The sequence below is a fragment of the Mobula hypostoma genome, chromosome 2, assembly GCF_963921235.1.
Source record: "Mobula hypostoma chromosome 2, sMobHyp1.1, whole genome shotgun sequence".
Taxonomy (NCBI): domain Eukaryota; kingdom Metazoa; phylum Chordata; class Chondrichthyes; order Myliobatiformes; family Myliobatidae; genus Mobula; species Mobula hypostoma.
This window is the reverse complement of record NC_086098.1, coordinates 208,876,842-209,021,020: the sequence shown is the minus strand read 5'-3', so window position 1 is coordinate 209,021,020 and position 144,179 is coordinate 208,876,842. Positions and strand designations below refer to the sequence as shown.

The window sequence follows — 144,179 nt, the reverse complement described above, 5'->3', positions numbered from 1 at the left end:
ATATTCAATTTATTGCAATGATTAACATTTAACACAGATGAAAGGGATTGACAACATACAACACAATAATTCTCAGTTGTAGCAGAGAAAAAGATGGCTTTTGTGTTTTCTTTGACTGCTTAGTTATTGTGCTGGTTTTCCGTCATGTCCAACAATGACAGAAAGCCTGTGCAGGAGAGTTTTTAAAGAGGAAAAGCCATTGAAGTCTCAGAAGCCCAGGCGTAATGGTACAAACAAATGTCACAAATTGCGGTCTTCCTTGGTTGCAGTGGATGACCATAATGTCTTTTGTGCCTTGTCATGCAGAGCTACCTTTCCGGTCATGGGATCTCATCCACCCAGAAATTAATTGCCTACATTAAGATATTACATGACACCAAACTAAGGAATTGCTAACATGTCAGAGTTTGTCTGCATGTGAACCCTTCCTGTACTACTGGCACCACCTGGTGGCTTAAGTCTATGTTATTTTACATTTTCACTCGGACGAAGATAGCCTGCTTTCTTTTATGTGGATTCTGATCTGGCTGAATGCATTGTGTAATACACATAGATCTTCCATATGATTCATAAGGAGCATGATAGAACAGGTAGGTGAGTTGTTTTGGAGATTCTGCATAGCTTCCATCACGTTTGCTTGCTTTCCATGTGCTGTCATCAAATAGACTCATGATATGCTTATTTCTGACCTTAGCTTTCATAGCTTTTGTATCTGGAGTCATGATGGAACTTCCATCCAGAGACTAGCTTGCACTTACAATACATTTGCTCATGGATCACGGATGTTGACATCTTTCTAAACTCTTACATAGTCTAAAGAAATAGTCTAATAGGCTCATTGGTATAGGATGTTGCTGTGAAGTCTTGTTCTTGTTATTGTCTCAAAGCAGGATATTGGTCATCACAAAATTGCAAGCATTTGGTCAGGAGGAGAACTCCATTCGAGTCAGCTTTCTCTACTCTTTCGGCAAATTCACCTCTCCAGAGATCTGGATCTTTTCCAACTTTGGCAACAAAACCACCAAAGAGGATCAGTTTGTCTCCATCTGGGGCTAAGGCCATAGCTTGTGGAAGATTGAAGTCAAATTCCTCCCTGGTCTCACCCATAAATTCCAGGGTTGGGGCATTGGCACTGACATTAGAATATAATGCTCCTGTGTTAGATGAACCAGAAGGGTCATGAGACTTTCCTTTATTCTACACAAGCAGTTGTTGTCATGCCACACCAATATATTCTGGAAAACAATACTACTCTAAAATTGTGGGTTACTCTTCTGGTTTTACCTTCCATCAGTGGGTGCCACCCTCTGGCCTTCTTCTGTCTGCAGAATCTCAATCAGGTGGTGACAACATCGAATCAGTGGTATCCCGAGGTTATTATAATAGAACAAGATTCAGGTCTGTCTCTGTTGGAGAAAGGTCTAGACATTCCAAAACTTGAGTTTCATATTAGGGAGTGGGTTATGTCTGGATATGATGTCTTTTAACGTGAAGTAGCTGTTGTTTGCCAGCTTCCATGTGGGCATCCTCCCTGGTCTCTGTGGCGGTACCATCCCTGCAGTTGAGCACAATCCAGACCAACTCCAAAAGCTGCAGCCAGTAATAATTAATACAGGAAGCGTGTAGTTTACAATGTGATAAAGACAGCTTGTTGATTCCCAGGGAATCCTTCACTAGCCAATGGCAACAGATTCATCCTCACCACAGAGTAACACATGTAACTGATGTGTTTAATAAATAGCCCCATCTAATGGTGAAAATATGTAACATTTGGTATTTTAATCAATCAGCAATACCGTAATGGGTCATAAAAGGTCACATTTGTAGGATATTTAAAACAAATAAAAGTAAGTAAAATGTGGTTAGAATAAAAAAACACCGGCTGATTTCTTAATTACTGTTATTATTTGAATTCTCCTTTTTAACAATGTTCAAAGCTTTTAAATGTTCTATAAAACATTGAGACATTTGGAGCTTCAAACTAAAGTGTGTATACTTCACAGCAACACAGGGAGAACAAACGTTGCTTATATCAAATATACACATGATAACGCATATTGTTCCATTCCTAGATGAACAGTTCATATGTCATACGTAAATATGCTACAATACCTTTGCTTATTGAAAGTATGTTTATATGAACACCCTTCACATGTGTACAAAATAATTACATATTCTATATGTCAACAAGCTTCCTCGGTCCTTAAAACTTCCTCAGTTATATACTGGTTTCTGATTTGTCATTTGATCCTTGAAATGGAGAACAGGTAGCATCCTTACCTCACTGTTGTTCCTAAAGTTCTTCAACAATTCTACATCCTACATCCCTATCAGGAAGGCATTTTTCCTCACAAATCTTTAGATATGTCTGTTATTGTGATCATCCTGATCACTTCTGAATTAATAACATTACAAAATAACATTTCTGTCACAAATTTGGGCTATTCCACCAAGTTCCCTTTGTGGAGTCTTATACTTGTTTGTTCTTCAAATGGCACTTAATTGAAATCACATTTCCTTGGCTCTTGTCACTGCTCAGCTTTAATCACCCCATTGCCACTCTCCCCTGTAAGTCAGACCGTTGGTCTGTGATCCATAATTGAAACTGAAGGTCAAAGCATCCGGAACAGCTAACATTTCTTCACACCACCAACAATTGCTTTCCCTGAATAAGTGCATCGTTTTCTCATGTTAATTGTTTGTAAAGCAAATGTTAAAGGCTTTTACCCCATCATCACAAAATCCTGTTATCCCATACTATGATTACCTATACCATAGATGCTATACAACTTGCATTCTATATAGTCTGCATTTGTTTTAATATTGCGCTGATTTTTTTCTTTTAACTTCTCTGGAGAGAATTTCACTCTCTGTGCTGGTAATGCATTAGAAACAGTGCTCCTATCTGTAACCTTTGTTTAGATCTGCATTCTACATTATGTGTTTTGTCTTCTGGTATGCATCACACTTGCATATAGATGAATAATGCATCTTTTGCTTTAGTTTCATTGTAAAATTGATTGATGTTAATGCTGAGCTCAGCTGCTATTACCTACAATCCTAAGAGTGATTGCTATTGCCTGGACTTGCTTTTCACGAATTTTAACACAATAGCACACATTTATCTTTGAAATTCTCACTCATTGGAAGCTAGTTGGAAATTACAGCAGACCTGTAATCATTTTGCCAACTGTTCCTGCATATGATGATGTTATCACCCAGCACAAAGCTCACTTCCTCAGTTAACAACTGAAATTGATACACATGTGTATCTCTGTGCCATTGATTTTTCACTTCACTGTCAGACAAGGAGTAAATCCCATACCAAGTCACCAACTTCAAAAGGGTATCAATCAAAAAGAGCAGACTGATTACAAGAAATTCTGCAGATGCTGGAATACACACACAAGATGCTGGAGGAACTCAGCAGGTCTGGCAGCATCTATGGAAATGAATAAACAGTCTATGTTTTGGGCTAAGACCCTTCATTGGGACTGAGCTGCCTCAATGTCTATCACCTGGCAGCATTCACATCTACCACAAAGAAGTGCTTTGAGAGGTTGCTTATGACGAGAATAAATTCCTGCCAGAACAAAGCCCTCGACCCACTACAACTCACCTTCTGCTGGTATAGGTCTACTGTGGACACAATTTCACTGGCTCTCCACTCTACTTTGGAGCGTCTAGACAGCAACAAAACATACAAGGGGCTGCTGTTTATTGATTATAGCATGGTGTTGAATACCATCATCCCCTCAGTATTAGTTGCCATGCTTATATACCTGAGCCTCACTACCTCCCTCTGCAATTAGATCATCGACCTCCTCATCAGGAGACCACAGTGAGTACGAATTATTAATAGCATCTCTTCCAGGCTGACAATCTACACAGACGCACCTCACGGTATCGCACTTAGCCCACTGTACTACTCTTAAGCCTGATTTATACATCTGCGTCAACACGTCGCCGTAAGCATTGCGTCGCCGCAAACCCTACACAAAGCCGACGTGGAACCCTATGCGAGAGCCTACGTTGCTGCGACGCACACCTCTCCCAAAGTGTAACCATGCGTCGTGGCAACGCAGAACGCAACAGCTGTGATTGGTCCAATTGGTAGCATCACATTTCACCCACGCAATTAACTGTGCGGCTCTGCACAGCTCAAACACCACCTGTAAATTCACAGATGACATCACAGTCAGTAAAATCTCTTGATAGCGATGAGGACGCGTACGGGAGTGAGATAGATCAGCTGGCTGAGTGTGTCGCAACCACAACTTTGCACTCAACATCAGCAAGGCAAGGAATTGATTGTGGGCTTCAGGAAAGGGAAGTCAGGAGAGCACACATTAGTATATTGCCAAGATCAAAGAAGAACTCAGCCCGACCACCAACCACCCGAGCTACACATTTTCCAAAGTATTTCCAACACTTTAGTCGTCGTTGAGGGATCAGCTGTGAAAAGGGTAAGCAGCTTCAAGTTAATGGGCATCAACATTTCAGAGTATCCATCTGGATCGATTGCAACACATTGATGCAAACACAAAGAAGCCATGACAGTGGCTCCACTCCATTAGGTGTTTGAGGAGATTTGGTACGTCACCCAAGACCGCTACAAATTTCTATAGAAGTACGGTGCAGAGCATTCCGAATGATTGCATCGTAGCCCAGTATGGAAGTTCCAATGCACTGAATTGCAAAAGACTTCACAGGATTGTTGACTCAGTCTCTCCATCACAGGCAAGGGCCTCACCCCGGAGGCACCCCTTTCTGGACTGTCCATTCGATCGCTGGCCCAGTTCATTTGTTTCACTCCCCATTCAGTCTGGGATGACTGGCTTCAGACGCTGTGTGTAATTTCTTTTCTTTCTCGGTCTGCCACTCCATCAAAATTGTGGAACCTGATTTTCAGCTGTAACTTGGATACCTTCCCATCTATTTTCCCCAGTATTTTTTTCCTATTCTGAGCTACACAACAAATCATCAACCTTCAGCAACCAGCCTTCATTACAGAGTACAGTTACTGTTACACTTTAACATACGATTCACAGCTTGCTGCCACGCCCTCTCGGTGTCCTCTATCTTAGTGTTTGCTGTGGGTATGCTTCCATCAGGCGCGGTCAGAACTGATGCAGCCAGCTGGCATTCATCGCGTAGGTTTTCTGCAATGACACTGTTACTGGGTACACTTGATCTCTTGTTCTGACTGTGGGGGTTGGGTGACAAGAAGGTGAGTCATACGGTTTAACCTGAGTCCAGTGTTCCCACTGGCCGCCTTGCTGGGGTTGTTCAGCAGCACAGGCACCATTTGGCTGGAGCACCACCTGTGGGTCTATCCACCTGGGAGCAAAACCCGTCCTTTCAACCAGCTCCCTTACCACAACTTGGTCACCTGGCCGTGGGAGGACTATCTTCTCTCTCTCTGCTCCATAATATGTCGCTGCTGCTTTGCTCAATCCCTCAGAGTGTTACCCTGGTTACAGTGGTACTACACACTTCCACATAATCTTACTAAATTGGCAACTGTAGCTTCTTCCTGTACACTTCCAATTTCTGTTGCTTCTTGTTCTTCCGCTGTGCGCCTTGCACTGATGTCTGCCCCCTTGTTCCCTTTCTGCTCTTTACTATCCCCTTTCTGGTGAGCCTTTACTTTATTCACTGCTACCTCCTCGGGCAGTTGCAGTACTTCTAACAGTACTTCTGTGCTTAGTCCCTCCCCTTGGGACCTCCTGACATGATTCCCACACATTGCCCTGTCTCCCCTCCCCGCTTGGGGGGTTGCAGCCTTTCTGTGTGTCACACATGTTCATTGTTCTTGTCTTGTCCATGTTATTTCTCCTTTCCCTCAGTCTATGATCACACCTGCCGTACTCAGAATGTCATCTCCCAGGATAGTACCTTCATTGTTTGGGCACACCCAAAAATCTACAGGAATTTGCACTCCCGCAGTCTCAAATACCTGGGGCTGACTTCTCTCCGCCCTCATTGTTTCACCTCCTGCCAAGGAAATGTAAGTTGCCTCTCCAGTCATGGGCAAGGGTAGATCAGTTATCGATACTGCTGACCCCATGTCCTCTAACATTTTACATTGCCAGCTCCCTATTAAACCTCGTGTACACGCGTGGATGATCACGACTGGCAGTAGAGGCTGCCGTCAGCCGTCTGATCTCACCAGCCCTATAATCTGTTCAACAGTCAACTCAGAAAGACATGCCCCAGCTGCTGGCAAACAAAGCAAGTTCTCTGTAACATCATGGCAGCTGCGTTCACCACAGCCACTTTACGACTTCTCTTGCCCTTCCTCTGATCTATCTCACTGGCTCATGAAACTATTGTGCAATAGGTCAATCCCACCGCTATCCCCAAATCTAAGACTTCCTGGTGGGCTGAGCTCTAGCCTTTCTTCAACATTTTCAGGAAGATTGGATCGTCCCTCCCTGGATTATCCAACCAGGAATACTCCACACACACCCAATATTTACATTCTGTATTACCAAGGCTGTCTCATCAGCTCTTTGTATCACTGCCATTATTGATCACCTCCCCCTAATCACTGCCTCACTTCCCCTTTAAAGAATTGATATCTCTCTTCATTGCTGGCATTGTATCTGCCCATGTACCATTCTGCACCCCCTGGCCTTACTGCCCCAGATATTCTTCCGGCACTTGGCTTTTACTAACACGTGTATATATTTAGGGTGCACCTAGAGAATTTCCTCGAGCTTGTGCCAGAATTATGAATTCTCACATGCAACTTTAAGTGAGGGCAACTCCTACAAAATGCTCTGATTCTCCCAGGGGGTCAAGGGCTGGCTTGGGTCTTTGGGGTTCTCGACCTGATGTTCCCTGGCTTCAATAGGTGCCAGCCTCACAGATACAGCTGGGTAAAACTAGTCCCTGAAATATTTCCAATACTAATTCCCACACTATGCAAAATATAAAAGACAGATACCAGTTAAACAGTACATACTTAAAACTGCAGACTTCTGTGCATTTGAAATTATGATGCCTGCTGTACTCCCTTGTATTTAACTGTTACAAGGTTACAGATGTATTGGTAAAACACACACACACACTAGCAAATGTGTAAGCTAAAATACAGTTCCTGGAACAAGTAAACCCACCCCACTGGCATCCCAACCCTTCAATACCCTACCCTTTGCACCTGGTGGTCCCAACTCACCAAATTAACACACAAGGTTTTGTCTCTTACATGAACACACATGCACACACACACACACACACACACACACACACACACACACACACACAAAAAACACTACTTCTATATCTATTAGTTCAGCTCTCCGTCATGTTCATGAAACCAAGCAATCCCATAGCCATGGACCCAAACAGATCCAAGTGTGAGTGCTAATTTAAAAAATACTCACCCTTATCAAATCTGGAATAAATGGATTGAATATATAACCCCAATGCGAGCAGACTTTAGATGACTCTCCTAATGATTTATATTGCTCTTCTCATCAACACAGTAATATTGCTAACGTAAGCACCCCTAGTCTAAATGTTTGTTGTTTTTTTTTGGAAAATAGAGAATTAACACAAGTAAAGGGAAAGATTTGGGAAAGGGATAAAAAAAAATGAAAAAATTAAGTAAATAAGTACATTGGGATTGGATAATTATGTCTGCGGGCAGGAACAAGCACGAACAAATTGGGATATAAACACCTACAATGGTTGGTATATAGGCTTGTATGCAACATTTTGGACCAGTGGAAATGGTCCAGAAGGGTTGTATGGAAACTATTATTACCATTTTTCTTAACAACTAATTTCATTACTTAGCCTAATAGGTTAGATTTACCACAGTACCTAATTATCTATTTAAATGTTTATTTTGCTTTTATATAATCTCAATGTGTACTTAAGAATGTATAAATAATTGTAGTTTTATACATATAAAAAAATGGAAAAGGTTATACGTGTGAAAAAAGTACATGATAATTGTGAACTCCTTATCCAAATAAAAATAAAATTTAAAAAAAAATAAAAAATACTCACCCACTTAGAATGCTGAGATCACTGGCCACACAATGGGTTGCAAGAAGGTATCCCACTTCTGAAACTAAATCTTGTTGCGTGAACAAAATCTGCAGAGAGAAGTATTGGTAAGTATGAAGCAATCTCTTTATTCGACAAAATAAGACACAGCAGGCATCATAATTGGGAAGAGGATCTCCCTGATCCATAGCTACATGACATTTTATGGCTAAAGATCAAAGGACAATTCTATATTTATGATGTATCCACGATGGTTCCTTCGAACTACATACAAACTTCACACCTCCCACTTCGCAACCACACCACAGACATCAGAATGAATTTTAATCAGCATTGACTGGTCTTCCAGTTAACTGCCATTCACATATTTTAGGAACCCATTGTTTAGAGCTGCACTTTAGATTTAATCCATAGTTTATATGTGCATCTGAAGAATGGTGACTGAAGTCAGTTGCTGAAATTATTTGCTATATGTGCAAACCCCAAAAAACACTAACGACCACAACAGCAGGAGAATCCCATTCCTTAATAGAGATAATATTGTTATATTCTAAACCACTATGATTTATTTACTTACCATATTCACATATTATCTTTCATTAGACAATGATATGTACTACACTCAGTGGCCACTTTATTAGGTACACCGGTACAGCTGCTCATTAATGCAAGTATTTAATCAGCCAATCATGTGGCAGTAACTCAATGCATAACAGCCTGCAGTCGTGGCCAAGAGGTTTATTTGTTGTTCAGACCAAGTGCCAGAATGGGGAAGAAATGTGATCTAAGTCACTTTGATCGTAGAATAATTATTGCTGCCAGGCCGGGTGGTTTGAGTATCTCATAAACTGTTGACCTCCTGGGGTTTTCATGCACAACAATCTTTGGAGTTTGCAGGGAATGGTGCAAAAAATAAAAGACATCCAGTGAGCAGCAGTTTTGTGGGAGAAAATGGCTTGACAATGAGAGCGGTCAGAGGACAATGTTAAAACTGGTTCAAGCTGATAAGAAGACGACAGTAAATCAAATAACCATGCATTACAACAGTGATGTGCAGAAGAGTATGGCTGAATGCACAACATGTCAGACCTTGAAGTGGATGGGCTATAGCAGCAGCAGACCACGAACATACATTCAGTGGCCACTTTATTTGATAAAGGAGGTACCTAATAAAATGGCACTGAGTGTATAATTGTAGGCTTAAGTGTTTTCATCTTTGCTAGTTTAAAATCTCAAGAATTTTATTTGTATAGATCATGCAGAATCACATTACATTGTTCTTTAGGGTCTATTTGCAATATGAGGTAATTGCCTGAATAAACCTTAAATGCAACATATTCCCACTCATCCAGAGCAAAAGTATTTCAGTGACAGAGTTTAGTAAGTCAAAGTAGCAACACGTCTTACAGTGAAAGAGCTAGAAACAAATGGAAAAGTTCCATATGGACAAAATGGGCTGAGAATAGAGATAAATGGAAGACTTATTCCTCAGAGTCTTCTGGCATTTCATAATATTTCAGCTGTTTATTTGGGTGTTGGCAATTTCACAGTATTTGCTCGTGGATGCTGTGTTCTTTACACACTTCACATTTGCCGAAAATAGAATCTAGATTCTTCCAGTAATCTTGTGGAACTTGTGTTTATTTTTTTCCACAATCCCAACTGCCATTTGACTGTGGGAATTAATTAGCCTTACTTTGAACTATCCTGTTGTAAATTTCATGCTCTCTGATGATATATTTCCCTTATCTTCTCTAAGAGTTGGATTATTCTTTCAAAGCAATCTTTCTCTCATCTTTAGGTTTGAAATACTAAACATAAATTTGTCTCATAGTATTCCTTCTGATATTATTGGAATAAATTTACAGCCTTTGACAATTTTTCACAGCCCCATTCAGTACTGGTCATCTGAGTTTTCAGCTGCCTGCCTTTTCCTGTTAGAGTTATTCCTATCAAAGGCAACGATCTCAGCATTTCTGAGAGAACTTCAGCTCTGTTGCCATTTCAAAATAGTCTGTGAGCCACCCTTGTAAGTACTATCTATGATAATATTCTGGAAATAGCAGAAGCTACAGAACATGTGTGAACACTTTATGACAGGCTAAACAGCAACTACTGCATGTGCCAAGACCATTGTGTTAAAAGCACATGTGACTGAGTTACATATATGCATAAAGACATATCATATTGTAGTTCCTCTTTAAAAAGGTTTTCACATACACTCAGTGGCCACTTTACCTCTACCTAATAAAGTGGCCATTGAGCGCATATTCATGGCCTTCTGCTGCTGTACCCCATCCAATTCAAAGTTTGGCATGTTGTTCTTTCAGAGATGCTCTTCTGCACACCACTGTTAAAATGCGTGGTTATTTGAGTTACTTTTGTCTTCCTGTTAGCTTGAACCAGTCTGGCCCTTCTCCTCTAACTTCTCCCATTAACAAGGTGTTTTCGCTCACTGGATAGATTTTGTTTTTTGCACTATTTTCTGTAAACTCTAGATTCTGGTGTGCATGAAAATCCCAGGAGATCAGCAGTTCCTGAGATACTCAAACCACCCCGTCTGGGACCGACAATCATTCCACGGTCAAAGTCACTTAGGTCACATTTCTTCTCCATTCTGATGTTTGGTCTGAACAACAACTGATTCTTTTGACCATGTTTGAATATTGAATATGTATTGAGTTGCTGCCACTTGATTGGCTGATTCAATAGTTGCATTAACGAGCAGGTGTACTTAATAAATTGGTCACTGAGTATATAATATGTATAGCAATTTCAGATACAGTTTACTAACTGGTGTTCTCGGTGGAGGTACCAGGACTTGATGTTTCAATCCCTATGGTAAGTCGGCACTCTCGATGTTGGAAGTGGGTTTGGAGTGGTGACAAGGAGGGAGGGTAGGTACGTCATCAGGGTCATCGGGTGGGCACCCTCCTTCTTTGATGTTTCGTTGATAAGCCCACAACGTCTCCAGAGGGCTCAACAGTGCTACCTGGTGTCCCAGATACACCCCCCTCAGTTCCATACCCTCTTGCAGCCCAGTTGTTGTCTTTCCTTTTAATCCAAATCCAATTGCTGCTTTCTTCTGCTGCGTTTGACAAGGACTTGATTGCTGGTTGGAGGGAGTGACCCCTCACCCCTATCTTCTTCAGTAGACTGGTCATAGATGTAGCAACGAGTCCCCTGCATCCCACTTCTACAGGGAAAATCTTGGTCTTCCAGCCATTCTGGGCAGCTTCAGTTGCCAGTTCAGAGTACTTGGTCTTTTTCCTCTCATAAGCTTCTTCGACACCATCTTCCCATGGTACTGTCAATTCCACAACATATGCCAGCTTGGCTGTTGTGGACCACAGGACCATGTCTGGCCAGAGTGTTGTAGCTGCAATGTCTGGGGGAAACACAAGCTTTTTTTCTAGACCTTCCTAATTCTGCTTGGGTCTCTGGCATTCTTGTTCTTTCATATCCTCTAGAACATGTGACATCCTATCTCAAAATGCAGTATTATGTCTTCTCTCCAATAGTGGTTCTATTTTCACTTCTGGACTACATTGGTCTTCATTATGTCTTCAATATAATCTAGCGTGTCTTTTGTTGCAATGACTTCAGGCTTTTACTCCAATTCAAGCAAAATATTGTTTAGCACTTCCACATGTCATACTTCATCAGTCCTAATGTGCTCAATTTCAGATGTTCCCAAGAGTCAAAATAGCAACACTTCTTAAAGTGATTGTATTGTATCACATTCTCCCTTTCCCCCATCTGAAATATGATCTTCCAAGTTCAAGTTCAAGATTATTCTCATTCAGCCAAATGAAGCACTGTTCCTCAGGGGCAAAGGTGCAAAATGCAGTACACGTAGTCACACATAGCACATAGTTACCATCACAAACAGTCACCAATTAATATTAGCACAAGTCTCTGAGTGGCATGGCCTGGAGACTAACAGGTTGACATAAAGTGTGAGGTGCATGTTTATATAAGACAGTATAATGTTACTGGCACTATTATAATAAAGCAAACAATAATTTCTGTAAATATGTGAAGCAACAGCAATAAAAGATGAGAATGAGAGGACTGTCTGTGAGTTGGGGAGAGGCAGCAGACAGGGTGTACATGTGTGTTGGGTGGCGGTAGGTTGTTAAGAAGTCTAACAACCTGGGGGAAGAAGCTTTTATCCAGCCTGACTATTCTGGTTCTTATGCAGCGGTACCTTCTGTCTGATAGCAGGAGGTCAAAGAGATTGTGGAAGGATGGGAGGGGTTTTTGACAATGCTGGAGGCTCTGTGTATAGAGTGCTTCTGATATCTGTTCTGGATGGGGGGGGTGCAGTTTAGACCCTGATGATATTTTCAGTAGTCCTCACTATCCGTTGCAGGGTCTTGTGGTCTGAAGCATTGCAACTGCCATACCAGACGGTGATGCCACTGGTCAGCACATCTCAATAATGCTGTGGTAGAAAGTTGGGTTAGGGGACTCACGCCTGCCTCAGTCTTCTCAGGAAGTGGAGGTACTGCTGTGCTCTCTTGGCTAAAAAGGTGGCTTTGAAGGACCATGCCAAGAAACTTGGTGCTCCTGACACTCTCCATGGTGGTCTGATTCTGGGAGTGATGAACACATCAGTGAGAATATCTGCTCGCTGGGCTGCACTGTCTCTGAGCACACAGCCAGACTCTGCAGGTGTGATTGGGTTGACCTTTGCTAGGGTATCCCTCAATCAGCTGTGGCCAGATGGAAAGCCTGCGTCTTAGTGGGAGAGAGGTGACCTTTCTCAGCAGTACATCAGTTAGTGCTTCAAGAGGTGCATGGATGTTCAGCCTGTCAGGAAGAGAAACAACACTGTCAAGTCAACTTTATTGTCATGTAACTATATACATGTATATAGTGCATATAACCATATAATACATATAGAAACAAGAACCAGGGTGTAAAGCACAGTAATGCACATAACACACATAACACACGATAACTTACGATGGTAAGGATAAAATCTACAGATGAATCACGCATAAATAACAAATTAAAGTGCTTTAATGTTAAATATTGTAAGGTACGGAACAGATTAACCAGTGACCCTTCGAATACAATGGAGCCAGTAGTTCAGAAGCTTAATGGCCTGGGGGAAGAAACTGTTTCTCATCCTGTCTATTCTTGTTTTTATGCATTACAGTCTCCTGTCTGATGGTAGAAAGTCAAAGAGTAACACTAAGGGCCCTGCCTACGCAGCGCTTCTGAGAAATGTCCCCAGTGGATAGTAGAGAGACCCCTTTGATCCTCCAGCTGTTCTCACAGTCCTTTGTAGGGAATTCAGGCCCTATGCTTGACTGCTCCCATTCCAGATGGAGATGCAATTTGTCAGGATGTTCTCAGGGGGTGGGAGCCTTACTTGCGTCAGTCTTCTGTGTGTGATTGTAGTCTGTTAAGTCCTGAATGCCCTACCATAAGTGCCGTGTGTCCCTGGTGTCACAGAAGTAGCTCTAGATCTTCCGTATGTCGTCCCTTTTGCCTTCCTGATGGTGCAGGAAAGCACAGTGCTCACTGACCTAAAAGCTACCTTATCTCCCAAAATGATGGTGGCATCTCACTCTTCTAGTAGTGCCCAGACTTCTATGGCAGCCATGGCTTCTGATTGGTCCGAATGGCGAAGGATTTAATGGCGATGACCTCCTTGATGCATTTCACTATGTAGCTGGTCACAGCGCCTGTATATTCATCATGATCATAGGTAGCCATCTTCCTAAAGATGTTCCAGTCAGTGTGTTCAAAACAGTCCTTTATTGCTGAGGTGGCTCCTTCTGGCCAGTCTCTAACTTCCTTGAGAACTGGTTTGTCACGTTCTAGCAGTGGTCTGCATGCAGGGATTAACATAACACGTTAAGAGTATTCAGTGAGGGGGAGGGGGGCAGCCATGTATGCCCGGAGGATGTTGGTGTAAACTAAATCCATTGCGTTCTCTCCTCTGGTAGCAAAGTTAACATGTTGATAACATTTAGGCAGGATTGCTTTTAAGCTTTGTGTGGTTGAAATCACCCGCTACAATAAAAAAATCCATCAGGGTGTGTGGTTTGATGGTTGCTGATGGCACTGGAGAGCTCACACAGTGCTTCCCCAGCATTAGCACAGGAATGGGATACACACAGCCACAACCTGGAACCTCTTATTGTATTTTCTTTCAAAGGTAGATGACTGAATTTACTTATCACTGTGGCTATTTCTACCCACCCTTAAACTGCTGTATCTGTATTAATTGCTGGTTTGAAATACTGTACTCCTGTTATTTTTACTTGTGGCACTGCTGCTATAAAAGTCAAGCATTACTGTATCTGGATTGACTTTAATGTTTTCAGAGTCTGTCTTTAAGAGATTCCAGTTGCATCAATTTCCCCAGTGAAAAACTTGCACTGTTAACACAAATTGGATTAGTTGCTCTGGGTTTGGATTCACATGCCATCATTTAGCCTCCATAACGAAACCGATCTGCAAGGGGTTTGCTGCCATTGAATTCAAGCTTCTTGTACTCATATGTTGATGGCTGTTTCAAGATGTTATAGCTGATGATGGACAAATTTCCATTGCATTTTGCACTGCCACGTCTACTGAGATTGCAATTTTGTAAAGTACAGCATGTCAAACATAGGACTCTGTTTTTCATTACATTCACATGACACATTTACTCTTCATTTCCAACCAAATCTCCTCAGCCCATTCCATGATGAAATGTGTGCTATTACTAAGTAGTTACCATGGCTTTGGTCACTGCCAGGTAAGATGATTAAGCCACGTGTTTTCTTGTTCAGGGAGATTCGGCTGTAAAGCTGTGAGAGCCCAATCTGGCCACATATCTAGTACCATAACAAGTGTTGATAACTGGTTTGTTCCATCTCTACTATTAAAATATAGCTTCCCTGTCTGCCTCATCCAGATTTTATTTATTTATTTATTGAGCTACAGCCCTGTGAGCCGTGCTGTCCAGTAATCCCCCAATTCAACCCTAGCCTAATCATGAGACAATTTACAATGACCAACTAACCTACCAACTGGCATGTCTTTGGACTGTGGGAGGAAACCGGAGCACCTGGAGGTCACAGGGAGAACGGACAAACTCCTTACAGGCAGTGGTGGGAATTGAACCCCGGTTGCTGGTACTGAAAACCATTGTGCTAACCACTATGCTAATATTGAAATACTTGGATTATGCTGGAACACCTCCCAACATAATCATTGTCACATTTGGAGTATTGTTTAAACGTGTGCCATGTCAGAATGTCCATCAACGTGAATTCACTTAAACAATCACAATCTCACTTCTACCAACATATGTCAATTCCTGTTCACAAATAGTAAACATTGTTGAGATTTGGTGTAAAGAAAAAGGAATATGAAATTATCGGACTTAATCACTAACCTAGCACAGACCAATGACATTGTGGTACAACACGTTTCTTCACAATTTACTTGTCCAGAACTCTTGCCAATATGTGCTAACTTTTTGCTGTGTATGCTTCTCCTCATCTTCCATAGGCAAATAAGTATACATTCTGTCAGAAACAAGAGAAAATCTGCAGACGCTGGAAATCTAAGCAACACACACAAAATGCTGGAGGAACTCTGCAGGCCAGGCAGCATCTATGGAAAAGAGTAAAGTCGACGTTTCAGGCTGAAACCCTTCAGCGGGATCTGAATTCAGATTCTGAACATTCTGACAGACCTGAATTCAGATTTCTCCTTTTGATATTCAATATCCTTGTTTTATGCTTACCAGTCTTTTTGATCCTGTTAAAACCATAAAGGCAATTCTGATTTATCTTAAGGATATAGCCATGGATGGAAATTCAATATTCATAAGGTAAGTTTCAAGCCAAGAGAACTGCTACTAAATTTATTATTCTGTGTAGGCTTGAAGCCTGAGCCAAATGAGGCTTGATTTGACTGAAAGTGAAGAGTCTGTGATTTCCAATGTGAGCTTGTAAACAATAATGCACTTTCGTGCTAATAGAGGAAAGTTCTGCATTTACCAAAAAATCATTCCCTGTTTTTGGCCAAGCTGCTGACCTGCTTCTAGTTAGTGAGTGAGTTACAAAGTCTTGTCAGTTCAGGTCTCTGTCAAAAAATTAATTAATCTAGCTCTTACCTACAAAACACTCCAGATGTATATCATTGGTAAATTAAATCTAAGGAAGGCAGAACTATCCTCAAATTTATTATTCACATTGTAAACGTAGACATAAAAGTACCATATATAATGTTTATCTGCAAGTGTACTCTACTGCCCTTGCAGTGTGTTGTGTACAAAGCTAAGCAGGGAGTTAAACACCTCCTTACAAATCACCAGAGCTGGATGCTCTCTTTGGGTTTTTAATGAGAAAACTTTGTGAAACTACAAAAAGTGAAACAAAACATGTATTAGATTCAATACAGAATTGTCGTGCTCCTGAATATACTAATATTATTGATTATTCTCATGATCAGTGTTTAACAAGGGAATACACACATGCAACATTCTATAGCTATACCGTGGACTAGAGTGAACAGTAGGTATAGCTTAATAGTAATGAACGATAAACATAATACTTCCTTCAAAGTACATCTGCTAAATGTTTACCAAAATTAAGGAAGCTTATGACTCTCAGATATTACTGTTTCAAGAGCAAATAGAGAGTGGATGGAGATGGTTGTCTTTCCAGTTTGTTTGCTCCAAGTCAAAATCCAAATTAACCCACAGAGGAAATGATGTAAAGCACAGCTTAGTAACAGGAAGTGATGTTTGTACAAAATAAACTGCACTTCTCGAGGCAGAACACTCCCCACTTGACATTCACCATGTCAAACTACTGAAACTAAAAGTCAAGTGATCATTTCATCAAGTCTTTGGCAAAAGAATGGATAGTGTCAGAGACTAATCTTGAAGCAAACTTACTGCACAGTGTTTAACTTTCTTACTTCAATAATGCCGTCCTTGATGACATACTTGCTTGTGGTAAGGTCTGATGAGCAGACTGGTGACACAAAGCCCACACAGAATGATGACTGGGTGAGGTACCTCTGAAGTGAGTTGTGCCCTCTTAATATGTTCTCCAACTCATTGCATCCCATCGTTGTCAAGAAAGGGACAGAGTTCATTAGGGTAATTTTGGATTGGAAGAGATTCCTGCTTTGTGATGCACTGCCCTTCATCTGCATAAATCTGTCTTTAAACAACAAGAAGGATTCTAACCTTTGCCTAATTCAGTTGATCAGCACTGAGAAGTTGTTTACATCTGTGCAAACACTGCAAAGACTGTCTTTGACTACTCTTTGTTCATGATTTGAAGGAAGAACTCATCTCTGATGGAAGGTACCAGCTTGTAATCATCTTCCGAGTGACAGAAGACCAGCTTACCTGAATCTGGTTGAGGAGAGATAGTTATGTCAGAATACTTGGCTTGCTTACCTGCAGTCTTCCCTTTCATACAGATTCAACTCTTACAGGGCCTGAAATGACTTGGGCATCCCTTTCCCTGGATTTTAGGCTTGAACATGCTGACAGTGGATTGACAAGTTCCACTAAGGCAGGTTTCACCCACGATGACCCAACCCAGGTCCAGTTGTTGGGCATCCATCTGACCATCGCACTGTTCACGTACGTACCTTACTGGATTGTGTCTCTGCCAAGCAACAGGAAAATCTCAGCAGAATATTCAAGTGAGGAAATCTTGTCAGTTTAAGGTGTGAATGACTACATGCAGCTTCAGGAGTTGGGATGTCTTCCCTGCTGTAGGGAGTATTGTTGCACTCAATGAGGATATGCAGTCCTCCCCTCCTACTGACTCCATAACAAATCCACTGGCTCTTTATCCCACAACTTCTAAACCCAGCTCATGGCTTTAGAGTATATGAGGAGACCGAACCTTAGATACTGAATGCAGGAAAAAATGTTGACTTTGCCAATGACATATTGCTCTGATCGTCCAATATCACATATGCCTTTATTTTTTGCTCAGGATGTCCTTTTGGGTAGATGCTGACTAGACATATTTTAGAGCAGGATTTGCCTTCGTACCCTTTTACGCATAGCTCTGCACATGAGGAAGTAGCTACATCTGGTCGATGCTCAGCAGGCTCCCCGCCGTACTCCACCACACATGAGCTGGAACCGGTGGTAGCCCAAGGTGATGGCCCTGAATGAGTGCTGATATGTGTTGGTCACTGTTGTGGTCAGTGCAGTGTATGATAGCCTTACAGTCCTTTATACTGCACACAGTAAATGGGGTAAGGTAGATGAACTTGTAGCGCATTTACAGATTGACATGTATGATGTGTAGGCATCACTGAATCATGGCTTCTAGCTGGGAGCTTAATGTCCAAGGATACACATTGTATTGAAAGAACAGGCAAGTAGGCTGAGAGGGTGTGGTGGCTGTGTTGGTAAAAAATTAAATGAAATCATTAGAAAGAGGTGACATAGGATCAGAAGGTGTAGAATCGTTGTGGGTAGAGCTAAGAAACTGTAAGGATAAATAGACCCTGATGGGAGTTATATACAGACCTTCAAACAGTAGCAAAGATGTAGTCTACAAATTATAATGGGAGATAGTAAATTAATATCAAAAGGGCAATGTTATGATTGCCATGGGGATTTTAATATGCAGAAAGATTGGGAAAATCAGGCTGGTGCTGGATCCCAAGAGGAGAATTTGCAGAATGCCAATTAGATGGCTTTTTAGAGCAGCTTGTGATTGAGCCCAATAGGGGATCAGCTATTCTGGATTGGGTGTTGTGCGATGAACTAGAATTGATTGGAGAAGTTAGGAGACAGTAATCATAATATGATAGAATTTATCCTGCAATTTGAGAAGGAGAAGCTAAACTCAGATGTATTAGTATTACAGTGGAGTAAAGGGAATTACAGAGGCATGAGAGAGCAGCTGGCCAAAATTGATCGGATGGGAAGAATAGGAGGGATGACAGCAGAGCAGCAATGGCTGGAAGTTCTGAGAGTAAGGCAGAAGGCACAGGATAGATACATCCCAAAGAAGTGTTCTTCTAAAGGCAGGATGATACAATGGTGGCTCACAAGAGAAGTAAAAACCAACATAAAAGCCAAAGAGAGGGCATATAAGAGGGCAAGAATTAGTAGGAAATTAGATGATTGGGAAGCTTTTAAAAACCAACAAAAGGCAATCAAAAAATCATAAGGAAGGAAAAAATGGAATATAAAGGCAAGCTAGCCAATAATTTGAGGATACCAAAAGTTTCTTCAGATATATAAAGCATAAAACGGGTGAGACCACTGGAAAATGACGTTGGAGAGGTGGTAATGAGGGACAAGGAAATGATGGGTGAATTGAATAAGTATGTTGCATCATTCTTCACTGTGGAGGACACTAGCAGTATGCCAGATGCTCAACAGTGTCAGGGGGAAGAAGTGAGTGAAGTTGCCATCACAAGGGAGAAGGTGCTTGGAAAACCAAAAAGTCTGAAGGTTGATATGTCACCTGGATCAGATGGTAGACACCCCAGGGTTCTGAAAGATGTGGCCAAAGAGATTCTGGAGGCATTATAAATGATAGAAAAATAGAAATATAGAAAATCTACAGCACAATTCAGGGCTTTCTGCCTACGATGCTGTGCCAAACATGTACTTATTTTAGAAATTACCTAGTGTTACCCATGGCCCTCTATTTTTCTAAGCTCCACAGCATCTTAAAACTGTGCCCTCTCGTGTTAGCCATTTCAGCCCTGGGAGAAAGCCTCTGACTATCCACACAATCAATGCCTCTCATCATCTTATACACCTCTATCAGGTCACCTCTCATCCTCCGGCGCTCCACTCAACCTATTCTCATAGGGCATACTCCCCAATCCAGGCAACAATTCTCATAGGGCATGCTCCCCAATCCAGGTAATGATCTTACAAGAATCAATAGATTCCAGTATGGTTCTGGAGGACAGGAAAATTGTAAATGTCACTCCAATCTTCAAGAAGGGAGAGAGGCAGAAGAAAGGAAATTATAGGCCAGTAAGCCTGACTTCAGTGGTCGGAAAGATGTTGGAGTCAGTTATTAAATATGTTGTTTCAGGGTTCTTGGAGGCACATGATAAAATAGGCCATAGTCAGCATGGTTTCCTCAAGGGAAAATCTTGCCTGAAAAATCTGTTGGAATTATTTGAAGAAATAACAAGCAGGGTAGACAAAGCAGAATCAGTTGATGTTGAGTACTTGGATTTTCCGAATTTGACAAGGTGCTACACATGAGGCTGCCTAACAAGTTCAGAGCCCATGGAACTAGAGCAAAGATACTAGCCATGGACAAAGCAGTGGCAGATTGGCAGGAGACAAAGAGTGGGAATAAAGGGAACCTTTTCTGGTTGGCTGCTGGTGACTAGTGTCCCACAGGGGTCTCTGTTAGGACCACTTCTTTTTACGTTATATGTCAATGATTGGGATGACGGAGTTGATAAGTTTGTAGCCAAGTTTGCAGATGATACAACAATAGGTGGAGGGGCAGGTAGTGTTGAGGAAGCAGAGGGCTACAGAAGGATTTACACAGATTAAAAGAATGGCCAAAGAGGTGGCAGATGGAATACAATGTCGGGAAGTATATGGTCATGCACTTTGGTAGAAGAAATAAAAACATAGACTATTTTCTAAATGGAGAGAAAATTTGAAAATCTGAGGTACAAAGGGACTTGAGATTGCTTGTGCAGGATTCCATAAAGGTTAACTTGTAGGTTGAGTTGGTGGTGAGGAAGGCAAATGCAATGTTAGCATTCATTTCAACAGGGCTCTAATATAAAAACAAGGATATAATGTTAAGGCATAATAAGGAACTGGTGAGACCTCACTTGGAGGATTGTAAGCAGTTTTGGGCAGCTTATCTAAGAATGGATATGCTGACGTTGGAGAGGGTTCAAAGGAGATTCATGAAAAAGATTCTGGGATTGAAAGGCTTGTCAGATGAGGAACGTTTGATGGCTTTGGACCTGTACTCAGTGGAATTTAGAAGAACGACGGGGGATCTAATTGAATCCTATCGAGTGCTGAAAGGCCTCAATAGAGTGGACATGGCGAGGTTGTTTCCTGTGGTGGGGGAGCCTAAGACCAGAGGACACAGCCTCATAACAGAGGGACTTCCATTTAGAACAGAAAATGAGGAGGAATTTCTTTAGCCAGAGAGTGGTGAACTTGTGGAATTCATTGCCACAGATGGCTATGGTGGCCAAGTCATTGGGTATATTTAAGGCAGAGGTTGATAGATTCTTGATTAGTCAGAGCATTCTGACAGGCTGCATCACTGTCTGGTATGGAGGGGCTACTGCACAGGACCGAAAGCTGCAGAAGGTTATAAATCTAGTCAGCTTCATCTTGGGCACTAGCCTACAAAGTACCCAGGACATCTTTAGGAAGTGCTGTCTCAGAAAGGCAGCATCCATTATTAAAGACCTCCAGCACCCAAGGCATTTCTCACTGTCACTGACTCTCACAGCTATCTGGACTATTCCTCTTCTCACCCTGTCTCTTGCAAAAACGCCATCCCCTTCTCGCAATTCCTCCGTCTCCGCTGCATCTGCTCTCAGGATGAGGCTTTTCATTCTAGGACGAGGGAGATGTCTTCATTTTTTAAAGAAAGGGGCTTCCCTTCCTCCACTATCAACTCTGCTCTTAAACGCATCTCCCCCATTTCACGTACATCTGCTCTCACTCCATCCTCCCACCACCCCACTAGGAATAGGGTTCCCCTGGTCCTCACCTACCACCCCACCAGCCTCCGGGTCCAACATATTATTCTCCGTAACTTCCGCCACCTCCAACGGGATCCCACCACTAAGCACATCTTTCCCTCCCCCCCTCTCTCTGCATTCCGCAGGGATCGCTCCCTACACAACTCCCTTGTCCATTCGTCCCCCCCACATCCCTCCCCACTGATCTCCCTCCTGGCACTTATCCGTGTAAGCGGAACAAGTGCTACACATGCCCTTACACTTCCTCCCTTACCACCATTCAGGTCCCCAAACAGTCCTTCCAGGTGAGGCATCACTTCACCTGTGAGTCGACTGGGGTGATATACTGCGTCCGGTGCTCCCGATGTGGCCTTTTATATATTGGTGAGACCCGACGCAGACTGGGAGACCGCTTTGCTGAACATCTACGCTCTGTCCGCCAGAGAAAGCAGGATCTCCCAGTGGCCACACATTTTAATTCCACATCCCATTCCCATTCTGACATGTCTATCCACGGCCTCCTCTACTGTAAAGATGAAGCCACACTCAGGTTGGAGGAACAACACCTTATATTCCGTATGGGTAGCCTCCAACCTGATGGCATGAACATTGACTTCTCTAACTTCCGCTAGGCCCCACCTCCCCCTCGTACCCCATCTGTTACTTATTTTTATGCACACATTCTTTCTCTCACTCTCCTTTTTCTCCCTCTGTCCCTCTGAATATACCTCTTGCCCATCCTCTGGGTCACCCCCCCCCCGTCTTTCTTCCCGGACCTCCTGTCCCATGATCCTCTCGTATCCCCTTTTGCCTATCACCTGTCCAGCTCTCGGCTCTATCCCTCCCCCTCCTGTCTTCTCCTATCATTTTGCATCTCCCCCTCCCCCTCCAGCTTTCAAATCCCTTACTCACTCTTCCTTCAGTTAGTCCTGACGAAGGGTCTCGGCCTGAAACGTCGACTGCGCCTCTTCCTATAGATGCTGCCTGGCCTGCTGCGTTCACCAGCAACTTTGATGTGTGTTGCTCTCACTGTTACTATCAGGTAGGAGATACAGAAGCCTGAAGGCTCACACTCAGCCATTCAGGAACAGCTTCTTCCCCTCTGCCATCTGATTCCTAAATGAACTTTGAAGCTTTGAACACTACCTCACTTTTTTAATATACTGTACGTATTTCTGTTTTTGCACATTTTTTAATAATCGATTCAATGTATGTAATTGATTTACTTGTTTATTTATTATGTTTTTTTCCCTCTCTCTGCTAGATTAGGTATTGCATTGAACTGCTGCTGCTAAGTTAACAAATTTCACGTCACATGCCGGTGATAATAAACCTGATTCTGATTCTGATTCTGATATGGGGAGACTGCAGGAGATTGGGGTTGAGAGGGAAATGGATCACCCATGATGAAACAGTGAAGTAGACTTGATAGCCAAATGCCCTAATTCTGCTCCTATATTTTATGGTCTAATATTAATAAAACTTAAGACTCGCAGATATTGCTGCTTCAAGGGCAAACAAAGAGTGGATGGAGATGAATGTTTTTCTGCCATGTTTGTTCTAACCCACACAGGAAATGATGTTAAGAAAAAGCTTATGAACAGGAAGTGATGTTTGTACAAAACAAACAGTGCCTCTAGAGACAGAACATGTGCCAGCCTTTAGGATTATTTAGCCTTTTCAAAATGTTTACTGTGTACTTTTCATATGGGGACTGATATTGGTACTTTAAAAATATGTTCCTCATCTACTTCAATTAACCTGTCATCTTTTTTTATTTTTTATCTGTCATTTTAAAACAAGGGGAAGTGGCCTTGAGGTAAAAGATCAGCAATGATATTATTGAATCGCAGACCAGGCATAATGGGCTAAATTGCCTTTTCTATCTTTTGTACTATGGTTAAGGGTTAACGTGTCAGATAGTGTTCATTGAATCCTTTGACTTTTCTTCTTTTCCTTCCAGGTATTTTCTTATAGATCAACAAACAAACTACTGGAGGAACTCAGCGGGTTCTGGTGCAAGGTTTTGATCCAACTTCTTCCCTCTCACAGATGTTGTTCAACCAGCTAAGTTCTTCCAGCAGATAATTTGTTGCTCCAGATTTCAGCTTCTGCAGTCTCTTGTTTCTTCCTTGTTTTGTATTAGAACTTTGATCCCCTGCACTTTAAAAAGTTATTCTGATTCTACATGTATTTTGTGTTCTGTCTAAACAACAGCCTAACATGTTTCTGTTCTTTGGTAACTTTCCATAAGTTTATTTCTTTTATAATTAGGCAAAAAAACTTTCTTCAGATTAATTTTATCAAAACTCTCAGAATTACCTGCACATCTCACAGATGCTAACATAACACAAAAGTAGGCGTGCAATCAACAGTACCATGGGAATTGCTAATTTAGATGGAATTGTGCAGAAATTACAACGGGGCAATGAGCAGCCTGCCGTTGGTGACTACTTTTTCAGACATTGCAATCCCATGTTGCTGTTCTGCTCATTCAGCTATTCAATTTTTATTTGACATAAACCAGAATTCAAATACATCGTAATTAGTATCAAGAATCAGTTTGTATTATGAATATAACAACACCAAAGATATTAGAACAAAATAACATGATAACAACCTTTTGTCTAAAGTAAGGGATGAGAAAGACAAAGATATTTTCTTTTCAAACTGTATGTTTCTTTTGAACTAATGATTTCTATATTTTGTAGTTCACATTAAAATTCAAACTGATTTAATAAATCTATTGTTAATATTTTTTCTCTCAGTGAGTTTGTAACTATCTGGCCATTACTTGTTATTCTAAATTAGGTACAACTGGATTACTTTGCTTATTGTATTACAATCATTGGCTTCTATGGTTCATTCTGAGGTGACTGCACATACATTTGGCCAAAAGAAAATTAGTTCACAAATATTTAGAGATTTTTATCAATTTATCCTATTAAAATTATGACTTTCAATCTGGGACTTCTAGGATGCAACTCGAGGAATCTGTAAGATTAATAAATTTCACTACCTAAAAACCAGGTAGTTAAAAGAATGGATTAAGATTCATGGCAAAATGAGACACACAGCAAAAAAACTCCAATTAGGTTGGAAAGTGAAAGGTCATAAATAAACATAAAATGTTTCGAAGTTCATGGAATTATGTCAAAGGTCATACTGATCGTTCAGTATTATTTTCAACTTGGTGCACAGTTAAAATTTCAATTGCATTTTTAAAAACTTAGCATATTAAATATTACTGCAAAAGCAAAAGTTCAAATTCATATAAAGTCACTGATTCTGTTGTTGATTGCTTTTAGGAAAACTACCAAATCGTATTCTTTGAAGAAGGATATGGCAAAGAGCAATTTATAATATCTGTGTTTAGCTGCACATGTGCACTTGTCAGAAACTGCAGCCAAATTTGCAGATAGCAGCAACAAGCGCTGACAATTGCACCAACAATATAACAATTATTTCTAACCCTAAACCCTATAGGGAATAGCTTCTAAATTAGTGCATGTTTGTTAAGTCAATTAAGCCCAAGGAGACATTGTAAGCTGTCACAAATATATTTGTGTAGTTTTCCAAAGATATTCATAGATATGCAATTAAATAATAAATTATATTGCATGAAAAAATATATACTTGCTGTGAATCTGAAATAAACATAGAATTTGCTAGAAAAACTCAGTACAGAGGCAGTATCTGTGGAAAAGGTTAATATTTTAAGGAAAGAGAAAAATGAAATATATATATATATATATATTTATGGGTCACAAACAAAATAATCAAGATAAAGTTATGTTATTTGGCTAGTGCTTTGCAATTTTCCCAATGATTCAGTATTTCATCTTAATACAACATCACAACCCAATCATGACTTGACACCACACCCCAGCATTCCCCTGATTCCTTACATAAGAGTATAACATAAGAAATAGGAGCAGGAGTAGGCCATCAGGCCCAATGAGCCTGCTCCACCATTCAATAAGATCATTGATGATCTGGCCATGGACTCATCTCCACCTACCTGCCGTTTCCCCATAACCCTTAATTCCTCTACAACGCAAGAACCTATCCAACCTTGTCTTAAATATATTTACTGAGGTAGCCTCCACTGCTTCATTGGGCAGAAAATTCCATAGATTTGCCACCCTCTATGAAAAGCATTTCCTCCTCATCTCCATCTTAAATCTACTCCCCCAAATCTTCAGTATATGTCCCCTAGTTCTAGTCTCACCTATCAGTGGACACAACTTTCCTGTCTTATCTATCCCGTTCATAATTTTATATGTTTCTACAAGATCTTCTCTCATTCTTCTGAATTCCAGAGAGTATAGTCCCAGGCAACTCAATCTCTCCTCATAGTCTAACCCCCTCATCTCTGGAATCAACCTGGTGAACCTGTTCTGCACCACCTCCAAAGCCAAAGCCAGTATATCCTTCCTCAAGTAAGGAGAACAGAACTGCACACAATACTCTATACAGTTGCAGTAATAACCTCCTTACTCTTAAATTCAATCCCTCTAGCAATAAAGGCCAACATACCATTTGCTTTCTTGATAGCCTGCCTGACCTTTGTGATCACTTTTGTGATTCATACACAAGCACTCCCAAGTCCTTCTGTACAGGAGCATGCTGCATTTTTTTTACCATTTAAATAATAATCTACTCTTCCATTTTTCATTCAAAAGTGGATGACCTCGCATTTACCAGCATTGTATTCAATCAGCCAGACCCTTGCCCACTCACTTAAACTATCTATTCCTTGACTAGCGTTCCTTATACATGAATGGTAAGTCAAATATGTAATCCATTTAGATTCCTTATTGTGCTCTGCAGAGAGTCCCATAGACAGGTTGAGTGGAGAAGGATTTTTTTTTAATTGTGGAGATAATCATTGCTTTGTATTTAATTTCAATTGGCCTATTGGATACCTTCAATTAATGTTGTAAGGAATTGTTGTTCTATGCATATGCTCTTAGAATGCTATACTGATAGGCACCTTTGGTTTGGTTTGATCCCATATAAGCAGACATCATTATAGGAATTGCATAATCATTAATCTATCAAAAGATACAAACAATAGAACAGGTCAGATATATCAAAGTCAAACAATAAAAAAGGCTGCCAAAGAGCTACAGAAATGTATTATTTTAAAAGCTCAACACAGACATTTCTTAGAAAAATGTTACAATTAATAAATATATCAGCAAAAACACAACTACCTGATAATATAGCTCGGTGAGGAATTATGTAAATTATAATTTTAAATTTGAGGGTGAAAAAAAGAAATAGAGGTAAATGAATTGTCCTTTCAGTGCATCATTGCAGCCTGGATAGATTAAATCATCTGATTTGGTACAAAATGTTGTGTTTCAAATGAAGAATGTTGCTTATTGGAAGGAATTCAATTGTAGGTCCTTTGAATAGACTCTAAAACAGAAATTGTATTAAACTAAGTGGGGATTCTTGAAAACCACTTCAAAAACAGCAAGCAGATGTTCGACATAAGTGTCAACTTGATGGCAGCAGTTTATGACAGCCAGCAGAGAATTAATTTGGAAGAACATACAGAGTCATAATCCAATTAAAGATTAAAGATAATTCTTTTTGGCCTTTGGAAAGCTAGAAAAAGAAAAGAACAGATGCAGAAGAGGGTCAACAAATATGATATGGAAAGGAAGAGTGAAAAGTCAGCTATTGAAAAGGTTGAAGGATAGAACCATGTTGAAGAAAAATCAAAGAAAAAGAAGTAACATCATTGAAGTTTATATGATTCTATATGACCTTGGAAGAATAGATAGTTCATAATGTGTGGGGAATTAGGAAATAAAGGATTCAATTCTTAGGTTAAGGGTTTTGCCATTCAGAATTAACATCAGGAGAAATTTCTCAAATCATTATGAATATTTGGAGGGGGCAGAGTGAAACTGGGATGGGAGAAGGGAGGGGGAGGGAATTATCAGAAGTTGGAGAATTTAATGTTCATGTCAAGGGGCTGGAGACTACTCAGACGGGTACTAGTTCACTCTGCCCCCTCCTCCAGCTGCCTATCACCTCCCTCATGGTTCCGTCTCCTTCTACTCCCTTTGTGCTTCCCCCTATTCCTTCTTCACCTTTCCTGCTATCCCTTCCCTGCTTCCCCTCCCTCACCCCTTTATCTTTCCCCTTACTGGTTTTTCACCTGGAACCTACCAGCCTTCTCCTTCCCAACCTCCCCCCACCTTCTTTATAGGGCCTCTGCCCCTTCCCTCTTCAGTCCTGACGAAGGGTCTCATCCCGAAACGTTGACTGTTCGTTTCCACGGATGCTGCCCGACCTGCTGAGTTCCTCCAGCGTGTGCATGTTAGTTAAACCCAGCCAGGCCAAAGGTGCAGCACTAATCAGATAATATCTTAAACAAAGTAACACATAAAAAATTCTACAGGAACTCAGCAGGTCAGGTAGCATCTATGGAAAGGAATATTTTTTTCCAGCATTTGCAGAATTTCTTGTGTTTATAATTTACATAACAGATATTTCGGTATGCTACCTAGAGGGATATGGACATTTGCATCTGTCCATTTCACTGACATTTCCAAAGCATTAGAAAAAATAAACAGGAATAGAGATGTTAAATTAGGCCCATGCCCTACACGATGTCTTGAAGCTTCACAACATAAATTAGGTCTGGACCAATTAAAATGCAGCCAGCCGTAATGCACTGTTCCTAAGAGATTTCATCAGCCATTTGTGGGCACGAATCATTCTCCAGTGGCAACACTGGTATGGTTTTAGGGCACAAGAGCATCTGTGGAATGCCATTTGCCTACCCTGCTCTGATGTGAACTGCAGGCTGGCTGAATAGACAAGAAAAACTTTATAATATTTGACCCCAGGTGAAATGTTAGTGGTCAGCTGGAAAATCTCTCCCTACAATCTACCTACATTTCACAAAAGAATCAAAAATAATCAAAGAATCAAAAAAGAATTTCAAAAACATTCATTTTCTCTTTTAGAAAACCTACAAAATCTCAGACTGAATGCATACATCTGTATGTATAGTTCTTAATACATCTTGGAGTAATAAATACCAAGAATGTGAGTCAAGGTAACAAAGTAAGAGGGGCAAATATTTTTAAATTCACTCTGTTAACATTTTTGTGCTTTCTTCTTATATGACAGGCATAGTTTGACACACTGAAAGTCCTCAGATATCCTGGAGCAAATATTATGTTCAATAGAGAGATGATTACAGCACTATGTGAACAAGCAGACAGTTGCCCATCTCACTATCTGGTTACACCATTCTCACTCACATAGTGCTAAAGCCTTATAATGGTTTCTTGATTGTCCTCCTTAAAGTTTCCTCTAATACAGTCAGGGCCTTAGTTCAAGATAAACTAATAATTCTGCTTTACCTTACAATCAGGGAGAACTTACTGTCCAGTCTTACCTCATGTGTAATGAATGCTGTTTAGGTGTGGTTCTTGATTGCATCATTGTCTAGGGAATGTAATTTAGCAACATATCAACAACTTTAGCAAACAGGAGATGAGAGAGAGCAGTGAAAAGCGTGCTTTTCAGTTATGATGGTATTGGGTTCAAAGCTCCAAACTCAAGTCCTATCCAATATAGGTATCTATAGGTACCCTCACTATAGGGACCAACAGGCTATGGGACAGCTTCTTTCCACAAGCCATTAGACTAATAAATTCACATGTCTGTGCATTGCAATGAAGTCTTAATGCAAAGGTTTTCACTCCCTCATGTTATGGGATGGATTTAAGATTTAAATCAATTCAATTCATAAACATAAACAACAGGAATTCTGCAGATGCTGGAAATTCAAGCAACACACATCAAAGTTGCTGGTGAACGCAGCAGGCCAGGCAGCATCTATAGGAAGAGGCGCAGTCGACGTTTCAGGCCGAGACCCTCTGAAACGTCGACTGCGCCTCTTCCTATAGATGCTGCCTGGCCTGCTGCGTTCACCAGCAACTTTGATGTGTGTTGCTTGCAATTCATAAACATGATTGTTTTTTGATATTTGAGTGTTAAGTGTGGGCCACTTAATTTTAAGTTCAGTAGCCTCGAAATGTTACTGTGTAGGGCGATGTTCTAATATGTTATTTTAAAGAATTTTATTAAGAATCCAATAAAACGTTATTGATTGGTGTGTTGGTAGTGTACAATTACAGCCACAAACATACATTGTTCACAAACATTATGAACTATGTGCACTTTGATGTAACTTGTCATAAAGTCATTACGTTGCACACAAATACTTTGGTCCTCCCACCACCGTCCCACCAACATTTTCACCACTCTTATCACCACTGCTCTTGGTACTCAAGTGTCACGTATCCCAATTATTTTCTGTATCATCTCCAACAATCATGACCACCAGTCATCATTTATTTGAACCCCTCTTCATGCCTCCAACTGATCCCCTCAGAGAAAAAATCACTGACAAACAATATCTTGCATATAATGACTGTGGCACCATAATAAATGGTCTGTAAACAACAGATAGTTTGATGCAACACCCAAGTGTACTGATTAATGGCTGCCTCTGAGGCACCCTCTCTTGAGAATGTCTAACAGAAGAGTAATTGCAAGAACTTTGAGATTAATGGTCTTAATTGTCATGGGATCTAGCTTGACTCATTGTAATAACTACAGTTTGGAACAAATGACATCAAATAAACATTGACTCAATTCTAGTCATCTTTATTATTTTTATTTACAAATATCAGTATTCTTGAATGTTTGAAAGAATAGGAGGAAGTCTCATTGAGGACTATTTAGGATTAGGGCAAGGGGAAATTTCTTCATTCAGAGGATAGTGACGTTTTGAAATTTTTTATTGCAGAGGGCTGTGGAAGTTCAGTCTTTTTATTAATTAAAAAGCAAAATCAATAGACTTATGGGCATTAAGGAAATTACAGGATGTGTAGATAGGTTGTGAAAATAGTACCTTGATTGAAAACCAACCATGATTTTGACGAATGGCCATGCAGATTGAAAAAAACCTTGGCTTATTCCTGCTATCCTTCCTTATGTTTTTCAGATTTCTAGGTCCAGGACCGAGAGATTCAAATACTTGTTACATAGTTCTGCACATTATGGAAACCAATCTCACCTCCACGGACTGTATCTATATTTCTCATTGCCTTAGTTAAACAGCCAACTTCTCTCACATCCAAAACCTCACTCACCCTGGACATTGTTTCCTCTCCTCTCCCACTGGGCAAGAAATAAAAGCCTGTAAGCACGTAGCACCAAGCCCAAGGACAGCCTCTACCCCACCATTATAAAACTTTTGAATGGTCTCTACTACAATAAGATGGATTCTTGACTCACAATATACTGTTATGACTTTATGCCTTATTGTTTACCTGCACTGCATTTTCTCTGTAGCTGTTAAACTTCATTCTGTATTTCGTTATTGTTTTATCTTGTTCTGCCTCAATGCACTGTGTAAAAGATTTGATCAGTATGAACAGTATGCAAGACAAGCTTTTCACTGTATTTCAGTAAATGTGACGATAATAAACAATTCCAATTTCAATAACCATTAGTTGTATATGTATTTGTTCTGCTGTATCATAATCTCCCCTTCTTTGCATGTCAATTTAATTACAAAATGCTTTAATTTTGAAAACAGTAAAATTAACCTAATTTACTATTGGCTAGAATCTTTACAATAGCTGCTTTATTGTTCCTGTAAGAACATTTGGAAAGTTTTACATGTTCCATGTTTTGGTCACAAATTTATAAGTACTCATGGAGCAAACTTGATTTGGAGCAATAGGCATCATAAAAGTCTAGTTGAAAGTTACCTGATTCATGGGTAAGTGATCCTGAATTTCCAACATTCCAAACATCACATCATGATAATCATCACTGAAGGAACAAAGAGCAGGAAATATCGGAAAGTGGTCAGGAAAAGAATGATTGCACTATCGGTGCTTTAGAATTGGTCCGTGATAAAAAGAACGAGATGCTCCTGCTCCTGCCATTGGGGGTTAACAGTGAGATCAGGCTCCAGTCAGCCTGCAGGTGCTAAACTGTTCAAGTTATCCAGAAGTGACCCCTTTTTGTATCAGATGGTAAGAGACTAGGAAGAGCCAAGGATGGCGACAGCTGTATATCTACAACTCCTTAGGACTGCGAGGTATGGAGAAAGGTTGAGTTATGCTTCAGCATTCAAAACAGATGGGAAAAGCACACACTATACAAATCTAAATTTGAGTGGGTGAAGTCAACATTCTTTATTCAATGGAGCTTCTATATCACTGTTGTAAGACTCTTGAATGGGTTTCTTGTATGATAAAGATGAAGTCTTAATCTCACAATCCACTTTATTTTGGCCTTTGCACCTTATTGTCTTCATTGCACTTTCTCTTTCACTGTAATGGTAACATTATATTCTGCGTTCTTTTATTGCTTTTCTCTTTGTACTACTATCTCAATACACTCAAGTCTTGAAATGATTTGCATGCTTGGCGTACAAAATAAAATTTTTCTTTACAGTACTTCAGTACATGAGACAATTTCTGTCCAGTCTAACAGTGTATCAGACCATGTTCTCCCCAGTTATAAATGTAAAGGCCTTGTTCCTGAACAGCCCACACAAAATGATGGAGGAACTCAGCAGGTCAGGTAGTATCTATCAGGAAATGAATAAACAATTCAGGCCGAGACCCTTCTTCGAAACAGGAAAGGAAGGGGGGAGATGCCAGAATAAGAAGGTAGGGGGGATGGGAAAGACAGACATCCCACCCTGCGAAAACTCATTTCAGGGAGGTAGCACCACTATTTCAGGGAGGTAGCACCCCCGCTCCCTGCAACCCCATATTCCACCTCCCCCTCCCCGGTCGACCTCCAAGGGTGCATGTAATACTTTGTTTCATGATTTTGTCTAATCTGTAAACCAAGTTGGGTATATGCAGCAAATGTGACATTAAAATATGCACTTATATTATCGTGTTTATTCTCTTACAACTTCAAGCAAGTCTACAGGGAGTTTGGCCTCATCATGTAGGACATCAATAGTGTAGCTCCTTGGCAGCTAGCCAGCTAGTTTAAATCAGGGGTCCCCAACCTTTTTTACACCGTAGACCGGTTTAATATTGACAATATTCTTGCGAACCGGCCGATTGGGGCGGGGGGGGGGTGCGGGGTGTTAAACGGCACCAGGATATAGGTGATAAGTCAACTATAAGTCACTTGTAAGTGGCTAATACACTCAATTTCGTTTCTAAAGGGGTTTATCTTACGAATTTAATATTAAACACACAGCGCATATTTTCCTCGCATGAATGTAGTGATCAGTCAATTATAACAGTGGCCCCAAACCTCTGAGCCGCAAAGCATGCAGCGGTAGAGCAGTAGCCAGAACGCACCCAGCACATCTTTAAGAAAAAAGCCGAAATAAACAAGCTAACTGATTAGGTGCCCCCGGCACGTTAATGTCAGCCCAGATCAGAAACGACGCAATCGGCAATTGCCTCTGATCTGGGCCAACATTTACATGCCGGAGAGCACCTAATAAATTAGCTTGTTTATTTCGGCTTTTTTCTTAAAGACGTGCTGGGTGCGTTCCGGCCACCTCTGTATTCTTCGCGGCCCAGAGGTTGGGGACCACTGAATTATAGGTCACTTATAAGTCAATAGCATCATAACATTTTAAGTAACGTTTGGATATTAAACACACAGCACATACTTTCCTCGTATGAACATATAAAATCATTGCAACACACCAATATCGCTGAATCAGTGGGAGCCCTGGGCTTGTTTTCCTGCAACAACACGGTCCTATCAAGGGGTGATGGGAGACAGCGATACTCGAAGGGAGTTCCTTATGTCCAGTCTATTCTGCAATTTAGTCTTTGTTGCATCCATTGCAGAAAACTCTGCTTCGCAGAAAAATGTTGGAAATGGAAGCAACGTTTTCAGTGCTTTCATGGTTATCTAAGGATATTCAGCCTTGACTTTGATCCAGAACACCGGCAGAGATGTTATGTCAAATATACTTTTCAGCCCACCGTCATTTGCAAGCTCAAGTTAATCTTCTTGCGCTGACATGGATGATTCACCGGGGACATTCACAATTGGGCCACGGACCCATTCCTCTGCACGTCTTGGGTCACTGATGACCTCGTGTGCATTAAAATTCAACAGTGTGTGACAGGGAATGAGGAAAGGTGCAGCTGACTCATATCGTTTCATATTGCCAAATCATATTGTTTCCTCACGGTCCGGTGGTTGGGGACCACTCTTAGCACGAAGAGAGACCAATCAGGATGCTCACTCTTCCTCTCCCGCTCTCTCTCAAAAAAATCTATTTCCGGGATATTGTATATAATTTCCGGGCGTCAGGGAACAACTATCGATATGCGGGAGGCTCCCAGAACTTCCAGGAGAGGTGGGATGTCTGGAAAGAGGACAAGTTAGATGGTAAAAGGTGAAGCCAGGTGCGTGGGGGGGGGGGAAATGGGGGGATGAAGAAGAGGCCGTGTTTCTGTTTTAGATTCCCTTTGCAAATCTGATGATCACAGAGTGAGGCAGGTCCCAGATCCTTTCCAAATTCTTTACTGTTCAATGAGGCATAAGCAATGGCCACCAGCAGACTGGATATACGGGCCTTATTTCCCTTGACTGAGAGGTCAATATTAACAGCTATATGTTAGAAGAATTACAGGGATGTTGAGGAAATATTTTGCAATCAGTGGGGGGAGATCTGGAGTTCACAGGCTGATGGGGAGGATGGGTAGAGGCAGAAATCCTTCTCAAATTTAACAGGTGCCTGGACGAGGAACTGAAAGCGCTGTAACCTGCAACACTGTAGAAGGAGTGCTGGGAAATGGGATTAACGTGAATGGTTCATTTTTGGCTGGCATGGACATGATGGGATGATAATCTCCTTCAATAAATTTCTGTAAGTTCATGACTTATGTACCTCTTCTGACCTTTTGGTCAGAAGATTACTGATGGTCACAGGCGATTGAATTGAACAATAACAATTCACGTTACCTGGAGATGACTATAAACAGTCAGATCACCTGCCATGCAAAAAGTGTTTAAAGAAAGCCTGCAACTCTGAAAGCAATGGTGTAAGTGCAAGTGTAACAGTAAAGTGTCAGTAACGTCAGTAACAAGTCAGATGATTCTACTGAGACTGAAAAAGGATCTAGTGCTTTCCCAGCATATATGATGAATAAACTCTTCGCAGGCTTCCAGCTGGGTACGGGTATCAATTATAACCAATGTTTCGATGACAAACTCTGTCATCTTCTTCAGAGATGATACCTGAGGATGTCTAGACTGAGGGTATATATACCCCCGTAGTCCGTCCCTCCTGATTAGTTAGTCCTCATCCAATCATATTACCGCTCTCTCACTTCGTTTACAATCAAATTCCAGTTCTTACTGAGAGTGAGACCTTTGCCTTTGTTAAAATTCTTTTCCTCTAGTTTTATTTCAATGGATTCCTTTACCAGGCAGTCCCAAAATCCATTGGTGTGGCATAATAGTTTTGTGCCGTTGAAATCAACCCTATGGCCATTGTGAATGAAACGTAATGCTACTGCCGATTTCTCCAGGTAACCCAAACAGATACACCTCCTGTGCTCCTTCGTGTGGGTTTCCAGTGTGTATCCTGTCTGGCAGATATACCTGATTAGATGAGGACTAACCAATCAGGAGGGATGGACTTCGAGGGTATAAATACCACCGGACTAAACATGCCCAGGCATCAGCCCTGAAGAAGATGGCAGAGTTTGTCATCGAAACGTCGGTTATAATCGATACCTGTACCCAGCTGGAACCCCGAGCAGAGTTTATTCAGCCACTGAAATTTTTCAACGATGATTGTACTGTAGAGTATTCTGCTCCAAATTGTAATAGTGTAAGTGGAAATCTGCATATGCACTGAAGCTTGGTGCAGCCAATCCAAAGACACCGTGGGAAAGGATCAGAATCTGGGGGACTTCGCTATTGGACATGAATGGGCTGAGTCAGATGGAGAGACCTCTCAGACATTGAAAGGGTATATCATGCCAGGAGGCAACATGAGTGGTAAGGGTTTTTTTTTAAAGTGTTGACACTACTGATTGTACTGACCAAATGACTCTCAAATATAAAAAAGTTTTTGTACAATGTTTTTCTTTTTGTATGTATACTTTATAAAGAACAAAGTTTCATTTTGAAAATAAAAAGCTCTGCATTACGTGAACAATGGTGTTACTTATTCTGCGTATATGACACCAAGTAAACCTCAAGCACTTCTGAATAGCAAATGATAGTGTCCAGCAATACTTCACCAGAAAATCATTTTCAACTTAATCTATTCTGGATGAAATCAAGACTGGAGTTCATAACACCTAAAAAATGTATACAATGCAATTGATTACAATGTACATCAATCAATGTTTGATGTTTCTATATGCACGAGAACTACTGAACTTCCTTGATTATAAGCTTACGTCAAGTTGTCATATAGTTGAGATCATTATAAACAATTACTTCCCCTACCCTACACTTCCTGTCGTCATTTCACTCCGTTCCTCTGTCCATCAATTACCCGGATATCCTTACTTACCACTCCACCTCTCTCTATGCTGACCATCTCACCTCTCCACTGATGCCAAAATGCTTTCAATTTCTTTCCTCCCACAGATGTTTCTCAACTCACAGAGCTCCTCCAGCAGATTGTTTGTTGCTCCAATTTAAGAGCATTTTTTCTTAATATCTAATACATTATCTTGCTTTGCATCTCACTGTAGTTAATTTGCCATATACTGTATGGCTAGAGAGGACATAGAAATGTCAACTGCATTCACATTTACATCACAAATGTCCACTCAAGATTGCTAATTGCAATTCAGGAAGTTCAGTAGTTCTCGTGCATGTAGAAACGTCAAACATTGATTGATGGTTGTGTTAAAGAGTGAGGTATTCTTGTCAAAACTTTAAGTTACTTTTCAATGTTATCAAATGTTGAGTGGATTCAAGCAGCATCTGTATTAATGTATCATGTGGTAGCGTGATGATGTATGGAATTAATGTATTTTTACATATAAAACGTAATTGAGTATTTAAACAAGAATGATTAATCAACCAATATATGTACAAGATTTGTCAAATATTACTGAAATATTAAATACATAACTCTCCTCCCTGCTTAGCCATAATCTTAAACTCAAAAGAGAATGCACCTCAACTATAAACACACTTTACTCTATAATACAACTATTATACACACATCCACAGCATAGTAAATTTTAATTGTCCCATTCAGACTTAAAGATTTAATCACTGTGGAGGGTTTCTTACTTGTGGGATATCTTTCCTGACAAGGGGGAATCGCTCTGCTTGACAGGTGAGACTTGTGGCCATGAAAACAATCTCAGGTTCTGGAGCTTCCTTTGTGGTGGTTACAGGAGTTTACTCAAACTGCAGGAAGTGGTTCTGACAGTTGTAGCCACCTTTCTTCTTCTTCCTTTTTCTTCATCATGCATCCTGATCTTGGGACGGTGTTTTTAGTTAACTTTAGTATTCTCTTTTAATCATTCTATTGTTCCTTTTACGATCTGATCTCTCCTCTCGTTTTCCTCATTCACAACATCATCCGATGGATCCTCTGTTTTCGTATCTCCACTGACTTTCTTTTTGGCCTTCCATTCATCCAGCTGTGCTTCAGTCTTTGCATCTACTTTTACAAGCAACTTTTTTGTCTCCCACATGAGGTTCACTCAATAACCTTAATATACACAAAGCAGATTCTGGTTCTTTATACTCACGGAAACTGAATGCTTACAACTTTCCTGAAGCTCCTTGAACTCTCTTCCAGCTTAAAACAAAGCCATATTTCACAAGTAACTGCCTGATTCATAAATCAGAAGCTTTCTCAGATACGTTGCCTACAAAATCTGTTGTAGTCAGACTACTGCTTTTGTCAATTTCATGCTTCTTTTAAGCAGCATGGTCCTTCCTTGGTCCAAAATGCTTTCACAAGGCGCACACAAGTTTGCACCAACACCTACTTGGCCTCTGTTGGACAAAAGTTTATGGTGTTTAGCATGGAGGCTGCTGTGGTATGATCTGTTAAGTTTCTTTCAGTTGACTCTGTTGCTGGGGATTTGGCATGCAAATGGAGAATGGATCTCCAATCAAGCTGCAGTTGTCAGTTGAGATGTTGAAGTCTGAGAGGATGGAAGTTGGTTAATTCTACTTTTTGCATAACAGCTCGACTCCTAAGATTCCGTTAACTCTCATACCTTATCTGCACTACTATTGATTATTTCTCATATGTCATCTTTACTATACACTGCCTCCTAATTGCCTCCTTATTTATTCCTCTGGTTCATCCTTGACCCCATAAGAGTGAAGAGCAGGGACCACCCTAATCAAGTTATCCTTGGTCCTCTCCTTTTCTGAATTCTGATCACTATTGGTGTGTGTGGGAATGCATATTTCTCACCTTATTACTGTGTTAAACTACTTTCTTAGCTGGAATTATCTTCTCCCTGGTAGGGAGAGGGGACCCACCACCCAAATAGCGGGTATTGCCCGCTAAAATCTCTGTGGAGAATAAATAGGGAAGTGAACCAGTCTTTGAAGATTGTGTAACCTCCCTCTACTGAATGCACTAACCACCATTTATATCAATTAGGGTTTAAGGTCTTCATTTCAGTTTAGAACTTTGCATTCAGAAAAACCCAATACCATCACAACAGCCCAGCCAAATGAACTGAATTCTGCCTTGGGTAGAATTGGATTGTATCTGGAAGAAATTTGGAGTCTAAAGATCCCATACATGATGCTTCCTCAGGTCTGAATGTATAGCTGTTGACTCAATACACTGTAGTTAAATACAGCAAGGGAGACTGAGAGGAAAGGTCAGAGATATGACTTCTTCACTTTAATAGGTCTAGCAGAGAAAAGATGCATTCCAGTGTCCTAAAATGCTTATCGGAAAGTTGTGATGAGAAATAGTGTGCAGAAAAGCATTAAGAGAAATTTAATTTAGAAGTTGTTATTATTGGGTTTGTAATATTTTGGAACAAAGGATGAAGGAATAAGAAAGTGGTACTGATTTAAAAGATTATATATGATCTTTTTGAATGGCAGAGAGGTATAAGAAAATGAATGGCCCATATGTAATTCAACAGGTAAACCACTTTGAACACTGTTGGGAGGGATGACTTAGCAGAGGAAAGGTCACAGCGGTCAGGTCTCTGGCATTGTGGTTCAGAAGAGAAGGAGATTGATGAGGCGAGTTGTGGTAGTGATAGGGAATTCATTAGTTAGGGGAATAGAAAGGAGGATCTGTGGATAAGAATGAGATTCCTGGATGGTATGTTGCCTCCCAGGTGTCAGGATCCAGGACATCTCAGATCAAATCCTCAGCATTCTTAAGTGGGAGGGTAAGCAGCCAAAGGTTGTGATCCATATAGGTACCAATGACACAGGTAGGAAGAGGAAAGAGATTCTGTAAAGTGAATACAGGGAGTTAGGTGCTAAGTTAAAGGATAGGACCTCCAAGGTTGTAATCTCAGGATCACTACCCGTGCCACATGCTAGTGAGGCCAGAAATTGGAAGATCATACAGTTTAACAGGTGGCTAAGGTGTTGGTGTAGGAGGGAGGGCTTTAGATTTTAGGATCATTGAGACATCTTCCAGGGAATGTGGGAACTGTAGAGAAGAGACAGTTTGCACTTACCTGGCAGGAAGATTTGCTAGTACTGCATAGGTGGGGGTGGGGGGTAAACTAGAATTGCAAGGGTATGGGAATAAGATTGGCAGAACAGATAGAGTGGTTGTGGAGACAGATGTTGTTAAGACCTCAGGCAAAATCAGGAAGCACAAGTTTGAACATGGTGGGACTATTGTTCTGAGTTGTGTATATGTCAATGCAAGATGTATTGCAGGAAAGCCAGATGAGTTCAGGGAATGGATCAACACATGGAATTATGAGATTGTAGCTTTAGTGAGACTTGATTACAGGAGGGGCAGGAATGGCAGCTCAGTACTCCAAGGTTCCATTGTTCCATTGTTTTAGACGTGAAAGAGAGGGATCGGTTAAAGGGGGTGGCATTACTAGTCAGGGAAAATATCATGGCAGTGCTCAGTCAGGACACACTGGAAAACTCATTTAGTGAGGCTTTATGGGGGGAATTGGGGAATAAGAAAGGTATGAACATGTTAATAGGGCTATATTGTAGACTACCTAATAGACCACAGGATTTAGAGAACAAATTTGTAGAGAGATTGCAGACTGTTGCAAGAAACATATGGTTGTTTTAGTAGGTGATTTTAACTTTCCACATATTGACTGGGACTCCCATACTGCAAAAGGATGAGATGGGACAGAGTTTGTCAAATGTGGTCAGGAAAGTGTCCTTAGTCAGTACACAGAAGTCCCAACAAGAGTGTGTGCAATACTTCATCTCCTATTAGGGAATGAGATAGGGCAGGTAACAGAAGTTTGTGTATGGGAACACTGCATCTAATGATCATATTTTCAAAGTAGTTATGGAAAAGGATAGGTCTGATCCTTGGGTTGAGATTCAAAATTGGAGAAAGGCCAATTTTGATGGTAACAGAAAGGATCTAGCAGGTGTGGATTGGGACAGGCTGTTTTCTGGCAAAGGTGTACTTGGTAAGTAGGAGACCTTCAAAAGTGAAATTTTGAAGGTACAAAGTTTGTATGTGCCTGTCAGAAGAAAAAAGGCAAAGATAACAGATTTAGGGAACCTTGGTTTTTGAGAGATATTGAGGCTCTGATTAAGAAAAAAATCTTAATCAGGTATGAACAAATGAGATACCTGATGAGTATAAGGAATGCAAGAGAACAATTAAGAAAGAAATCAGGAGGGCTAAAAGAAGTAATTGGGTTGCCCTAGTAGACAAGGTGAAGGAGAATCTTAAGGCTTCTACAGAAATGCTAAGAACAAAAGGACTGCAACAGACAAAATTGGTGGTCAGAAATGGTAATCTATAGGTTGAGCCAAAAGAGACGGGAGAGGTCTTTAATGGATTCTTCACATCTCTGTTTACTCGGGGGACAGGCACAGTCTACAGAAGTGAGGCAAAGCAGCAGCGGAGTCATGGACCCTATACCGATTACAGAGGAGGAAGTGTTTGCTATCTTGAGGCAAATAAGGGTGGTCAAATCCCCAGGGCCTGACAAGGTAGTCCCTCAGACCCTGCGGGAGGCAAGTGCAGAAACTGCAGGGGCCCAAGTAGAGATATTTAAATTATCCTTTGCGACGGGTGAGGTATTTGAGGATTGGTGGTTAGCTAATGTTGTTCCACTGTTTAAGAAAGGCTCTAGGAATAAACCAGGGAATTATAGGCCAGTGAGGCTGACATCAGTAGGGGAAAGTTATTGGAAGGTATCCTAAGGGACCAGATATATCAGAACTTGGATAGATAGGGATTGATAAGGGATGGTCAGCATGGCTTTGCGCATGATACATCATCTAATACATCATATCTAATATGAGTCTTTTGAGGATGTTACTAGGAAAGTTGATGAAGGCAAGGCAGTGTATGTTGCCTACATGGACTTCATCAAGGCATCTGACAAGGTCCCACATGGGAGGTTGGACAAAAAAGGTTCAATCACTTGGCATTCAAGTAGTAGATAATTGCATCTGACTGGAAGCCTGTGACTAGTGGAGGACCACAGGGATCAGTGCTGGCTCCGTTGTTATTTATCATCTTTGTCAATGATCTGAATGATAATGTGGTTAACTGGGATCAGCAAATTTGAAGGTGACACCAAGACTGGGGATGTAGTGGACAATGAGGAAGACTATCAAAGCTTGCAGTAGGATATGGACCAGCTGGAAAAATGGGCTGTAAAATGGCAGATAAAACTTGATGCAGACCAGTGTGAGGTGCTTCGGGAGGAACAATCAGAACAGGTGAGCGGTCAGGCACTGAGGCGTGTGATAGAACATGAGGATCCGGGAATACAGGTCCACAATTCATTGAAAGTGTTGTCACGGGTAGATAAGATCATAAAGAAATCTTTTGGCACTTTGGGCTTCCTAGATCAAGGTACTGAATACAAGAATTGGGATGTTATGTTTAAGTTGTATAAGATGGTGGTGAGGCCTAATTTGGAGTATTGTGTGCAGTTTTTGTCACTAACCTGCAGAACAGATGTAAATAAGATTGAAAGAGTTGCAGAGAAAATTTACAATGATGTTGCCAGGACTGGAGGACCTGAGTTATAATGAAAGATTTGATAGGTTAGAACTTCATTCCCTAGAACGTAGAAGGTTGAGGGGAAATTTGATGGAGGTATACAAAATTATGAGGGGTTGGGCAGGGTAAATGCAAACAGGCCTTCTTCCACTGAGGTTGAGTGAGATTACAACTAGAAGTCATGGGTTAAAAGCGAAAGGTGAAATGCTTAAGGGGAACATGAGGGAAAACTTCTTCACTCAGAGGGTGGTGAGAGTGTGGAATGAGCTGCCAGTGCAAATGCTGGATGCGATTTTGATTTCAATGTTTAAGAGAAGTTTGGATAGGTACATAGATGGGAAAGGTATGTTGGGCTATGGTGTGGATGTAGGTCGATGGGACTACTTGTTTGATTTACTTGCTTATTTATTTATTATTATGTTTTATTTTATTTATTATGATTTTTTCTCTCTCTTCTAGATTATGTATTGCATTGAACTGCTGCTGCTAAGTTAACAAATTTCATGTCACATGCCAGTGATAATAAACCTGATTCTGACTAAGCATTTTAAATGGTTTGGCTTGCAATAGATGGGCCAAAGGGCCTGTATCTGTGTTGTAGGTTTTTATGGCTCTGAGAGAGCATGGCATGGATGGTGGGGGTCCTTGATGATGGATGCTCCTTTCCTGTGACAAGGCTGCTTGTAAATGTGCTCAAATGTGCTTTACCTGTGATGGAGTTGGCTGTATCCACTTCTTTTTGTTGTTTTTTTTTCCACTTAAGGGTATTGGTGTTCCCATACTAGGTCATCATGGTACTCTCCACCACACATCTGTAGAAGTTTGTCAGAGTTTTAGATAATTTGCTGAATCTGCCCAAACTCTAAGTCGAGGCTCTGCCGTGCCTTCTTTGTAATGGCTACTACTACTACTCCGTCGACTCAGGCCTAGGGGGCCGGCATCGGGCACGATGATGGACTCTCCACTTTTCCCTCTCCCTCATCAGTGTGTTCAGTTCATCTACATCAGTCGTGCCACTGTCTTCTAGGAGCGTGTTGACCATAGTCTTGGGAGGGCGCCCAGGGTTCATCCTCCCGTGTTTGGGCTCCCATATGATGACTAGGCTGGCAGGTAGCTCGGGGTGGCGTAGACAGTGCCCCGCTAGTTGCAGTCTTCTCGCCTCGATTTTAGTGGAGAGCATCGGTAGGTTGTTATAGAGTTCAATTTTCGTCATGTGCTGTTGCCAACTCACATCAAGAGCCATTCGGAGCATTCGTGTATAGCAACCATCTAGAGATTTTTGCATCGTCTTGGTGAGTGTCCACGTCTCGCATCCGTACGTGAGAATGGACTCTATTACTGCTATGAAAATCCTCTTTTTAAGCCCTCTGGTCAGGATCGACTGCCAAATTTCCTTCACGTCGTTCATAGCCCTCCACGCCAGCGCCTTCCGTATCTTTATGTCCTTCTCCAAACTCATCATTCTTGACCCGAGGTACTTGTAGTCAAAGACTTTCTTAATGGTATCATTCTCTACGGTCTTGAGAGTACCTTCATCGCAGTTAAACGCCATGTACTCTGTCTTTTTAGCGTTTAGGTGAAGTCCAACTTTATTGCATTCTATCTCCACTTTTGGCAGTAGCTGCTGTGCTTCCTCCATCTGGTCAGAGAGCAGGACTATATCATCTGCAAAATCGAGATCTGTGAGTGTAACTGGTCTGACCTTTTTGGTTCGCCCTGGTTCTATGGTAAAACCATACAAGCTTTGTAATGGCACTGCATTATAATAGTAGGTTTGTAGGGAAAGAATTTATTAGGTCCTGAGATGAAGTATGAGAAATTGTACTCTTACATAATGCAACCACTCCATCAGTCCGTAATTCTGTAAAAAAAAAAGGGGGGCCTTGGATTAACTTAATCAAGGTCTTTAAACTTATATTCTGTTACAATGGTAGACACGGATAAAATATTTACATTTATTGGAAAGAGCGTCATCATTGGAAGATAGTCACCATGAAATTCATTTGGGAAATTAGAACCAACTCCTCTGTTATTGTGGGACTCGGTGTCAAAGGGAGCGCCTGATTTGGAACCTGTGCCGATAGATTTCCAAGAAGGCTGAGATTTGATGGTGGAGACTAGAAAGAAGATTCAGTGCAGTATACACTTCAGCTTGGATTGGTTGAGTCGAAAGACTATTTCGATGCTCTGTGTGAATTATTTTATAAATCTAACGGCTCGCGATTACTCACCATAGTCAGATGGTACCAAACTCTCAATGGTTTAGACCGCTTATAGCACTGCCCGTCATTTTTTTTAACAGGCTACTCTGATTGGCCATTAAGATTCCTGAATAGGGAAGTGCCGATTGATTGCACTGACGCTACCTCAGGCGAAGAACTTTCTGATTGGTCACAATATCCAGCGCAGCCCTTTCATTTGACAATGGGGTTGTGGGCTGAGGCAGAGTAGTTGATTGGCTAGTCTGGCGTTGTCAGCCAGTGGCGGAGGCTGAAGATGGCGAGTGTGGGGCTCGGCTGCTCCTGGAATGCCAGGGCATCCGTAGCGACCGAGGACCCGGTTTACGCTTCAATTGAAGACAGTCGGCAGGAGGATGAAGGGTTCGCCGTGCCCCGCTGGGGCCCTCAGCATCCCGGAGCCAAAGAGCTGGCACAATTGTATTCTCCCAGTGAGTGAGCGACGGAAGACGGGGCGGCGGTGGCTCCCCGGTTTGGAAACTCAGCCCAGGCCGAGCGGCCTCTCGGGCTCTGATTGCCACTGGGCCCGTAATGACCTGGAAATAACTGGGAATTGTGTTGGGGGTGGAGGCCCTCTGATGCGAGGAGATCCCCGCCAGGGTGGAGAGCCGCTGGAAAGTGTGGGGGCGGCCCTTATGACCAAGGAGGCGATTGGGGCCGTTAAGTAGTTGGAAAGGGTGGAGTGGTCGGGGAAAACATTCGTTCATCTATGGAGGGTAGCCAGTAAGTTTACGTCCGCCCCCCCCCCAGAAAAAGAGAGGTAGCGGTATTGTTGGGGAGGAAGGACTCCTTCAGTGGAGCGGAATAAGGAATGTGGGGTGGTTAAGTGAAGAGGAATGGAAGATTGAGATTGTCCTATGATAGGGAAGAATGTTATCGTTAGAAGCAAGGGTACAATGGAAAAGTAAGATTATACTATGTATATTCAACAATTTTAATAGTAAGGGGAGTTAAATTTGATCTTGTAAGAACGAATAAAACAATTAGTTAAATACATCAATGATGCAGAAAAACGAACGAGACTAGGATGGAGGGCAGGGTAAATCTGCAAGGGATAGTAACAAAACAACTATTGATTTTGGATGAGTTGAACATTGAAACAGATTGTTAAACAATGAGTGTGGAAAGCTGTATAAATGGAGAAATCATGCTTGTATTGGATCAGTAATGATACTGTGCGGTGAAGGATTGGATTGTCAAATAACTTGGCAGTCCGGGCTGTGTTGATGAATTTTTAAAGAAGTCTTTCTTATGCACACTTAATTTTATTTTAGAGGAAGCTGCACTATGAGCTGTTAATGTTTTGTACAGCATAGTTACTGTGATTGTTGCAGTGTAGAGGATCTGGTATGAATCCAGTAACAAATCATTCAGCCCACCGTGGAAAGGCCTGCCATGAGGGCAGGTGTTTGGCAAGATGTGCGGCCACTTGGTACTGAAATGTGTGGTTTCGGGTTGCACCTTGGTTGGTGTGGCGTTGTTACTAGAGACTAGCCGTTTCTACTGTGTTAACAGACTGCTGGGAATCACTATTGCTGAACTTGCTGTAATGAAATCTCTGGACTGAAGGTGCTGTGCAGGCAAAGAGGTGAAAAGGCAGTTTTGATAATCTTCAACAAGAGGTAAAAGAGACTGCAGCATATGCAGTAGTCATGCTGTATGCATGTAAGCAAGCATTCCCCAGCAATAGTACAGACCAGAGCATCAAACCGTTTGCCGTATCCCTTGGAAGCAGCCTCTCCGCACCCGTCCATGGGGTGGTTCATTGTTGGGGGAGTACTAGCAGAGTGCAGGGATTCATGTGGAGTTTCTGGTACAGTATTGAACAACTAAAGATAATGTCTCTTTTTCAGCAGATGGGTGTGTTTGCACTGGATGCTATAACTAATTAATGTCTGCAGAGCACCTGTGTTATTACTTTGGAGATTTCTTGAGGCCTCTTGCCAAGTAGGCAAGGAATTAGTCCTTACGAGGGAAGACGAGAAGGGTAGATTTGGGAACATTTCTTATTCAGGGGTAGGAACTTTAGCTATGGTGGCAAAGTCTATCAAATTGTGTTTTGCAGATAAGCCAGATCTTTTTAAAATGTATTATGTCCTCTCCCTTGAGTTCAATAAATTTAGGGTTATTAAAGCAAATTATGGGATTTTGCTTCTGATTTTGGAATTGTGTGCCATTTTCTGGTTTTATTTTGCTTGTACACAATGAAATAATATCAGTTGCAAAGTTAATGAAGAGAGGTAAGCTTCATTTGTTATGATTAAATTAATTTTCACGATTGTGGGGGCAGGTGAGGAAAAATCCAATAGTCAGGCCTTTCATGATCTGCTGTTTGTGCCATTATTTAACTTCAACATAATCTAATTTTAACATTTTTTCCTAAAAGTTACAATTTTAAAGCATCTGAATTCCTGCTGTTTTAGTTGGAAGCAGTTTTTGAAATTTGTTTTCAGCCTTTAAATCAACATGACCTCTAGGTAGGTAGGCGCTCGCTGCCGAGGTCCAGAAAAGAAATAGGAGTTTGTTTTCGAAAGTAGAACTGTAGTTGTACGTGAAATGGATCAGTATTAAATGTCCAAACTAATAAATGATGAAGTGTTGCTATTGCTGAATTTTGATTTAAAACTTTTCTAATGACCTGTAAAATTAATTCTGGTGAATTTTATTATTGTCACTTACTAAAATACGGTGAAAGCTTGCTTTGCATACAGATCAAATCATTACACAGTGCAAAGAGGTAGAATCAGGTAAAACAATGATGCATTATAAAATGCAAAAGCTAGAGAGAGAGTACAGTGCAGATAAATAAGGTGCAAGGTAGATTGTAAGGCAAAAAGGTCTGATAATGACGGCATAGAAGTTGTCCTTGATCTTGATGGTACACACTTTCTGGCTTTTGTGCCTTCTACCTGATGGGAGAGGTCTCCCCTCTCACTGAGTGACACCTCTCTGCTCCTTTATTAGGGGGAGAGAGAGTGAGCCTATGGTATGTTGAATTTGTCTGGTGAACGATTAATTTTTGTTGTGCTGTGGATCATGGTCTTTATTGGGGGCTTTGCTTTTGCTTGCTTGGTGGGTGGAGGGTGCTTATGCTTTTAGCTGAAGTAAGTGGGGAGGGGGACAGCCATTGCTTTGCTGCTTGAGGGAGGGAGTTGGGGGGCTTTGGGGTTCTAACATTTTTACTGTCACTCATTCTTTGGGGCACTTCTGTTTTCGTGGATGTCTGCAAAGAACAAGAATCTCAGGGTGTACATCATTGTGATATTAAATGGAACTGTTGAGAAGAGACTATCCACCATAGGTAATGTCTTTCTTTATGCTGGCTGTTTTTCTGAGGATGTGAAAAGTATAGAGCCCATAGAAGGGAGGGTGGTTTCTGTGATGCACTGAGTTGTGTCTGAGATATTGCAGTTTCATACATCAAAGTTGCTGGTGAACGCAGCAGGCCAGGCAGCATCTCTAGGAAGAGGTACAGTCGACGTTTCAGGCCGAGACCCTTCGTCAGGACTAACTGAAGGAAGAGTTAGTAAGAGATTTGAAAGTGGGAGGGGGAGGGGGAGATCCAAAATGGTAGGAGAAGACAGGAGGGGGAGGGATGGAGCCAAGAGCTGGACAGGTGACTGGCAAAGGGGATATGAGAGGATCATGGGACAGGAGGCCCAAGGAGAAAGACAAGTGGGGGGGGGGACACAGAGGATGGGCAAGGGGTATAGTCAGAGGGAGAAAAAGGAGAGTGAGAGAAAGAATGTGTGTATAAAAATAAATAACGGATGGGGTACGAGGGGGAGGTGGGGCATTAGCGGAAGTTAGAGAAATCAGTGTTTATGCCATCAGGTTGGAGGCTACCCAGACGGAATATAAGGTGTTGTTCCTCCAACCTGAGTGTGGCTTCATCTTTACAGTAGAGGAGGCCGTGGATAGACATGTCAGAATGGGAATGGGATGTGGAATTAAAATGTGTGGCCACTGGGAGATCCTGCTTTCTCTGGCGGAGAGAGCGTAGATGTTCAGCAAAGTGGTCTCCCAGTCTGCGTCGGGTCTCGCCAATATATAGAAGGCCACATCGGGAGCACCGGATGCAGTATATCACCCCAGCTGACTCACAGGTGAAGTGTCGCCTCACCTGGAAGGACTGTCTGGGGCCCTGAATGGTGGTAAGGGAGGAAGTGTAAGGGCATGTGTAGTACTTGTTCCACTTACAAGGATAAGTGCCAGGAGGGAGATCAGTGGGGAAGGATGGGGGGGGACGAATGGACAAGGGAGTTGCGTAGGGAGCGATCCCTGCAGAAAGCGGGGGGGGGGGGAGGGAAAGATGTGCTTAGTGGTGGGATCCTGTTGGAGGTGGCAGAAGTTACGGAGAATAATAGGTTGGACCTGGAAGCTGGTGGGGTGGTAGGTGAGGATCAGGGGAACCCTATTCCTAGTGGGGTGGCGGGAGGATGGAGTGAGAGCAGATGTGCGTGAAATGGAGGAGATGCGTTTGAGAGCAGAGTTGATAGTGGAGGAAGGGAAGCCCCTTTCTTTAAAAAAGGAGGACATCTCCCTCATCCTGGAATAAAAAGCCTCATCCTGAGAGCAGATGCGGCGGAGACGGAGGAATTGTGAGAAGGGGATGGCATTTTTGCAAGAGACATCAACCGTCTCGACTTCACCGCACCTTGTTCCCATTCCAACCTCACTCCTTCAGAACGCTCTGCTCTCCACTCCCTCCGCACTAATCCTAACCTTATTATTAAACCCGCCGATAAGTGGGGTGCTGTTGTAGTCTGGCGTACTGACCTCTACCTTGCCGAGGCGCAGCGACAACTCGCGGATACCTCCTTTTATTTACCTCTCGATTGTGACCCCACTGAGGAGCACCAAGCCATTGTCTCCCACACCATCACCGACTTTATCCGCTCAGGGGATCTCCCATCCACTGCTACCAACCTTATAGTTCCCACACCTCGCACTTCCCGTTTCTACCTCCTACCCAAGATCCACAAACCTGCCTGTCCTGGCAGACCTATTGTCTCAGCTTGCTCCTGCCCCACTGAACTTGTTTCTGCATGTTCACCAGCAGCTTTGATGTGTGTTGCTTGAATTTCCAGCATCTGCAGAATTCCTGTTGTTATTGTAGTTTCCTGTCACTTGCAGAGCAGTTGTCATACCAAGTACCTGGATGCGTAACAACAAGGGGTTGCCAAATTTCTTTATACTTGGTAAATAAAGGCACCCACTTTTTGTGGTGAGGGTTTTTTGCCTGTGACATCAATATGGTTGGACCAGGAAAAGCTGTTGATGTTCATTCCTAGGAACTTGAAGCTCTCGACCCTGTCAGAACATCAACACTGTTGATTTTATTCAGGAGCATGTGCACAGTTTTCCCCCTTACTGAAGTCAATGACCAGCTGTTTTGTTGGCATCCAAGAAATGGTTATTGTCATGACACCATATCATAAGCTGTCTATCTCCTTACTGTTTATTATTTGTAATACAGTCCCCTATGGTTGTATCTCCAAACTTGTAGGTGGAGTTGGAGTGAAATCTGGTCACATAGTCAATGCATAGGTAGTAGTATAGAGAACTGGGGATGTAACCTTGGGCACCTGTGTTTCCTGTCCTTGCTGATTGCAGTCATATGAGGAAGTCGAAGGGTCCAGTTGTGTAGAGAGGCATTGACTCCCAGGTCCAGAGTTTGCTAATGAGTTTGTTTGGAATTGTATTATTGAAGGCAGAGCTATTTTTTTTAAAAAAAACCACAGTAGTCTGATTTAGGTGTCTTTACAGGCCAGATGCACCAGGTTTGAGTGCAGGGCCAGGGAGATGGCGCCTGCTGTAGACCTGTTTTCAACAGTACACAAATTGCAGTAAGTGGAAGTTTTCTAGAAACCTGGAGTTGATGTGTGGCATGACCAGCCTCTTGAAGAACTTCATGAAGATGGATGTCAGAGCCTCTGGGCAGTAATCAATAGGGCACATTATCTTGTTTTTCTTGTGTACTGGTATGATAGTGGGCTTATAGCAGAAGTAACCACAGCTTGAATCAAGGAGAGGTTAAAAATGTCTGCAAATACCCTGCGATCCGATCCACACAGAACTTAAGGACAGAGCCGGAGGTATCATTCAGGCCCAATGCTTGCTGTGGGTTCACCCTTCGGAAGACTCAACTTGCGTCTGCAACTGTGACTATAGTTTCAGGTGCATTAGAAGCTGTTGGGGTGGTTGGTGACATACCAATCCCTTTCTGTTCAAACAGGCTCATTGGGAAAGATGTACTGCCTGACTGTTTTGTAACCAGTTATAGTATACAAGCCTTGCCACAACTGATGGCTGAACTTGATCTTTGGATGGGCGCTGTCTCTTAGCACTCATCTTAGCTTAATGGGAGAATTATCTTGATTTCTTGTAAAGGTCGGAGTCACAGACTCTGATTTCAGTGCTACAGTCTAAACTTCAGAGGAGAGTGGATTTCTTGTTAATGTGCAACTGTTTTTCTACATGAATTGTGGCTGTTTCATTGTTCAAGGAAATGTGACAAAGCTTTAAGCTGAATGATTATGAATTTGGCAAACAAAACCTTTGAGCAGCTTGCACAAAACAAGAGTTTGGATTTAACACCTGAGATGACTTCAGAACACTTTGAAGCATCCTGTTTTAAATAAGAGAATGATTCAGTCAACTTGCACAGCAATGCAAATTACATAACCTGCTAAATGATTGGAATTTCTGGGCCGGGTTACTGATACTTTCTTTCCTTCATTCCATTAGTATCTGAGATGTAAGCTATTTTATCTAGGATATTTTTAAATTTTAAACATTTAACAGTCCTCTCACTTGGACATAAGACATAGGAGCAGAGTTGGGCCATTTGGCCCATTGAGTCTGCTCCACCATTCGATCATGGCTGATCCTTTTTCCTATCTCCTGTTCCACCCCAGTTCCCAGCCTTCTCCCCGTAACTGTTGATGCCATGTCCAATCAAGAATTTGTCAATCTCTGCCTTAAATACAAACAACGACCTGACCTCCACAGCTGCATGTGGCAACAAATTCCGCAAATTCACCACCCTTTGGCTAAATAAATTTCTCTGTATCTCTGTTTTGAAAGGGCGCCCTTCTATCCTGAGGCTGTGCCCTCTTGTCCTAGACTTTCCCACCATGACAAACATCCTTTCCACATCTACTCTGTCTAGACCTTTCAAAATACAAACGTATTTCAATGAAATCCCCCCCCCCAACTTCCTTCTGTGTTCCAGCGAATACAGACCCAGAGCCATCAAACGTTCCTCGTATGATAACCCTTTCATTCCTGGAATCATCCTTGTGAACCTCCTCTGGACCTTCTCCAATGCCAGCACATCTTTTCTTAGATGAAGAGACCAAAACTGTTCACAATACTCAAGGTGAGGCCGCACCAGTGCCTTATAAACCCTCAGCATCACATCCTTGCTCTTGAATTCGAGACCTCTTGAAATGAATGCTAGCATGGCATTTGCCTTCCTCACCACCGGCTCAACCTGCAAGTTAACCTTCAGGGTGTTCTGCACAAGGACTCCCAAGTCCCTTTGCATCTCAGATTCCTGGTTTTTCTCCCCGTTTAGAAAATAGTCTGCACATTTACTTCTGCTACCAAAGTGCATGACCATGCATTTTTCAACATTGTATTTTATTTGCCACTTCCGTGTCCTTTCTCCTAATCTGTCTAAGTCCTTCTGCATCCTACCTGTTTTCTCAACACTACCTGACCCTCTAGCGGTCTGCGTGTCATCTGCAACTTGGCAACAAAGCCATCTATTCCATCATCTAAATCATTTATATACAACATAAAAAGAAGCAGTCCCAACACCGACCCCTGCAGAACACCACTAGTCACTAGCAGCCAACCAGAAAAGGATCCTTTTATTCCCACTTGCTGTCTCTTACCAATCAGCCAATGCTGGAACCATGTTAATAACTTTCCTGTAATACAATGGGCTCTTAATTTAGTAAGCATCCTCATGTGTGGCACCTTGTCAAAGGCCTTCTGATAGTCCAAATGTACAACATCAACTGCAACCCCTTTATCTATCCTACTTGTAATCTCCTCAAAGAATTCCAAGTTCTTCAGGCAGGATTTTCCCTGAAGGAAACCATGCTGAGTTTGTCCTATCTTGTCCTGTGTCATCAAGTACTCCATCACCTCATCCTTAACAATTGACTTCAACATCTTCCCATCCACAGAGGTCAGGCTAACTGGTCTATAATTTCCTTTCTGTTGCCTTCCTCTTTTCTTAAAGAGTGGAGTCCCGGGCTCAGCTGGCTCCGGCTGACTGTACCCGGTATGGGCCCCTATCCAGGGTTATGGATCCCACTGCCTTGTGGATATCTTCGGGAGAAGAGAACGCTAAGGAGTAAACTGTACACAAATCCGGAGTGGAGCCCCTAAGGTTGTTGGATGATGTATCACGACGTATCACATCACCTCCCAGCGGCTCCTGCAGCCAAGCTGATGCTAAATGTACTGCTTCGCATTCCTTTGGACCACATCCGCGAGGCCGAGAGGGGGATCTTGTTGTCTGGGCAGCCCAGGATCTCCATATTCATCGCCCAGGTCTGCGCACCGGGAAAACCAGGTGCATCCATTGTCTACTTAGACAGACGGAGCCGTTATGTTATGTTATTATGGAGTAATGTTTGCAATTTTCCAGTCCTCTGGCACCATGCTAGAGTCCTCTGAATCTTTCTCTCCCATAAACATCTCCATTTTGCTTCCTCTCCTGCTTTAATCTTGTTCAAATATTTTAAAGAATAGACTTTCAATAGCCAATCAAATATTTTCTTTGGCTTTGGTTCAATTTGTGTAATATGGCAATAACAAGTTAAGTTGCTTGTTTTGCAAGGCAAACAGCATCACTGAGTGATTGATTCAAATTGTGTGTTTAGACAATGGAATACAAAGTAGTAGATCTCCAGAAATGGTTAAAAAGTAAAAATTGAATGGCCTTTCTTTCAAGATAAGAAAATTAATGCACAAAATGCTGACTTGAATTTTTCAATATCTGGAGAATTCTTCACATTGTGCTTGTCACATTCACATTACTACTCATTGTAGAACATTATTTTAGAATTGAACTGAATTTCCTATGTAAAGTGGGATCCAGAGACATTCCATTTTGTGCCTCTGGAAGCACTAGAATTTTAACAGGCCTACAACTGGTATAGTGTAGAACAATTCGTAAATCTCTCCAATTGGGGATGAAGCTCCTGCCTTGCAGTGCCAAAAATTTAGGTTGTGCTTAAACACTAAGGCCTAGAATATAAGCATTTGGATGTAATTTTGCAAAGCTCCGGCTAGGTCCTACTTTGTGTAGTATGGCAACCAGAACTATAGGAAGGAAGTGAAGAGTGCAGAGCACATTCACCAAAATGTTGCCCAGACTGAAGGACCTTTTTTTATTTAGAGATACAGCACGTTAACGGGCCCTTCTGGCCCAATGAACCAGCATCTCGCAGCTGCACCCATGTGACCAATTACCCGACTGACCTGTGTGACTTTGAAATGTGGGAGGAAACTGGAGCACCAGGTAGAAACCCACAACATCATGTAGGACATAAAACCTCCTTGTACACAGTGGAGGAATTGAACCGGAGTTGCTAGTACTATAACAGCATTACACTAATCGTTGTACTGTCTTACTGCCTCTAGTCGTATAGAAATTGGATAGAATGGCCTTATTTTCCTGGATTAAAGGAGGCTGAGGGACAACATAGAAACTTCAAATTGAGACGGAAGAGTGTACAGCACTACTGACCAAAGTGGCTTACCTGCCGGTCCCTTTACATCTTTACCTTCTTACCTTAAAACTATGTCCTCTAGCTCAAGACTCTCTTCTACCAGGGCAAAAGCCTATGACTCAGGTTGGAGGAGCAACACCACATATACTGTCTGGGTAGTCTTCAGCCCCTTGGTATGAACATTGAATTCTCCAACTTCCGGTAATTCCCTCCCCATCCCTGTTTCACTCTGCCCCCTCCCCTAGCTGCCACATGGTTCCGCACTCCTTCCACTACTGATTGTGCTTTCCCTTATTCCTTCTTCACCTTTCCTGCCTATCCCCTCCCTGCTTCCCCTCCCCCACCCCTTGATCTTTCCCCTTATTGGTTTTTCACCTGGCACCTACCAGCCGCCTTCCCACCCTCCCCCTATCTTCTTTCTAGGGCCTCTGCCCTTTCCCTGTTCCGTCCTGACGAAGGGTTCCAGCCCGAAACGTCGTCTGATCGTTTCCACAGATGCTGCCCAGCCTGCTGAGTTCCTCTAGCATGTTGTAAGTGTTGCTATGACCATTCTCCTTATCTGTGCCTCTCAAATTTTGTAAACATCCATTGCTTCTTTTGCTCCAGGGAAAACAGTCCTGAGCTATCTAGTCTCTTGACACTTAATACCTCTGGTCCATTCACAGACCACCCCTCTGGTCCCTTGAAGCCCACTCTTTTCCTGGTTACTCTTTTGCTTCCAATATGCTTTGAAAGTGCATTGGCAAACTCGATTAAGAAGAACCCCATGTTATTTCACGGCTACTTCTGCCCTCTTAATTTTTTAAGTGCTCGCCAGCACTCGCTCTTTCCCTTCATTGGGGACTCTTGTTTTCATTTGCCTATCCTACCATATGACTCCTTTCCTCCTTCAAACCCTCAATATCCTTGTTATCCAGAGCTCCCTAATATTGTTATTCTTGCCATTCACACTTTCAGGAACATAGTCATATCACAAGGTAACATGCCTTCGTCAAACTTTTTCAATCTGACCAAGATGCCCACCTAAACTAAGCCCACTTGCGGATAGAATCTTTTTTCCCCAAAGTAGAGGTGTCAAAAACTAAAGGTGAGAGGAAAGAGTTACAAAGGAGATCTGAAAGGTAAATGTTTTTGCACACTGATATCTGGAATTGGTTATGATTACTATGTTTAAGAGGTATTTGAACACTTAATTGGCAAGGCATAGATGGATATGGTGCTAACACTGACAAGTAAGATTACTTTAAGTGGAGGCGGGGAGTGATCAGCATGGGCGTGGATGTTCAAATCAGAAAAGAACATGCTACATGACTCAACTTTGTGAGTAGTCTGTTGTCTATGCGGAATTTGCGCATCCTCCCTGTGACTATGGATTTCTCCCGATACTTCAGTTTCCCTTCCCTTCCTAAAGTAGGTTAATTAGCTACTGTAAATTGCCTCTGGACTGTTGGTGTGTAGTGGATTCTTGAGTTGGGAGGAATGATTTAAGAATGTGAGGAGTACAAAAAATTAATCAAGATCAATATAAGATTACTGTACAGTGGTGCTAGAAAGTTTGTGAACCCTGTAGAATTTTCTTTATTTCTGCATAAATATGACCTAAAATGTGAGCAGGTCTTCACATGTCCTAAAACTAGATAGAGAACCCAATTAAATAACAAAAAAAAATCTTGTTTGTTTATTGACAAAAATTGTCCATTTTTTACATATATTTGTTGGGGGAAGAGTATGTGAACCTTTGGGGTAATGTCTTCTACAAAAGCTATTTGGAGTCTGGTGTTCTAATTAGTGAGATTGGAGGTGGATTGTAGAGGTGCCCTGCCCTATAATAAAGACATAGGTTACTGACAGAGCCTGCTCTTCTCAGGAAAGGTCTGCTTAGGTGTACCTTGCCTCATTCAAACAAATTTCAGAAGACTTTAGAAGAATTATAGAAATGCATGAAACTGGAAAGGCAAAAAAAGCACCTCTAAAGACCTGAGTGTTCATCATTCCACAGAAAGAGAAATTCTTGGAGGAAACTCAGTACTGTTGCTACTCTCCCTAGGAGTGAGCATCTGAGACCACAATGTGCAATGCTGAAGGAGGTGAAAAAGAACATCCACCACAAGAAAAACACAGCAAGACTGGTGTTCATAGAAGGGCGCCATGGAGGAAGCTACTGCTCTCCAAAAAAAAACATTGCTGCATGTCTCAAGTTTGCAGAAGACCACCTGGATGTTCTTCAACACTTCTGGGACAATGTTCTGTGGAGAGATGAGACAAAAATTGAACTTTTTGACAGAATTGCACACTACTATGTTTGGAGGGGAAAGGGCACTGCTCACCAACACCAAAACCTCAGCCCAGCTGTGAAGCAGGATGGAAGGAGCATCATGGTTTAGGGCTGTTTTGCTGCCTCGGGGCCTGGATGGCTTGCAATTGTTGAGGGAACTATGAATTCAAAATTGTGTCAAGACATTTTACAGGAGAATGTAGGGTAGCAGTCCATTACCTGAATCTTAGTAGAAGTTGGATAACGCAACAAGACAATGATCTGAAAGACACATCAACAACAGAATGGTTTAAAAAGAAGAATGTTTGTGTTTTGGAATGTCTGAGTCAAAGTCCTGACCTTAATCCTATAGAAAAGTTGTGGAAAGGCCTGAAGCAAACAGTTCATGCAAGGAAGCACCCCCCCCCCCACATCCCAGAGTTGAAGCAGTTTTGTAAGGATGAATAGCCTAAAATTCCTCCAAGCCGATGTGCAGGATAGATCAATAGTTACCAGAAACATTTGGTTGAAGTTATTCTATACAAGGGGATCACACCAGTTACTGAAAGCAAAGGTTCATATACTTTTTCCAGCACTTGTAATATTGAATCATTTTTCTCAATAAATAAGTGAACAAGTATGATGTTTTTTTGGCATTATTTATCTAATTGGGTTCTTTATCTAGTTTTAGCACTTGCGTGAAGATCTGATCACATTTTAGGCCATATGTATGTGAAAATAGAGACAATTCTACAGAGTTGACAAACTTTCTAGCACTACTGTATGTGGGTGTTTGATGATTGTTGTTATCTCAGTGGGCCAGAGGGTTTGCTTCTGCTGTATCTCTGCCAAAAAGCAAAGATCTTTTAACCATCACTTGCGTATTGGCAGATATTTTTAAGAACTAGCTGTCGGGCTAGTTTTTCATATTTTATTACATCAACTGTTTCCTTGCCCTTTTTTTGATGTAGAGATCACAGCTAAACATTTTTTCCATAAGACTTGTACAATGTTCAGTACAAATTTTGCACCTGTTACACTGGCATGAATCAAGATAGGTTAATGGAATTATTAATTCTCATTGAGATCCGATATTGCAATCAGGCACATATTACCTAACGTGGCTTCCTTATTCCTCCTACCTATGTGTATCACTTCTCAATTTGTGTTGAAGTTGATATGCTGTTTAAATACCTAACACTTCCTTGTATGTCATTTTCAGTGTTAGCTGTAGCTGGTGCTTACATTTTTTGATTTTTACTGATTATGATTAAGCACCCTGATGACGATTCAAGTTTTTCTTTAGAAGTAATTTTTTTCAGTGCTACAAAATATATCAAGATTTTATTTTCAACTACCATTTTGTGGCTTTCAATACTGACAGTCTTGTTTGTATGTGGAAACATAATACTATTTCAGTGGCGTGCCTAGATTGACTTGATGAAAGAGAAGCCTTGTATAGAAAAAACGCAGGTGGTAGTGAACACCCTTAAATGTAAACTGCAATGTCATTAAAGGTTTAGTTGTAATTCATTTTAGAAATTAATTACGTAAAATGGTAATTTTCATATAAATATCAAATTTTTACTAAATAACAGATAAAATATCTTCAAACTAAATGAGGAACTAATGTTCCAGCTCCAATAATGCCTTCAAATTTTAGTGCCTGAAAATTTTAATGTTTCATTGTAAAATTCAAGTTATTTGTTTGTAGCATTTTGTTGGAAGTAGAGTTGAATATGTATGCAGTGATGTCCAAGGATTTCTACTTACATTTGTGGCTTTTCTTATGTTTTGTCCAAATAAAGACTGCAGAGATTATTTGCTAGTCAAAATGTTGTGAATATTTCTCGATGTATTAATCTGTCAACATTTGGGGTGCATTAAGAAGGTGCAAATCTGTCAAGGCCTCTAACGTGTGACTGTGATCTTGGGTTTCTCGGTGGCTTACCTGTTAATTTGCTAGAGCCTAATGAGACGTTGTTGGACCTTAAATTAGACTGTGTAGTCTGATTCTGTTTGAGATAAATGATCCTTTCAATGATTAAAGCATAGACCAAATGAAATGTTAGTTTTGGAATTACTTAATCTCAGGTCATGTGTGTGAAAGTTAAGTACTTGCCCTTACTCTTTGCAAAGGTGTACTTTCCAATGGTATACTTGTCCAGGTAGTGAAAACCTTTGCCAACCAGCTGGCTGGAGTTTTCAAGGACACCTTCAATCTTGTACTGCTGGGGTTTGAGGTTCCCACCCGCTTTAAAAGCGCAGCAATCATATGGGTCCACAAGAAGAAGCAGGGTGAGCTGCCTTAACGATTGTTGGCTGGTAGTTCTCACATCTACCATAATCAGGTGCTTTGAGAGATTGGATATGGATAGAATTAACTCCTGAGCAAGGATCCAAGCCTCCTGCATTTGATCTATTGCCACAACAGGTCCACACAGGTGCAATCTCACTGTCTCTCCATTTTGCTTTAGAGCGCCTAGACATCAGGCTGCTGTTTATCGATTTATAGCTTGGTGTTCAATACAAGCATCCCCTGCATATTTATCACCAAGGTTCTAAATCTGGGTCTCTGTACCACCCAATACAAATGGACCCCCAACCTCATTATTGGGAGACCAGTTGGATGATTGGTAATAACAGATACAAAAGCCTGAAGGCCAGCACTCTACAGTTCAGAAACGGCTTCTTCTCCTCCATCAGATTTCTGAATGGTCCATGACACTACTTTATTATTATTCCTTTTATTTTGCACTGTTGTTCTTTATTGCCTACTTTCTTTCTGAGGCAGTAGACAAGTATTCAAACTGCAATTTGGGGGAGTTAATGGTAGGTGGTGAATGTTAAATTTAAAAAGGTGGGTGCAGTTCTGGTTTTTGTGTTACGGAGAAGCATGTTCTTAAGATGTAACTGTTGATGAAAGATTTCTAGTAACTAATACTTCACTAATTTTCTCTCCCACAGTGAAACGGTTTCAGGAATGGTTGTGTGTTATTTTGAACATTGTTCTTATGAACTGCAACTTGTATCATCTGATCATAAACTTCACTTGGGATCATATTCATCTGATTCTTATTGGAATTAGTAAGTAAATTTTTATTAGACATATTTATTTTGTGACTTTGTAACTATTGAATTATGGTTCATGAAAATGCATCTAATTATTCCCTATATGTTTCCTATCAAGGTTATCACCAAGACAGCTACAGTGGATTTTGGTTAATTGGAACACATTGGACCAATACATCTTGGCCCAATTAAGTGACTGTGCTAATTAGCTGAGGTTTAATGGAAATTGTTAAATATATTTTTAAAAAAGCAGCTGCCCCGATTAACTGGAATCCACTGTATTTGTTCCCATTATATTGGCTACCTCCCACCTCAAACAATCATTCTTGTTACTGCTATCATTGCACATTGATACTTGCCTAACTGACTTGCCTTAGTTCTGTGAAAAACCAATAATACGAATCTTGGACATCTCTTACTCAATTGTGTATACAACTCAAACCTGCACTTTCATTATTGGCTACTTCAGTGAGTAGTAATTTTGTGAAATGAAGTTGATATCTGAGGAATTGGATTAATTTGCCTGCCCTTTGGATTTGTTTGTCTGTCAACAATGAACATAGAACAGGCTCTTAGGCACGTGACGTTTGTTCAAGCAATTAAACTAATAGTTAAATCCCTCAGGAAACTAATCCCTTCTGCCTACACAGTCCATTTCCTGTCATTCTCTGCATATATGTGCCTCTTAAATGCCTCTGTTGTATTTGCCTCCACTACCATCCCTCAAGCACATTCTACCACTAAGTACCTACCACTCTGTAGAAAATATAAACGTGTGGTATATATCTTGTTGAACTCGGAATCAGGTTTAATATCACTGGCATGTTGTGAAATTTGTTCTGCGTAGCAGTACATTGCAATACATAAAAACTATAAATTCCAGTATCTATTAAGAAAATTAAATAAGTACTGCAAAAAAAGGGAAAATACTGAGATAGTGTTCATAGGTTCATTGTCCATTCAGCAATCTGACAGAAGGGAAGAATCTGTTCCTGAAATGTTGAGTGTGTGTCTTTGGATTCCAGTACCACCACCTTGATGGTAGCAGTGAGAAGAGGCTGTGTTCCTGGGCCATGGGGGTGCTTAATGATGGATGCTGCCTTCTAGAGGCATCACCTTTTGAAGGTGTCTGGATGCTGGGGAGGCTAGTGCCATGATGGAGCTGGGAGAGTTTACAACTTCCTGCAGCTTTTTCCGATCCTGTGCAGTGGCCCCAACATGCAATGACAGTGATGCAAGCTGTTAGAATGCTCTCTGCGGTACATCTGTAGAAACTTGCGAGTGTTTTTGATGACGTACCAATTCTCCTCAACCTCCTAATGAAATATAGTGACTATTGTGCCGCCTTTGTAATCATATCAATATGTTGGGCCCAGGTTAGATCTTCATAGCTTTTGACACCCAGGAACTTGAAACTGCTCACCCTTTGCACTTCTGATCCCTCGATAAGGACTGGTATGAGTTCCCTCAGCTTCCCCTTTCCAAAGTCTGAAATCAATTGGTTACTGATATTGAGTCCAAAGTTGCTGCAGTGTCACCACTCAACCAGCTGATCTGTCTTGTTCCTGTACACCACCTCACCTGAAATTCTGCGAACAATAGTTGTCTTCAGCATATTTACAGATGGCGTTTGAGCTGTGCCTACCAACAGAATTGTGGGTGTAGAGAGAGTAGAGCATTGGGTTAAGTACACATGAGGTGTGCCAGTGTTGATTGTCAGCAAAGAAAAAGACTTTTTTTCCTGACCTGCACAGACTGGGATCTCCTGTTGATGAAGTCAGGGATCAGGTTGCAGAAGGAGGCCCAGGTTTTGGAGCTTGTTGATTAGAACTGAGGGTATGATTGTGTTGAATGCTGATCTGTAATCAATAAACAGCAGCCTGACACAGGTATTGCTATTGTCCAGGTGATTCAAGGCCAAATGAAGAGCCAGTGAAATTGCATCCATTGTAGACCTATTGTGGCAATAGGCAAATTGCAGTGGATCCGGATTCTTGCTTAGGCTGGAATTGGTTTTAGACGTGGCCAACCTCTCAAAACACTTCATCACATTAGATGTGAGTGAACTAGTATGAGCTTGCTATTGTATTCTATAAAGGTAAATGGCTACAAATTTCAACAATACAATGTTGACAAATGTGCTTTTTTTTAAACTAGCTGGGTTGGAAAGTGTTGCTTAAAAGTGCTGTTTGAGTGAAATACGATATACAAGCTGGAATCCATGGCCTGTGTGGTTTGGTTTATAAATCTATTTCAGGAGCTAGTTTCCTTTTTTAAAAAAAGGGAACTGGCGTAGGTAAATACTTTAACTTTTAGAAATGACAAAATTAAGTAATGATACAGGTTAAGAGAGGCAAATTAAGTTTTACTGCATTTGGACCCATTCCTGAGAAGTGAATGTAGAAACCTAATCTGAGATTTCAGTGCAGTGCTGCTTGTTTTGGGCTAGGTGAAGGATTAAATGAGGATTTTAAACTGAGCAATGCTGGGGACTTGGTAAGTTGGTGAAGATGGGATAGGATTTTACTAAAGACAGTATTGAGGCTGTGGGCACTAGGATGTAGGCAAGAAGAATGACAGGGGTTCCCAACCTGGGGTCCACAGACCCCTCAGTTAATGGCGGGAGTCCATAGCATAAAGGTTGTTAACCCCTGATATAGATGCTGCAGGGTGAAAGGGTGGACTACACTTTGTGTCTGGAAGTAATGATAGCATGGATGAGTGCTTTAAATTGGAGATTAGAGTCTAAATTGGGCTGTAAATTGCAAATTATTTATGAATAATGTTTATACTAACAAAAAAATAATTTTGAACCAGATCTTTTCATCAGCACTGTCACCTTTGTTTACTACTAATCTATATGCTACTCATACTATGTGGATTCTCCCACTGAGTGCATCCTTTCAAAGCCTCACTAAGGTCGTGTCAGTTTGGAATAAAGAAAGGCAGGGCAGCATTATAGAACAAACCTTTCCTTCAGAAGTGCTGAAGTGAACATGGGTATGGCTGAGCTGGCTGTCAAAACTGACATTTAGAAATGTTCACTTATTAATCTCTGATACTGGATCTGTGATGGGCTGGATATAAAGTTGTTCGGGGTGGCATAAATTTTGCTCAGTGAAATTGCAGTTCAGTGCTGCCCTTAACAGCCTCTAGCCAAGGTGACTAGTGTAATTGAAGACCTATAGATTAGAAATATTAATTACAATTTGGACTTGCATGGATGCAAATTAATACAAGACCTTTCATAAAGACTAATCTACTAAATTATTTAAAATTTTACAAAAGGTACCACTACATATCAGTGAAGTTGATTCAGATAATCACAGCAATGCCCAAAACTATAAATTTTGCAGCTTATGTTTTATCTTCCAAAACAATAGGTGGGAAATCTTCCTCAACATAACAAGCTTACTCACCAGATAAGCTGATTATGTTACCAAGTATGACCATGACATCCTCACCTATCAATCAATCAATCATTAATAATGTTTGCTGACCCAGTGAATCTCATCAGAGATTACCTGTTCTCTCAAAGTAACAGCTACAGCTCTTTTTCCCTCACCTGGTTAATAAACATGGATCTTTACTACAAGGGTGTTTGTTTAATTTGTTACTGATGAAGGTTTGGTTTCAGTGCAGCAAAGAGATGGGAAGACATTTCATAATCTTCAAGTGCAGATTCATCTTTTTAAACATTTCACAGTCCTGAGTGGATCAATGGAAAGGAGTCTGCTAAATAAGACTAAAATTGAGGAAAATAACAAACAAGAGAAAAGGTGCAGATGCTGGAAATCCGAACAACACACACAAAATAGTGGAGGAACTCAGAATGCTGCCTGGTCTGCTGAGTTCCTCCAGTATTTTGTATGTATTGTGGAAAATAAAACTCTTGAGCATCTGGCAGTGATAGCTATTTGAATGACTTGTAAACTTCAGCTTGTCAAGACAAGTGTAGTTAAGCTTTTGATTCACTGCATCCTTGTTGAGAGGTGATTCTGACTTTTCAAACCATTCGCAGTAGCTGTATCTCCTTTGTGGTGAAGGTTTACTGAACCTTTTCATTTAACTTTTTTGGCCCAATGTAAGGCTCTTTAGGAACCTGAGTCCATTAACTGGGGATTACAGCGCACATGAATATTTCACCACTTTTTTTTATCCTCAATCATCCTTGAACTATGCCTCTTTAAAGGGTTAAGAACTTCAAAGGTTTCAAAGGTACATTTAATGTCTGAGAAATGTACATAATATACATCCTGAAATTCTTTTTCTTCGCAACCATCCATGATAACAGAGGAGTGCCCCAAAGAATGAATGACAGTGAAATATTAGAACCCCAAAGCCCCCTCAGATCCCCCCTCCCACCAGCAAAAAAAAACGATCGGTGCCCCCCCCCCACCCACCGAGCACTCAAGCATGCAGCAAAGTATCAATAAAGGCAGACTTGCAGTACCTGGAAGACTACTCGTTCACCTGGTAATTCAACATACCACAGTCATGCGCCCTTGCCCCCTCCCCCCCCAAAAAAATAGGTGTCTCTGTTTCACAGTGAGGGGAGATGTAACAAACAACTTGCTGATTTACAATGTTAAAAGTCCATTGCATCACTTTTTCCGAGCTCTGTGCCCAAAGAACTTGGGTCTGTAGGCACACAGCCAGAGATCTTCCATCTCCCACGACACGCACTGATTTCCTGCAGAGGCACCGACTTCAAGTCTGCCCGCCTCCAGAGCTGTGAAATCCCAAAACTCTGAAGGCGAGCTAATCTTCTTGGCCATGTTCTTGGTACATCAAATAATGGCAGTCATGAGACCCCAAGAGTGAGTCCCATTCCTGCAAAGAACCGAAGTCAGCATGTAACTCCAGGTCAGGGTCTTCAGAAGAACCCTGAAAGGGAAAAATAGAGATATTCAGGTTAGAATTCAGAATATATTTGTAAATTAAGTGCTTTGTAAGTATGAGTTACATAGAATAGTACAGCACAGTACAGGCCCTTCGGTCCACAATGTTGTGCCGACCCTCAAACGCTGCCTCCCATATAAGCCCCCACCTTAGATTCCTCCAGATACCTGTCTAGTAGTTTCTTAAACTTCACTAGTGTATCTGCCTCCACCACTGACTCAGGCAGTGCATTCCACGCACCAACCACTCTCTGAGTAAAAAACCTTCCTCTAATATCCCCATTGAACTTCCCACCCCTTACTTTAAAACCATGTCTTCTTGTATTGAGCAGTGGTGCCCTGGGGAAGAGGTGCTGGCTGTCCACTTTATCTATTCCTCTTAATATCTTGTACACCTCTATCATGTCTCCTCTCATCCTCCTCTCCAAAGAGTAAAGCCCTAGCTCCCTTAATCTCTGATTATAATGCATACTCTCTAAACCAGGCAGCATCCTGGTAAATCTCCTCTGTACCCTTTCCAATGCTTCCACATCCTTCCTATAGTGAGGTGACCAGAACTGGACACAGTACTCCAAGTGTGGCCTAACCAGTTTTATAGAGCTGCATCATTACATCGCGACTCTAAAACTCTATCCCTCGACTTATGAAAGCTAACACCCCATAAGCTTTCTTAACTACCCTATCCACCTGTGAGGCAACTTTCAGGGATCTGTGGACATGTACCCCGAGATCCCTCTGCTCCTCCACACTACCAAGTATCCTGCCATTTACTTTGTACTCTGCCTTGAAGTTTGTCCTTCCAAAGTGTACCACCTCACACTTCTCTGGGTTGAACTCCATCTGCCACTTCTCAGCCCACTCCTGCATCCTATCAATGTCTCTCTGCAATCTTTGACAATCCTCTACACTATCTACAACACCACCAACCTTTGTGTCATCTGCAAACTTGCCAACCCACCCTTCTACCCCCACATCCAGATCGTTAATAAAAATCACGAAAAGTAGAGGTCCCAGAACAGATCCTTGTGGGACGCCACTAGTCACAATCCTCCAATCTGAATGTACTCCCTCCACCACCACCCTCTGCCTTCTACAGGCAAGCCAATTCTGAATCCACCTGCCCAACCTTCCCTGGATCCCATGCCTTCTGACTTTCTGAATAAGCCTACTGTGTGGAACCTTGTCAAATGCCTTACTAAAATCCATATAGATCACATCCACTGCACTACCCTCATCTATATGCCTGGTCACCACCTCAAAGAACTCTATCAGGCTTGTTAGACACGATCTGCCCTTCACAAAGCCATGCTGACTGTCCCTGATCAGACTATGATTCTCTAAATGCCCATAGATCCTATCTCTAAGAATCTTTTCCAACAGCTTTCCCACCACAGACATAAGGCTCACTGGTCTATAATTACCCGGACTATCCCTACTACCTTTTTTGAACAAGGGGACAACATTCGCCTCCCTCCAATCCTCCGGTACCATTTCCGTGGACAACGAGGACATAAAGATCCTAGCCAGAGGCTCAGCAATCTCTTCCCTCGCTTCGTGGAGCAGCCTGGGGAATATTCCGTCAGGCCCCGGGGACTTATCCATCCTAATTATTTTAACAACTCCAACACCTCCTCTCCCTTAATATCAACATGCTCCAGAGCATCAACCTCACTCATATTGTCCTCACCATCATCAAGTTCTCTCTCATTGGTGAATACTGAAGAGAAGAATTCATTGAGGACCTTGCTCACTTCCACAGCCTTCAGACACATCTTCCCACCTTTATCTCTAACCAGTCCTATCTTCACTCCTGTCATCCTTTTTTTTCTTCACATAATTGAAGAATGCCTTGGGGTTTTCCTTTACCCTACTCGCCAAGGCCTTCTCATGCCCCCTTCTTGCTCTTCTCAGCTCCTTAAGCTCCTTTCTTGCTTCCCTATATTCCTCAATAGACCCATCTGATCCTTGCTTCCTAAACCTCATGTATGCTGCCCTCTTCCACCTGACTAGATTTTCCACCTCACTTTCACCCATGGTTCCTTCACCCTACCATTCTTTATCTTCCTCACCGGGACAAATTTATCCCTTACATCCTGCAAGAGATCTCTAAACATTGTCCACATGTCCATAGTACATTTCCCTGCAAAAACATCATCCCAATTCACACCAGCAAGTTCTAGCCTTATAGCCTCATACTTTGCCCTTCCCCAGTTAAAAATTTTCCTGTCCTCTCTGATTCTATCCTTTTCCATGATAATGCTAAAGGCCAGGGAGTGGTGGTCACTGTCTCCCAGATGATAATGCTAAAGGCCAGGGAGTGGTGGTTACTGTCCCCCAGATGCTCACCCACTGAGAGATCTGTGACCTGACCCAGTTCATTACCTAGTACTAGATCTAGAATGGCATACCCCCTTGTCGGCCTATCCATATACGGACACACTTAACAAACTCTGCCCCATCTAAACCCTTGGAACTAATCAGGTGCCAATCAATATTAGGGAAATTAAAGTCACCCTTAACAACAACCCTGTTATTTTTGCACCTTTCCAAAATCTGCCTCCCAATCTGCTCCTCTGTATCTCTGCTGCTACCAGGGGGGCCTATAGAATACCCCCAGTAGAGTAACTGCTCCCTTCCTGTTCCTGACTTCCACCCATACTGACTCAAAAGAGGATCCTGCTACATTACCCACCCTTTCTGTAGCTGTAATAGTATCCCTGACCAGTAATGCCACCCCTCCTCCCCCTTTTCCGCCCTCTCTATCTCTTTTAAAGCACTGAAATCCAAGAATATTGAGAATCCATTCCTGCCCTGGTGCCAGCCAAGTCTCTGTAATGGCCACTACATCATAATTCCATGTATGTATCCAAGCTCTCAGTTCTTCACCTTTGTTCCTGATGCTCCTTGCATTGAGGTACACACATTTCAGCCCTTCTACCTTACTGTCTTTACACCGTTTATTCTGCTACTCTTTCCTCAAAGCTTCTCTATATGTTAGATCTGGCTTTACTTCATGCGCTTCTTTCAAATGTTGAATAAAATAGGAGTTGCAGGAATCAGAATCAGGTTTTTTATCACTGGCATGTGTTGTGAAATTTGTTAACAGCAGCATTTCAATGCTATACATAATATAGAAGAAAAAAAATAATAAGTAAATCAAATAATAAGTAAATCAATTACAGTATATGTGTAATAGATTAATCATGCAAAAACTGAAATAATATATATTTTTAAAAGTGCGGTAGTGTTCACAGGAACACCATTTAGGAATTGGATGGCAGAGGGGAAGAAGCTGTTCCTGAATTGCTGAGTGTGTGCCTTCTTGCTTCTGTACCTCCTACCTGATAGTAACAGTGAGGAAAGGGCATGCCCTGGGTGCTGAGAGTCCTTAAAGACAGTGCCCATTATTTAGAGACACTGCTCCTTGAAGATGTCCAGGGGACTTTGTAGGCTAATACCCAAGATGGAGCCGAATAAATTTACGACCCTCTGCAGCTTCAGTCTTGTGCAGTGCCTCCCTCCACCCCCCTCCCCATACCAGACAGTGATGCAGCCTGTCAGAATGCATCAGTATTTGAATGTTTTTGTTGACATACCAAATTTGTTCAAACTCCTAATGAGTATAGACGCTGTCTTGCGGCCTTTGTAGCTGCAACGATATGTTGGCAGGTTAGATCCTCAGAGATCTTGACGCCCAAGGACCTGAAACTGCTCACTCTCTCCACTTCTGATTTCCCCTATGAGGATTGGTATGTGTTCCTTCGTTTTGCCCTTCCTGAAGTCCACTATCAGCTCTTTCTTCTTACTGATGTTGAGTGCAAAATATCTTAAAATCAATGAATAGGTATGGGAACACACAAAATGTTGGAGGATCTCCACAGGTCAGGCTGTATCAAGGGAGGAGAATAAACAGCTAATGTTTTGGGCTTTCATCATTACATCAGCCTGACCTATTGAGTTCCTCCAGCATTTTGTGTGTTCCAGTATCTGCAGAATCTCTTGTTTGTGAATTGCTATGGGGATGTTATTTAAAGGATATACTTAAATTTATTTGCCAGGTGGTGTAAATATGTCATGTGTAAGTTAATGAGATTTGTTCTAACTGCAATTTTTTTTTAACTAGTTGCAGGGATGGTTACTGCTGACTTTGCTTCAGGATTGGTCCACTGGGGAGCAGACACCTGGGGTTCTGTTGATCTTCCTATACTTGGCAAGGTATCTAATAGGAATCAATTTATGAATCTTTGTCTTTCTAGATTGCATCCCTTAGGCTTGATTTGTTAATGCGTGTGCATCACAAGTTGTGTTTTTCTGTAATTTGTGGACTTGCAAACTGCAAACCAGTCGAATGTAATATAGGGAGTAAAGTATAGACTTCAAAATTATCTTTGAAATGTTTATGGTTTATGTGGATATGTTGAGTTATTGAGAGTTAACATTTCAGCTGGGCCCACATGCACATTAAGCTAAGTACCTGTTTGTTGAACGTTCAGTTTTGTAGTTACATAAATCTTGTAAAGTACCTGTTGAGTTTGAAGTTCTACTGAATATGTAGTGTAATAATCTTTGTAATTTAGGGTGGCTTAGATAGAGTACTTATGACTGAGATGTTTGGTCAAGCGTTTACTGTTTCTGTAAATAAAAGTATAATATGATTACTTGTAATCAAAGCCTTCTGTCCCACTTACTGAATCTGCAAACCTACTTTCCCATAACACCTGGTGCTGTGAGCAAGGTTCGGTGTTTGAATGGAAGGTGAATACCTTTAGAAGGAAAAGAAAGAAAGAGCCTCTGTGTGAGCAGTGCCAAGACTAGAGTTGGACCGAGGGTAATGCAGGATTTGGGAGTCTAGCCAACCTACTGGCGGTCTTCTGGGCCCCTGTAGACTGGTCAGACAAGTTGGACTCCCATGGCGTGCAAGTAGGATACCTCATCATCTCTCTACTTAAATCAGGCAGGGTTTCCCAAGAGGAAGGGGAGCCAGAGGGAAGCTTTCTGGCTGCTGGCAGCCATTGTAAAGCACCAGCATGAGATGGTTGCACTCAGCAGGAGATACTAAGTCTCAAGAAGGAGGTGGAGGTGCTGCACCAGCACCATACCACCATGGGGGAAACTGCTGGGTCAGCACAAACTGACCAGAGAGCTACAAGAGAAGGGTGTGGAGATGGCCCATTGGGCATACTCTAATTACTGAATTTTCATTTGCTGATAGGCTATTTGGCGAATGGATCTTGTTAAGGACAGAGCCTTCATGCTGTGGGGAGATGAACCCCATAGACATGGTGAGGATGGGGAAGAGAATAGAGCAGAGTCCTATGAATTCCCCTTGTAAACACTCCCCTTTATGCACCTAAGATAGTACAGGCCAGACTGGTAACCACATGGTCCCTGACCAGGTATGGGTGTCTTTGGCTCTGTGTGTATGTGAGATCCGAGTGATTGTGATCTGAGAGGATAGAGATCAGAGAGCTCTCCGCCAAGAAATTAGTGGGATTGGGAGATAGATACAAAGAAGCTGGGGCAGCCTCTGCCCACATGGTTGAGGGTATGGAATGGGGGGGGGGTGTTCAAACATGGATCAATAGCACCCTGAGGATCCTGCTTGCTTCCTCTGAGGGTAATGCATCATTATGGGATTGGGTAGCAGCGATGGTTAAAATCCCTCCTTGAGTGGGATTTAAGGCCTTGCAGGTGGAGTGGAGCACTGTAGACGAAGAGACCAGAGCCCTTCTCATGTGGGCTCTCATTACAGGTTTATAAGTCAAAAGTGATGGCTGACCAGAGAACTCTGACTTGACCCTCGCTATGGTAGGGCATTTGTTTAAAACAGCAGCTCCTCACTTGAAAGGGGTGATGCTGCCTTTAATGGCAGTCAGGGGTACTGTAAATGCAGCCATTTGGTTGCTGGAAGGGTTAGAGTCCCCGTAGTTGGGTGTACACATTAGGTAAGTGACCTTGGGGTGTAGGGGTAAATGGGGTTTCCACTCTGACTGTCAAGTGGAGGGAGCACTGCCAGGGGAAGAGGTCAGGAAGCCATTAAGGATGAAGGGTTATTCTCAAAGCCTTCTCACGATGAGAATTCTTCCTGTCCTCTCCAGAATTTCTCCCATTCCATCCAGGATTCCCTATATCCCTCTGGAGGTTCTGCAAAAGGCACTGCCGGAACTTCAGACGGTGGTGGTGCCTTCCTGCCCCACCCCCATAGTCAGGGGGTCATTTGAGGTGTGGCCACATGTGAATTCACTTAAGTGAGAGTTGGAGTGCAAAGTTTGTTGTGTGTTTATTAAATCAACATCAGAAGGATGTTTGACTTAATCATGTGCTTTGGTGGAAAAGGTAACCAATTGAAATATTTCACTACTTGGTGAAGTGATTTTGCAGGAGCTTTTGTCCTTTAAGAAAGTTGTCCCTTTAAGCAGCTCTGTGAGTGTGTTGATACACCTAGCTGTCTTTTCCTTCATTCTTTGGAAAATGTGATTTTTCACTGTGGGAATGAACTATTTATTCTAAGTGTTGCAGATGGTTCTGAAAGAAGAGAAGTACAAGCATGGATATTTTATTTGTGTAATACTCAGGTGCTGTCGGCTGCGCAAGTCTAGGGAAGACAATCTGTTGCCCCACCAAATGTGTGAGACTGAGGTGTAAGCTCACCCGAAATCCCCTGCTTGTGTGGATGCTGCGTGATTTGTTACCCTGATACAAATCGGTACCACAAAATAACACCATACACCATATACAGTTAAACGATTTCGCTTATAATTCTTAATTTGACTAAAGGGTTAGTAAAGAAAAGGCAAACAGAAAAGGGCCCATTTTAATGAAGCAGTCTAATGTGCACATGTTGGAGCTCACAGTTTCCCATTCTCCGATCATCCATAGATTACCCCCGGCATTGTCGACTCCCAGCCCCACTCCTACAACCTCTCCTCTCTGGTGTCTTCTCTCCTCATCTCCCGCCAAACAAAAGACGCAGATCACCTCTGTGTCAGACACACCACATGAAAACACACTCCCTTCATTGAACAGCTCACATTTCAGAGCACCCGTTATCACTAACCACAACCCAAACACTGCTTCTACAGGGAAACCAATACATTAGCAATGAAACCTCTCCCAGGATGTTACTCTCTTCCCCATCCACCCCCACCCCAAACCAAAATTAGTCATGTCCTCGTGACACTGAAATAATTTGCCAACCTTTCAAACAAAGCACAAAGTCCAAACCAGGTGTAAAAGGTAGTGACACAGCTCCCCAAGGCAATAGGTGCCACATTCTGTTCACCTGCTGCTACATAGGCCAGCCTATCCGGTGGTCTCCTAATTCTTTGAGACTTCCTTACCATCATAGAAACATAGAAAATAGGTGCAGGAGTAGGCCATTCGGCCCTTCAAGCCTGCACAGCCATTCAGTATGATCATGGCTGATCATCCAACTCAGAATCCTGTACCGGCCTTCTCTCCATACCCCGTGATCCCTTTTGCCACAAGGGCCATATCTAACTCTCTCTTAAATATAGCCAATGAACTGGCCTCAACTGTTTCCTGTGACAGAGAATCATCTTCTGCTTCAGGCTCCGACCCCCACACATTGGGATACTTCTGATCTTTGTGGCAAGGCCTCCTCCGGTCTATCACTCGTGCTGTCCTGCAACTTGGATCCCTCTGTCCCTTTACTGAGCCCCGCTTCATCCCTTTCTGGGTCCCGCTGAAACCAAGTCTGTACACAGATAGCCCCCGCCCCGATTTAACCTGACTCAGCGTGAGAAAGGTTGGGAATCTCTTCCTCATCAGAGCAGTATCCCCTTCAGGACGGGGGCTATTCTAATCTAATCTGTCCTACTGTCGGTCCTTCAGTCACCCCGTGTCACCGCAGAATTCTCTTACTAGTTGTAGGCTCCAGGGCGAGCTCTGGGTCAACCCGCACAGAAAGACCATTACATTAGCAGTGAAACCTTTCCAAGGGCGTTACATTTATCTTGTCTGTTTTTAGTTTCTTTATTTGTTTTCCATGGAATTGGTTTTAGAGGCCCAGATTCACACTGGCCACGTGGAATCCAGGTATCTCTGTTCCTGATAGATCTCCAGCAGGAAATCAGCATTTGGCGAAGTTGCTCGCAGGTGAACAGATAGATTGGAAATTTGGAATTCATATTTTGGAAGATTTGGAGAGCAATCCTAACAGTTGTTTTTATTACGAGGCTGCTTTACGTCTAACCCAGTGACTAATCAAGAGTGAGTGAATTTGTCTCCATACATTACAGAAAGGCAAAGTAGTGGATGCTGACAGCAGTAGTAATGACACTGACCTATGCTGTGAGGTCCTATAATGTGTTCCTGTGGATGGTGTATGAATATGCAAACAAGACCAAAATGTTGGATTGCTGGATTTGCATGAGGATTCCTAAACACGCTTCATTATGGATGCCAATAATACCAATCTCTTTCGAAGATGAGGAAAAAGACCGTTGGACAAACTTGTCCAGATTTTTGGGTTTTTGGCATTCTGTTTTGGGGAAAGCAGGAGAGAGTAGTTCATTCCAGCCAATCACACCCCATGACATGGTAACAGCCTTAACGAACTTTAGCCTTCATAATCCCTGGTGGAGTAAGTGCTTTAAGGGCTGCATATGATTTGTTTAACCCAAAGGTCCTGACTGTGAAAGTGATTCCCCAGCTGACAGGGAATGGAAAGGAATGTTGATGTAGGTGGTATGATCAGCACAGGTCCTACCGCAACTATCCACTGGGTGGTGCAGCTGATGGTATCTGGAATATCTAGTGCTACACATGCACCACCTCAATGCCCTGGATGAGCACCCTGCCTGATTCAGTGGGCATAGTAAGAAGGCTTTCACAGAGGTAGAGAGGTTTTGGATAATGGCCTTTCCCACGTGTAATATGGCCAGGCTGTCTTGGGAACTGATATGCATGGCCTATGTGATGGAGACATTGGCTAATGAGAAAGCTACAGCTTTCAAGCACACAGAGTATGTGCTGACTCAAGTACCAGCTGAAATGATGGCTATTCGAATGGTTGCCTTGCAGAATTGGATGGCCCAAGATTACCTGCTCGCAGAGAAAGGAAGTAATTGTGCTGTTATCGGTCAAGAATGCTGCACCTACATTCCCTAAAAGCCAGGGAACATCTCTCACCTAGCTGATCACATTTGACAGTCGGTGCATAAGATTAAGAAAGCGGAGGACCAGTTCCATAGCTATTACACTCTGGAGTGGAGGGGGAGTTGGTGGATTCTGGGGCACTAGGAGGTGGGTGGAGTACTGTAGTATACTGGGTGCCCACTATTGGACTTGTAGTACTGAGTATTTTCCTTTTGTGGTTTTACATATAGTTTAGTGGGGCATATGAAGGGTTATACTAGCTGAGGGGAAAACTGTTATGATGCTGCATCTTTCGAGGAATGTGGTGTTGAAGGTTGATCCACAGTGTCAGTCTTGGATGGGCTCCTGTGAAGAATGCAGCAGCCCTTTCCCATTACGTGCTGTGGCACTGGCTTCCAGTTCTAGGTACCTCCGAGGCATAAAAACACGTGCGAAAGACTGACTCTCTTGCTAGGGACACATCTTCAGGCTGAAGTTATCAGCAGCACTGAAGAACCATTGGGGAAAGTATGTTAAAGGACCTGTTGAGCTTGAAGCATTACTGAATGTTTAATGTCATAATTTTTGTAATTTAGGGTGGCTTGGATGAGTACTTTTTCAACTTGGTGTGGTCATTAGTAGCTAATTACAAAGATGCAGACTGCAAAATGGCATATCCACCATTTGTTTATAGTAATTGCTAGAAATAGCTTGCAGACTTAACTTTAGACCCATTTTATGAAATCCTGGTTTCTTCCAGCTGCCCAAAGAGCAGCTGGTTGAACAAATGTCCCACAACTTTTACTCTCCCAGTCATTCTTATTAAGTCGCTGGAAATGGTAACTCTAGATTTTTTCAATTCCAACAGTATTCAATGTGCTATCTGTTTGGCGACTTGAAACTCTGTTCCTAATGTTTCAAATTATGTAGTTATCTAGAATCTTTTTGTACATTAATAGGTTTTGAAAAGCTATGTTCTATTGGCCGTTGAGTCCTATTACTTGTCAATTTAATCTTTTGGAACAAAATTAACTAATTATTGCAAACATCCAACACATGCCTTCTACAGCTGTTCAAATCCTGCCTATCAGTTGGTGGGTGTGTGTGTGTATATATGTGTATATGTGTGTGTGTGTGTATATATATATATATTGTGTATGTGTATATATTATAGTGAAAGTTAAAAGTGAATTATTGGTTTTTGTTTCTAGTGCATGAAGTATACCATTAATCTGCAACAGTTGCTATATTTCCTAAAACTAAGCAGTTCTCTGGATGGAGAAGCAAGAAAAGAGTATATAATTTTGCGGGTTATTGGATCAAACCTCCTGAAGGACTAAACATTCTTTACTACAAGAATTAAATCATTTTTTAGATTTTCTGCCCGCAGTGAAGGGGGATGGTGACGTTCATTGCTGTCACCCAAGCATGCATTAATTGGCTTAAAAGCACAACACAGAAGGTCCTATTGGTGAAGGTAGATTTACCATAAACTAAGGAAGGATCTGACTCTAGCAGATTTGAACTGGGGACCTAGGCAAAAAACATTGATGCTGTAGCAGCCTTGTTATGATTTATATGCAGAGTAAAGTTGCCAAAGCCATCCCTCCAAGGTGATTGAGGAAGCGAGACGAAGTGGACTTGAAGGACTTGTATGAAGCACTTCAGGAGAATGAAACAGTGCTCCCAAGGATTAGAAGATTGTGATTGCATTGAATCATTTTAAGACCATATGGCAGTGGTTCCCACCCTGGGGTCCATGGACCCTATGCTTAATGGTATTGGTCCATAGTATAAAAAATGTTGGGAACCCCTGCTCTGTGGAGACTTAACAGGGTAAATACTGTGATTGTCTTTGTTAGTTCAGGGTGGGGGGTGGGTAGGAGAATCCAAACCTCTTGGGTTGGAGAGTTGATCATTAAAAAAAACATCTGGAGGAGCACGTTCTGTAGGGATTGTGAACTGTTGGACATTCTGTATCCCAAGAAGCTCTGAGTGCTAATTTTTTTTTAGATTATGAGAACTCTCAGTCCTCTTTTATTGGCATTTAGAAATGCATACATGCATTAAGAAATGATACAATGTTTCTCCGGCGTGATATCACAGAAAACAAGACAGACCAAAGACTAACACTGACAAGACCACATAATTATAACATATAGTTACAGCGGTGCAAAGCAGTACCATAATTTGATGAAGAGCAGTCCATAGGCACAGTAAAAAAAAAATAGTCTCAAAGTCCCAAGTCAATCGACTCCCGAGTCCCTGATAGCAGTGGCAAAAGGGAGAAACTCCCTGCCATAAATCTCCAGGCACCGTCAACTTGCTGATACCTTGGAAGCAGCCGACCACAGCTGACCCTGAGTCCATCCGTCCGAAAACTCCGAGCTTCCGAGCAGCCTCTCCGATACAGCCTCCCGAGCGCCATCCTCTGCCAAGCACCTTCGACTTCTCCCCGGCCGCTGAAACGCGTAAAGCCGAGGATTTTGAGGCCTTCAGCTCCAGAGATTCCAGTTATCACACAGTAGCAGCAGTAGCAAAGCAGACATTTCAGAAGTTTTCCAGATGTTCCACTGTGCACTCACATCTGTCTCCATCAAATCAGGATGTGCACGGTCCCCTACTTGACAGATAACAGATATTCATCACTGGAGAGGTCGCGCCGCCATCTTCTCCCCTCTCTAAATATTCATTAAATATTTAAAAGTTTGGCTTCAAATGAAGATACTTGATGTCCTTAAAGTGGTCCAATCAGAGTCCTGACCTTAACTCGACCAAACATCTGCGGCAAGACCTCAAGATTGCTGTCCACTGCTGTTCCCCAACTAACCTGGCACAGCTTGAGCAATTTTGCAAGGAGGAACAGGCAAATCTTGCTCTATCATGTTGTGCAAAGCTTAACAGAGCCTTGTAGCAAAATACTACTGACTGTAATAGCTGCAGGAGGTGGCTCAACTAAGTACTGAGCAAAGGGGATGGATACTTTTGAACTGCTGACATTTCAGTTTTGTATTTTTAGTTTTTCATGTTTTACTATTTTCCCTGTTTTTTGGGGCTGTACTGTGGGGGGGGGGACATGTGATTCACAAATTTTTTAAAATTCTCAATTAAATTTAAATTGATCAAAATCTCTGGTTATCATACTCATGTGAACAAAGGGTTGGGGCTGAATACTTTTGCAAGGGAGTGTATTCAGTCATAACTAAGGATTTACCTGCAATGGTTTATTTCACAGCTACTGACCTCATTTCCCAATAATTACTACTTGGGTTTCTACATGTTTTGTTCTTCCTCTCTCTATGCTGCTCCACTGTGACTTTGCCTAAAATCAGTTTCGATGTTGTATTGATCACACTCAGCTTTGCCACTTTTGAGTCCTCCAACAGCTAATAAATGATTCTCTCCCAACATCCCTGTCCTTGATGAGTACAAACTAAATATTGGGAAGAATTAACATGCAGTTTTTAATCTGTTACAAACTCTGCCTCTCTGTGGATTCTGTTGCCTCTCCTGTATTATATCTACAAATGACTACTTTTATCTTTATAACATTTCTGACTAAAGTAATGATCTGCTAATCTGCTGAAAACCTGGAGTGTGCATTTGTTATATCGGGAATAGGCCATTTCATCCATTCCTAGCTGCCGCCTTTAATGTTCTCTGTGGATGTGTCATTCAACCTTTTCACCCTAATTTGCAATGAGCCCCACTTGTCCATCATCCTCCATTTGGTGATCCACCCTGGCAGCCAGGAGGTAATCATAGCTTTATCTGGGATACTTCTGAGCAAATCTTGTAATTTTACATTTTCTACTGCTGGATGTATCCGCAAGGAACTGGTGTAGGGCATTTTGCCAATGCAGGTTTCTTGGAGAGCAATTTTTTGAATTTCCGGAATACTGTGGTCTCTGAAATTGTTGTTCTGTTTACTCCATTAAGAGAATACTGATGAACTTGGTATTATTACTTCCTTAAAATACAAGCATATCTGTGTTTTTGTATCCACCTTTTAACTTTTGACATGTTGAGCATTTTTTTTAAAGAAATGTAGGTATGACTTGGGTGCCACAAAGGATTGTGTGAAGTTAGTAATACACAAAATGCAGGAAAAAAGCAGGCCAGGCAGCATCTATGGAGAAAAAGAAAGTACAGTCAATGTTTTGGACCAATGCTGCCTGGCCTGCTGAGTTCCTCCAGCATTTTGTGTGTGTTGTTTGGATTTCCTGCTTCTGCAGATTTTCTCTTGTCTGTGGTATGAAGTTAATATATTGCTTTGCTTGTTCTAGGCTTTCATAAGACCATTCAGAGAACATCATATTGACCCCACTGCTATAACAAGACACGATTTTGTAGAAACAAATGGTGATAACTGCATGCTTACTGTGATTCCTCTGGCTCATATGGCATACAAGTTTCTTACTCTGTCTCCAGGTATGTTGATCTGTTTCCTTTCCTATAATTAGTGTAATTGAGTAGCACTGGCATTATGTATGTTAATAATATTGGAATGAAAACAGAACCACCCAAATGGGTGGTGGACATTAGGACCATTCTTTCACAAATGTTAGATTAGTTAATTAATATTTGATTTGGGCGGTGAGTAAGAAAGTCGGTTGTAAGAAATTGGATTGTGGAAGAGATTAGGTCTTGTTAAATGTTGAAGAAAGTTCAGAGTTAAATGTCTGCAACCACTGTCCCTTGTTGTGCAAAAAAATTGCTTATCTGAGCTAAGGTGATACCTGTAAATTATGCTTGATTGTAAACCACCCTTGTTTCATTTTCCAACAAGTTGCCAGAGAGTTTAATGAAGCAATCCATTATTGTGGTCCATTGCTAAAGAAGTTGATGTCTTTGTTCAGAAGTGAGATTTTTAAGAAAAACATGGGTGATGTGCAGATTTTATTATAAAATTAATGGGAGTAGGGAGATGCAGAAATCCAGTGCTACTCTGAACTAATAGTTAAATAGTATGAAAAGAATTCTAATTATTTAGATAATTAAATGTCATGGATATCTTTAATTGATAATTATAGGGTTCCATTGAGAATGTGCTTTTTTTTAAACCAGGCCTGACTGTTGGAAGAATTACTCTCGTTCGAGAGTTGGAAACTAGAATGTGGGTGGCAGAGTAGGGCTGTAAAAGAATTTGGATGGGAAGGTAATATTGATCTGGTGCAGTATGTTAAAATGTTAATGATTCTAGGGACCATGTAAGGAGAGAAAATTAGAGCAGTGATTTCCTAGAATGAAGATTTTTGAAGAAGGCATTTAAGGAAGTTGGTCAGCAAGAGCTTGATATAATTAATCCTTTAGAGAATGTGATGACTCCAGCATTGAAGTAAAAGAATCTATAAGAAATAGTGGCTTTAGAATTGAAATGTAGCAGGAATACAGAGTGAAGTAGGTTTGAGTTACCTATCCGTTTCATTGAATAGAGCATAAAAGTGAATGAGTTCAGTGGATAAAGGTATGCAGTATTTGTGTGGAAGATGCCGTTGTGCAATATACCAGGTAGAATGAAGGGGAAATGAATGGTGAAATAATAGTGCCTTTTAAAGGGGACTATATAGAAGTCAAGAATAAAAAAAATTTTACTGATACCAGTTACTGTCTATCAAAGATATTGTGTCACTGATGCAAATAGAAGTGAAACTTAGGGATGAAAAGCATTATATTACCTAGCAAGGTAGAGTAGCCAGCATTCTTTTAATCTAGAAGTTGAACTTTCTGCCAAATTGAATGTTTTGATTAGTTTTTATCCTTTATTTCTGAATACATTAAACTCTGAACAAGATAAAATAATGTATGCATCCCTTGAGCACTAATTCAGTTAATTCAGAAATTGGCTACACAAGTCGAGGACAAACAAATTGTCGTTCAGTTGGAATGTAAACCAGTTGTCTAAGATTGACAGGGATTGAGGAGGGGGGTGGAAGGAGAGAGTATTAGCTTTGTGATATGCATGCTTAAAGGCTTTGTATAGCTGGGTTTTTTTTGCTGAATTCTAACTGAAATAATTACCTTTTACAGAGGCCATCTATGCTATTTATCCTTGGGAGTGCTATATCTTTTCTCTTGGATTGTTTGTGACACTGACAAACCAAATTCACAAGTGGTCTCATACATATTTTGGATTGCCTTCATGGGTCTGCTTTTTGCAGGACTGGCATATCATTCTACCACGAAAACATCATCGCATTCATCATGTATCTCCACATGAAACCTACTTCTGTATTACCACAGGTTAGTTCTTGGAATTGAAGAGTTGTGTATAAACATGCAAACCTGCACTTGGTAGTTTAAATGTTGTTAAACCTTGTTGATGCTATAGTCTAACTATCTAACTTGAAGTGTGGAAAAGGAAGAAATCTGGGCAACTTGCAGGGAGCATTACTCATTCCTCTCATTTAATCTAAGCTTGAGTGCTGGATCTTGCTGTAAATCTCTGCCCAGAGAAATGCAATGGTAACTGACTTAGCAACACCTTCCAGGCTTTCCAGTTGTATATGAATGTTTAAGTGGGGGGGGGGGGGTGGGGGGAGATCCTGAAGCTTAGTGCTCTCTTACAGCCATTTTTCTCCAGGAGTCACTGGAACAAGTGTAAATTAATACCACAGCAAGATCATCCAGATAAATTTCCCCGTCTGTCTGCTGGTGAATAACATTAGGCTGACATTCCATCTCTGACTCCACAATATACACTGTTCAATGTTAGATTGCCATCAGTGACACAATGAGTGTTCTGCAGCAATTGGAGTATCACTTTGCATTCCATGGAGGAGAATGACTGTTTCACACAGAATCATTGGTATTTCGTTGGAAAAATGTGGCCAAGAGTTCACTGCTGTGGAGGAGATGGGTTAAATTATCTACAATATTACCATTCTCAACCAGTTGTGTTGAAATGTGGCAACAAAAAAATCTAGTCTAAAACTTATTCTGATGCAGAAAATATGGGGAAAACCTGTTCTTTGATGTTGCTGCTCCAAATCATCAGTTACAGACGTTGCTAACTAGGCCGATACTTCTGGCCTTTTGAGAAAATAGGCTAGGCTATCACCTTCGATTGTTAGAGTTCTGTAAACTTTGCCCTTGTTTTCCATCAGAAACTTAAGACTCCTTGAAGCTGCACTTGATTCAATACTACCATGCTGTTAAGAGTATCCAGTTGTAGCCAAAATATAAATGATTCTGTTGCCTTTACTCAGTCTAGTGTTCACTCATTTTTTGAGATAGAGTTGACTGAAGACTGGCTTTTGATGTTGGGTTCTCAGGAGGAAGCAAGTGTGAAATGATGGTGTTAATTTTGTATATGGGCAGCTTCCAGTAATGCAAATGTAATTTTAAAAGTTATTTTCTAATTAAATTTGTAACTGAAATATCATGGCTGCCATTTAAAAAAAAATTGAATACCTTTTCATGTTTCTTTTCAAGGTTGGCTAAATCAACCCTTGGAAAAAATAAGATTCTGGAAAACTCTGGAGGATATTATTCAGCGATTAACTGGAAGTAGACCAAGAGATGATGATTTCAAGTGGGCTCAGAAAACAAAGTAAACTACAACAATATTTTGACTCTTTAAACCTTTTGCCAACTAATTGCACCAGCCAAATCTGTTACTGCATTCTGAAGATACGCTCTGGAAACAGCATGCCAAAAAAGATGCTCATAAAAAATATTTGAGGGCATTTCAATGTATTTGGATAGTAATCCTTTGTAAACATTTTGTGGTTCAAATTAACATTCATATGAATGCGGAATGTTCAGTACATCTCAATGTGAACTAAACTAAGTTAATAGAAATACTATTGGGACACAATCAAAAATGAAAGAAAAGAAGCGTAAAGGGTACATATCAAGGATTCAGATGATCGGAATTGCAGGGTCCATTTGGTGCTTGCTTGTTTTGTATACTACATTGACAAAGCCTTAAATTTTTGTTTGCCAGAGAAATTTAATTATTTTGAATATATATGTATAAGAACTACATATTAAAAGTAAAGCTGTATTTACAATTGCTTTGGGATAATGAACAATTGCAAGAATTATTTCAATTGTGGCTGTTAAAAATGCAAGAAGAATTTTATCTCCTGCTTCATAGAATGGTTCAGTATTAACATTTCTCTTGTCTCCGGTCAGCCATGTAGTATTTTCTATAATGGACTATTCTAGGCACTTAAAATGAAATTCAAAAGGCTCTGTACCATAGCTTTCAGGAGACCTCATGTACCAAGAAATACACTGCACTTTCTACATTAGGAATTTGAATTTGTTTAGTTTGACTTTTAAGGACCAGTTAAAATGCTTGATGTACTCACCAAATAACAAATGTACCATTTGTTATACCTCATTTGTGAATGTAATTGCTTAAATTAAATTATTTAAATAGTACTGGACATGCAAGTCACATGCAAGTTCTCTAGTTTGATACTCCAAATATTATTGCAGCCAATTTAAATAGTCAGAAATGAAACATTGAGAACTTTGAGTCTGCATCATTAGAAATGTTGCCATTATCTGAATTAATAAAATATTTCCACTAAAGTTTTTGTCATTTTCTGGTCCAATTACTGTATATACTTGTTTTAGCAACATATTGAGAGACTTCCTTCTCATTCCAACCCCTCCAGGGGAAGGTGTTGGTGGAGCAAATCTCATTTTCAGCTGCCACTCTGAACACCAGGTCCTTGTACATATCTTAAACCTTTTGGTTTTCTTGCAAGTCTCTTCCTTTCTCTGTTTTTTGCATTAGTGATGTATTAATAATAAGTACTTTATTGATCCCCAGTGGGGGATTCTTTCTTTACAGCAGCAACATTACAAGAGAGATCACAGGCTGCTATGTTGTGTATTGTTTTATCTCTACTTAATAAGATAAAATTGAATGCTTTCATTTTTGCAAAGCAATGTTAATTTTATACATTGAGGATCAGTATTCAATGCTGACAAGAGATTTTTTTGCCAATTTATCAATCTGCTAAATGTAGAAGATTGTTCTTGGCTAAATTTATCACTATTCGTAAATTTTTTTCAAACCATCTGCTCAATCATCATGTTTTTGTATTAATAAATTTATCTTCCTGGTGAGCTCAATGGTAACCAGTAATGAATTTAAAAGAAAAATTAAATGTAACTTATGTATTTGCTTTATAAGTTTGTAAACAATGTGTGAATTAACATTAAAATTACGTAACACTTGTTTTGGCTGATCTGTATGCTTATTGCAAAGCATGAAGTTGAATGTGTGATTAACTAAATGTGGTAAAGTTCCAACTGAATCCTTACCCCCCTCCCGCCCACATGTGATCAGTTATTTAAGTTGGTGCAGATGATGAGGCACTCTTTTACACAAATCAGTTCAATGATTGGAGTATAAACTTCAATTTTTTTTTAATTGTAAAGAATAGAACTGCAACATAGCTTTGGTTTGTGCAAGCTATGTTCAAGGGAAAAGCTTTGTTCTTGTGTTTGGTTTTAAGCTTTGTCACTGTGACTCTTCTATTTGTAATCTTTGTCATTTGTTCAAAGTTAAAGTAAACATGATCAAGTTCCCAACCTTGGCTGGTCAAATCCCAAATCCTCCCTATTGTTTATTTCATGTGATATCAAGTCTATCACTGTGTGATTTCAGTTGGTTAATGAGCAATTCCTTTACCCATCCACAAAATATTCCTAGAAGCCTGCACAGAGAATGTTCTGGAATTAGAGGCAACAGTCTTGTAATAACCAGACACATTAGAACTGAAAAGAGAAATTTCTATTCAAAGGTTGGAAGTCTGCTAAGACCTGGTTATTGTTCACATTCGAAACTGAAATTAAAGATTTTTGAATATTAAATGAATTGAGGGCTTGAAGCATGAAAGCAGCACTAAAAATAGAATGGAGCAGGCTGTTACAGTTCTCAAAAGAAATGTTGCAACACATCTACTGAATTTGATCCTCATAAATAATGCATTTTGCTTATTAACTGTAAAGTATCTTGACTGTGCCATGTGCACCTGAATAAAGATACAAAAAACAAGTATTGTAATCTTATAATTTTCTCGCACTTAATTGAAGAATAAAGCCATAACTCAAATGGCAATGTGTCTAGTGATTTTGCTTATCGGAATATGATTGTTCATTATGTGTACGTTTATCTATATATATTTTAATATGCATCCAGATAAAGCCTTCACCATAGGGGCGACGTGATAGTGTAGTGGTTAGTACAACACTGTATAGTACTGGCAACCCAGGTTCAATACCCTCCACTGCCTGTAAGGAGTTTGTACGCTCTCCCAGTGACCGTGTGCGTTTCCTCCCATGGTCTAGTGACGTACCAGTTGATGATTAATACTGCACCTATCAACTGTTCTGTTGCCTGGATCTCCTCCCTCACTACTATTCAGGACCCCAAATAGCCCTTCAAAGTGAAGTGACACTTAAGCTGTGAGTCTGTTGGGGTCATCTACTGTATCCGGAGCTCCTGGTGTGGCTTCCTTTATATCGGTGAGAGCTGACGAAGATTGGGAGAGCACCTCGGTCCATCTGCCAGAAAAGGCAGGATCTCCCAGTGGCTACCCATTTCAATCCTACTTCTCGTTCTCATTCTGAGATATCAGTCCATGGTCTCCACTGCCATGATGAAGCCGCACTGAGGTTGGAGGAACAACACCTTATATTCTGTCTGGGTAGCCTCCAACCCGATGGCATAAACATTGATTTCTCAAACTTACAGTAATTGCCCCCCCCCTCACCAATCCTCCATTCCCGTTTCCCTCTCTCACCTTATTTCTTACTTCTCAACTTTTTTTCCAGTCCTGATGAAGGGACTCAGCCTGAAATATTGACTGTTTACTCTTTCCCATAGATGCTGCCTGGCCTGCTGAGATTCCCCCAGCATTTTGTGTGTTTAATGAAGGGGTGCTGTGTTGTAGGAATAATCTGCCAACTGTGCTGCCAAACGAATTGGTCTTTTCTGACCTCAAAGTGTACAGTAAAGATGCCATAACACTACCTGAAAAGAAGATATTCTTTGCTTTGAATTAACTTCCCTTCAAATTCATGGATATCCACCAAAATCTTTTAACATTCATGATTAGCCTCACAATTCCCTTGATTTTATCTCCTTCCATCCGGCATCAAGGACTATTCCTTCAGTTTTTCTCTCTCTCCTTCATATCCGCTATAATGATCAGAACATCTACAACAGTGTCTTTAAAATGTTTTCCCTTCTTCTTTACTGTGGATTTCAATAGTGCCTCCTCCAATGTTTTACACATGTTCTCACACCCTTTCTCCTCTAGCCAGAACAAAAATTCAGTTTATTTTGTCCTCAGTTTCTATTCAAGCAGCTTCTATATAATTCTGCCACCTCCAGCTGAATTCCAAGAGCAAACACATCTTCTCCGCTACCCTTTCAGCAATCCAAAGGGACTGTTCCCTCAACGTCTCCCTGATCAGGTCTTAACGAATTGCTCCCCTTCTCTACAGAACTTTTCCATGCAACTGCAGGAGATGCAACATCTGCTCTTTTAAAGGAGACCTGAGAGACTGCAGATACTGAGATCTGGAGGAAAAAAAACATTGCTGGAAATTCAAGCAACACACATCAAAGTTGCTGGTGAACGCAGCAGGCCAGGCAGCATCTCTAGGAAGAGGTACAGTCAACGTTTCAGGCCGTGACCCTTTGTCAGGACTAACTGAAGGAAGAGCTAGTAAGAGATTTGAAAGTGGGAGGGGGAGGAGGAGATCCAAAATGGTCCGAAATCCAATGTCGACTGTACCTCTTCCCATAGATGCTGCCTGGTCTGCTGCGTTCACCAGCAACTTTGATGTGTGTTGCTTGAATATCCAGCATCTGCAGAATTCCTCATGATTGCTGGGAATATGATGGGTCAGAAGTATCTATGGGGTCTGATAGGTGGTTGACATGTTGGCTCAACACCCTGCATCAGGATTTTTTTTGTCATTTGATCTTTTACTTCTTACTTTATATTCAGAGACCCAAATTGTTCTTACAGATTAAACAGCAAAGGACCGATTTTCCAATTTGAACCTGCCTACATTGGAAAAATCAAACATAGATTGAGAGACTGCTTCACAAAACACTGCCATTCAGTTCACAGGGGTGACCCAGAGTTTCTAGTCTCTTGGTATTTTAATTCCTTGAGTCATTGAGACTCTTGCCTCTCTGCCTCCCTCCCCCTACTTGATCCAACAATACTCAAAAGTACGATTGAGAAACTCTCCATCATCTATTATCAGCATGTATCAAATTCAATGATTTCAAAACAAGGTAAACATTTATATTTTGTCTAGAAATTTTTTGCTCAGAATGTTGAATTATTACCAGTATCTAAAGCTGTGGGACAGCTTTTTTTTGGATGTGGTATTATCTATTTTAATTTTTTTTTCTGTCTCCAGCTGCTGCTTGTTAAAGTAATTGTTAGTTTTGTAGCTTTGTTCTGCACTTTACTATTCTATCTGTTTTCTTCCCCAACTCTTTTCTGCAATTTAAACCATGGCAGTGTCTCACTCTACCAGTTCTGATGAAGAAGCTAACCCACTGATCTGATAAGTAGTTCCATCATTTCCTGTTTTTTGTTTCAAGTACCACTAAGGTAGCTGGTCATTCTTCACATTCAATGCTTGTAAGATTTATAACAGGAGAATTGGAGAAATGTTTGTTTACATAACAAGATCCCAGCAGTGTTTCATTTTAAGTAAGCATAGAGACGGTATCCTGAGCATGGCAAAGGCCTGGAGATGAAGGTCGATCTTGAAAAGAAGCTGGTGTTCCCACTATTAGTAGAGAACACACTTCGACCAGACATTCTACTATTGTCAGAGAGTGAAAAGAAGCTCGTGGTGATAGAGCTAACAGTACCATGCGAGACCCGATGCCAAGAGGCTCATGAGAGGAAGCTTGCAAGGTACGAAGACCTGGTGGCGGACGTAGAACTCCCCTGTCGAAGTGGGGGCTAGGCGATTTCCCGCCATGTCATGCTGGAAGATGATGGCAGTTTAGGGATACAAGGGAGAACCAGGACGAGAGCCGTTAACACCATGGGCCAAGCAGCAGAGAGACCGTCCAGCTGGCTTTGGCTGTGAAGGGATGACAGTAGCTGAATGTCTGACCGTCCTTGACAGAAAAAGATGTAACTTAATTAAGGTTCCTGCTTCAGTTTCTCAGAGTTCTTGAAAATACAAATTTTCAGAATCATTTTACTCTCTTTCTGTTATTCCATGCTGGTTGAATCTTGGATGTACCCTGATTGTGTTGAATCTAGAACATTTATTCATTCCTTCGAATTAGGTTTCTCATCAACAAACATATTTATATTGATAAGGAGGTATATGCCCCATAGCTTTAGATACGGATGATATTTCAACATTCTGAGCAAAACACTTCTAGACAAGTTATAAATTTGTACCTTGTTATTAAAGAATTACCTTTTCCCTTTGTTAAGGCATATTCATGTCACTCATTACCTCAGTAGCGCAAGTTCTTTGTTGTCATAGGCAAACACACAGAGGAAATAAATGCTATGAAAAATAGCACCACAGTACATTACAAATGTGACAAATAAAAGTTAACATGATTAACTAATCATACGTAACTTACACATAGATAAAATAAGCAATAAAATAAACATTGGTAATTGGTTTATTATTGTTACATATTCCAAAATACAGCAAAAACTTTTTGTTTTGTGGCTAAGCTTTGCTCCAATGCCATATTCAAGTCTGCTGATAACTCCACTGCTGTTGGCCGAATCAGAGGTAGTGATGAATCAGCATATAGGAAGGAGATTGAAAATCTGGCTGAGAGGTACCATCAGCAAGACTAGGGAGCTGATTAAAGTCCAGAACAAAGCTGATTATTCACTTCAGGAGAAGGAAACCAGAGGTCCATGAGCCAGTCCTCATCAGAGGATCAGAGATGGAGAGGGTCAGCAACTTTAAATTCCTGGGTGTTATTATTTCAGAGAACTGTCCTGGGCCCAGCATGTAAGTGCAATTATGAAAAAAAACATGGCAGGAGTTCTTTCAGCACAACATCTAAAACTTTGATGGCTTTCCACAGATGTGTAGTGGAGAGTATATTGCTGGTGTGAAACACCAATACCCTTGCAAGGAAAATCCTACAAAAGGTAGTGGGTATAGCCCAGTCTATCACGGGTAAAACCTTCCCCACCATTAAGCACATCTACATGAAATACTGTTACAGGAAAGCAGCATTTATCATTTTGGATGGCCACCACCCAGGACATGCTCTCTTCTCGCTGCTGCCATTAGGAAGAAGGTACAGGAGCCTTGGGACTCACACCACCAGTTTCAAGAACTGTTACTACCCCTCAACCATCAGGCTCTTGAATCAAAGGGATAATTTCACTTAACTATACTTACTCTATCATTGAATATTCCCACAAGCCATGTCCTTTCATCTAATGTTCTCAATATTTATTGCATATTTATTTGCAATTATTATTTCTTTTTATGTTTGTTCAGTTTATTGTCTTCTGCACTCTGGTTAAACACCCAAGTTGGGCGGTCTTTCGTTGATTGTGTTATGGTTATTATTCTATAGATTTATTGAGTATGCCCACAAGTAAATACATCTCAGTGTTATATATCATGGAAATATATGTATTTTGATAATTTTGCTTCAAACTTTTTCATGCTATCTATGAAGATCATTTTGAAATTTAGTTACATTGTTATATCAGAATCAGGTTTAATATCACTGGCATATGTCAAGTTAAGTCAAGTCAAGTTGATTGTCATTGAACTATAACAGTGTATATAATGTATATAGAAACAAGACAATGGTTCTCCGAACCAGGGTGTAAAGCACATTAGTACACATAACACACGATAAATTATGAAGGTGAAATTTGATTTGCAGCACCAGTACTTTGCAATATATAATAATTTTAAAAACTACAAATTACAATAAGAACAATATATATATAAAGTTATAATATATAATACAATATATATATAAAGTTATGCAAAATGAGAGCAAAATATAATAGTGAAGTAGTGTTAATGAGTTCATTGTCCATTTAGAAATCTGATGGCAGAATGTAAGAAGCTGTTCCTGAAATGTTGAGTTTGTCTTCAGGCTCCTGTACTTCTTCCTTGATGGTAGCAATGAGAAGAGGGCATGTCCTGGTATGTGGGGGTCCATAATGATGGATGGTGCCTTTCTGAGGCATCGACTTTTGAAAGTGCCCTGGATGCTGCCCATGATAGAGCTGGCTGAGTTTACAAACTTCTGCAGATTTTTCTGATCCTGTGCAGTGGTCCCTCCATACCAGATGGTGATGCAAACAGTTGGAATGCTCTCTATGGTATATCTGTAGAAACTTGTGAGTCTGTGATGACATACCAAGTCTCCCCTAACTCTTCATAAGAAATATAGCTACTGCCGTGACTTCTTTATATTTACATCAATATGTTGGGCCCAGGTTAGATCTTCAGAGGTGGTGACACCCAGGAACTTGAAACTGTTCACTCTTTGCACTGGTGATCCCTCAATGAGGACTGGTGGCAATTCCCCCGACCTTGTCTTCCTGAAGTCCACAATCAATTCCTTGGTCTTACTGTTGTTGGGTGCAAGGTTGTTGCTGTGACACTACTAAACTAGCTGATTTACCTTGCTCCTTTTTATCTCCTTTTCAACATCGGAAATTCTTCAAACAAAAGTTGAATTATTGGAAAATTTATAGATGACATTTCAGCTGTACCTAGCCACACAGTTGTGGGTGTAGAGAGACTAGAGCAGTAGGATAAATACGCATCCTTGAGATGTGCCAATGTTGATTGTCATCAAGGAGGAGATGTTATTTCCAATCCGCACTGACGGTGGTGTTCCCATGAGGAAGTCAAGAATCCAGTGGCAGAGGGAGGTACAGAGGCCCAGGTTTTGGAGCTTATTGATTAGTATGAGGGTATGATGGTGTTGAATGCTGAGCTGTAATCACTAAACAGCAACCTGAGGTAGGTACTACCATTATCCAGTTGATTTGAGGCCCAGTAGAGAGACAGGGAGATCGCATCCAGTGTAGAACTATTGTGGTGACAGGCAAATTGTAGCGGGTCCGGGTCCTTGCTTAGGCAGGAGATGATGATGGCCGTGACCAATGTACAGTATGCACAATATAGTGCCACAGTTGCAGTTATATAGAAAGTGAGGTGAAGGTAAGGCAATAAGATGTGAAGGATCCTCTCGTATCCCCTTTGCCAATCACCTGTCCAGCTCTTGGCTTCCGATGATGCCCTACCTCTCCCTCGAACCCCATCTGTTATTTATTTTTATACACACATTCTTTCTCTCACTCTCCTTTTTCTCCCTCTGTCCCTCTGACTATACCCCTTGCCCATCCTCTGGGTCCTCCCCCCCCTTGTCTTTCTCCCTGGGCCTCCTGTCCCATGATCCTCTCATATCCCCTTTGCCAATCACCTGTCAAGCTCTTGGCTCCATCCCTCCCCCTCCTGTCTTCTCCTATCATTTTGGATCTCCCCCTCCCCCTCCCACTTTCAAATCTCTTACTCACTCTTCCTTCAGTTAGTCCTGACGAAGGGTCTCGGCCTGAAACGTCGACTGCACCTCTTCCTAGAGATGCTGCCTGGCCTGCTGCGTTCACCAGCAACTTTGACGGGTGTTGCTTGAATTTCCAGCATCTGCAGAATTCCTGTTGCTTAAGGCCATATGAGGTCGATCGTGAGATCAAGATTCATCTTTATTTCACAAGAGGTCTGTTCAAGACTCCTATTATAGCCAGATAGAAGCTGTCTTTGAGCCTGGTGGTGTATGTTTTTAAGGTTTTTATCTTCTGTCCAAACGAAGGGAGAAGAGAGAACGTCCTTGCATCTTTGGTTATGTTGGTTATTTTCTTGAGGGAGTGGGAAATGCAGACAGAGTCCATGAAGGAGCGGTTGGTTTTTGTGATGGACTGAGATGTGTCCACACTCTTTACAATTTGCCATACCAAACTGAGATGCATCTGGAAGGATGTTCCCAATCAAAGTTCGAAGTACATTTATTATGGAATGAAATGCCCCAGTTTCCTCAGCTGAGTAAGCCTCGGGAGACAACCTCCGGCCCCGCCAAACTCCTGAGATTGGGGCATGCTTGATCCCACCCCAAACCCCGGTTTGTCTGGATGCTGTGTCATTCGCTACCCTGTTACAAATTAATGCCATGAAATAACAGACAGATCACTGCATACGATTAAAGGAATTATATTTATGAATCTTAACCGAAGGGTTAGTAAAGAATAACAAAAAGAAAATGGCCCATTCTAATCAAACAGTCAAATGTGCACAATTTGTAGCTCATCTTGAACTTCTCTGTCACTCATGCGTTGGGCCCTCAGTCCACGTGAAAGCACACACCACCTTTCAAATATCACTCGCAACTCATCTCGAACAATTGGGTTTCCACCGACCGTATGCTACAACCAGTTCTCCCCAGCGTCTTCTCTCTTCATCTCCTCTCGAACAAAAAAAAGCTTCAAGCCCTACCTTGTCCCTCACCAAGAAAACCTCCTGCTAATTGGCTGCTACACATTCCACAAAATCTCTTATCTTCAACAATAACCCAAACAGGCTGAAAGCAGAACAGCAGCTCTTACCTCAGCACAACAGTAAAGATGCGAACCAGGGCATTGCACATATTATTGTATATATACAATATACAGTGGGGATCTATAAAAATTGGTGAGGATCAATGATAACATTCCAAATTTCCTTAATCTTCTGAGGACATAGAGGTGTTAGAGTGGTTTCTTGAATAGAGTGTTCATTTGGTTGAAACAGATAAACTATTGATGCTGTTTACACCGAGGGGCTGAAGCTCTCAAGCATCTCCACTTTAGCAGCGTTCATACAACAGGGGCATGTGCTTCCTGAAGTGAACGGCCATTTCTTTCGTTTTTGCTAACATTGAGGAAAAGGTTGCTCACCTGACACCATGCCACTAGGCTCTTTATCTCCTTCATAAACAAAGACATGAATGCAAGATTGAGAGTGAGAAAAAGAAATATAGTCCAAGGTAGCATTAAGATTTTTCAGGTGGGCTCAAGAACTCAATGGCAGTTGGAACAAAGCTTTTGTTGATTCTTGATGTGTGGGTCTTCAGGCTCCTGATGGCAGCAATGAGAAGATGTCAGTGCCCACATGGTGTGGGTCCCTGATGCTGGTGATGAATGTTGCTTCACTAAGACATTGCCTCTTGTAGATATCCTCGATGATGGAGAGAGCTGTACACATGATGGGTCTGGATGAATCAATTACTCTCTGTAGTTGTGTTTCTGTGCACTGGATAGGACTGCTGAGTCTTTCAAAGGCAGGGGAGGAGGAGATCAACTCCTCTTGGTGTACAAGTGTGGTGGTGCTGTCCCAGTCTTGCTCAACAGAGCTGGATCACCTCACAATCAAGGTTCGTCCATTTTACCTGCCGTGGGAGATTTCAGCAATCATTCCGGTAGCAGTATACATCACAGCTCAGGCCAATGTCAAGCAGTCTCTAGACGAACTGAGCAATGTAGTCAACAGGCATGAAACATGATGTATTTCTTATCATTATGGGGGATGTTAACCAGCCAACTTGAAAAAAGTCTCTATATAATTATTAAAAGAAAATCACTTGTCGTACTAGAGGAAACAATGCACTGGACCACTGTAAAATCACCATTAAGTGCACTTACCATGCTATCCAGTGCCCACACTTTGGAAAGTCTGATCATCTGGCTGTACTTCTACTCCCTGAGTATAGGCAGAGACTGAAGACTGCAGCATCAGTAGTGAGGAACCAGACGGTATGGACAAGGGATTCAGGGATTCAACTGCGAGTCTGAATGAGTATGTCACAGCTGTCGCTGACTTCATTAAAACCTGTGTGGATGAACCAGGAAGTTTGTAGTCTGCTGAGGGCTGGATCTGTGGCACTCAAGTCTGGTGACCCAGGTTTGTACAAGAAAACCAGGTACAACTTGTGGAGGGCTATTTCAAGAGCTAAGGAACAATTCTGAGTGAGTTTGGAGATGACATTGGATGCACGTCCACTCTGGCAGGGTTTGCAGTCCATGACTTCCTACAGAGCGATACCCAACGTCATGAATGGCAATGATGCTTCACTCTCAGATGAGCTCAAAGCCTTTCATGCTCGCTTTGAAAGGGAGAACAAAACTACAGTGATGAGGATCCCTGGAGCACCCAGTGACCCTGTTATCTCTGTCTCAGAGGCCAATGTCAGGCTGTCTTTCAATAGGGTGAACACTCGCAAGGTGACAGGCCCAAATGGTGTACCTGGTACGGCTCTGCAAACCTGTGCGAACCAACTGGCGGGGGTGTTCAAAGACATTTTCAATCTCTCTTGCTACATTCGGAGTTTGCCACCTGCTTTATAAGGGCAAGAATTATGCCTGTGCTCAAGAAGAGCAGGGTGAGCGACCTTCATGACTACCATCCATTATCACTCACATCTATGGTGATGAGTGCTTTGAGAGGTTGGTTATTTTGAGAATCAACTCCTGGCTCAGCAACGACATGGACCCACTGCAATTTACCCATCGCCACAATGGGTCGATGGTGGACGCAATCTCATTGGCTCTCTATGTGACCTTGGATCACCTGGACAATACCAATATCTATGTCAGAAGGCTGTTTATTGACTACAGCTCATTCCTCCGATCCAACAGCTCCAGAACCTGGGCCTCTGTACCTCTCTGTAACTGGATCCTCAACTTCCTAACCAGAAGAACACAAGCTGTGTGGATTGGAAATAATATCACCACCTTGCTGACAATCAACGCTTGCACACTTCAGGGGTGTGTGCTTAGCCAATTGCTCTACTCTCTCAGCACCCATGATTGTGTGGTTAGGCACAACTCAAATGCCATCTATAAATTTGCTGTCAATACACCCATTGTTGGCAAAATCTCAGATTGGAAGTGAAGGCATACAAGAGCAAGATATACCAGCTAGTTGAGTGGTGTCACAGCAACAACCTTACACTTAAAGTCAGTAGGACCAAAGAACCGACTGTGTACTTCAGAAATGGTAAGATGAGTTCTCATAGAAGGATCAGAAGTGGAAGGAGTGAGCAATTACAAGTTCCTGAGTAATAATACAGTGCCTATAAAAGGTATTCATCCCCCTTGGCAGTTTTCATGATTTATTGCTTTACTACATTGAATCACAGTGGATTTAATTTGGCTTTTTTGACACTGATTAACAGAAGAAATCTTTTATGTCAAAATGAAAACAGATTTCTACAAAGTGATCTAAATTAATTAAAATCATAAAACAAAAATAGTTAATTGCATAAGTATTCACCCCCCTTTAATAGGAAATCATCACTGGTGCAGCCAATTGGTTTTAGAAGTCACATAATTAGTTAAATGGTGATCTGTTTTTGGAGACCTGTGTGCAGTCAAGGTGTTGCAGATGATTGTAGTAAAAACACGCCTTATCTGGAAGGTCCAACTACGAGTGAGTTAGTATCCAGGCAAAAAATACACCATGAAGGCAAAAAGATTATTGAAAAGCACAAGTCGGGAGATAGATACAAGAAAATTTCCATGTCACTGAATATCCCTTGGAGTACAGTTAAGTCAATCATCAAGAAATGGAAAGAATATGGCACAGCTGTAAATCTGCCTAGAGCAGGCCGTTCTCAAAAACTGAGTGACTGTGCAAGAAGGGGACCAGTGAGGGATGCCACCAAGAGACTTATGACAACTTTGGAGGAGTTACAATCCTCAGTTGCTAAGATGGGAGAGGTTGTGTATACAACGATTGTTGCCTGAGTGCTTCACCAGTTGCAGCTTTATGGGAGAGTGGCAAAGAGAAAGCCACTATTAAAAAAACTCACATGAATTCTCAGCAAGAGTTTGCCAGAAGTATGTGAGAGACTCTGAAATCAGCTGAAAAAAGGTTCTATGGTCTGATGAAACCAAAATTGAGCTTTTTGTCCATCAGATTAAATGCTATGCACATCATCAAAAACACACCACCCTACCGTGAAGCATGGTGTTGGCTGCATCATGCAGTGGGGATGCTTCACTGCAGCAGGCCCTGGAAGGCTTGTGAAGGTCGAGGGTAAAATGAATGCAGCAAAATACAGGGACAACCTGATGCAGTCAGAAAGAGAACTGTGACTTAGAAGAAGATTTGTTTTCCAGCAAGATAATGACCCCAAGCATTAAGCCAAAGCTACACAGGAATGGCTCAAAAACAAGAAAGTCAATGTCCTGAAGTGGCTAAGTCAGAGTCCAGACCTCAGTCCAATTGAGAATTTGTGGCTGGACTTGAAAGCGGCTGTTCACTCATGAACCCCATGCAATCTGACAGAGCTTGTGCTGTTTTGTAGAGAAGAATGGGGGAAAATTGCAGTGTCCAGATGTCCAAAAACTGATAGAGACCTATCCACACAGACTCAAGGCTGTAAATGCTGCCAAAGATGCATCTACTGAATACTGACTAGAAGGAATGAATACTTAGGCAATCAATTATTTTGTGTTGTATATTTGAAATTAATTTAGATCACTTTGCAGAGATCTGTTTTCACTTTGACCTGAAAGACTCTTTTTCTGTTGATCAGTGTCAAAAAAGCCAAATTAAATCCACTGTGGTTCAATATTGTAAAACAATAAAACATGAAAACTTCCAAGGGAGGTGAATACTTTTTATAGACACTGTACCTCTGAGGAACTAACCTGGATCCAATATTTCAATGCAGTTATAAAGAAGGCAAGACAGCAGCTATATTTCATTAGGAACTTGAGGAGGTTTGGTATGTCACCAAAAACACTAGCAACTTTCTACAGATGCACCGTGGAGATCATTCTAACGGGCTGTTTTACCACCTGTATGGTAGGGATGGGGTGGGGCGCTACGGCATAGGTTCGAAGTAGTTGCACAGAGTTGTAAAGTTATTCAGCTCCATCATAGGCATTAGCCTTCATAATATCCAGGACAGCTTCAAGAAGCGGTGTCTCAGAAAGGTAGTGTCCATCATTAAGGACCCCCATCACCCAGGACATGCTCTCTTCTCATTCTACCTCTCAGGAAGGGGGTAAGGAGGACTGAAGGCACACATTCAATGATTCAGGAACAGCTTCTTCCCCTCTGCCATCTGATTTCTGAATGGACATTGAACCCATGAACACTACTTCACGGCTTTTTAATTTCTTTTTTTTGCACTACATATTATTTTAATTATTTAATATATATATTCCTACTGTAGTTCACAGTATTTTTCTTTATTATTATGTATTGCTGCAGCAAAGTTAACAAATTTCATGACATATGCCAGAGATATTAAACCTGATTCTGATAATCCATACCAGGCCTTGATGTACTGTAACTAGTCAGAATGTTTTCCACTATGCATCTGTATAGGTTTGTCAGAATCTGCAATGACACGACAACTTCTTATAAAGTAGAGAACACTGACATGTCTTCTTCACAATTGCATCTACTGTATGTGCTGGGGCCAGGATTGGTCATCCAAGATATTGACACACAGAAACTTGACTTGCTCATCCATTCCACCACAGCTTCTTCAATGAGAACTGCTGTGTGCTCGCTTGACTTCCCCTTCATAAAGTCCACAGTGAGTTCCTTGGTCCTGCTGATATTGAACACCGGGCTGTTGCGCAATAACACTCAACCAGCCAACCCATCTCGCCCCAGTACTCCTCCTCATCATCATCCACGACTTTTAGGTGACATTGGAGCTGTGCTTAACTACAAAGTTGTGCATGTAGAGAGAAACATTACATTTGTTAAACAAGCTTTCATTTTCCCTTTTTTTAAACCTAGTGGTATTTCCTGAAAATATTTTAGGCTTTCTAAACTTTTCCTTCCAATTGCCTTTATGTATTTTGCTTCCTCTTTATTTTCAATAGCCTCGATATGACAATATCTGTTTCAACCTTCTTCAGGTTTTAGTTACTATCTCCAGCATTTACACTTTTTTAAATTAATATTTTTTGATTGAGGGAATCATGATTAAATGTTCCTGCCAAATACTGTGAAGATTACTCTCAAACTGTAAAGGAAAGGGCAAGTGCTTTGCATGAAGGCTGGTCTACTCCCTCAGGTGTTGTCTTTGCTTCCTTGGGTGGAGGCCTCAGAGCTGGCCTTCGCTGGCTGCGATCTTTGCTGGCTTTTCTCACTGCTGTTGCAGGTGAAGTTATCAGAGCTCTGGCCTGTTCACAGGGTTTAGTTATAACCCTGCTCTGCCCTTCCAGAAATTTATCTTCGCTTAGCCAATTACGTGGTCAATATGAGAGGGTCATGTCTAATCAAAGATTAAAGAGATTACTTTATATATCGAACCATACAGTGAAATGCATCATTTGGGTCAAATCAAATTAGTGATAATTGTGCTAGGTAAGTGTTGTTACGCTTCCAGTGCCAAAATACAATGTCCACAATGCACTATGTTTAACCATACATCCTTAGAATGTGAGAGAAAGCCAAAGCACTCGCAGAAAACCCACACCATCACAGGGAGAACATACAAGTTCCTTACAGCAGACATCTCACCCTGCATAAACTCATTTCAGAGAGGTAGCACCACCACCCCTGCCCCCTGCAACCATGTATCCCCCGCCCCCCCACCGGTCGACCTCCAAGGGTGTATGTATACAGGACATTTGATTATGAAAGAACACAACAATTTATTTGATCATATATTGAAACTATTTACACACACGCACACACACACACACATATATATATATATTCCTTGTTGATTATTTTGTTGCCAATCTCAATGCTAATAGCTAAATGCTAATGCAAATAGCTTTTCTATTTCTTTTGCAAACTTTCCTTGTACTGTGACGTGGCTTGCTTGGCAGATTTAAGCATTTTGCTGGAAGTCTCAACCTCATAGCAGTCTGTGTCAATGAATTTGTTAAGTTTGCAAGACATCAGATTCACAAGATTCACAATTATATTATATTATATTATCATGGAGTTTTTTTTTATTCTATTACAACTTTAGCAAGTCTACAGGGAGTTTGGCCTCATCACGTAGGACATCAATAGAGTAGCTCCTTAGCAGCTAGCCAGCTAGTTTAAATAACGTTAGCTATGCTAATGAAAGAATGACACCTGTTAAACTCACCTCAGCGTGTCTTTTACAGTCATTTAACCCACCATGGGCAATAGAAAAGTCACTGTTGCAAACAGTGCAGCGAGCAACACTGTCATTATTTTTGACCCCTATTAGACAGGGGTACACTTTAGTGTAGTCTGGGGTGAAGTACGTTTTATATTTTCTTTTTTTGGAACACTCTGCCATGGGGCTACGGGACACTGAACTGAACTGATGGACAATGAAAGAGAGAGAGAAGTCGATTGTAAAGCCCGCCCACAGAGAAAACTGATAGGTCTACTTAGCACAAAGAGAGACCAATCAGGATGCTCTCTCTGTCACTCACTCGCTATGGCTGTCACTTGCTCTCTCTGTCTGTCTCTCTCTCTCTCTCTCTCCCTCTCCCTCCCTCCCTCTTGCTTGCTCGCTCTCAAAAAAATCAATTTCTGGGATATTGTTTATAATCTGCAGGCATCAGGGAGCCGCTATCAATAGGCGGGAGACTCCCGGAACTTCCGGGAGAGGTGGCATGTCTGTTACAGGCAGTGCCAGGAATTGAACCCCGATCTTATAACTGCCATTATAACAACATTACACTAACTGCTAAAAGACAATCAGATATAGAAGCAGAATCTGCCCCTCCAGCTATCTTTGTATTGTCTGCAATCTTTGCAACACGATCATCAATTCCATCATCCAATCATTGACATATAATGTAAAAAGAATTGGCACCAACACAGACTCCTGTGGAACACCACTAGTCACCGGCAGCCAGTCAGAAAGGGCTCCCTTTATTCCCACTCTTTGCCTCCTGCTAATCAGCCACTGCTTTATCCATGAAATACCATGGGCTCGTAGCTTGTTAAGCTTGTGGAACCTGTTAAAGCCCTTCTGAAAATCCAAGTACACAACATCAACTGATTCTCCTTTGTCTATCCTGCTTGTTACTTCTTCAAAGAATTCCAACAGATTTGTCAGGCAAGATTTTCACTTGAAGAAACCATGCAGGCTACTGCCTATTTTATCATGTGCCTCCAAGTACCCTGAGACCTCAGCCTTAATAATCAACTCCACCATCTTCCCAACTACTGAGGTCAGACTAAGTGACCAATGGTTTCCTTTCTTCTGCCTCTTTCCCTTCATGAAGAGTGGAGTGACATTTTGAAATTTTCCAGTCTTCTGGAGCCATTCCAGAATCTAATCTTTCTTGAAAGATCATTACTAATGCCTGCATGATTTTTTCAACCACCTCCTTCAAAACTCTAGGGGGTACATCATCTGGTCCCTGTGACTTATCTACCTTCAGATCTTTCAGTTTCCAAGAATTTTCTCTCTAGTTATGGTAACTTCACACACTTCCTGCCCCCTGACTCCTGGAACTTCCACAGTGAACACCATGCAAAATAATTATTCAGTTATTCAATTATTTCATTGTCTCCCATTACTACCTCCCCAGCATCATTTTCCAGTGTTCCAATATCCACTCTCATCTCATTTTTACACTTTATGTATCTGAAGAAACTTTTGGTATCCTCTTTAATACTATTGGCTAGCTTACTTCCATATTCCATCTTTACCTTAATTACTTTTTTTTTAGTTGCCTTCTGTCAGTTTTTAAAGGCTTCCCAGTCCTCTAACTTCCATCCAATCTTTGCTCTATTATATGCCCTCTCTTTGGCTTTTATTTTGGCTTTGACTTTTCATGTTAGCCAATGGTTGTGTCATCTTTCCTTCAGAATACTTCTTCCTCTCTGTGATGTATATTTCCTCTGCCTTTTGAATTGCCTCCAGAAATCTCAGCCATTGCTGTTCTGCTGTCATCCCTGCCAGAGATCTTTTCCGATCGATTCTGGCCAACTCCTCTCTCATGCCTCTGTAACTCGGTTCACTCCACCATAATACTGATATATCCAGCTTTAGCTTCTCCTTCTCAAATTTCAGGGCGAATTTGATCATAATGACCACTTGCCCCAAAGGGTTCTTTTACCTTAAGGCCTCAAATCAATTCTTGTTCAATGCACTTCAAAGTTAATTCAAAGGGCGATAGGTTTGGGAGAAGCTTTGGATGCAATTCTCCAACTGAGCAGGAAAACTGTGACTCCATTCAGGTTCCCTCTCTACCATTTCTCTTTCTCAGTGCCCATACCTATACATATGTTAAATATTTAATCACTAATCAATTAGACCTGTATTGTGGTCATTGACACCTGTACTTGTCATACTATCACTGATAATGAGCTCAGATAAATGTCTGGCCTTACTAGTTTTATGGGTTTGGATTTACCACTACTCTATATTTGCCTAACTTTCCCATCTGTCTCTTCTAAAGAGCTGCTTGGCCACAACTTGACCAAGGACAAGAATTGCATAGGAACATTACTATCTTCAGGTTGCCTCCAACTTGCACATTGTACTAACATGAGTTAATTTACTTCATTATCGTTAAACCTAGATCCTGAAACATTCTCCCCAATAGGACTATTGGAAGTTCCTTCACCAGAAAGACTAGTGATACGAAAAGTACCACACCACCAACTTCTCAAGGACAATTAAGAATGTGCAATCAATGCAGACCCTGCCTGTGATGCTCACATCCTGAATTATGAATTAGAAAATTTCCATTTTTTCCTCCTATTTATTTGAGTCAAACTTCATTTCAAACAGAATACTTCCAGTGAAGTATTTATCTTTTATCAGTGAGGTGTTTTTTTTGGGTGGAGACCTTTCATCAGGTCTGTTCTGCTGAGTTCCTCCAGCATTTTGTGCGTAGTACTTGATTTCCAGCATCTACGGAAACATCAGCTGACACCCTTCATGAGTTCTGATGAAGGGTGTTGGGCTGAAACGTGGACCGTTTACTCTTTTTCATTGATGCTGCATGGGCTGCTGAGTTCCTTCAGCATTTTGTGTGTGTTGCTTTGGATTTCCAGCATCTGCAGATTTTCTTGTGTTTGTGACCTAAATAATCTGTTGTGTATAGTGTTAGTGGTATCTCTAGGTGTCTAAAGATGCCTGATGTGCCTCAAATGCATCTTGAAAGGCAGCAGTCACTAGTGCCCAGTGGACAATGAGATTTGTCATGGGTGTGAGGTTCTTGATCTTCAAAAACTTAAGGCTACTCCTGCACATTTTAGGCAATGGTGAATTTTATATTCCATGAAATGGGATGCATACACGTTTTACCATTTATAGTGAGAGGGTAGTGTGATGCAACAAGGCTAGGTTGGCAGAAGTTTTCTTTCATCTGTGAACTTGAGTAGTACAAGGCCAACCTATTGAACGATCATGGTTTTGGAAATCATCCTCTGAGCTACTACACAAGACTGCCCTTCTGGACAACAACAAAATGCAAATTAGTCTGTCAGGCAAAATGCTTCTTGTTAAATATTACCGCAATGCTCCTTCCGCTTACGAAGACTCGCTGAATACAAAAAAAAACGAACAAGAGCAAATCTGCCGATGCAGGAAACCCAAGCAACACACACAAAATGCTGGAGGAACTCAGCAGGGTCTCGGCCCGAAATGTTGACTGTTTATTCTTTTCCATAACGAGCATTCCGTCTGTGTTGCTAGCTGAATAGGTACTGCTCAGCCTTCCGAAGGCGCACCCGCCAGTCAGCGCAGTGCGCTCGCGATGGTCCGCGAGCTCCTGGTGCGCGCTCCCGCCGCCTGTTCCCGCGTTTAATGACGTCACGACCGGCGGAGGTCAGCAGCGACCGGTAGCGACACAAGATGGCGACCACCGGGAGCAAGAGTGAGTCGGGCATAGGGTGTGGGTGGTTTTTTTTGTTAAATCTCCCTTCACTTTATAAAGTCTCCTACTTGGAGTCTGCTGGGGTGAGGAACTGGTTGCTTGATCAGAATGCGGCCTTTCCCCTCGCTGCTGGGAGCCGCTGGTTCCAGGGGAAGGGCCTGGGAACCGCGTTCTGCAGGTTAGCCCTGGAGCCTGCGCCGTCTGTGTTGGTCTGGGCAACTTGGCTTGGTTTCCTTTTCACTGGGGAAACTGAAACCCGTCAATCGCCTGAGCGGCCTGCCGTATTTATCAACGGCACAGAAGGGGTGGGGAGAGCGGAAGCGCGTTTAATCAGCAATAAATCATTGTCCGGTGGGGTCTTTACTTCGTGAATGTAATCGTATTTTATTGTGTTTGATGGCAACCTGATCTCGGCAGAGGGAGGTTGCCATCCCCGGCCTGCGCTCACTTTCCTGTGGGTGAGGCTGCGCTGCTTTTTTTTTTCGCCGTTTACTGGGGTTCACGCGGTTGTCTGCAAATACGTAGCACACGCAGGCCAGCGTTCTGCTTCCTCCACGGCCCTATTTTAGGCTCCCCTCCCCCTCGGGACCTTTTTATTAGTTTTAAACATCTGCTTAAATATTTCAAATGTAATTGGGACGTCCATTAGCAATTTCTTTGTCGTAATTTTTTAAAAAATACTCGATATTGCAAAATATTACTCTGCAATATCTAACATAGTTGCTAAACTGTTTTTGGAAGCTTTATATGATCACTAGTTTGTGTTTTGTATTTTACAGCATTTTAAATTTTTCCATTAAATGTAAGAATTTAATTTATGATTATTGATAAGTTGAGATTTTTGCTTTCAAGCTTCAGTTAAGTTTTCACTCAGTTTGTTTTAGAATTCAAAACTTCAGGATCTTACAACTTAGTTTGACGATATTTATTATTATGAGAGTTTTGTGTCTTTGTGTTTGAGACGGAGATTATTTTAGTTAATTTGGAATACAGGAAGGAGAATCTATAGAAATGATAGTGTAGCTATTGTAGTTTATTATTTCAAGGAATGCTAAAGAAATTATAACTTTTTCCTCCAATTTCTAAATATCTTAAGTGATGCATCTTATAGTGGATGACAATTGAGTTGCTATTTTAACATTTCTGATGAAGTCTGACTCTAAAAATGGCCAAAATAAATGGTCACAAGCCAGTTTTTCCACTATTGACTGGTGGGCAAAGTTGTAAGGTGTTTAATATGCGAGTAAATCTGATAAAGGTGTGTAGTGCTAATATTTACTACTTGGATTGCTTGTAACTCAAATGCAGGTGTATTTAGCTGGAGAATATAAAGTAGTGATGAATATAACCAAATAAGTGTCTTCTTGTGTCAGTACTGTGTGTAATAGAATAAGGGGTACCACTTGGTGACAGCTGTGTAGGGAGGGGGTTCATATTCTGGAGATGGAAAGAACAACCTGAAGACAGCAGAAGAGAGCCAGGAGAAATGGCAGCCATGATTGCCACCACTACCACATATACATGTCCCACCTGCAATAGAGTTTGTGGGTCCAGGATAGGACTGTACAGTCATCAAAGATCTCACCATTAAAGGAGTGGACGTTGTCATCGGATTTCGATGGACAACCAAGGAAGAAGAATAAGGGGGGGGGGCATGTCATTGTAAATTATTGAATATTGAAAGACCTAGATAGAGTGGACTTGGAGAGGATGTTGCCAATAGTGAAAGACTAGTACCAGAGGGCACTGCCTTAGGATAGAACAATGTCCCTTTTGAACAGATGAGATATTTCTTTAGTCGGAGTATAGGGAATCTGTGGAATTTTGCCATGGATAAGTGTGGAGGCCAAGTCATTGGGTATATTTAAAGTAGAAGTTGAGCAGTTTTGGTTAGTGAGCAGGCAGAAGAATGGGGCAAAAAAATAAATTAGTCATGATTGAATAGTGAAGCAGACTCAATGGGCTGAATGGCCTGATTCTGTAGAGGCTGGAAATCCAGAACAAGACACAGAATGCAGGAGGAACTCATGAGGTCAGGCAGCATCTATGGAGAGGAATACATATTTGACGCTTTGGATTGAGACTTTTCATCAGAACAAATAATTCCTCTCTATAGATGCTGCCTCACCTGCTGAGTTCCTCCAGCACAGTGTGTGTGTGTGTGTGTAATGCTCTGCCCCTATGTATTAGGGACTACAATTTCCTATGTTGGATGAACATAAGAATGTGGTTATTCAAAGAGGACTAAATAACTTCATAAGAAAGTCATTTAGCCACATGCATAGTTGAAACTGAATGTAATTGAAAAGGATGTGAGTAACTAAGCATCAAGCAGAGAGATGTGGTATATGCACAGTTTTTTTTAAAATGGAAGAGAAAAGAAGTTGAAACGAGTTAAAAACACTGGGATATAATTGAAGTAGTAGTACTACTTGTTCAAACACCTGTTTAGGCTCTGATTGGAATATTAAGTTTTTAATTTTGGTAAGATGAATAAGTGCAAGGCAACACCAGAGCAATGGAGTTTTTAATTACCACCAGAGATGCAGCCTGTGTAGCCACTTCCTGTGTTGTTGAATTCTATGCATGTACTTTGGTGATTTTCCTCCCTTTGTATCTTCCTTTCAAAACCAGATGAGTATGAAGCTTTTATTTTCATATATCAGCCTTTTTAATTTGTACATTAATTTTGTATTTTCTTCTACATCATCCTTTGGAATTTATCCTTTTTTCTGATGGTATGGTACTCCTTGGATGGAAAGAATAGTATATAAAAAATATATATATATATAATAAAAGTTTGGTTAATCAGTGCAGCCACTTATTTGGGACTACTCTTGAGGAACAAAAAATCTAATCGAGAAAATTGCTGAGACTTTCTATGTTTATTTGGGGCACTATGCTGCTTAATTGGAGCAGGATACTTGCCGAACAGTTTCTAACTAGCATCAGATGCACGTATTTGTGTGGCTGTTAGATACTACACCATGCTTGGAGCAAACAGTTTTTAAAATGGCATCAGTTTGTGGTCAAAAAGCAGTGATTTCTGTCACTGATAGTTGGTGAGAAATAAGCAGAAAGGCAATTCTGAAACATTTTGTTCACTGCGGTTTCAAGCAATCATGCTTGGAGATGCTAGAAATGGCTGGGAATGAAAGTGAAGTGATTTCATTACAGCATGTTACGAACTATGAAGAATTTGACGGTATTAACAACCATCTTGAATGTTGCATTGAAAATTAAGAGGATGCAATTGTTGACAGCATTGTATAAATTCAGTCCATTATCTGTACTAGGTGTCTGCACTGATTTTGTTCATTGCATGCTCTGAATAGTTGCTAATAGTTGACAACTATTAGGAACTAATTCAGTTTTCTAGTACTGTTCTAATTTGTTCTGTATTTCATTTAAATACAACATTTGTAACACATTGCTTTTTTCATAGAACTAGTTAAAATATGTTTTAAAAAATTAGCTAAATGTGCAGCTGCTAAATTGATGCAGAATGTATTGGTCCTGATGTCCCAATTAACTGGAATCCACTTTTCTGTAAGTTTGTAAGTATAGGCTGAGAATAATCACCAGGTCTGCTGCTTGCTGTATGGAAAGTTGATTGTTTCAACTATTTTGGCTGATGTTACTGGTGCCATTTATTTTTGTATCTTCTACTTTTTATTGCATCACACTGAAGATATGAAGTGGGTTAAACAGATTATATCTTGCTCCAATTTTATTTCTTGCTATTTGATAAAAATTTTCAGCATTTGTTTTACCAGGTTGATGTTGAGTCTGTCAAAACTCCAGAGCTTTCAGCTTCAGCCGCTGGTATTTCTGCTCCCACTCATCCAATCCCTGTGGAATATTTTGTATTCTTATTTGTAAGAATGCCTGTGTCTTTATTAAAATAATATTGGTTTACATATTTTGTTGACTCTTTTGTAGAATCTTAGCTATCTAAAGATTGAGTTGTCTATTCTAATTTTGGATTTAACTAGATTTTTGCTTTAAGTTTTTTTGAATTTGTTAATGTTAATTAAACTGCTCAAATACTGTTTTATTAGGTAATTCCAGGAATGTTGGAGTGCAAGAAGTGAATAGTCTAGAAAAATTATCTGAATTATTTACATTTCTTAAATATTGCCTCGATGTTAAATGGGGTTCATTTTCAGATACTATATTAGAAACAGATATAATGGAAACATTGTAAACATGCTCACCTTTGCTTTCTTAGTAATATAACTATAATGGTGGCTTTTTGAAGGTAAACTACAGTGAGAGAAATCAAAGGACAAAGGATTGAGTTTTTTGTTAGGATTTGCAGCGTTGTAAAGCAACAGTAGGTCGGTGGAATTGTCTTGCAGATCAGTCATTGCATGACAGAATAATCTCTTTCGACAGGTCGTCTCTACTTCCTGTATTTCTATGAAGGGAACATAAATTAGTCTTTTGTTGAAGGCAATATAGACTAAGTTGTGTAAAAGTCTTGGCTCTTTTTTGGGGGGTGAGGTGGGGCAGTTTGTGTCCTGAATTGGTATTGGGTTAAAAGTGAAGAAAATACTCAATGTTTGAAAAGAATATGCTGTATAGCATTGTGGTTTGTTTTTGAAATCCAAATTTTATTACTGCTAAATTTTATGTGGCAAATGTAGTTCTTCACTGCTTTAACGAGAGTGCTTGATAACTAGGTGATTAAATATCCCATCATAAAATGCTCCTACATCCAATTTCCCACATCACCCTTTGATTGCACTGGAAATGGATAGATTATGTTAAGAGTACTGTACAGCACTCCTTCCATTTTAAATGTTGGTTGCTATTTATAACATCAGACTTGGCTCACTAGTAGTACACCATTGCTGAGTAAGACCATGAATTCATGGAGGCCGGAGTTCATAATGCAGGTTGATGGAATATTGAGGGCTGCACTATTTATGCCTGCTTGCCTGTCTGCTCTGCTAATTCCTTTCGGTCAGTGTTTATTCTGCAACAACTGTCACAGGGACAAAGCCCCAAAAATGTTTAGAACAAAAATTTATAACTGGATTTTGATCCATGCATTTTAGTATTATGATTCAAATTAGTCTTTCTGTCTATATATCAATTTTTTTATTGTTTAAGGAAATGATCCTAGGACTGGAAATTAATTTCTTTATCCCTGGGAAGTTATCTGGATTTATTCAGATGACTATTTAAACTTTGTAATTGCTGAATTGGTTAGGTGTATTATTAGGCAGTGTCCTTTTGGATTTGTATGTTTGGATGTTCTTGTCAAGGTGATAGGTGAAGCCTGGTAGGTGGGGGGGGGGTGGGCTGTGAAGTGAGAAGCTGGGAGGTGATAAGTGGAAAAGGCAGAGTCCTCTTCTCCAGCCCTTTGCTATTTTTACTTATCACCTCCCAGCTTCTTTCTTCACCCACCTGGCTTCACCTTCCAGCTTGTCCTCCTTCCCGTCTTCCCCCCCAACCCCCATTTCTTATTCTGGCATTATCCCACTTTCTTTTCAGTCCTGATGAAGAATGCTCTCTGCTCGAAATGTTGACTGTTTAATTTCCACAAACTCTGCCTGATGTGCTGAGTTGCTCTAGCATTTTGTGTGTGTAAGTCTTTATATTTGATATGATTTGATCCTACTTGCCTGCTTTTTCAAAAAAACTTTTTAATGGAGCAGAGCAAGCCAGACTCTTGAAACCGTTCTACTTGGATTTTCATCATTGCAGGTAAGGCAGGTGAAATGATTTGGAAATGCTTTCTTTGGGGGTAGGGAATGTGAGATTAACATCACTTCCATTTTGCAGGATTTCTATTCCATGGCTGATCAAAAGAAGAGCATCCTTAATGGAATTGAGAATATGTCTATGTGTGCGAGTGCACGGAAACCCACAGTAAATGAGAAGTATGCACTGTGTCCCAATCTACCTATGTGCCTGCACTGTCAAGCATCTCTGTCCCACTTGTGGCAGTATCTTCAGGTCCCACTGTGGCTTCTGACCTCTTCAGAACCCATAGTGCAGAAAAAAGTGCAAGTTATCTTTAATCCTGCAGGAGTGCCGAAGAAGAAAGTAGGTGTTGCAATGTTGGTTGTCTGTTGTTTCTGACTGTGACATTTGTGCATCTGAAGAGCTGCACAGAGGAAAAACCTACGCAGGAAGAACTTTATAGTGAAAAAGCTGTTGCACTGGGGGAGTTCCACTTGGCCTCAAAAATCTTGGTTCAGTGGTATGAAAATTGTCACGACTTGAGACTTCCTCAACTGCAGTGGATAGCCATGAGGCCTTCTGTGCCTTGTTGTACCCTTTGCTCTCCACAAAGCATTGCAGCACCACCTTTTTAGCCGTTGGATCTTGTAGTTGATCTCATCTACCCAGTCTGCCGGAACTGGCTTCACATGTTGGGGTAGACATATCCCTATCTCACTGGGGTTGGAGGTTCCCGGCTACCCTCACCTGGTTTAGCCCGCCTTTCGAAGCTGTGTACCAGGGTTTGGCCACTGTCACATGTAAACAGTTAGAACTGGGTGGCAGGTGGGGACCAAAGGTGGACAAGCTGCCCCTGGGAGGAGGATAACAAGCCCACCACCGGGGTGATACCCCATACACCCATGCTGTAGAACTTAAACTAAGTGACTGAGAGTTTGTAAATACAGCACACTAAACCTGGACCTTGACCATGCCACTTCAATATGGAGTGACGTATAGTTGTCAGATATAGCACTGCTTTCTGCTTCCACATCACTCAGCCAGTTACCTAAATAACACTGATTACTTGAGCTTTAGTTTCACTTTGCTAATCATGAATTAACTGGTAGTGGTGTGTTATAAATGGATTGGGAAAGACATCTGTTAATCAAGGGCCCTAAATCACTATGTTCAGTGTTACCCAGAATGTGGCAGTGTTGACATAGTTTTACATAAGCCTCACCTCAATATAACGAAGGATTAATGCTCGTTGTTCCTGAGTAGATTTAGTATCAAGTTTATTTCTTTTAAATAGTTTTCCAAATAAGCTAGTGAACATTTCAAGCTCACATCAATTGCATTTTGACAATTTTTGTCCTTTGTTTTGCACAGAGGTTAAAATCAAACCAGCATTGAGGGTACACTATTGTACATTTTTAACCTTGCACATTTGAGGGTGGAATTTATACCTTCTTGGTATTGAATTTATGGAGGATTTGAAATGGGTCTTGGTGATAGTAAACACATTTTGTCCTGATAATGTATTTTCTACTTGGCACAATTGAGTTAGTTTTGGTCTTTTGGTATGGGACTGTATATGATTGAAAAGAAGAAATAACTTAGTATGGCAGTATTTTAAAGATGTTTGACAAGCTTAGTAGCTGAGTTGTCACAAATTGAAGATTAGCTCTATTTGTCACATCTATGTCAAAACATACTGTGAAGTATGTTGCTGCATCAGAGATGTGCTGGGGCAGCCCCAAGTATCTCCACACTTGTGGCACCAACATAGCATGCCCACAACTTGTTAACTCTAACTCGTACATCTTTGGAATGTGAGAGGAGACCCATATGGATAAATGAATGACCCACTCAGTGCTACAGTCAGAGGTTCCCACAGGGCATCAATCATATCAGTGGCCAAGAGCAGAGTGAACTACATCAATAGCTAGTGCCTTATAGCACTAACATATATTGTGATGAAATGCGTTGAGAGAGAGGTCATTGCTACAACAAACCCTTGCCTGCCAAGAACCTCAACCTGCTGCAATTCACCTGCTGATGCAACAGGTCTACAGCAGACACAATCTCACTAGCTCTGTCATGCTGCTGTTTCTTGATTTCAACTTGGTTTTTAACACCACCATCTCCTCACTAATCACTAAGCTTCAAATCCTGGGCCTTTACCTCCATCTGAACTGGATCCTCGACTTCCTTATCGGGAGACCACAATCAGTGCAGGTGATAATAAAATTTCCTTCTCGCTGGCAATCAACACACACTCCTGAAGTATGCATGCTTACCCACTGTTCTACTCTCAACTTTCTTGACTGTGGCTGGACATAAAATCACTGACGCCACTGTTGACAGAATCTCTGGCAATGAGGAGAGGGCATGTGGGAGTGAGATCAGCTGGTTGTATTCAGTGTTAGAAGACTAAGGAACTGTTTTGAACTTAAGGAAGGGGAAATTGGGAGAACCCACACTTCCTCACTGAGGAAAATATGGTGGAAAGGGTGAGCACCTTTAAGTTCCTTGGGTGTTAACATCTCATGTGATCTACCCTGGGCCGCACAATTGAGGCAATGTCAAATTTTGAGAATGTTAAATTTTTAATTCAGTTATGTATGGAAATTTTGGTATTTATTGGCTGATAGTGTTGTCAGAGGTGAGATGGGCAGAGTGGGATGTTGCACATCACTTGCAGCAGATAATCTGTCTAAAGAGTAATGGTCACTCAACATGTAAGTTGTTATTTGGCCCACTCCACATTGGTCTGTGGCCACAAAATATTCTTTATCCGCTCTTTGGCTTGCAACTGTCTATGCTAGGTGATTGAATTGTTCACCTAGACACTTGACTCTGCTTTCACCACCCTCTGGGTGAAAAGGGTATGTCTGCATCCCTCTAAATTAATGTATTTTAGTTTTATTCATGTTTGGGCATTACAAGTAACATCGCCACAAGCTTTGTTAGCAGGGAATTGCCTGGCCTGCTCATGGTTTCATTGTATGCAACCAAAATATGTAACTGAAAGAATGACCCCATGTAAATTTTAATTAGTAGTTATGGATTAATTAAATGATTGTCTTTTGTGTGGCATCATATTATTGGCTATATTTCATTGGGAGTTTGTGGAGATTTAGTATGTCGCCAAAGACTCAAGCAAATGGTTGGACTGAGTTGTCTCCGATCTTAGCAATATACTTTCAAATGTTTTGTTATCATACGAGAAGACCTCATCAGTACACTGTTAATTGTGGTGGTATCCTCCGAATGGCCTTTATATTCTTGTCAATCAGCTGATTGGTTGTCATTACGGAAACTCAATTGTGATGTGTCATCGCTGATTAGTTGCATGGCAAACTTTGTGCGTTGTGGTCTGGAATTTTGCCTGTATTGGCTCATAATTAGGATCTATCACAACAAACTGAAAATTGAAGGTAATGTGAATATTCAGCAGGCTGGTTGCAGAAATTTAAGAAAAGGCGCGGCATTACATTTTTTAAAGATTTGTGGTGATAGTGTCTGCTGTTTGTGAAGCAGCAGAGAAATTCATGGAGTTTGCCAAGATCATTGTCAGTGTGTTAGATTTTCATCAACTTCATCAGTACATATGGATGATGAACAGGTGTAAGACAAAAGCTGCTTACCAGTAGACATACATTCAGGGACTGAAATTATGATGATCCCAAGCTATTTCATTATATATTCCAAAATCTGAACCATTTCTCGTGCCAAGTATTTTGGATAAGTGGTAATTAACCTGTACTTTAAGAAGCCAGCATCCATCGTTAGGAACCTTCACTATCCAGGACATGTCGTCATCTTGTTACTGCTACTAGAGAAGAGGTGTAGGAGCCTATTTAAGGAACTGCTTCTTCCCTTCTGCAATCAGATTTTTGAACAGACAATTCACCCATCAACACTACCTCACTTTTGTTCTTTTATTATTAATTTTTTTAATATTGTAACTAATTTTTTATGTATTGCATAGTACTGCTGCCACAAAACTGTAAATATAAATTCTGCGGATTCAGGTTGGAATAAGCGACAGCACACTGCTTCTGGAGGATAACGTGGAAACCACTAAAACAGCTCTGGATTTCAGTATTTTTCATGTATTTGCTTCAAAATATGCTTTCAAGAGTTTTACATTATAACAATATTGGTAACTCGTTTAAACAAAACCAAAGTCAAAGTAAACTTATCAAAGTACTTTTATGTCACCATATACTAAAGATTCATTTTTTAATCAAAATTTACAGGAAAATAAATACAATAGAATTTATTTAGGTATGGTTTTGCATACAGACTGACAACCAATGTGCAAATGAAGACAAATTGTGCAAGCAAAGAACTTCTGAACAAATGTATGAAAACCAGATGCTGATGAATTATTTGCATGTAAATCTTTGTCTTTTATCAGTGCTTTTCATAACAAAATGAGGTTTCTTAACTTGTTTTTTACTTCCCTGGTACCAGCTTTCTTCTGGACAACTCCACTGCAAGAACACTAGCAATTCTAACTTACTGATTTGGGTTCAACAATATCATAACGATACTGCATATTATTAATATAATGCTCCAAAATGCTGACCAGCTCCTGAAACCCCTTTGAAAATATTAAAAATGGCAAGCTAAGCCCATATTCCACTATTTTCATTGTAATTGCAAAGGATAACCTATATTTCCTTATGCATGGGATGACATTTGGTGCATTGAATCTGTTAGTTTGCTTAGCAACCCATGTCTCCCTACCAAAGTTGCCTTTAACCTATATCCCCTTCTCTCCTCCTCCTCCCTATGATTTCTACTACTTGCCAGTACACTAGGGAAATTTAGAATGGTCAGGTAACCTACAAATTGCAGATTTTGGGATACAAAAGAAAACTTGAAGCACTTGGTGAAAAATCCAGGTGGTCACTGGAATAATGTGCAAACTTCACACAGTACTGGCAATCAGAATTGAACTCTTGGTTGCTGACAATGAGGCAGCAGCCCTAATAACCATCATTGTCACTTTGTTATGGTTGGCAGTTTTTGATAGCTAGTTTTCTATAATAAAGGAAAATATACTACCTTAGAAATTATTGTGCTTGTTCACAATAACTGAATGCGTGATGTGCTCAGAGGTATTGGGATGTTGTGTAATCCTAAGCAGAATTCAGTTGTTCATTCTATTGTGACAGGGTTCTTCAATTCCAAGCTGTGTATTTTAGAACAGAACAAACAGCAGTTTGCGAGTTATACAAATCTTCTAGCTGGGATTGAGTTGGGGTAGTAGTTTGATTACATTGGCTGCAGATTATTCCACTAAGCGTTTTTGTAGTCTCCAAAGCATTAGTGTTTTCGGAGTTGGAGTTTTTGCACATCTCTTCGTGTCTGTTACTAGAAACTTCCAAACTGAGCCAGATCCATTCCCCTGCTCCAAAATGAGCATTGTGCCAAGGGCTGACTAATAGGACCTTGAAAGCTCTTGTACTGAGTAGGACTGAGGACACCAAAGAACATTACGTTGTGCTTTTGAGTGGAAGCAAAAGACCAATGGCCAGAGTTGTTCTCGCCTTTTGTGAGGATATGATGTACTGAGACAGAATATTGGGGACGCAGAGTGATGTCAAGTGGCATACTATGCATTCAAGGAAACTGGTATTATAATTTTGAAGTTTGCTTTGGTGTTCAAGTTATCAGTTATATCTTGACTAACATTAGAAAGTCTAGGGGCTTTCTGCCGTTGGTTGTTTTGTTTTATAAATGTTGACAATTCTGAGCAATGACACTAACTCCCATCTTTCAACCCATCAAACTGCGCTCCCTACCCACACAACATATTCTCACTTCTCTCTTTGGTTTCCTTAAAGATGAGATTGCAGAGGCCTGCATGCTAAGGGTTTTGTGTTGGAATTCGCATACTCAGTGGCCACTTTTATTAGGTACAATTGTACACCTCGCTAATGCAGACATCTAAGGAGCCAATCATGTGGCAGTAACTCAATGCATAGAAGCATGCAGGCATAGTCAAGAAGTTCAGCTGTTGTTCAAACCAAACATCAGAATGGGGAAGAAATGTGACTTAAGTGACTTTGATTGTGGAATGATTGTTGGTGCCAGACAAGGTGGCTGAGTACCAGAAGCTGTTCATCCTTTGGGATTTTCATGCACAACAGTCTTTAGAGTTTGCAGAAGTTCCCATCCTTTTTTATGACATGGACCAATAGCATTAAGCAAGGGGTCTGTGGACCCCAGGTTGGGAACCCCGGCTCTAAAGGTCTATTTTTTTAAGGTGTTGGTAACAATCTGTTCATTGTTACTGTATGATAACGTTTTACAACCCTAACAAAAGTAATTTTCCCTGTATATTACGTAAGATTATCTTTGTTCTCTAATTGGTCATGTCTGATCTCCAACCACATCATTTATCTTTCTATCTTGCTTACCTGCTGTGGTCCACTAGGTCTGTAGTTAATTATTCTCAATGCCCTTCTTTCCCTCTGATACCACTTGTAGATTTTGCAGCATCTCCTGTATTTTGATTGGTAGAGTAGTGTGAAATTTGAATGCCTGTAGCCACATGACCTCTCTACTCTTGAACTCACTCCCCCTATTAATGAAGCCTAGCATCTCATAGGCCGCCTTAGGGGAACGTTGACTCAGACCATGAGAGGCCTGCGTCCAGCATTTTCATGCCTTACAAGGCGCAGATTGGAAGTCTCTGTGGGGCGCCACTCCTGGCACAGATTCTAGAGCAATATGTGTGATTAAGTGCCTTGCTCAAGGACACAAACACGCTGCCACAGCTAAGGCTCGAACTAGCGACCTTGCGATCACTAGATGAATGCCTTAACCACCTGGCCACATGCCCAACACTTAGGCCTTCTTAACTATCCTATTAACCTGTGCAGTGACCTTGAGGGATGTATGGATTTGAACCCCAAGATCCCTCTGTTCATCCACACTCTTAAGTAACCGACCATTAACCCTGTACTCAGCCTTCTGGTTTGTCCTTCCAAAATGCATCACCTCACACTTATCTGGATTGAACTCCATCTGCCACTTTTCTGCCCAACTCTGCATCCTGTCTATATCCTGTTGTAACCCTCGACAACCTACAGCTCCATCCACAACTCCTCCACTCTTCGTGTCATCCGCAAACTTACTCACCCATCCTTCCGCCTCTTCATCCAGGTCATTTATAAAAATCACAAAGTGCAGGGGTCCCAGACAGATCCTTGCAGCACTCCACCAGTCACCGACCTCCAGGCAGAATACTTTCCTTCCACTACTACCCTTTGCTTTCTTCCTGTAAGCCAATTAAAAAAAAAAATTCAAACAGCCAAGGTTCCACTGATCCCATGCCTCATGACTTTCTGGATGAGTCTCTCGTGGGGGACCTTGTCAAATGCCTTGCTAAAATCCATGTGGACCACATCTACTGCCCTACCCTCATCAATTTCTTTTGTTACCTCTTCAAAAAAACTCAATTAGGCTCGTGAGGCACAACTTTCCTTTCACAAAGCCATGTTGACTATCCTTGAGTAGACTGTACTTCTCCAAATGCTCGTAGATTCTATCCTTAAGAATCCTTTCCAATAGCTTGCAGACCACCGATGCAAGACTCACCAGTCTGTAGTTCCCAGGATTTTCCCTATTACCTTTTTTAAACGAGGGATATGATGTATGCCACTTGACATCACTCTGCGTCCCCGGTATTCTGTCTCAGTACATCATATCTTGCAGCCAAAGAGGATTCAAAGATCACAGCTACTGCTCCAGTGATCTCTTCTGTTACTTCCCACAGGGACCTGGGCTATATCACTTCCGGCCCTGGGGACTTATCAATCTTGATGTTTTTAAGAAGATCCAACACTACTTCTTCCTTAATCTCCACATTGTTCAGCACACAGGCCTGTTCTATTTTGACCTCACCCTGATCAAGGTCCTTTTCACTTGTGAATACTGAAGCAAAGCATTTAGGACCTCCCCAACCTCCTCTGTCTCCAGGTACATGTCGCCGCCTTTATCCTTTAGCGGCCCCACCTTCATTCTTGTCATCCTTCTGTTCTTCACATACGCATAGAACGCCTTGGGGTTCTCCTTAATCCTACATGCCAAGGCCTTCTCATGCCCCCTTTGAGCTCTCCTAAGTCCTTTCTTAAGCTCCTTCCTGGCTACCCTATATTTCTTATGAGCCTTTCCTGCTTATATCTAACATATGCTCCCTTCTTCCTCTTGACAAGTTGCCTCACGTGTTTCATTAGCCATGGTTCCCTTTTCCTACCATTTTTCCCTTGTCTCAGTGGGACAAACCCATCCTGAACCCAGCACAAGTGGTCCCTAAACTTCTTCCCCATTACTTCTGTGCTTTCACCCTTGAACATCTATTTCCAATTTACTCTTGCTAATTCCTGCCTCATCCCTTCATGGTTAGCCCTTCCCCAATTAAGCACTTTCCCATTTTGTCTGTTTTTATCCTTTTCCGTAGCTATGCTGAAGCTAAGGGAGTTGTGGTCACTCTCACCAAAATACTCCCCCACCAGGAGGTCTGCCACCTGACCAGGTTCATTACCCAGAACTAGATCTAGTATGGCCTCTCCTCTCGTCGGCTGGTCCACATACTGTGTCAGGGATCCTTTTTGAAGACACCTAACAAATTCAGCCCCATCTATCCCCCTTGGAGTCAGGAGGTGCCAGTCAATATGAGGGAAGTTGAAATCACCCATAACTACAACACAGTATTTCCTGCACCATTCTAAAATCTGCCTGCTTATCTGCTCGTCAGTATCCCGAGGGCTATTTGGGGGTCGATAGACTACTCCAAGCACAGTGATTGATCCCCTCCTATTTTTGACTCTCCCCCCCCCCCCCCACTTCTATCTCCCATCCTATTCCTTTTAAAACACCTGAACCCACTGGTACCTGCATCAGCCAATCCTGCCCTTCTTCCAGCCGAGTTTCAGTAACGGCCACAACATTGTAGTTCCACGTACTGATCCATGCTCTAAGTTCATCCCCTCTATTCCTAATACTCCTAGCGTTGAAATAGACACATTCCAACCCCTCTAACTGGCTACATTTATGTTTTGTCCCCTGCCTGTCTTTCCTCACCAACTCAGAACACATAGCATCATGCCCTTGTCCTTCTACCCTAATCTCTGCACTCACATTCTGATTCCCACCCCACTGCCAAACTAGTCTAAATCCTCCCCAATAGCTCTAGCAAACCTGCCTGCCAGGATATTGGTCTCTTTCCAGTTCAGGTGCAGCCCATCCTTTTTGTACAGGTCAGACCTTCCCCAGAAGAGATCCCACTGATCCAGAAATCTGAACCCCTGCCCCCTGCACCAACTCTTCAGCCACGGATTCATCTACCATAACTTCCTGTTCCTACCCTCTCTGTCTCGTGGCACAGGCAGCAATCCTGAGATTACCACCCTCAAAGTCCTGCTTTTTAACAACTTTCCTAACTCTCTCTATTCCTCCTTCAGGACTTCATCCCTACTCCTATCTATGTCATTGGTCCCCACGTGGACCACACATTTGGCTGCTCACCCTCTCTCCTGAGAATACTGAGAACTCGATCCGAGATATCGCGGACCCTAGCACCAGGGAGGCAACAGACCATCTGGAATTCTTGATCTTTCCCACAGAACCTCTTATCTGCCCCCCTAACTATCAAATCCCCTATCACTACTGCGCTCCTCTTTTCCCTCCTTCCTTTCTGAGCTGAGGGTACAGTCTTAGTGCCGGAGACACGACCACTACAACTTGTCCCTGGTAGGTCGTCCCCACCAACAGTATCCAACAGTATACTTATTGTTAATGGGAACGGCCACAGAGATGCTCTGCTCTTCCTGTCTATTCCCCTTCCCTCCTGACAGTCACCCAGTTACATGTCTCCTGATTTTTAGGGGTGACTGTCTCCCTGAAACTCCGATCTATTTCTGCCTCTGCTTCCCGAATGATCCAAAGTTCATCCAGCAGTTCCCTAGCTTGGTTTAACAGGAGCTGTAGCTGGATGCACCTTTTGCAGGTGTAGTCATCAGAGACAGTTGTGCTGTCCCTGACTTCCCACGTCTTAGAATCAGAGCACTGGACTGCCCTATCTACTGCCTCCATTACCAACTCCTAAGTTAATTAAATTAATTAAAGAAATTTACCCGGCCTTACCTCACTGGGAGCAAGCTTGTCCTCAGCCTCTGCTCGCCGAAGCCTCTCGAGTCAAAGCTCCACTCCTTCTCTGGCCCACTCACTCACTGGCCACTCTGCACTGGAATGACTTGCCAGGGATGGTGGTGGAGGCTAAAACATTAGGGGTACTTAAGAGCCTCTTAGGCATATGCATGAAAGAAAAATAGAGGGTTACGGGGTAGTTTGGGTTTAGTACTTTTTTTTAGGTATATATGGGTCAGCATAACATTGAGGGCTGAAGGGCCTGTACTGTGCTGTAGTAGTCTAGTGCCTAGCCTTAAATGACATTTGCTTTGCAGAACTGTATTGGCATTATTTTCTGATCATTTTGTCAATATTTTTCTTTTTGGCCTGGTATGCTACCGGCGTGTCTCTTGTTTCACAAGGGGCCCAAACATCCTTAACAGCTGTACAACCATCCGAGATGCTTTTTGAACCATTAACACCGCCCGCCCCCCCCCCTCCAAAACCACATCAGCCTCCTTTCATACAAAAAAGGCTGAAATGGGAGGTTCTTGGTGTACAGCATTCAAATCAGGTAGCCCTGACCTTTACAAGAAATTGAGATAGAACCTCTGTAAAGCTACCAGACATGCCAGGAAACAATAGCAGTCCAGAACAGAGTCCCAGATCAGCTGTTGGTAGTGGCAGGGCTTACATGTTATAATGGGCTACACAATGAAGTCCAGCAAAATTGCACACAACAGCACATGCCTTCCCATAGGCTTAATGCATTCTATGCAAGTTTTGAACAGTAAGGGATTGCACCTGAACCCACAGTCACTGTTGCAGATGAAAGCTCAGTCTTCCAGAGAGTGAACCCTGAATATGTCCTTTAGATGTGTTGATGAGAGTATTTGCAGATATTTTTAACGTCTCCTTGTTTCAGTCTGATGCTCTCACCCCCTTTGAGGACTATTATCATCCCTGTATCTATGGAAAAATAAGGTAATGTGCCTTAATAACTACTGCCCTGTGGCTCTAACATTTACCATTGTGAAGCCACTTAACAAACTGGTCATGGTGCGCATTAACTCCAGCCTCGCAGATAACGTTGACCCACTGCAATTTGCTTACTGTCCAAATGGGTGTATAGTGACTGATATCTCCCTGGTCGTACCCTGACATCTGGTGCATCTGGATAGTAAAGACGTCTGTGTTAGATGATTATTGACGACGGCTCCACTTTCAATACTAATTAAAGCAAACTCTTCACTAAACCTGTGCAACTGGATCCTTGACTTCCTGGCCAACAGTTCACAATCACTAAGAATAAGCAGTAAGAAGACTGTTGTCACCATTATTCTAAACTCTGGTGCTGCACAAGGTTTTGTGGCCAGATTCTCAAATAACCATGCATTGCATCATTGGTATGCAGAAGTGCATCTCTGAATGCACAATATGTTGAACCTTGGAGTGGATGGGCTATAGTAGCAGAAAACTATGAACATACAGAAATGCACTCAGTAGCCACTTTACCATGTACCTCCTGTACCTCATAAAGTGGCCACTGAGTGTATAAATACCCCTGGGCTTTCTAGTTTGCATTTATTTATCCTGTATGATATCAAAAAGACTTGGGTTTGGTTTCTCTTTCCTGAAGCCATGCTAACTGCCCTGTGATCATGCTTTTTGTGCTCTCTTACCACTTCCTTGATTGTGTGTTTCAACATCTCAGCAGCTAATGTCAAAATAATTAGTTCATACTTAAGCATTACGGTAGTGTAGTAGTTAGCACAATTTTTACAGACCTGAGTTCAATTCATGCTGCTGTTTGTAAGGAGTTTGTATGTTCTTCCCATGACCTCATGGGTTTTCTCCAGGTGCTCCACTTTGCTCCCACAGTCCAAAGATGTACTGGTTGGTAGGTTAATTGGTCATTGTAAATTGTCCAGTGATTAGGCTAGGATTAAATCAGGGGATTGCTGGGTGGCACAGCTCAAAGGCCTTATTCCAAGCTGTATCTCAGTAGATGATCTTCAAACAGCTCAATCTGTCTCAGTGGTTGTAGAGTTGGAACCTGTGGTGAATCATAAGGAAGATATGCAGTCAAAGACTTTAAGGCAAGTTCTAGGCTTGGTATCCAGTGATGAAGAAATGGTATTTCCATGTTGAGGTGGTGTATTTGAAAGGAGAGTGCATTTGGCTGTTCTCTTTCTCGGTGGTATGAACTGTCATTGGTGAAGTTTTGCTTATACAAAATTTTGAATGGACTCCAGTAAATTCAAACTAGACCTCCACTTTCAAAACTATCCATGTTTGACTTGATGTGGGGTACAGGTATTGTTGTGATAAAATACTGGGGTTCTGTGATATTTCTAAGCAAATTGTACTGGTGTGGATTTACTGAACTGGTTGCCTGTAGGTGATGGTAGGCCACTTTGATCTGCTGCATTCTCTCAGTTCTCATACTTGGACACAACAATACTTTTCCTGGTTAGAATTGTGTGTGGCTTAGAGGATACCTTGCAAGTATGGTGCTGTCATGTGTCTGTTACATTATACTTCGTGAATATCATGGAGTTGGGAGTTATTCGAGTACACAAGATGGATGACTGCAGTGCATTTTATAGATGGTATACACATTGTCGTCATGTTACATTGGTGGCAGAAAGGATGAATGCTTTCATGAATTCATGTTGCAGGCAAGAGTGGTGTTTTAATCTGTGTGGTGTTGAGTTTCTTGATGTTTGTTCATTTAGTCAATTAGTATTCCACTATGATCTTCTCAGTAGATGGTCAATTGGGGTATCAGAAGGTCTCACATGATGACAGCTACTGATCTGGTCCAGTTGAATTTCCAGTCAATGTGGAGCCTTAGAATGTTGATAGAGTGGTACTTGGTGATTGTAATGCCCTTGAGTTGGCAGAGGTAGCTTATTAAACTTCTGATGGAGATGTTGTTTGTGTGGGATGTGCAGTGTGATGCTTCTGGCCTCTTATGAGCTCATTACTGCAGGTTGCCTGTAGTTGCAGACTGCTTCATTTGTTGAATATTTCCAGATGGAATTAATTGAACATTCCAGTCATAAGGAAATATCCCATTTCTGGTGTTGTGATGAAAGGAAGGTTATTAGTATACTGAAAGCGATTGGGCCTAGGACACTGCCCTGAGAAGCTATTGTAGAGTGTTCTAGGGTTGAACTACAAGAACCCTATTACTTTTACTGCATTAGCATGTCTTCTCCCTAATGCCAATTTTGTTGAAGTTTCTCAGTGAGGCATTTTGTAGAGTACTTTCTTGATGTCAAAGGCAGTCACACTTCTGCCACCTGAAATTTAGCTCTTCAGCTCATTATTTGAACCAAGGCAGCATTGAGGTCTGAAACAAAATGCCTTGGTAAAATGAAAATGATTTGTTAGTGAGCAAATACTGACAACACTTTCAATCATTTTGCTGGTGATTGAGAATAAACCTGAGGAAAATATATATGGACAACGTTCCATATTGTGTAAATGCCAGTGTTTTAATATTACTGGAACAGCTTGGTTAGTGGTATGACTTGTTCTGGTGCACGAACCTTCACTCATTTGCCTGCAGTTGATATTCTGAGATTGACATTTTAGTGCTGCAATGGGCTTCCTTTATTTTACACTTATCACGCTCACATTATTTTCTGTTCTCTTATTCCCATTTTAGAAAGCACTAAATGACCATATATATATATATACTCCCTTGTCATTTAAGATTGTCTTTTGATACGAGTTTTGCCATTTACACTTGTATTTAGGTGAACCTTGCTCTCTCCTAGTAAAGTTGCTCATTGTTCACCTGACCATCAGGATAATGGGGTGGTATGGTAGTGTTGCAGTTGCTGTAACACTGTTAGAGCGCCAGTGACCTGGGTTCAATTCTGCTGTTGTCGGTATGGAGTCTCTATGTTCTCCCCATGACCACATGGGTTTCCTCCCACATTCCAAAGATGCAGGAGTTAGTAGGTTAATTGGTCACATGGGTGTCATTGGGCTTGTATCTCTAAATAAAATAATCCCTCTTCTTTGTTGTAAGCTATGGTCTTTTCTCTGTCCTGTAAGAAAGAGGACCTTGGTCTTCTGATCTTCAGCTTGAAAGTATCTGATTAACATCTGGGTTTTCCACACCCCTATTTTACCACTCTGGCAACCTTTTGGTATTCCCTTCTATCCAAGCACTGAACTAGACTTCTCATATCACCTTGCTGAAAGCCACAATTCTGTTATCACCAAGCTTCTAACAAACTGTCCCCCCAATGGTTGCTAAGACCTTCAAGTGGTTCTCATCAAACGCTTGCTTCTCATGTCTTTCCAAAGCCTTGCTTTTCTCAAAATCACTGGATGTGCTATTGCAAGTTAAGTCCATGTGTATTTCCAGAACTTCATGAACGTATCCCTCCAATTGGACATGTGCTACTCACAGTAAGAAATGGTCTATTACTAAACTCAAGAATGACAATCAAAAAATTGGTGATGTTTCCACAGGTATGGTCTGACCTCTTGAGGGCTGCAAGCAGTTTGAATTGTTTCTAAATAAGTTTGTGATTGATAAACTGCAGTTGACTTCACCACTCTTGTAGTGTTTCTAAGCTGTAATTCTGTAGGTGTGCACTGATGACATGGTCCATTTAAGCACCCCAGCTTTTGCCATACTTGTCTCATATTTGTCCTGCTGCTCGTTTAATATTTCTATTGATTAGAATTTTACTTCAGTTATTCATAACCAATGGCTATGGTCCCTGTGAATAGCTCTCCCTTTTCCTTCATGAACAATCCATATTTTCTTCAGCCTTCATTATGGACCAGGAAAGTTGTACTTTTTTATTTTGTGTGAAAATATGGCTTCTCTCAATCAGAATAGCACTTGGGTCAAGTATTTCAGATCAGGAAGGTTTTTGTAGCTTGACAAGAAGGAATTCCTCTATCTGCAATCTAATGGATGTTCTAGCTGACCTTTGCTATCAGCCTACTTATCCAAAATTCTGCCTTATGTATTTTACTTTTCTCATCCATTGTTCCTTTCCTTGCAGTTACATTAATGCCATCTCCTAACATCTATAAAATTGTGTCCAATTGTTGAAAAGCCAGCTATGGAGAACTTGATATTTTCATTGTGAAAGTGCAAGAGTGTTTAATTAAATGCCAAAAAAGTTTGTAGAGCTATTGGATAAGTCACTGCTTGGTTAGTGTATGAAACCACTAACCACTCATTACATAACTAGGTCTTGCTTTCAACTTACTTTATAGAATGTTTTAAAACCATAGATGGCTGTATTAATTGAAGACATAAGAACTACCTTGGCAGTTATTTAATACTTTTTAAAATGGAGCACTTTTTTTAAATAAAAAAAAGCAAACTACTTAAATGAACTAAATGAGTATTTTGCATCAGTCTTCACTGTGGAAGACACTAGCAGTGCGTCAGATTTTGAAGGGTATGAGGGAAGAGAAGTGAGTGCAGTTACTATTACAAAGGAGAAAGTGCTCAAAAAACTGAAAGACCTAAGGGTATATAAGTCACCCGGGCCAGGTGAACTGCACCCGAGGGTTCTGAAAGAAGTAGTAGTACAGATTGTGGAGTCATTAGTAATGACCTTTCAAAAATCATTAGACTCTGGCATGGTGCTAGGGTATTAGAAAGGAAATTATAGACAAGTTAGTCCGACCTCAAGTGGTTGGGAAGATGTTGGAGTCAATTGTTAAAGATGAGGTTATGGAGTACTTGGTGACATGGGGCAAGATAGGACAAAGCATGGTCTCCTTAAGGGAAAATCTTGAAGAATCTGTTGGAATTCTTTGAGGCGATTACAAGTAGGATAGAGAAAGGGGATGCAGTGAATGTTGTATATTTGGACTTTCAGAAGGCCTTTGACAAGGTGCTACACATGAAGCTGCTTACCAAGTAAAGAGCCCATGGTATTAGAGGAAAGTTACCGGTATAGTTAGAGCATTGGCCGATTGGTAGGAAGCAGTGAGTGGACTAAAAGGATCCTTTTCTGGTTTGCTGCCAGTGAGTCGTGGTTTTCCGCAGGGTTTGGTGTTGGGATGACTTCTTTTTATGCTGTAGATGATTTAGATGATGGAATAGATGGTTTTGTTGCCAAGTTTGCAGATGATACGAAGATTGGTGGAGAGGCAGGTAGTGTTGAGGAAACAGGTAGGTTGTAGAAGGATTTACACAGATTAGGAGAATGGGCAAGAGAGTGGCAAATGAAATACAATGTTGGAAAATGCATGATCATGCACTTAGGTAGTCGAAATAAATGTGTAGACTATTTTCTAAATGGGGAGGAAATCCAAAAATGTGAGTTGCAAAGGGACTTGGCTGTCCTTGCTAAAGGTTAACTTGCAGGTTTAGTTGCTGGTGAGGAAGACAGATGCAATGTTAGCATCCATTTCAAGAGGTCTAGAATATAAGAGCAAGGGTGTGATGCTGAGGCTTTATAAGGCTCTGGTGAGGGCTTACCTTGAGTATTTTGAACAGTTTTGGACTCTTCATCTAAGAAAAGATATGCTAGCATTGGAGAGGATTCAGAGGAGGTTCACAAGAATGATTCTAGGAATGGAAGGGTTATTACACAAAGAATGTTTGATAGCTCTCGGTCTTTACTTGCAGGAATTTAGAAGGATTGGGCGGGGGGGTGGGGAAGGATCTCATTGAAACCTTTCAAACGTTGAAAGGCCTAGACAGAGTAGATGGGAAAGGATGTTTCCCATGGTGGGGGAGTCTAGGACAAGAGGGCACAGCCTGTGTGTCCATTTTTTTTTAAACCAAAGGGTGTTGAATTTGTGGAATTTATTACCACAGGCAGCTGTGCAGGCCAGGTCGCTGGATGTATTTAAGCCAGAACTTGATAGGTTTGTGATTGGCCATGGCATCAAAGGTTACGGGGAGAAGGCTGGGGAGTGGGGGTTGAGGAAGGGCGAAAAATGATCAGCATTGATTGAATGGTGGAGCAGACTTGATCAGCCAAATGGCTAATTCTGCTCCTATGTCTTAGGGACTTGTGGACGAAATGTGCAATGTGGGTTAAGAAGATTCATTGATTTATAGCTACTAAAATTAATTCATTCAAGCTGGAAGGCAGTATTAGGGAACTATGCATTTGTTAATGTTTCGCTCACACTTCAATCTGGGAAGAAGTTCTATTAGCTAATAATTATGAATTATTTCTGCCATTGCTCTGAAATGCTATGAAAATTTAACTTTGCCATAAGTCTATCTTGTATCCTACAGGTTTGTGCCAAAACGATAAATGCAAGAAGTAAACTATAGAAATGTAGTACTTTTGCAGACCAGCAGTACCTTTTCATCAATGAACTCTGCACTGCCTATATTTCCATAAGTAGCATTATATTTTTGTATCTTTTGGATCTTTGTTACTTTTTGGCTAGATAGATTTAAATACAGGTGTCCCCCACTTTTTGAACGTTCGCTTTACGAAACCTCACTGTTACGAAAGACCTGCATTAGTTACCTGTTTTCGCTAACAGAAGGTGTTTTTACTGTTACGAGGAAAGGCAGCGCGCGCCCCGAGCAGCTGCTGTCCCCCGGATTCGGAACGGCATTCTCGCCGGCATTGCTTAAACACATACCTGTGAGCATCTGTTAGCAAGATGAGCTCTAAGGTATCGGAAAAACCTGAAGGAGCTCGTAAGGGGTGTTACACAGCGTAAAAGTAGACATAATTAGGCCTTTCGATCGTGGTGAACGAAGTAAGGACAATGTGGGTTTGGCTTATGGAAGTTGATGAAGGTGATGTTGAAGAGGTTTTGGCATCCCATGACCAGGAACTGATGAAGAGCTCATGCAATTGGAAGAGGAAAGAATAACAATCGAAACCGAATTCATTAGCGAAAGTGAAGTTGTTCAGGAACTGAACATGAAGCAACTGCATGAGATTTTCGCTGCAATGATAAAGTACGACTTTAATTTTGAAAGGGTACGTAGGTTTAGGGCGTATTTGCAGGATGGTTTGAGTGCTTACAAAGAACTGTATGATCTAAAAATGCGCGAGGCTAAGCAGTCAAGCAAGCCTTCCACATCAGCCATAGCAGACGACGAACCTCGACCTTCGACATCGAGGCGGGCAGACATAGGAGAAGATGCGATGCCCTCATGGAAACAGACGACGATGAGATGACACCCCAGTGTCCCACCACCCCAACCCCCAGGCTGTGGACAGATACCGATTCACGGAGAATGCAGCGGTAGCCGGGAGGCACACAGCACATCTTTAAGAAAAATGCCGAATTAAACAAGCTAATTAGTTAGGTGCTGCCCGGCACGTAAATGTCGGCCCAGATCAGAGGCGACAAAATCGGCACCTAATTAAGTAGCTTGTTTATTTCGGCTTTTTTCTTAAAGATGTGCTGGGTGTGTCCTGGCCACCGCTGTACCCCTGCATGTTTCGCAGATCGGTATCGGGTTGCTGCCTGGAGGGTGGGGGCCACTGCACCACCTCAACCTGCGACGACTCAGTATAACACACCATCATCAGTGTGCTCGGCGCTGTCCCAATTCCGGTAAGTGATACTACATTGTACATACATTATTTCTATTTTATATAGGCTGTGTATTTTTGCGGGTTATTTGGTAGATTTGGCAGCTTCATAGCTTAAAGGTTACTGGAGAGAGTGTTTATGCCAATAGCGTTTGCGTGAGATTTTTGCTACAGAGAACAGTGCCGGCAATGATGGTGGAAAGGTATTTCTACTTTATATAGGCTGTGTATTTATCATATCATTCCTGCTTTTACTATATGTTACTGTTATTTTAGGTTTTATGTGTTATTTGGCATGATTTGGTAGGTTATTTTTGGGTCTGTGAATGCTCACAAAATTTTCCCATATAAATAAATGGTAATTGCTTCTTCGCTTTGCAGCATCCCGATTTACGAACCGTTTCATAGGAACACTGTACCTTCAGATGACGGGGGAAACCTGTAGAACAGTTACAGGTGTCCCCCGCTTTTCGAATGTTCGCTTTACGAAACCTCACTGTTACGAAAGACCTACATTAGTATCCTGTTTTCGCTTTCAGAAGGTGTTTTCACTGTTACGAAGAAAGGCAGCACGCGATAAAAAATCAGCGTGCGCCCCGGCAGCCGCTCTCCCCCGGATTTGGAACGGCATTGCTTTAACATGTTGTATTGAGCAGCCGTTAGCAAGATGAGTTCTAAGGTGTCGGAAAAGCCTGAAAGAGTAAGAGTGTTACACTTAGCGTAAAACTAGACATAATTAAGCGTTTCGATCGTGGTGAACGAAGCAAGGACAAAGTGAGTTTGGCTTGTGGAAGTTGACGAAGATGATGTTGAAGAGGTTTTGGCATCCCATGACCAAGAACTGATAGATGAAGAGCTGATGCAATCGGAAGAGGAAAGGATAACAATCGAAACTGAATGCAGAAAGTGAAGCAACTGCGTGAGATTTTTGCTGCAATGATAAAGTACGACTTTAATTTTGAAATGGTACGTAGGTTTAGGGGATATTTGCAGGATGGTTTGAGTGCTTACAAACAACTGTATGATAGAAAAATGCGCAAGGCTCAGCAGTCAAGCAAGCCTTCCACAGCAGACGACGAACCTCGACCTTCGACATCGAGGCGGGCAGTCATAGGAGAAGATGGGCTGCCTGCCTTGATCGACGATGAGATGACACCCCCGTGTCCCACCACTCCAACACCCAGGTCCCGGACAGATACTGTATCGATTCGCGAAGAACGCAGTGGTAGCCGGAGGCACACAGCACGTCTTTAAGAAAAAAGCCGAAATAAACATGCTAATTAATTAGGTGCTGCCTAGCACGTAATTGTCGGCCCCGATCAGAGGCGATGCAATCGGCAATCGCCTCTGATCTGCGCCGACATTTTACGTGCCGGGCAGCACCTGATTAATTAGCATGTTCGGCTTTTTTCTTAAAGATGTGCTGTGTGCCTCCCGGCTACTGCTGCATACTTCGCGGCAATGTATCGGGTTGGTGGCCTGGAGGTTGGGGGCCACTGCACCACCCAGCCTGCGATGACTCAGTCTTACACACCATCACCAGTGTGCTCGGCGCTGTTTTCCCAATTCCGGTAAGTGATACTACACTGTACATACATTATTTCTACTTTATATAGGCTGTGTATTTTTATGTGTTATTTGGTAGGTTTGGCAACTTCATAGTTTAAAGGTTACTGGAGAGCATGTTTATGCCAACAGCGCTTGCGTGAGATTTTCTGCCAAGAGCACTTGCGTGAAATTTTCGCTACGGAGATCTGTGCAGGCAGTCGTTGGTAGAGAAGTATTTCTACTTTATATAGGTTGTGTATTTATCATATTCCTGTTTTTACTATATGTTACTGTTATTTTAGGTTTTATGTGTTATTTGGCATGATTTGGTGGGTTATTTTTGGGTCTGTGAACGCTCAGAAAATTTTCCCATATAAATGAATGGTAATTGCTTCTTCGCTTTACGACATTTCAGCTTACGAACCGTTTCATAGGAACGCTCTACCTTCAGATGGTGGGAGAAACCTGTATTATAATGTTTGAAGTAGTTGGTATTCATTTCTAATTTTGATTAAAGCCTTTTGAAGCATTAATAGGGACTGATTAGTAAATCCCCTGAGACCGGTATCTTTTAAGCTCTACTAAAGATGGAGAATATGACATTTACTATTTTACTGAGCAAACAAATCTGTTGTCTTAAGTTTTTAAAGTGAGTTTTGGAGGCAGTATGCAGATTAAACATTCATTTACTCCCTCAGAAATGATCTGTGTATTAAAAATAAAATCTCTGCAGTTTTTTTAAAAATGAGTTTGGATGCTCCATCAAAGGTGTGTATTTACATTTTAAACATTTTTGTAATTCTCTTCCAGTAATTGACATGTAGTTGAAGGTTACATTGTAAAGGCTGATTTATACTTGTGTGTACGGGCTACACCGTAGCTTATGCTGTGGCCTGCGCCGTTGTGAGCATTTATATTTGTGTATTGGTGTGTCTGCGTCGCTCTGCAATTCACTGCCAAAACTCTAGTTGGCGTTGGGGTTTCTGTGCCACTGTGTTGAGTTTCTTCCTGTATTTCAAACAATGACGATTGAAACTGAGTGCATCATGTTGGAGTTGGAGCTCATGTTGAGCTAAGAATGCTCAACTCACGTTCTTCTTCTCTCTTCTCTCTCAATTCTGAAATGGCGGAGAAGAAGAAGCAACCGGAAATGCGTAGGAGGAAGTGCGATGCTACCAAGCGGACCAATCACAGTTGTTGCAGTCTGCGTCGCCGCGACGCATAGTTACATTTTGGGAGAGGTGCACGTTAGGCTACGGCGTAGGGCAGCTATGCCGTACCTACGGCGTACATTTGACGCAGAAGTATAAATTGGGCTTCACAGTTAAGGTCATGCCCACAACTATGTAGTTATATTGATTTATCACGGCATCTGGTGAATGACCATTATCAGTCTCGTATTGCACTAATATTTTCAATGAGTTGTATAAACATTTCAGATTTTCTCAGGCAATATCTTTCCAAAGTGCAAAGCTGCAGTAATTTTATGAATATTGTCTCTAAATTTTAGGTTTCTTGCTGGCCTATTTTCCTCCTCACTGAAGATTACCTTAGATTAGTGGAAGAAGATGCATGCCATAAATTTTTGTATAGACATGAGAACTTTTGTAGCTTTACAGAATGGGGAAAATTAACATCTCTTGCATCAAAAGGATAGGATATATCTCTTGCATCACAAAGAAGTGGCATATTGGATAGAAAGCAAAGGTCTTCACTAAGGAGGACATAAATAATCTTCCAGAAATAGTAAGGGACAGAGGGTCCAGTGAGATGGAGGAACTGAGTGAAATACATGTTAGTAGGGAAGTGGTGTTAGGTAAATTGAAGGGATTGAAGGCAGATAAATCCCCAGGGCCAGATGGTCTGCATCCTAGAGTGCTTAAGGAAGTAGCCCAAGAAATAGTGGATGCATTAGTGATAATTTTTCAAAACTCGTTAGATTCTGGACTAGTTCCTGAGGATTGGAGGGTGGCTAATGTAACCCCACTTTTTAAAAAAGGAGGGAGAGAAACCGGGGAATTATAGGCCAGTTAGCCTAACGTCGGTGGTGGGGAAACTGCTGGAGTCAGTTATCAAGGATGTGATAACAGCACATTTGGAAAGCGGTGAAATGATCGGACAAAGTCAGCATGGATTTGTGAAAGGAAAATCATGTCTGACGAATCTCATAGAATTTTTTTGAGGATGTAACTAGTAGAATGGATAGGGGAGAACCAGTGGATGTGGTATATTTGGATTTTCAAAAGGCTTTTGACAAGGTCCCACACAGGAGATTAGTGTGCAAACTTAAAGCACACAGTATTGGGGGTAAGGTATTGGTGTGGGTGGAGAATTGGTTAGCAGACAGGAAGCAAAGAGTGGGAATAAACGGGACCTTTTCAGAATGGCAGGCGGTGACTAGTGGGGTACCGCAAGGCTCAGTGCTGGGACCCCAGTTGTTTACAATATATATTAATGACTTGGATGAGGGAATTAAATGCAGCATCTCCAAGTTTGCGGATGACACGAAGCTGGGTGGCAGTGTTAGCAGTGAGGAGGATGCTAAGAGGATGCAGGGTGTCTTGGATAGGTTGGGTGAGTGGGCAAACTCATGGCAGATGCAATTTAATGTGGATAAATGTGAAGTTATCCACTTTGGTGGCAAAAATAGGAAAACAGATTATTATCTGAATGGTGGCCGATTAGGAAAAGGGGAGGTGCAACGAGACCTGGGTGTCATTATACACCAGTCATTGAAAGTGGGCATGCAGGTACAGCAGGCGGTGAAAAAGGCGAATGGTATGCTGGCATTTATAGCGAGAGGATTCGAGTGCAGGAGCAGGGAGGTACTACTGCAGTTGTACAAGGCCTTGGTGAGACCACACCTGGAGTATTGTGTGCAGTTTTGGTCCCCTAATCTGAGGAAAGACATCTTTGCCATAGAGGGAGTACAAAGGAGGTTCACCAGATTGATTCCTGGGATGGCAGGACTTCCATATGAAGAATGACTGGATGAACTGGGCTTGTACTCGTTGGAATTTAGAAGATTGAGGGGGGATCTGATTGAAACATATAAGATCCTAAAGGGATTGGACAGGCTAGATGCAGGAAGATTGTTCCCGATGTTGGGGAAGTTCAGAACGAGGGGTCACAGTTTGAGGATAGAGGGGAAGCCTTTTAGGACCGAGATTAGGAAAAACTTCTTCACACAGAGAGTGGTGAATCTGTGGAATTCTCTGCCACAGGAAACTGTTGAGGCCAGTTCATTGGCTATGTTTAAGAGGGAGTTAGATATGGCCCTTGTGGCTATGGGGGTCAGGGGGTATGGAAGGAAGGCTGGGGCGGGGTTCTGAGTTGGATGATCAGCCATGATCATAATAAATGGCGGTGCAGGCTCGAAGGGCTGAATGGCCTACTCCTGCACCTATTTTCTATGTTTCTATGTTTCTATGTTAATGTCCAAAGGAAATTAGTACTGGACCACTGCTTTTGGGTTTGGCTTAATATCCATCCTTAGCTTTTCATGGTGTCTTTTTTTGGCCGGCATGGAATGATGGGATGAATGATCATATACTGTAAATTTCTCATTTTGTGGTACAGTTCTTCAAATGTTTCATGGTTTGAAAGTTAGCAATAGAAGTTTCTTTAACTGTACGTTAAGTGTAAAACTAATCAAAGCAAAAAACTACTACAGATCTGAAATAAAAACATTAAAAATGTTTAACCGATCAGACAGCTGGAAGAAGAAACGGTCAATGTTTTAGGTAGTTTTTCCTTTCACAGATGCTACCTGACTGTCTTGTTATATAAAACTGTTTAATTTATACTGTCTACTACAGCTGTAACAGTTCCACGTAATTTTCGCCTTTTGGAAGAACTAGAAGATGGCCAGAAGGGAGCAAGTGATGGGACAGTAAGTTGGGGGCTTGAAGATGATGAAGATATGACACTTACGAGGTGGACAGGGATGATTGTTGGACCTGCCAGAGTAAGTAAGGTTTAAAAAAAGCTTACTGATTGCCGTAATAATTATCTAGTTTCTTGGGAATCATATGGTTTGAGTCTAATGTTTTGTGTAAAGGAAACGTAAGATTTTGAGTTCAGGAGAAATGTACAAAACACCAGGTCAGGTCCTATTCTTGTATTTTAAAAAAAAGAGCAGAAGTTCCTTTTATTTGTTCTAGATTCGTTTAAATTGTGGCTCATCTAATTCAATCATGTTATTTGCATTTGTTCTAAATTTGCTGAAGTTCTTGGTTATCTAGCATCTACAGACTCAAATTAAATTGATTCAACTTTTATATACTTTGGAGAAGTAAGTGAATAAAATATGTACCCCCCCCCCCATCTTTTTAAGAATACAAATGCCTGAGATAAATTCAAATGTTCTGTTAACAGCTTTTATTGGCTTGAGTGATCATTTGTGCATATTATCTTTTACAGGATGCTGTTTAGCAAATTGTTACTTAGAAATATGTGTTTCACAGTTTTACAGACTAATGTTATTTCAAATGGATTTCAGTATTTGTACACTCAATTTTTTTATATATCATACTTGCCACATGGGTGGGGACAATTCAACCCATCTACTCCATGATTGCTCTCAGTTCAATCCTGTTCCTCCACTTATTTCCTTAGCTTTTCTCAAACCCATCAGATTGCAACAATTATTTAAAATTTGGCCTTGGATGACCAAATTCAATATTAAATTAATGTTAGTTTGTAGTTCAGGTTAGTAAAGTTTTTAAAGTGATAAAAGTTTTAATGATCTGATTCATTGAAGGAAAACTGCCAAAGTCAGCAGCAAATTGGAGAGTTAATTTATGACTTGTTATTTTTATTTAGCTGTTTCAACCTTCTCAATGGTCAAAACGGAAGTATAAAATAAAAAAAATGATTTGAATCTTCAGTTTCTGAAATGGCAAATATTTGAACTAGAAAGTTGTAGAAATTTTCTTATGGAGATGCAAGGTTCCAAATGCTGGAATCTCAATTCAGCATTTCAACCCAAAACTCGACTGTCTCTCTCTACAAATGCTGCCTGACTTGCTGTTCCTCTAGCAGCTTGTTTGTTTTCACTTCCAATACAATTACCTGTATATGATTTATTATAGAAGTAAGTCAAGTTAAAACATTTTCTTTTTGCAGACAATTTATGAAAACCGAATATACAGCCTTAAAATAGACTGTGGACCTAGATATCCAGAGGTAGCTCCGCATGTTAGATTTGTAACAAAAATAAATATGAATGGAGTAAATAGTTCCAATGGAACGGTGAGTCTGTTTGCCTTTTGAGCATTTTTGCACAACTGTCTCTGCAATCTCATTGTCATAATACCATTGTATTGGAAAAAATCCATGGTTGTAAATATTTGTACAGGAATGATTTGAAGGTGTAACTTTTGGGTGCTTTATTTTGATTGGGAATTTAACCTTTATAGAAGTTTGGGTATCAAACAAAAACAAACCATTTAAAATGTTTGGCTTCTGAATCAGACAATTGTAAAACTATATGTACCAAAGAGTTCCATTTTATTTCTGTTGCAATTTTTTGTCCTTTGGAATATGGCCCATCAAAAACCCTTATTATAATCCTATTTGATCATTGGAGGAGAGAGTTCCTGATTTTTGTCCTCCATAAAGTATTTTCTGTTGCTTTCTTTGGTGCTTTAGCTAAAATTTCATAATTAAACACAACTGAAAACTGGTCACCAAAAAGAGGGTTTGGAATATTGAGTAAAACTAGGAATAGATAGTATTAAATTAATTTTCTGCACAGTTACATTTTAATATCAACTCTTTTAATTGTATCCAGTTTAGTCGTTTCCATAAATTGAATGGGTTTACAGTGTAGCAGACATGCAGTAACTTATACAAGATGATTTTGTGTTTCATTTCAACCACTGATTATACCTGAAATTTGTCTTAACCAGACCAGTATGAATTGTTATTTTAGGTTATTCCACAAGATGGAGCACTTCTTGATCTGGAACACTTGAAGAAAGATGCCCTGCACCAGCCTGCAGGGAGCATGTAGAATATCTTAATTTCATTCTGTTCATAGCATTGCACTTAAATTTTTCTTTTGTTAAAGACAGTTTTTAATACATTACCCAATATTATGGTATTATTTATCACTTGACCCTGACTGAATTCATTTGGTGATTTTCTGAATATTTTAAAGACATTGATCCTTGAGGCATATTTTGAAAGTCATTGTAAAATGTTGGTTCTCTGAAGCTTTTCATAATGAGGATCACATGAAAGCACATGAAGGATTTTATCAAAAACATTGCTTAACATAGCAGCTTATTGACGTGATTTTGCTCCGGCATTTAAATGTACAAAATGTAAGATACCCATAGTTCCCTTAATTAAAAAGTGAAAATATGTGCCATTTTTGTAACCTGTGTTTATATTTTTTTCAGGTGGATCCAAAAAGCATATCAGTTTTAGGTAAATGGCAGAATTCATATAGTATCAAAGTTATTCTGACGGAGCTTCGGCGTCAAATGATGTGTAAAGAAAACGGAAAACTTGCTCAGCCCCCAGAAGGACAAAGTTACAGCAATTAATCCGGAATCGTTCCTCCCTCAATTCAAGCTTACTTCATTTTCCACCGTACCGTAGTAATTTTTTTTTTCTAGGCGCATCTTGTAGATCTCAAAGTACTGGAAAAAGAATAATTCCCATTAAAAAGCAATTAATCTTAATACTGTAAATGTAAGCCAATACTAATTGTTTTTGTTGGACAAAAGTTGTATGATAACACAAATAATCTTGCGCGTAACCACTGTCTACACAATAGAATCTTTGTTGTCAGGAATTATCTATGAAATTAGTACTGTTGAGACCAGTGTGGCACATTTAGCTAAAGCTGTGAATATGCACATCACACAGACACTTGCTGCAGGTTTGCCCTTTAAATTATTGTCCCTTTGCAATAGTATTAAAGCTCAGGGCTATTTATTAGAGTCCAAACACAAAGGTTGGAATGATCAGTGCAGTGCTGTTTTCTGGTCTCCATCTGTCAATGGGATTTATCTTACTTTCAGAGCCAACTTTTCCTTTGTGCTGTCTCTAGTAAATGCTGAACACGGCTGATGTATTTTGGACCACTAACATTAGTTTGCTGTATTGTGGATGCAAGCTACGTGTATAACTATTTGGTGCGTCCAGAAATTTTTTGACATTCATATTTGTACAAAGCCACATTTTAAAGCAGCGATATCACAACACTTAAAACAGCCATTGTTTCCATTAAAAGCATATTTTGTTGAAAAATGTTTAAGATATTAGATGTATGGATATAACAGTCTCAGAAATTAAAGAATTTAACATAACTTAATGGTATTCTATTGATAGCCTTTTATTGTGTCAACCTAATTTTGAAATATTAAAATTGTGAAGTAAGGGTAATACATGGATTATATTTAAGCTAAATTGTAAATGCATTAACTTTGATTGAATTAGAAGTGCAAGGGCATATAAAATGGAAGACAAAAACATCTTAAGTTCATCATTAAGCTTTGACTTGTACTTTTTAGTGGACTGAATATTAGTGTCTTGTACCGCACTTAAGACAATTGTAATTGAAATAAGGCATTTAAAATATATATTTGGATACGTTTGGGCTATTTGTATCTTTTGGAAGTTTGTCTGCATTAGTTGCAGAATTTGAATTGATTTCTGTGTTGCTGCTGAACAGAAGTTCAATAAGTTGGAGCAATTGCTTTGCTTCTGGGGCTTCAGCTATTAAGACAAAACTCATTGACCATTGCACAATGTGGCTTGATTTATATGAAAGCACAATCTGGTTCTCCGAGCTTGAATCCACAAACTGGACTGCTTTTTTTTTGTGTTAATTGTCAATAGTATAGATAGAAAACGTTGCAGTAGTCCATCTAAAGGTATACTATTTGGGTGAAAGCTTTTTGGTCCATCTATCCCACCACCTATCACCACCTCCAATTTTCCTTAGTGCAGATCTCATCATTCTAAATTGAATAGCAGGGTTATTCTGGTTGTTCTGCACTATATGCCAAACTTCCTGTTTCTGTGTAGAGATTTGTCGTGCATTTTTGAGTGCTATCCCAGATTTTCAGTCTTTCCACGGTCCCCCTGGAATGATATTTCTGCAAAGAAGGCAACAATGTTGAGAACTCCCTTTTTTAAAATTTGAGATGAGAATTGGAAGCCAATATTTACTATGTGGCGCTCTGACTTTTCGTCACGTGCTAAAATTCTACATTAGTCCTGCTTTCCAGTCCTATTCTCATTGATTGCCTTTAGCATCTTAAAAAAAATCTATTGACCCCATTCTTGTAAAGATTAATTGCCCTTGAGGAATGAGATTCCCAAAAATACACAACTTTCTGAATGAAGAAATTTCTCCTCATCTTAGTCCAAAATGGGCAAGTGCTTATTCTAAGAGTATTATTGTGAGTCTTAGATTTTTCAGTGCGGCAAATCAGCTTCTCAGCATTTACTTTGTCAAGCCTTATAAAATCATGAAGTTGGCTGCTATTGAGTTAGGGGAAAATAAGTAGTGTGTTTTTAAGGGTTTTCACTTTGAGAATTTCTTCTAGAGAACTTTGTATTCACTTTCAGTGAATTTTCTGCCCAGTATCTTAAGTGGAGAATTCTGGAGGTCAAATAAAATTTTTAGTGTATACTTCAGTGACTGAAATGTTACTGCTTCTTCCAAAATCTGCGGAATAGATTATGTAATCCTATAAGGCAGGCTGGAGTTTTGGGCCAGCAAGTGTTTTATTTGCATAGGGTAAATGAATGAGCAATAAAGAGTGACAGGTGAAAAACAGACTTGCCTGTCTCAATTTTCAATGCAACTCTTGTTCAAACATAAACATTAACATGAAAATGTGAACTTGTCAGTAAGCTGGAAAAATATTCAGCTGTAACTCCTGCTTAATGTCATCATTTTGAACATGTTCATTTGACTATAAGATTGGAATTAATTGTATTGAATAATTCCAGGTGAAATTGGTTTCCCTTATAAATAAAATCTGATCTTTGAAGTATCCTGTAAATGAAAGATGCAGCAGCAGTTACATTATCACATTTGTTTTAATACTAATTCATCACTGAAAAGAATTTGCGTTAAAAGTGGCAAACAATATTTGCAGATATTGTCCCTGGGTTGATTAACCAATTAAATATATTGTACCACTGTGTGGGCTATAGCAAGAGCACCTTTTTGGAGTCCTTTCCAAGAAACATACTTAGTAATGCAAACTGCAGTTTAAATTTCAGTGGGTGTTTTTTTAAATGTTACCTTATGTGCCTAGGTGTATTTTATGCCAGGACTGGTAAACAAGGTGATGTTCTATTATATAGCACTGAGTATACAATGTTCAGCATAAACTCCAGTCTTGTTTTTTCTGAAACCTATTCCTCTTTTGAAATATCATGCCCTTGTGTAGATTTTGCCAAGTAGTTAGACTTTGGCTGATCAGTGTCTTAAACCTGAACATGCATGGAACAAAAAGAATTGATACATTTTGAAATTTCCTGTTAATTTTTTGGAACACAGGCCATAGTCTATAGCTTAATAGGAATTCTTGATCATTGTTAATCCATTAACATTCACTTTCTCCCTAAATGCACATTCAGTAAATCATAGTTCCTAAATTGTTTTTATTTTCCTATTCAGTGCTGTATTCTGACAATCTGCCCTCCCTCTGTGATATGATTCTCTCTATCTCTGCCTGGTCTATTGTTTGCATTCTATACCATCCTTGTGCTGTTACAGTGGCTTATTTCTACTTAACAGCACATTCATTAGAGATTACTATGAAATTATTTCTCATTTATTCTTATTTGTTGATAGCTATTTAACACGAGGAAGTACCAGGGTAAGAAATTAAAATTTGAACACAATGACAGGAAGTTTTAAAAATACAGTGACTAAACCAATGTACACAAAATGGAAATATTCAATAATAAAGCTTGGCAATTTTCCATCACTAGGATGTTACATAAGGTTCACATGAAAAAAGGCAAGGTGGGTTCCCATAACCTTATTCCAGTCTACCCCAGCATTCTCCTGATGGAAGTACATCAAGATTACTTGGGATGTAAATATCAAATATTGGTTTAGGATAATGGATTTGATGGTCTTTTTCACTTCCATAAATTGGGTGAGGACAATGTGAAACTAAGTACTACTTAGCCTTGTGTAATTGATTTTTCTTCCGTTTTGGTTTCTTGTTTCATGTATATGCTTAACCAAAGTGTGACAAAATAATTTGCATAAAATAGGCATGATGCTGAATATTAACCATGTGAAACATGAGCTGTGTTCAGATAGAATGTGGACATAATGTGCATTGTTTAAAATATCAACTTGCAGTAGAATGGGTAAAATGCAGTTTTATAAAGGGTGTCAAAAGTGAAATTAAAGAGCTCACTGGGGCTACTGTTAAGTAGTGGCTGCAGAAGTCAAAATATATTTATTACATCAGGTTTAAATAATATTTTTCAAATCATAATTCCATTTTCCTGTAATGAGGATTTCAATTGCTCCTTTGCATACATAAAGATCAATATAATCAAAAGCCTTGCACATTGCACGTCAAATGCATTGGCAAGAAATGATAATGGTAGTTATTCCTTTTCCTTTGTGAACACTTGTGCCAGGTAATTAATGATGCTGTGGCTAATTCCAACTTTTTCATATAATTTTTCAAAAGGCTACGTTCCTTTGCATACTGGTATCTATATAATCGAATGACTTGCATGTAGAATGTAGAATATGACATTTCAAACTGTCAAATCTTATAGTGTGCATGTGATACTTCTGATTAACTCACATTCACCAAATTACTATCAACAATTATACTGATTACCACAAATAAATTTTATTTGAAGGTATGATTGACATTTTAGTTTAGTTCTGAAAGTTATTGTAAAATAATTTTGCATCATAAGGGGCATGCATTTTCTTTCATACATGGTATGGGGTGCAGTAATTACCCTATTTTTTATTTAGTCCTTAAAAGAGGTAACTACCGCTTCAATTTGCAGCTTTTAAATAGCCGTATTGTAGAAGCAAGAGCAAGAATTAAACCGCATTGTAATTGCACATTGAATGCCTGATTGAGTTTTAATACCATTGTCAATCTGCTGGGGAATCACTGGGGATAATGTGGCCTTCCGGTTTTGTGCAGTGGAGTCTGCCACATTATTATTTCATCTTAAGCAATTTCATGTGGAGGTAAAAGAACCAATTCAGTGCTTACTAACTGAAAATTATACGATACAGTCGCCTGTTAAGTAAAAGATCAAAGTATCCTTTCTCAAATATAAGAGCATCCTGGGCTTCAGAGTAATTGAAAGGACAAGGGTTTTAATCGTTAGCTACTTGTGCATGTCTGGGTGATCCATGGTAATGGTAAATGTTTATGAGAAGATGGGCTAAATGAGTTAAATGATTGAATGTTTGACCATAACATTAATAGAAATTTCCATCCCTAATTTGCAGATGCGTTCCACTATGTCTTTTATTCTGTTTGTACCAGCAAAAGTTGCAACATTTTTTTGGCTCAGGTTTTAGAAAAATTTGGTGGAGCTGTTTAATTTTTGCTTCTGAACAAGTAAAAAAAAATGGAGTAAAACTTAGTTTCCTGAAGGGAAGTGAAAAAATGAAAGAAGCAGGCAAAACTGGAAGATTTTACCAAACCTGCATAGTTTTATTGACACGTTGCCATTGGCATAATTCCAAACCCATAGGTCAAATCATTGAAAAGAGTTTTATTCTCTGAAAATGGCATTAGAGTGAAGGAGCAGAATATTGCCATTCGCATGCAGTATACCAGCAGCGACATTATTTGTGGGATCGCAAGAATCAGACATGTATTATGAAACATTACCCTTAACTCAAATTATGGCAGATCACATGTGTTGAAATGTTTTGATGCATGAGCAAATAAAGGAGATTGAGCTACCAAATCTGGGGGGTGGGGTTGGGGGTTAGAGGAAAGACATTTTGTTATTTGTCGGATAATTAGAGGAAGCTTAGTGGGGTCAGATAATTAGAGGAAGATTAGTGGGGAGATGGTATTGCTCTGTGAGCCAGTATTGACTCGATGAACCAAAAGGCTTTAAAATATGTCACAAGGTGAGGAATACACACAAGGCTAATGCAGGAAGAAAGAAATTGTTATTTGTAAAATTTATCCAGAGGGATAGGAGCATCAATTTTTGATGAATAGTTTTGTGAAACTAAACGCGATGGATAGTTTTACAATCTTAGTGTTGACTTGCCTGGTGCAACCTTTATTCTGAGTCGAAATATATTCTAGTTCATGTCTCGATCCTTTTCAAGAAACATTTAGGTTGATGCTGCAGTACAGGGAAAATGTCGCTTGATATAGATGTGATGTTGGTGTTTAGATGAGATTTTAATCCATGACTTCGTCTGCACAATTTATGTAAGAGAATTATGTCTCATTCTCTGGGATGTTCCCAATTTGTAAAGTGATTACACTTCACTGGAGGCAGAAAGTAGAATTAGACCATAAGATGTAGTAGCAGAATTATCCCTATTGGCTCATCAGGTCTGCTCCACCATTCTATCATGGCTGATTTATTATCCATCTCAGCCCCACTTTCCTGCCTTTTCCCCATACTCTTTGACAATCTTACTAATCAAGAACCTATCAACCCTCACTTTAAATATACCTAACAACTTCATATTCATCTGTAGTGGGAGGAAGGCGGAACACAACCATTGATGGGAATGAATTCCAGTTCACGCTCTGTCTAAAGAAATTCCTAAAGAGACGTTTTTGTATTCTGAGGCTGAGCGCTCTAGTCCTAGACTCCCCCGCTACAGAAGTACCCTCTCCACATCCACTCTATCTAGGCCTTCCAATGTGATAGGTTTCAATCAGAACCACCCCCCCCCCACCCAAACATTCTTCTAAACTCCAGTGAGTACAGGCCCAAAGCCATCAAATGCTTCTCATCTGTTAACTCTTTCATTCTCAGGTTTACTCTGGTGAACCTCCTTTGAACTTTCTCCAATGCCAGCATGTCCTTTCTTAAATAAGGGCCCAAAACTGTTCACAGTACTCCCAAGTGCAGTCTGACCAATGTCTTATAAAGGCATTGCCTTGGTCAGGTTGAGTTAGTGTACTAGGGAGAAATAGATGACATTGAAGAGCCTTGTATAAAGCTGCAAATCCAGCTTTGTATGCTCAATGGCCTGTTTTTTCATAATAAGTGCAGGTAAACCTGCAAAATTTATGTTGTAATAAAATAATATACTTAATCATCTATGAATTGGGATCTTGGGATGGCAGGGTAGCATACTGGTTAGCACAACATTTTACAGTACAGGTGACCTGGGTTCAATTCCCACAGCTGCCAGTATGGAGTTTGTACATTCTTCCCTTGACCGCATGGGTTTCCGTTCTCAGCCCAAAGATGTGCCAGTTGGTAGGCTAGTTGGTTATTGTAAGTTGTCCCATGATTAGGCTAGGATTAAGTCAGGGATTGTTGGGCATTGTGGTTTGAAGGGCCTATTCCATGCAATCAGTATATTGCTGGGAAAACAAAACTGGCAGTCAGCCTAATTAATTAAATATTTTTCCTTCCTGCTTGGACAACGTGACAAATCCAAACTATCTGCATTTGAGAGAAACATGGTAATTAAAAATTTTAAAAATCCCTTTGCCTTCAAGTTTTTTACTCAGTGGTTGGTGTGTGGAATGCACTGCCTGAGTCAGTGGTGGAGGCAGATACGCTAGTGAGATTTAAGAGACTACTAGACAGGTATATGGAGGAATTCAAGGTGGGGGGGGGTATATGGGAGGCAGGGTTTAAGGGTCGGCATAACATGGGCTGAAGGGCCTGTACTGTTTTATATTCTATATTCATGGTTAAATGGTTATGACCATTTACGAATGGGTCTGCCTGAATGTAGGTATGTTAATTGTAGTGTTGAATGATTTTTCAGAATTAAGTGACTTGATGAGGATGCTGAGAGGGATCCAGAGGAGAAACAGTGCAAGTGAACAAGTGAAGAGTGGTGCTAAAGGTGATGACACTGATAGAGGGAAGGTTAGTCCAATTAGGAGCACCACATGAATGCAGACTGCAAAGAAAGTTATCCAGGTAAATCTCTAATTGGTTTTAACCTTTGGGAGAATGCAAACAACTCGAAGCAGAAGTGTGAGTGTGCAGCAAATAGGATGAACTGAGAAGATATAGGTAGCTGTGCCAATTATACAATGAGAGTTGATAATTATGGACACATTGGAATAATATATTGAGCAGCCAATGTAGAACTTGGATAAATAATACAAACATTACTGGTGCACAATGGCAATGAATATCATGATGTAGATGTTGATTTAACCAAATGTGAACCAAATTGGTAAAGGTGCTGAGGAAGAGGATTTCTTGGAATGTATGCGGGATGGTTTTTTGAACCAACATGTCGAGGAACCGACTAGAGAGCAGGCTATTCTGGACTGGGTTTTGAGCAATGAGGAAGGGTTAATTAGCGATCTTGTCGTGAGAGGCCCCTTGGGTAAGAGTGACCATAATATGGTGGAATTCTTCATTAACATGGAGAGTGACGTAGTTAATTCAGAAACAAAGGTTCTGAACTTAAAGAGGGGTAACTTTGAAGGTATGAGACGTGAATTAGCTAAGATAGACTGGCAAATGACACTTCAAGGATTGACGGTGGATATGCAATGGCAGGCATTTAAAGGTTGCATGGATGAACTACAACAATTGTTCATCCCAGTTTGGCAAAAGAATAAATCACGGAAGGTAGTGCACCCGTGGCTGACAAGAGAAATTAGGGATAGTATCAATTCCAAAGAAGTAGCATACAAATTAGCCAGAGAAAGTGGCTCACCTGAGGACTGGGAGAAATTCAGAGTTCAGCAGAGGAGGACAAAGGGCTTAATTAGGAAGGGGAAAAAAGATTATGAGAGAAAACTGGCAGAGAACATAAAAACGGACTGTAAAAGCTTTTATAGATATGTAAAAAGGAAAAGACTGATAAAGACAAATGTAGGTCCCCTGCAAACAGAAACAGGTGAATTGATTATGGGGAGCAAGGACATGGCAGACCAATTGAATAATTACTTTGGTTCTGTCTTCACTAAGGAGGACATAAATAATCTTCCAGAAATAGTAAGGGACAGAGGGTCCAGTGAGATGGAGGAACTGAGCGAAATACATGTTAGTAGGGAAGTGGTGTTAGGTAAATTGAAGGGATTGAAGGCAGATAAATCCCCAGGGCCAGATGGTCTGCATCCCAGAGTGCTTAAGGAAGTGGCCCAAGAAATAGTGGATGCATTAGTGATAATTTTTCAAAACTCGTTAGATTCTGGACTAGTTCCTGAGGATTGGAGGGTGGCTAATGTAACCCCACTTTTTAAAAAAGGAGGGAGAGAGAAACCGGGGAATTATAGGCCGGTTAGCCTAACGTCGGTGGTGGGGAAACTGCTGGAGTCAGTTATCAAGGATGTGATAACAGCACATTTGGAAAGCGGTGAAATGATCGGACAAAGTCAGCATGGATTTGTGAAAGGAAAATCATGTCTGACGAATCTCATAGAATTTTTTGAGGATGTAACTAGTAGAGTGGATAGGGGAGAACCAGTGGATGTGGTATATTTGGATTTTCAAAAGGCTTTTGACAAGGTCCCACACAGGAGATTAGTGTGCAAACTTAAAGCACACGTTATTGGGGGTAAGGTATTGGTGTGGGTGGAGAATTGGTTAGCAGACAGGAAGCAAAGAGTGGGAATAAACGGGACCTTTTCAGAATGGCAGGCGGTGACTAGTGGGGTACCGCAAGGCTCAGTGCTGGGACCCCAGTTGTTTACAATATATATTAATGACTTGGATGAGGGAATTAAATGCAGCATCTCCAAGTTTGCGGATGACACGAAGCTGGGTGGCAGTGTTAGCAGTGAGGAGGATGCTAAGAGGATGCAGGGTGACTTGGATAGGTTGGGTGAGTGGGCAAACTCATGGCAGATGCAATTTAATGTGGATAAATGTGAAGTTATCCACTTTGGTGGCAAAAATAGGAAAACAGATTATTATCTGAATGGTGGCCGATTAGGAAAAGGGGAGGAGCAACGAGACCTGGGTGTCATTATACACCAGTCATTGAAAGTGGGCATGCAGGTACAGCAGGCGGTGAAAAAGGCGAACGGTATGCTGGCATTTATAGCGAGAGGATTCGAGTACAGGAGCAGGGAGGTACTACTGCAGTTGTACAAGGCCTTGGTGAGACCACACCTGGAGTATTGTGTGCAGTTTTGGTCCCCTAATCTGAGGAAAGACATCTTTGCCATAGAGGGAGTACAAAGAAGGTTCACCAGATTGATTCCTGGAATGGCAGGTCTTTCATATGAAGAAAGACTGGATGAACTGGGCTTGTACTCGTTGGAATTTAGAAGATTGAGGGGGGATCTGATTGAAACGTGTAAGATCCTAAAGGGATTGGACAGGCTAGATGCAGGAAGATTGTTCCCGATGTTGGGGAGGTCTAGAACGAGGGGTCACAGTTTGAGGATAGAGGGGAAGCCTTTTAGGACCGAGGTTAGGAAAAACTTCTTCACACAGAGAGTGGTGAATCTGTGGAATTCTCTGCCACAGCAAACTGTTGAGGCCAGTTCATTAGCTATGTTTAAAAGGAAGTTAGATATGGCCCTTGTGGCTACAGGGGTCAGGGGGTATGGAGGGAAGGCTGGGTTCTGAGTTGGATGATCAGCCATGATCATAATAAATGGCGGTGCAGGCTCGAAGGGCCGAATGGCCTACTCCTGCACCTATTTTCTATGTTTCTATGTTTCTATGTTTCTAAAGCAGTGTTCAACCGTCTGGGAGAAATATATTTGTTAAAAAGTCGAGAACATGCTTAACATTAATGAGGCGTCATGGAGAGGAAAACATCGAGAGCATTTAATGAACATGGGCAAAAGCAGATAAGCATGACTAAAAGGTAAAGAGAACAGAATATGCCGAAAAAATGAGCAGTAACTTGAAGATAAATTATGAAACTAAATAATTATTAAGGAGCAAAACACAAAATAGTAATGTGCTCCGGCATGTAAGCAAATGAAGTCTATGGTAATAATCCATGACGGCTTGGAACAGAATAGGGTTAGAAATGGTGCAAACATAAAATAATAGCATTTTGACTTTTGCCAGATTAGGTA

General features: G+C 41.0%; 1 protein-coding gene across 2 annotated transcripts; it reads left to right on the top strand.

Moving 5' to 3' along the window:
* Window positions 1-44,380: 44,380 nt before the first annotated feature.
* LOC134342836 (ubiquitin-conjugating enzyme E2 variant 1-like) lies at window positions 44,381-138,057 on the top strand. Of its 2 annotated transcripts, XM_063041455.1 has the most exons (8): window positions 44,381-44,588; window positions 59,134-59,253; window positions 68,263-68,354; window positions 77,525-77,669; window positions 79,269-79,481; window positions 130,803-130,951; window positions 132,112-132,237; window positions 133,392-138,057. In XM_063041455.1, exons 1-8 carry the CDS (start codon window positions 44,417-44,419, stop codon window positions 133,536-133,538), a joined length of 1,164 nt encoding a protein of 387 aa, XP_062897525.1. In that variant the 5' UTR covers window positions 44,381-44,416; the 3' UTR covers window positions 133,539-138,057. The 2 variants fall into 2 exon arrangements, with proteins under 2 accessions (XP_062897525.1, XP_062897524.1); XM_063041454.1 differs by lacking the exons at window positions 44,381-44,588; window positions 59,134-59,253; window positions 68,263-68,354; window positions 77,525-77,669; window positions 79,269-79,481 and adding an exon at window positions 100,965-101,095 and having other exon boundaries at window positions 133,392-138,054.
* Window positions 138,058-144,179: the final 6,122 nt, after the last annotated feature.

Bases quoted from the DNA above. Each gene is read 5' to 3' on its own strand.
- LOC134342836 (XM_063041455.1), top strand. From the start codon at position 44,417: ATGGCGAGTGTGGGGCTCGGCTGCTCCTGGAATGCCAGGGCATCCGTA. The intron at 79,482-130,802 runs GTTAGTTCTTGG...TGTCTACTACAG, and splicing joins CTACTTCTGTATTACCACAG to CTGTAACAGTTCCACGTAAT. The intron at 132,238-133,391 runs GTGAGTCTGTTT...TATTTTTTTCAG, and splicing joins TAAATAGTTCCAATGGAACG to GTGGATCCAAAAAGCATATC.